The sequence below is a fragment of the Notothenia rossii genome (assembly GCF_949606895.1).
Source record: "Notothenia rossii genome assembly, chromosome: 12".
Taxonomy (NCBI): Eukaryota; Metazoa; Chordata; class Actinopteri; order Perciformes; family Nototheniidae; genus Notothenia; species Notothenia rossii.
This window is the reverse complement of record NC_136911.1, coordinates 19,850,350-19,953,279: the sequence shown is the minus strand read 5'-3', so window position 1 is coordinate 19,953,279 and position 102,930 is coordinate 19,850,350. Positions and strand designations below refer to the sequence as shown.

At 41.7% G+C, this 102,930-nt stretch overlaps 4 protein-coding genes across 7 annotated transcripts; 3 read left to right on the top strand and 1 right to left on the bottom strand.

Moving 5' to 3' along the window:
• The first annotated feature begins 1,824 nt into the window (after positions 1 to 1,824).
• neurod6a (neuronal differentiation 6a) lies at positions 1,825 to 7,131 on the top strand. 2 transcript variants are annotated; one of them, XM_079661323.1, is made up of 2 exons: positions 1,825 to 2,696; positions 3,187 to 7,131. In XM_079661323.1, exon 2 carries the CDS (start codon positions 3,193 to 3,195, stop codon positions 4,090 to 4,092), a length of 900 nt encoding a protein of 299 aa, XP_079517449.1. In that variant the 5' UTR covers positions 1,825 to 2,696; positions 3,187 to 3,192; the 3' UTR covers positions 4,093 to 7,131. The 2 variants fall into 2 exon arrangements, with proteins under 2 accessions (XP_079517449.1, XP_079517450.1); XM_079661324.1 differs by lacking the exon at positions 1,825 to 2,696 and adding an exon at positions 2,714 to 2,910.
• Positions 7,132 to 14,738: 7,607 nt separating this feature from the next.
• cubn (cubilin (intrinsic factor-cobalamin receptor)) lies at positions 14,739 to 45,277 on the top strand. The gene is made up of 67 exons (XM_079661288.1): positions 14,739 to 14,976; positions 15,496 to 15,625; positions 17,104 to 17,199; positions 17,329 to 17,367; positions 17,462 to 17,563; positions 17,890 to 17,993; positions 18,378 to 18,504; positions 18,613 to 18,781; positions 18,998 to 19,129; positions 19,341 to 19,436; positions 19,661 to 19,785; positions 19,955 to 20,147; positions 20,758 to 20,876; positions 21,038 to 21,272; positions 21,428 to 21,609; positions 21,872 to 22,034; positions 22,167 to 22,357; positions 22,511 to 22,667; positions 22,914 to 23,089; positions 23,378 to 23,543; positions 24,186 to 24,411; positions 24,498 to 24,628; positions 25,901 to 26,090; positions 26,200 to 26,360; positions 26,826 to 27,007; positions 27,543 to 27,699; positions 28,201 to 28,388; positions 28,525 to 28,684; positions 28,816 to 28,997; positions 29,776 to 29,944; positions 30,257 to 30,438; positions 30,566 to 30,719; positions 31,221 to 31,337; positions 31,423 to 31,536; positions 31,988 to 32,116; positions 32,295 to 32,427; positions 32,509 to 32,714; positions 33,282 to 33,463; positions 33,553 to 33,745; positions 34,388 to 34,585; positions 35,030 to 35,176; positions 35,346 to 35,536; positions 35,882 to 36,050; positions 36,296 to 36,470; positions 36,751 to 36,929; positions 37,251 to 37,460; positions 37,731 to 37,871; positions 38,077 to 38,261; positions 38,501 to 38,672; positions 38,781 to 38,984; positions 39,170 to 39,319; positions 39,404 to 39,525; positions 39,985 to 40,210; positions 40,291 to 40,478; positions 40,683 to 40,839; positions 40,971 to 41,120; positions 41,212 to 41,400; positions 41,483 to 41,612; positions 42,005 to 42,222; positions 42,543 to 42,742; positions 42,851 to 43,013; positions 43,090 to 43,298; positions 43,430 to 43,574; positions 44,108 to 44,289; positions 44,430 to 44,595; positions 44,754 to 44,989; positions 45,073 to 45,277. Exons 1-67 carry the CDS (start codon positions 14,855 to 14,857, stop codon positions 45,178 to 45,180), a joined length of 10,890 nt encoding a protein of 3,629 aa, XP_079517414.1. The 5' UTR covers positions 14,739 to 14,854; the 3' UTR covers positions 45,181 to 45,277.
• A 7,383-nt stretch (positions 45,278 to 52,660) lies between these two features.
• On the top strand, positions 52,661 to 83,792 carry LOC307026141 (uncharacterized protein). 3 transcript variants are annotated; one of them, XM_079661301.1, is made up of 9 exons: positions 52,661 to 52,867; positions 56,540 to 56,618; positions 59,186 to 59,236; positions 61,002 to 61,082; positions 62,042 to 62,169; positions 64,179 to 64,293; positions 78,618 to 81,018; positions 81,473 to 81,552; positions 81,802 to 83,792. In XM_079661301.1, exons 3-9 carry the CDS (start codon positions 59,192 to 59,194, stop codon positions 81,883 to 81,885), a joined length of 2,934 nt encoding a protein of 977 aa, XP_079517427.1. In that variant the 5' UTR covers positions 52,661 to 52,867; positions 56,540 to 56,618; positions 59,186 to 59,191; the 3' UTR covers positions 81,886 to 83,792. The 3 variants fall into 3 exon arrangements, with proteins under 3 accessions (XP_079517427.1, XP_079517426.1, XP_079517428.1); XM_079661300.1 differs by lacking the exon at positions 56,540 to 56,618 and having other exon boundaries at positions 52,662 to 52,867; XM_079661302.1 differs by lacking the exons at positions 52,661 to 52,867; positions 56,540 to 56,618; positions 59,186 to 59,236; ... (1 more) ...; positions 62,042 to 62,169; positions 64,179 to 64,293 and adding an exon at positions 71,101 to 71,258.
• Positions 83,793 to 83,820: 28 nt separating this feature from the next.
• LOC307026145 (putative ferric-chelate reductase 1) lies at positions 83,821 to 99,373 on the bottom strand. The gene is made up of 17 exons (XM_079661308.1): positions 99,279 to 99,373; positions 98,413 to 98,614; positions 98,174 to 98,325; positions 97,062 to 97,156; positions 96,460 to 96,595; positions 94,522 to 94,710; positions 93,569 to 93,667; positions 93,333 to 93,480; positions 92,827 to 92,940; positions 92,121 to 92,236; positions 91,879 to 91,965; positions 87,014 to 87,111; positions 86,805 to 86,863; positions 86,212 to 86,355; positions 85,176 to 85,231; positions 85,006 to 85,090; positions 83,821 to 84,760 (listed from the first exon to the last, which is right to left on the bottom strand). The coding sequence occupies exons 2-17, from the start codon at positions 98,603 to 98,605 to the stop codon at positions 84,753 to 84,755; spliced, it is 1,779 nt and encodes a 592-aa protein (XP_079517434.1). The 5' UTR covers positions 98,606 to 98,614; positions 99,279 to 99,373; the 3' UTR covers positions 83,821 to 84,752.
• Between the last annotated feature and the right edge of the window lie 3,557 nt (positions 99,374 to 102,930).

Here is a 102,930-nt window from a genome sequence, read left to right as displayed (position 1 = left end):
GGAGGCGGCCATATGCACAGCTTGTTTGTGGGTGGCATGGCACCCAAGGGAGTCAGTAGGGGAGTGGGCAGAGTGCAGGGGGCCCAGTCCATGACTAATCAGCACCCTGAGCGAGCTGCCAGATGGGCCCTTTGGATCATCTGTGGCTCAGGAAGACCGTGCCAGTGGCCAACCAATCGCAACAAAGCACCACTCGGAGAACACTGTGGACGCCATGTGGTCGTTACATGTGTGGCTGTTTGTTTGAAAAATGATTTGATAATTAAAATGTGGTTCAGGATTTGGTTAGGCATTATGATATCAGTGGGTTTGCATTTTAAAGCTCTTTATTTGACACCACGGTCAACCATTTAGTGTATGTTGAATTGTGTGGACTTCTTTACACTTCCCCTTTTTAGAAGATGTTACTTTGTCTCCCCTGAAGATCACTATGGAATAAGAGGCTGGTTGTCTCATGACGTCAGTGACACTCACTAAAGCAGTATACTTCCTGCATTGGCACTCGATGTTGGCATAGGGTTAGCCATTACTGTAAAAGCAAGCTGTGTCACTGCCATGCTGAGCTCTCCCCACACACACACACGCTCCTCAGTGTAACACGGATCATTAAGCCGCTTCATTATAAAACACGACTTTTAATAAAAGAATCATCATCCCGCTGGAAGATGGAGATAGAGCATGCTTAATTACTTAGCTTAAGTACACAACAGAGAAGTCTACATAGTGCTTCATGCAAAGACATAACAAAAGAAAAGCTAAATGATGGAGTGTGTGTGTGTGCGTGTGCGTGTGCGTGTGCGTGTGTGTGTGTGTGTGTGTGTGTGTGTGTGTGTGTGTGTGTGTGTGTGTGTGTGTGTGTGTGTGTGTGTGTGTGTGTGTGTGTGTGTGTGTGTGTGTCAGAGGTGATTGCAATGCTCTTTATACACTAATTATCGTCAACATGTCGTCGGTGCTGGTTGAGCGGTTGTGGCATTTGTATCTGAAGAGCAAGAATCTATGCAAAGCTTCAGTTCCAAATGGGCCTCCCGTTAAAATGGCTGGTGTTAAGTGGGGGGGATTCAAATCTACACAATTAAATTGGCCTTGGAGCAGGGGTTTCATGGTATAGGACTTAACCTGACTCCATGGTGGCTCATAGCTTTACACAGCCAATCAATAAGTACAAGCGTTTTGTAGGGTTATGAAACAACACTATTTCAACGTATACACAGGCTCCAAATTGCACATTTATTTTAAAAGTCTTATACTTAGAAATTGAATCACACGTCCTGTAACTTGTATTTCTCATTAAAGTAGTATGCCTCAGATGCTTCAGAAATGAAGGATTCACTTAAATATCATTTAATTTGGTTTCACTAAAACACCCCACTGACAGCAGAAAGTGTAATCCCAGCCACAGGGTGTGAACGCTCCGATCCTCATTTACAGGCTGGCATCCCATCACTTTGTGTTTAGGAGCAGGGAATGTGATAATGAAGTCACTCAGGACTGCAAGCATTCTTTAACAGCGAGTCAGGGGTCTTTTTCTTCACCCGCTATTTTAGGATATGCCGGCTTGTGTTTAAGGATGTTACATTTTTTACGTCAAAATGGGACGATGCCTCCTCTTTGTCTCCTATCTGCCGCAAAATGATTTATCGTTCCCAAATGGCCACATAGCTAATTAACAGAGTAATTAATTAATATGAATTTGCATTTGCAATTACTGCCGTGAAGTAATTAGTTTGAGATGGAAGAGTTTGACTCATCAGATGTTGGTGTGTGTACTGGACTAGAAGGACCCGCGCCAGCTGAGGCTTCATGGGGGGGGGGGGGGGGGGGGGGGGCACATCAGGAATGGATGTGGAAGGTATATCAAATAGAAGTTAGGCAGGTTTTGTGGACAGATAATACAATTAAAATACAATGCTACACTAGGTGCTTTACTATGACGTTGCATGTGATGCAAGCATATTGAAAGAACTAGATGGGTGCCATTGCTGCAGAAAAACCAAAAATTATAATTTAAAATTCAGTTTTTTCGACAATTGAACAATAATGTGGCTTTCTGGAGTGCTTTCTTTAGAGGAATGACTTTTTCCTGAATAAAGTCCAAATGTGAATAAGATAATAATAGAAATACAGTTTTTTAGACAATTTATATGGCTGTCTGGACTTTTTTCTTTTGAGGAAGCCTCTTGCTGTGCCTGAATAATGCCGGAGTGTGCATGTTGACAGCACAGTGAGTTAATGAAATGAGAATAAACTAGTGTGAACAGATCCCCGAATATCATCGCTTCACAAGATCATGTGACTCAGTGTGCTCAGACTTTCATCTACAAACTCAAATCTGTCCCCGGGGAGTAAGACTGGCACCGAATCCCCGCACTGCAGTCAGACTGGGAAGACTGGGAGAGAGGCATTTTGGGGATAGAGAGATACAAACATAGGAGGGGGAGAGACAGAGTGTCACACAGAGAGAGAGAGAGAGAGAGAGAGAGAGAGAGAGAGAGAGAGAGAGAGAGAGAGAGAGAGAGAGAGAGCTAACCTGCCCGTGACGTCAGCAGCAGATGGCATCAGTGTATTATTTTTACTGCTGGAAGAAGAAGAGAGACAGAGGAGAGGAGAGGAGGAGGTCTGATATCTGCTGCTGAAAGCCTGTCTAAGCTTCTGGAAGCTTCAGGAAGATGCTCTCTGGAATCTAACACCAAAGCTGGGTGAGAAGCTCGTCCATGTCCTCGGACAGGAAGTCAATACATTTAAGATTTAGTAGGTTTTTTTGCAGGAAGTTGACTTGCCTTATTATGATAAATAATAGGCTACTATTAAAAACAGGGGCTCATTATGCTTGGTATAGATGCATGACAATTCTGATTTTTCTTGTCGTGGATTTTTGCAGTTTTTTGTGGAAATGATAAGGCCGATAATGTGGTATGTTATTGTTGTGTGCTTTGTATTATGCTATGACATGTTTCTAGATTTAAGCTGGTGAAACAGTTTCTCTGATTTCTACTTCAACAGTAACAACTAATAACCTGTATTGCTTATATAATAAGAATAATAGTAGTTTATTTGTTAGTTCTTCAAGGTAGGCTATACATGAGGCAGTTTAGCAAGCTTATTATGTCTGCAAATGTTTATATTTCCGGATTCAGTAGCCTACAGTTTAATTGTATGTGTAATATACATTTTACTCACGTGCCGCAGGAGATCATGCTGACTTTCGATGAGCCCCCCTCCACCCAGACCAGCAGCTCCTTCAGGAACAGCTGGGCCACCAACCAATTAAATGTCAAATGTGTTAAAGCAGAGCCCTGCGGAGCCCTGGAGGACACGTTAGAGTCCCGGGGAGAGGAGGAAGAGAGGCACGGTGGCGAGGGGGACGGAGAGGAACAAGGTGTGAGGAGAAGGGGGTCTCATAAGAAAAAGTTTAACCAGGCACGGCTGGACCGGGTCCGACTGCGGCGAATTGAAGCAAATACGCGGGAAAGAAACCGCATGCACAGCCTGAACAGCGAGCTGGACATACTGAGGAAAGTAGTTCCGTGCTACTCCAACACGCAGAAACTCTCCAAAATAGATACACTCCGCCTTGCTAAGAACTACATCTGGGCCCTGAGTGAGACTCTGAGCATTGGGAAAAGGCCGGACCTACTCACCTTCGTGCATACTCTGTGCAAGGGTCTCTCCCAGCCCACCACTAACCTGGTGGCCGGCTGTCTGCAGCTGAACGCCCGCAGCTTCGTCTCGGAGCCCGGCGGGGAGGCTTTCCCCTTGTACCCGGGGTCCTATAACCACCCCCGCGGGCCTGAGGCGGTGGGCTCCGGCTCGGCGGACAGGCCTCCCCGGTCCTTCGGCTCTTTCTGCGGCCCTGCCCTGTATGACAGCCCCTCTCCGGACAGCCCCCCTGATGCAGGGGCACTGAGCCCTCCTATGAACTTCAACGGGATCTTCTCCCTGAAACACGAGGAGCCCGGGGACTACCGGAGCTGCCACTACGGCCTCCGGTACTGCTCCATCGGCCAGGGCTCCTCCGCGGACCCGTATGACATCCACCTCCGGAGCCAGTTTTACCAGGTGCAGGAGGACTTAAATAAACCTTTCCATAATTAATAACGATAGAGATGTTGATTAAAAACATTTAGAAATGATATTTTTGGGGGGCGTGCTAATTTTTGCTGCCTCCTGTTGAACGATAGTCAATTAATCTTATTTAATCTAATTAAATGTTCGTTGTCTGGGGATAGCTGTGGCAGACACACACTCACACTCACACACACATTTGCAAACACAGGTGGGGACACGCCAACATTTATTCGTGGTTTGTTTGGTGGTTTAATCTTTCCTAAAAACGAACCACAGCGTAATAACACAAAGTAAGGCACAGGGACCTATGCAATCTGCATTTCTCGTTATTTATTAATTTAATATGATAATCAATGTTGTTTTCCTGTGTGAAACTTGTATTGGAAATAGGGTGTAAATAACGAATTATATGTGTGTAAGTGGGAAGCTGGAGTTATTCCCACTGTATGTAGGCGTGTTGTGGAATGTGCAGCCATTAGGCCCATTGAGTTAGATATTGGTGGTAATAATGTCGCATTACACTCAGGCCTTAACATATTTCAAAGATTCCTCTATGACTAAATAAAGCAGAATAACAAAAATAATTACCTGTAATTAAATGTAGAAACACTGTTTTTTGCTCTAGCTGGGCCGACATAAGAATGTGCTGTTGACATGTGATGTGATATCATGGTGATTTATTTGGCCCTCAGTGGGTGTGGCAGCTGTTTCTCTCTTACTCTTTTTTAAAATTGATGAGTCTGCCTTCATTTGGATGCCAGACAGGACTAATGAAAACGTGTTTGTCTGTAATGTTGGCGTTTTATTGGCAAATTGATGTCAGATATTAAGTCGATTGTTGTGGATGAACTGTTCTGGTGCACTTTGCTTTATTCAACTTTGTTTTATACAACAAATAAAACACAAGTTAAAACCAATGATGAAAGTATGAGATATTCTTAATGTATGCATGTTGTTCTTAGATTTTTGAAGCATCAACCAGTTGTTATAAGGTATTGGTGCTGTTTGAAGAACTTATAAGGCCTATTAGAGATTGTATTTATCATGTTGATCCTATAAATCAGGAGAGAAGTTGACATCTTGAATATTTGTGTGTGCATATATAAATATAAATATAAATGTAGCAGCACTCGCAGTGTTTTGGCTAAAAAATTGTAACATAACCCTGCTCTGAATATAGCACAAAAAAAAATGAAAAGGTTCATTCATTTGTATAAATGAACATCCAACAAGGCTATGAGAAATTCATGTTTACAAATGTTCACCGTCCAACGTAAGTTTCCAGATTTGGGAATTTTTTTTAATTCATCGTCAGATTTACTGAATGATAACCTGCCCTCATGTGGCATGATAAGAAAATCCTATCAAAACCTGGTGCATCTATTCCAACTCTGGTACTCTTTGTTCTTAAAAAATATATATATTATATTTGGGGTTAAATCATGTCTGCAATTATAACACACATTTTTTTAATATATTAAAACCAAATCAGTGAAGTACCCGACTGTGCGATAATGGTTGATTATGTGCTGAGAGTGTCTCAAAATACCGTAGTTATTTTTCACACTATTCTCACCCTATGCACTAAAGGATGACAGGGTAGCAGCCAGTACTTCATCTTCACACCTTAAATATCTCACTTATGCTAACATTAGCTGCAAGGTGCCAGCTTGATAGTCAAACCAAATAACACGTTCCCGCTCTGTGCAATCTGTGGTTGATCTTTTTGTAAGCATCAAATAAATGTACATTTAAAGGAAATGTTTTTTTTAATTTCAACCTACTTTTGAATATTTGTTATAGTCCCCTCTATGAGTCTTTGTCTGCATGTGTCTCTCTGTGGAGAGCACAGATTCACATGTATGAAAAAACACACTCCATTCTCTCCTTCTGTCTCCAGTCCCGAGTCACAGATGGTGTGGGTCGTACAATTTCCTCCATTCAAATCTCAATAATCTGCTTTTTGGATGAGGAGGGTGCAATGTAGCCTGGTGGAGGGATTCTAGTTTTAATTAGAGGGTTTAAGACGCTAAGCCCTTCAGAACAGTGGCCCTCCAGAGAGGTGGTTGCAGGTGATGCTTCAAAGCTGAAGTCACACCGTGGTAACAGCCAACAAGTAATTTGCATTTTAGACTGGAGTCACTTTGGCATTCATCCTGCTGTCCCCTGGCCCCGAAATAACTCCCCACATTTCTGTGTTTGGCACTGTCCCACATTTTGTTTTGGCACGGCTGTTTGGCAGTCCTGGATGGAATGATCAGGGAACACTATCGAATAACTAGGGCGTATGTGTGTTTAGGCAAATAATATCAAAACAGTATTTCATATTTTGTCACTTATAATGTAATCAAGCATAAAAGGGGAAATGAGGAAGTGGCTTAAACCTGCATCATTTGTATTGGCCAGCAGCAACGATTCCATTGGTTACAAAATAGGTCAGTTTGTACAGAAGTCTATAATAAAACGACCCTACTCCTCACTTGATTTTTTACTTTAGTAAACATTTTCCTAATGAGTTTTTGGTCTCTGTGCTGGCAGAGATTCTTTCATATTCTCACCAGCAGTCTGTGCTGTTGTTTTTTCTGTTTGTTTCTGCTGTGTGGCAATAGCCAATAGGAACGCTTCAGGTTGTCAGTAAACAGGAAGTAAACCTCACCTGTTCAATTAACGCCAGAGTTCACTTGCTTAAAATGACCTCCATCTTCTTCCGTTGTTTGATGGAAAGCCTTGCTTGCTTGTGAGTATTTTCAGTCATTTAGATGTTGCGTAGAAGTTCTGGATGACTATCTTTCAAGTGTTTAACCTTATTGAAACGACATTTTGTTTAATGCTGAACGTATTGCTGCAGTGTGTTTGTATGTAACTTTAGAATTTACATCTTCTTTATAAGAATTAACATTAGAATAAATGCGAAGTATGTAAATTACCCATTTTATTTTGTTCTTTATTAATCACTTTTGACGTGTTTGTATGGGCTTCATGCATATTTAGATACTGCATACATATATTTGTATGTGGGAATGTGATACTCATAAGTGTAACATCCAAACAAAGTTTACTCGGTTGACATTTCAATAAAGAAGACGATACACCTGTCCCTATGTTGAGGAATTGATTCAGGTTAAACAGTGAGGGCAGAGCAAGTTGAATTGCTAGTTTGAAGTCTTCTTCAACAGGAGCATTGATAGTAAAAAATGTTTAAGGGCCTGGCTACATTGTGATTGAAAAGTTGCTATCAGTGTTGTCTGGTTTCATTATTTTCCGTGTTTTTCTGTTGGAATTTAGAATATGTCTTTCACTTCATGAAAGGTCATTGTTAAGTATTGGCCGTCTTAAAATGTGTCGTCTCCAAAAGGAGAACTTGATATGGCAGTGTACGAACCAAAAGTGGACATCACTGTCTTTGTCCGTAGTATAAATATTCAATTAACCTGTCTGCACTCCATACATACAATACACTGACCCATTACTCAATTGTCAGGATCTTAGACATTCTAAAACCCTTTAGATCTGTGCACATATTATACAAAAGAGCACTTCAAGGTTGTCCTCTAACACCTCCACTGGTACCATATGTGTTTTCCATTTCCTCGAGGCTTTATATTCCAAGCTAACCGTTAGCCATGTAACCATTTTTCTCCTTTTAGTTTTGATATGCTTTTTAACCCTCAGTATTGGTTTTAAGACCCATCCACAGTTGTTGCTGCTTGAACATAACGTATATCAAAACCAGTTGAAAAGATTCTAATAATAATGTCTGCTTCTCTCGACACCCCACTGGGCGTCTTGATTCTCATGTTGAGAAACTTCTAACTTTTTACCTCAAGGACAGGAACATGTCCGTTCAAAGGCCGGCACTCCAACAAGTGCCTCGTGGACTGAGAGTGAGACCAATTGAACTCATCTATCTGAAAGCTGTGAATAATAACTATCAGTTCATACTTATAAAATATGTATGAACGGATCTTATCCGGACAAATTGCATGAAGTTTGTCTGTCCTTGACTCGGGCTAATCAGGGCCACATTAAGAGCTATTTGGACTGGTATGTCATACAATGAGGCCATTTTATATTACCAGCTAATACTGACATCCACTAACTGCTAATGACCCCATCAAAGCCCCTAAAAATACCATTAGTTTCTTCCCCCATTTAACATGAGAAGATGTATTTAAGTTTAATGTGAAATAATTCTGCTTTTAGATAATGTGTCTGTGAGCACCTCAGATCACACACGTTTCCGACATTAATGGTTCCTAGATGATGAATCTTTGTAGAACGCCTAACTTTTCCTCTAGACACACAAAGCTAACATTTCTCCTCTTTGAATAACTCTTTCTATAACTTTGTTACCTGATGCATTATTTTCAAACTATTCTATCCAGCCACTGACCTTAAATGGTATACCAATGATAGTTTAGAGCAGCATTTTCTTTTTACTTCAAACATTAATCTAGAATGCTGCTATAAATTAAAGGTGACCTATCATTCAAAATGCACTTTTGTACGTCTTTTAAACATGAATATGTGTCCCCGGTGTTCCAGGGAACTCACCAAGTGTCAGAAAACACAACCCTCTCTATTTCCCTCCATACCCAAATCTCTTAAAAAGGGGCTGCAACGGACCTGATACAGACTGATCCAGATTTGAACACTTCTATGACGTCACAGAAGTGGCGCTACGGCTATTGGGCCAACTCCACCAATCAGGAGGAGACAGCCATGGACATTGCCGTTGGAAAGCGCTGGAGACGCTCTAGTACATATGCCAGGCCTGTAGATGGTGCTGTTCTCACAGAATCAGCCCATGATGAAAAGACTGTTAAATTCAGCGAAATGAGCAATGGCTAAAATGCAAGATCTGTTTGGTATTTTGAAAAATAAAAAGTATAAAAATGCCTTATATACACTGAACAAAAATATAAACGCAACACTTTTGCTTTTGCTCCCATTTTTCATGAGATGAACTCAAAGATCTAAAACATTTTCTATGTACACAAAATAACCATTTCTCTCATATTGTTCACAAATCTGAAAAACATCTGTGATAGTGAGTGGCCTGTGTTCATCGTCCATAACATACGTCTGCCCATACCATAACCCCACCACCACCATGGGCCACTCGATTCACAACATTACCCCAACCCTAACCCTAATCCTAACCCTCACACCAGATACTGACTGGTTTTCGGACCCCCCCAGACCCCCCTCAATAAAGCAAAAATGAATGTTTCAGAGTGGCCTTTTATTGTGGCCAGCCTAAGGCACACTTGTGCAATAATCATGCTGTCTAATCAGCCTCTTGATATGCCACACCTGTGAGGTGGGATGGATTATCTCGGCAAAGGAGAAGTGCTCACTATCACAGATTTTTTCAGATTTGTGAACAATATTTGAGCGAAATGGTTATTTTGTGTATATAGAAAATGTTTTAGATCTTTGAGTTCATCTCATGAAAAATGGGAGCAAAAACAAAAGTGTTGCGTTTATATTTTTCTTCAGTGTAGGTATAGGTATGGTCCTACACTATATTATTTAAATATAGCATGATAGGTCACTTTAACTATTTGCTTTCTGCAGGTGGGACTTTGCCCCTGTTTTGTTACATTAATTGCCTCTTAATTGTGTTACGGAGCAGAAAGCAAACATTTTCTGGAAGCTATCGGCAAACTGTAGGTGGTGACATCAGATCAGAAAATGTGTGTGTAGGTGCAGCCCCCTCCTCCTACCTTGCCAATGTGGTTCCAGTAAGTGCTCAATGTCCATGGTTGACCTTGGTTTTCAAACCAAAAAGCACTAAACCTTCAACATATGGTAGTTTTTAGACATCACTTGTAAGTCCAAAAGCTTGTTTACAGGCAATAATGTTTACCTTTTCATGTATTTGTTCTAATGTAGAAGTGATCAAACATAGAGGAGGTGGTATCTCTGTGAGAGTATAGGTGCTGTTTTAAATATGCAAACATCTGTGAAGGGATCTGTTTGTTTTTCTCTTGGTACCTCGCATTTCCAGATGGGCGCGCACACACCAACTCCGGCCCACTCAAAGACCAAATGGTGTGTTGGCAGTGAACCCACATCTACGATCTGCAGCTTCGTGTGAGACGGCAGACGAAGTAGAGCTGCCTGCAGTAAACAAGCCTGAAGAAAACATTGAAGAATCTTTTTGGCAGGCCTATTTTTTAACGATGAAACTTTACTTTGTTATAATAACGTCACTGGTCTATGAGAAAAACTGCCTCAATGCAAGGACATCACATTTCATTGACTCACTGACACACAATTTGCTTCAATAGATCAAATAGTGTCCTAAACGGAGAACTGCACCTATGCACCACAGAGTTTTTGCTTCCAAAAACGATTTATTTTCTACAAAAACAGAGGACTGAAACATTTAAACTCATAAATGGATGATTTGCTTACTTGGTTCAAAGACAAAGAAGATGAAACAAGTGAGTGGAGAGACCAGGCAGTTGTTGGGAATGCAAATGAAAGGCAGCACAGATGGCACTATGTGCTCCATCACTCTCTCTGTGGATAACACATGGAGGTAATGCAATCCCTCTGTGGCCGAGCTCCCGCAGAGCACCATCACTGGCTGGGGCTGATGGCGTTTAATTTGTGTGGAAACCCGCATATAAAAACAGTCTTATGCACATGATATATAGGCGCACATATCAGTGTTTGTGAGTGGATAACATTCCTCACAGGGGAGGATTCCTGATGCACTTTAAAGGTCCCCTATTATACTGTTTTTCATCAATATATTATAGGTCTCAGACACTGTATATACAAAACATGTCTCTGAAGTGTTTGGCTCCAAACACCAAACAGGTCATTGCAGCATTACCCATAATCCTCTCTGTTTCAGCCCTGTTTCCAAAGTGCTGATTCTCTCTGTCTGTTACCTTAGATGAAAATAAGGAGCCCCTCCCCACGCCCCTCTGAGAGAGATTTGGTTAAAAAGAACACAATGGTGCTCTAGGAGGAGATTCAGGTGATAAGGGGGGAGGGGGGTTACCTTGGTTGCTGATTGGCTAATGGTTACACAAGCCAAAAAAAAATTATGACATCATAAAGTGGCCAAAATCTGATCAGCTCATTTTCAGACAGGTATTTATAGAAATAGATCAGGACAAAAAGTGAGAGAATCTTTTTTCCTGAGCTTTTCAGAATCTCTTTCCACAGAGGGGATGTTGATGTAGAAGAGACATGAAGAAGTGGATTTTGCATACTGTAATAGGTTACCATTAACAAACGTGGTCCCTCGAAACAAGTGACTGTGATGATCACGATCTCCATCCTCTCATCTCACTTGTGACTGCTGTCATTGTTTAAAGTGGACCTATCATGCTATATTTGAATAATATAGTGTAGGACCATACTTATAAAATATATATTTATACTTTTTATTTTTCAAAATACCAAACAGATCATGCATTTTAGCCATTCCTCATTTCGCTCAATTGAACACTGTCTTTGCATCATGGGCTGATTCTGTGAGAACAGCACCATCTACAGGCCTGGCATATGTACTACAGCGTCTCCAGCGCTTTCCAACGGCAATGTCCGTGGCTGTCTCCTCCTGATTGGTGGAGTTGGCCCAATAGCCGTAGCGCCACTTCTGTGACGTCATAGAAGTGTTCAAATCTGGATCAGTCTGTATCAGATCCGTTGCAGCCCCTTTTTAAGAGATTTGGGTATGGAGGAAAATAGAGAGGGTTGTGTTTTCTGACACTTGGTGAGTTCCCTGGAACACCGGGGACACATGTTCATGTAGAAAAGACGTACAGAAGTGCATTTTGCATGATAGGTAACCCTTAAGTTGACTTTTGAGGTTGTGACCGACACATTTTATATTAGAAATAGCTGTATAACTCAGTCCTTGAGCTTTTTATAAGTGAAAAATAATGGATAACACAAATAAACGTTTTGATTTGGGATCTCTTCTGTATTTTTAGCCAACTCCCAAAAACAATCAATTAATCATTCAACAGGTTTTAAAAATGTAACATGTTGACTTTGACTTGACTTTGATAGCAGCACTGTTACTCCAGCAACTAATCACATGTTTTATTGGCTTAAGGCACTTTATATTGATTTTTGCATGTACTCCCTTTGGTCTTTTGTTTGGGCTTTTGGATGAGGACAATACACAGTTGATTAATACAATTATTCTTCTGGCAAAAATACTTTTTTTAAAGCTCAATTAAGACAAAATCTGAATTTTTAAGGTGTGTGAAAAGTAGATTAAAAACACAATTTATTTTGGAAAGGATGATTGCCACAAAGAATCAAAAGGTGGCTCAACACACCATGACATGGGAAACAATCAGCTCTAGCGAAGAGGGGGATAAAAAGGAATAATAAATGTTTTTTGATGACATTGGACTGTCGACCTATTTTTGGTTTGTTTATGAAATGTTGAAGTGACCAACTGACTGTTTTTTTTGTTTTTTTGTCTGAGATAGGAATGTCTCATGTTGTCATTGTAATGTCCATGTTTTGTGTCTGTAGCCTGTACAATAAATAAATAAAATTAAAAATTAAAAAAACTAATCACATGTTTGACACTGACCAATCAGGGGACAATGTAATAACGCTTCTCGTCACCCATCCCTAGTGATGTACATTTGCAAGATGTTTTAAAAAGAACGTTACAGGTCTGTAGTTGAGATTGAAATGAAGGCAGAGTTTGAAGATTGTTGTGGTCAAAGCTAAGGTACAGAAGTATGGCAGTAGGAAAGGGGAAAAGGTGCCATTTGTATGTTCAAACTAAAAGACAAAGACACAAGGGTTAAAAAATAGAGACAAACCCGACCCCTATTTGAATGATCCGTGTTTTCTTTATAAGATCATACACACATTTGAGAGTGTGATTGGACTGGTTTGCCATCATAAAGCCGTGAAATAGAATTGGCATTTGGCAGCCAGCATCACACACATGCTCCTATTAACCAAACATTTCTGTATTTTCAAGTTGGCCAACCAGGTTATCTCTTACTTTCTTTGTCTTTCTTTTTTTCTAGCTCATCCCGTCTTCATGTACAAATGGCAGTGGAAGGCAGGATGTAAATGAGATCCTTATTACAGCCGCGTTCATCAGGCTGCTGCTGGAGCGACATCAATGGCTTGATGAATATGCATGCAAATTTGTTAATTAAGTTAATTATTCTGCTGAAATCCATTTGTCTTGCGGAGAAAATCTCTCCTGCGATGGCTCTTAGTACGTTTCAGTCATTAGTCAATCGCAATGCTATTTAAAAAACACTTTGGTTCATTCCTTTTTTAGGATGAGAAGAAGGAGGAAAGTCGGGCCGGGGTGGAGAGGGAGGAGGAGACATGCTCAGGAGGTCAGCTCAGAAATGAGATGATGGATGTTCCTGATGAACATCCTGTCATATAGAAAGGCAGGCCAGTATCAACCACTCAAACATACAGTAAGCTGGAGAGTCAGGTAACAGCCCCGTAAAAACCTCTCTGAGCCAAGCTGTTAACTTTATGGGCTGTCTCACATGATTCCAGGAGATTGCACACATCATTCTGTGTATGTTTGTGTGTTAAATGTTATTTAACGAATGTGCTTATGCTTACACAACATCATAAAAGCATTTTCCTTGAACGAGGTTTATAAGGAAGTTCTTATCAATAGTAAAAAATGCTTAAAAAGCACATTTTCTAAAACTGGTCAGGATTATTAACCTGGGCAGTCAATCCTGAATGGACACCTCTTAACACGCCTGCTACAGTACTTGTTGCATAAAGTGAGAGTTATTCAGGGTATTTTCTGATACGGCTAGAAAATGACAATGTTAAAACATGGGAGTTTTATTTGACACAATAAATTGCAAACATTAAAGTAATACTGACGGGAAATAACACAGGGTCATGAATTATAGTAAGACTAGTGCTTTACAGCAGACAATAATGTTTGATGCATAGACTGTATACTGTAGGTTTGATGTAAAAAATAATACAAAAATATTACAAGTTTCTTCAGTTTTTATTCTGCTAAAAGAAATGTTTAATAATTTAATCAATTCATTTCCATTTGATATTTGTATTAGGGACAATTATTACCACAATCCAGCCAGAATCATTCAAATAAGATGGCCCCTTTTTTAATCAGTGTGTTGTTGATTTTCATTCTTTTATTAACAAAGTAAGATGCAAACAATTTGTCAGTGTAACTGTTAGAAATAGAATTCATCATTTTCTTATGATGTCTTTTTTAAGGAAGGACTAAAAACCTCTCATGAGGATGATTTGAGTTTATTTTCACCTTAACCCCTTCTGACTTGTATAAAGCCCACGCAGCAGGTTACTCATCTCCTGATCATGTGAGGGACGTTCTCCTTCGACAACACAGTTAACCAGCTTTGGAAAACTGAGGAGAGCTTTATGGTGGTTCTGTCAGGTCAAAGTCTTGGCACTGAGCATTAGAGTTTATGCAGCACTTCAGACCCCAGATAGGAGGTTGTAGAGTTTATGCAGCACTTCAGACCCCAGTTAGGTAGTTTGGAGAGTTTATGCAGCACATCAGACCCCAGTTAGGAGGTTGGAGAGTTTAGGCAGCACTTCAGACCCCAGTTAGGAGGTTGTAGAGTTTATGCAGCACTTCAGACCCCAGATAGGAGGTTGTAGAGTTTATGCAGCACTTCAGACCCCAGTTAGGTAGTTTGGAGAGTTTATGCAGCACTTCAGACCCCAGTTAGGAGGTTGGAGAGTTTAGGCAGCACTTCAGACCCCAGTTAGGAGGTTGGAGAGTTTAGGCAGCACATCTCTCTCTATGGCGGGGTCTCTGCGGCTCTCGTGGCTTTTCTTCGTGCTCATCTTTCTCCTGGCGGGGCTGCAAGGAGAGCCCAGCGACACGGGAGAGAGAAGAAGCAAGAGGACCGCCAGCAATGATCAGTGAGTTGGTAGTGATCAAACTGGGATGTCTTGTATGGTGGTGGATCCAAAATGAAGGCCTCCAACAGTATTTAAGCTGGGCTGTATATACATGTTTTTATTTCATTTTAAGATGGTCAATAATTATCTTTGAAAAGCAAAAATACTTAACCTTTATTCTTTAATACCCATTGGTAATCAGGCTGTCAAACTTTTTGCAATGTTAGCTTTTTTGTTTTCCTTTTTTTTGTTATCAGTGTGTAGTGCCATATGGTCTGTCATCATGTTGGAATTCTGCTACTTCCTCTCGAAAAACATTTTATAATTGGATTATTGTTGGAGTAATGTCTTATTTTTCCCACTGATTTTGAAAATGATAAATTCTCTGAATACAATATGAGTTTTATAGCCTGATAAAAAAAGTTTTGTTTCTTAATGTCGACACATGAAGCGTAACCCTGATTGACCTAAATGAATCTCATCGGTACAAAAATGTGAGATTGATTGACAGTTGATGGAATTTGTGATTTGCCCCTGAAGGCCTCGTATGCTGTCGGATAATGGTCACCTCGTCTTCAACACTGGGGACAATAAAGAAATCCGCTTCCAGACGGCAGCCAACGGCCGGGTCAAAGTGGGGGAAGAGGACCTCACACTGCTCATGAACCAGGTGAGCTTTTTACAATATATGAACATACAGTACACACTACATGTGATGGAATAGCCCGAGTTTCACATGATAAACCACAGTTTAGGGACATGTAGCACTATGGTTAACAGAAATGTACGGCAGATACAACTTTGGTGATGACTTCTATTATATAGCTTTCTGCGTGGTCACAACAACCAGGAAGTATACAGTAAAAGTTTAGTGTTTCTTAACATTTTCAAATCCTTTTAGGCTAAGGATATCCTTGCAATAAGAAAACTGGGTACCACTTTGCAATAAGACTACCCTTATAAAGGGTTTACGAATAGTTTGTAATTCGGTTGCTTGCCAAATAGTGAGCCAACATGTATCTGTACTGCTAAGCCTTATTAGAAATGGTTGTAACTCATTAATAAATGGGAATGTGTTTTACCAAGGATCCCTTTTGGCAACTATAAATGTTAGTAACTCATAAATAAATGGGAATGTGTTTTACACTCTACAACAAGGATCCCTTTTGGCAACTATAAATGTTAGTAACTCTTAAATAAATGGTCATAAAGAGATGCCAAGAAACATCAAGATGGAAGGGGTGGGGGGGGGGGGGGGGGAATCAACTCAGTGAACAACAGATACCAAGGATGTTGGCTGAGGAAGAAGACGAAGTAAGCTAGGTAGCCAATATAAGGCTAAGTCATCTTGCCAAATAGTGAGCCTGTGTTGATGTATGTTACAACTGGTTTATAAATGGTTCTTAATGATTAATAAAGTGTTTACAACCTAATTATAGACCCTTTATGAATCCTTTATAAGGGTAGTCTTATTGTAAAGTGGTACCGAAAACTGTAATGGTTCATATCCTACAAATTTAAATTCCCACACAGATCAAACACTTTCTTCACAGTTTCGAGGAAAACATATATTTTAAGATTACTATCACAGTAGTATTTGTCTTTATTGAAGAAGGGTTGTTCTCACCAACATCACAGCAGCAGCAAACTCATTATCTTCTCCAAACAAACCACTTTACTGTGTAACGGTCTCATTATGACTTCTTGTTATCAGCTTTACACAACTTGAAGCTTGCTGCTGCTCATATGAGGCTGTGAATGATTGACAGGTTAGGAAGCAGACGCAGCAGATTACACAGGGCCAAAGGTCAGGGGTCAGGTGCATTACAGTCAGTGGATTCTTATAAAAAATAACTACTAGAAACTTCTTTAACATGTTTTAAGTACATTTACTAATACATTAGCTATCTGATGAAGTGTTATTTAGGGTGCCGTAGGGCTTTCTTTTCTTTCGTTCCCCTCATTCCACTTCTTTGAACTCATTGACCTTTTTTTTTAAAGATATATAGTTCTCAATTTGTGTTTGATTTGTAAATCAAACCACACTACTGTACTGATTTTATATAATGTATAAAAAGGGAAGGATTTCTTCAGGGAAATGTCTGTCCTCAGCTTTTGTTTTTTATTTCCGTAACTGTGTGATTCCAGATCAAAACCAACAAAGCTGATATTACTGACATAAAGTCTCACGGAGGTGGAGTTTCCCCCGATGTCACCAATAAACTAAACCAGCTGGATACCAAGGTAGGACATCAAAAACGACTTCTGTTAATGATTTGCTTATTTAAAGCCTTTTTATAAAACATTATTTGGTTACTCTGTCCAAATAATGTTCCTATTCTGAAAACAAATGCTTCTTCCCATGCTTTCCAGGTGACAGCTCTTGAGGGCAAAGTGTCTGCACTTGAAATCGTAAGTCTCTTAAGAACTTATTGTTGATACGGCTCAAATAAAAACACTTTCCCACTAATGTCATGTTTCTCTCCTCTCCTCTTTCCTCCTGCAGACCGTGCAGAAGGTGTCCTGCAGCAGTAATCCCTGTCAGAACGGAGGAACATGTCTGAATTTACTCAACGCCTACCACTGTGTGTGTCCCAACAACTGGGCTGTGAGTCTCTCAGTTCTTCTCTAACAGCTGCCTATGTATCGAATTATAGGCTTTATTTAATATCAATTGGTATAACGGTACGGGTGCTGATTGCAATCCCAAATACCTCAAGTACTGTCCACAAAGCAGCCCTATTAGAAACATAACGTCTGTAATATTATTTGGCTATCCGTGCAGGTTTCTTATGTATGTATATAAAATGTTAGTGTGTATTGGCCTGTATAACAATTATCATGAATTTTTGTCTTATCTATAGTTCATATTTTCATCTGATTGTGAACCAGGTGTGTGTTTCTCCCCTCTCCCCTTCTCTTTCTGTGTCTCAGGGTCCTAACTGTGCGACAGATGTGAATGAATGTCAGGTGTATGCAGGAACATTACAGAGTTGTCAGAATGGAGCAACCTGTGTCAACACCCCTGGATCATTCACGTATGTCTTCCGATAATACGTTTGACATACATTTTTGGAATAAAAAACATTAGCATACAAACCGTAATCACCTTATATAGCTAAACTGCTTCAAGGTGAGGTACTGCGGTTGCCACAAACGATACAGAAACAACTTTACACCAGAGGGCAGTAGAAAGATTCATAAAAGCTGTCTCTGAGTTTCATTTTCCCGAACAGTTGTCAGGTATTAAACGGCACCACTCTGTCTGGAGAATGGAGATGAGTTGTTTTGTGTGTGTGTGCAGCCCACTACAACAGATTTGGGCCGGTGACAGCTTGTCTCAGATAATTTGGCTTTTTAGCAGTGAGCTCATTCTGGACCGAGCATTATGGTGTGTAAATGATATTTCTGTTGGTGTGCAGTTGTACCTGTTCTCCTGAGTGGTCCGGGACTCTCTGCACGGTGCGTTATGATGACTGCAGGGACGCAGGGCAGAACCTGTGTGAACACGGCACATGCATCGATGCAGACCGCACTACACCTGGACAGGTAACCTGACACTAAGCCAGCCTGGTTCACACATGTGACCTGGAGATGTCTGCTGTTTTTGTGTGTTTTGATTTTTTTTCACACTGACTTTTCTCCCCTAATGAACAGCCTAAATATAAATGCATCTGTGAGGATGGCTGGGAGGCTCCAGCAGGGAACCCGTCCTGTGTGGCCGATGTGAACGAGTGTAACCTTCCCACAAAACCTTGCTCCTCCAACCCCATTGTTCCCTGCTACAACACACCGGGGTCCTTCTACTGTGGGACCTGTCCTGCTGGTAACACTCAGTAACACTCTCTGGGCTTAGGGTTAGATCACTGATGTTGTGACTTTGAGGCACATGTGTATTCCTCGCAGAGTATAGCCAAATCTAGGCAATATTGGAGCAGGATTAATGGAGTTATGAGCATACAGTATGATTTGCATTTGATTTGTGACTTTATGTATATTGGAAGGAGGAAAATTGGCTTAAATATCCTCTAATATGTCTCAGGTTGGCAGGGCAACGGCTACAGCTGTCAGGATGTGGACGAGTGTTTGACCAATAACGGCGGCTGCTCCTCAGCTCCCATGGTGCAATGCCTGAACACCATGGGCTCCTTCCACTGTGGGGCCTGCCCTCCAGGTATGATGGGAACATTTAAGGGTTCTAAATGTAACCAGTGCTATGAATTCTGCTATAGACGTTTTTTAACATCCTGACATCTGGTGTAAGGATAAAAGTCTTTAAGGAGCTTTTTAATTTGCAATTTTGAAAATGAGTGAATGGGGGATACCTATTCGACCTTACCCGTTCTGGTCTCCTAAATTAATCTGAGACCCTGGTTTTTGTGCAGGCTATGAGGGGGATGGAAGAACTTGCACCCAGAGCAACATCTGCGCCGCCAACAATGGAGGCTGTCACCCATTGGCTTCCTGCACCTCCAGCCTAGGTAAGTGTGTGTTGATAGCAACTTGAATTTGTGGCCTACTTTTTGAATAATCGTGCATTGTCTGTTTAATTGAAGAAAAAAAAAGTGTAATAACTTCCCACAAGGTCATACTTCTCAAAAAAAGGACTGATACATTTTATTCACGTAAATGTCTACAGTCTCCAAAGTATGATGTTGGCAAAGTACCTAACTCTCTTCCCTCTCCTCCCTCACACATCCACCAGGCTCCAGCCTCCCTGTATGCACCTGTCCTCCAGGATACATCGGTAATGGCTACGGACCAACTGGCTGCACCCAGACCAGCAACATCTGTACGACCAACAACCCCTGTGTCAACGGGCAGTGTGTGGTGAGTGTGTGTGTGACATGATGGGCTTTATATATGTGAGTTGTGCTACAAGATAAAACTCACACAAAGTTGTCCTTCCCCTTTTATTATATCTGTAAGACACTGAGTTTAACCAAAAATCCTCACTTGATACATTCTCAATGTCTGACTGCTGCTGCCCCCCCCACAGCCCACCACCTCCTCTCCTGGCTACGTCTGCTCCTGCAACGCCGGCTGGCAGGGAGTCAACTGTGACCAGAATATCAACGAGTGCTTAAGCAACCCGTGTCAGAACGGAGGAACGTGCGCCGACGGCAGTAATGGCTTCACGTGTACCTGCACCACTCAGTGGACCGGACCCCTCTGCCAGACAGCACAGCAAGGTATACACACGACAAGAAGGGAGGGGAAGGGAAGCAGTGGGGGCTGATCAGGGTGTGATTTTGTTAAATATTTCATCATCACTCATTATTTTCATTGCCAAAAAAAATGCTATTATGTTTATATGAAAAAATAAGGCTTATAAAGTCCCAGGCTCCTCCTATAATAACCTTAAGACATAAAAAGAAAGACATAAATATTGCAAGCGACGAGATGGTACAAGTAAAATGCAGGAATAAGTAGCTATCTAGCTAACTATGTACATTTAAAATCATTAAGATTAACAGAGAATGTATAAGTTTATAAAACGGACAAGTCAAATCAAGCAATCTGATTGGTTCTTAGCCGTGATATACTGAGCGTATACCACGGGTAGAATTGTCATTACTTTTCACAACAAGTCAGTATCCCTCCGCGTCTGAGAAAAACTGTATACAGTTGGACTGAAAAGCAAACTGCCTCCGCTTCGTGTCGGGCCGAACCACGCCCCTTAGCTGTGATATACTGAGCATATACCACGGCCTGTCGTGAGCTATTGCTTAAGTATAGTAGAATCAAATGAATGCTTTCTGTAATAATATACAGTATTTTAAAGAATCCATGTGTTTCCAGTGTGTGGAGGGTACCTGACGGGCCCTGCTGGTAGCTTCAGTTATCCCAACACGCCGGGCCATGATGAGTACGATCACCAGGTCAGCTGTGCCTGGGTGATCCGCACCGACCCCAACAAGGTCAGTACGTCTCTTTCTCTTTCCTGCCATTTGTTGACTTTGTTTCTCTAATGTCCTTTTTAGCTTCTCGGCTATCAAAGCACTTTTCTGTAAAGGCTTTTCTTTATTGAATACATGAAATCAAATGCCAAAGGAAGATCTATATGTTGTCTCTTCTTCAGATCCTGCGCATCACCTTCCCTTTCTTCCATCTGGAGAGCAGCACCAACTGCAACTTCGACTTCCTCCAGATCCACGACGGGGAGAGCGCTTCTGCTTACCAGATCGGGAAATACTGCGGCACAAATAACCCCCAGGAGCTCTTCAGTTCCCACGATTCACTTTACTTCTGGTTCCGCTCCGACCACACTATCAGTGCTGACGGATTCACTGTTGTTTGGGAGTCCCGGGACCCAGGTAGGCTATGTTTAGGATTATTTTTTTAATGTGAATTATAAGGGGAGGTATATGCCACAACAAAAACAAAATGATGTTCTAAGTCCTTTTTTGTCATCTGTGAAAATGTGGAGTAAAGACATTTAACCTTCTTTGAATTCTCCTTTTCCTCTCAGTGTGTGGAGACGAGCTAACTGCCCCATACGGCAACATTAACTCGCCTGGTTACCCTGGAAACTACCCACCCGGCAGAGACTGCTATTGGTCGGTTACAGTGGATCCCGGCCTCCTAATTACCTTCGCATTCGGGACTCTGAGTCTGGAGCAACACCCCGACTGCAACTTCGACTTCCTAGAGGTGAGGAATGCTCGATAAGCTCAAATCAGTGAATGAAACAATCTCTTTCTTGTGTGTGTGTGTATTTTTGTTTTGTGTCAACCTGTGACATTTCTACCCAATTCCTTTGCACTTAGACTGGCACAGATGTTTTATATTTTCCCATTTGTTTGGTTTGTGCCACAAGCGATATCCCTTTTAAAGCGACAAGCTCAAACAATACCATGGAATTACAACTCCTTGCCATTACTTTTCCACGTTTTGCCTTTGCCTAATATTATAGATCCGGGATGGTCTCCTACCTGAAGACCCAGTGTTGGGGAAGTACTGCAGCACTGGGTCCCCTGCCCCCCTGCAGACCACCGGTCCAGCAGCATGGATCCACTTCCACACCGACCACAGTGTCTCTGACCGAGGCTTCCACATCACATACACAACGTCATCAAGTAAGAAACTGCCTACCAAGTAAACCACTGAAGGTTATTCTTCACCGTGGGAGCATTATAACAGATCTATATCAAATGTCACACCCTTGGGTTTGAAACCCTCTCCTAATCCTTGGTTGTGTTTGATCCTAGGTGACCCAGGTTGTGGGGGTACCTTCACTGACAGTGAGGGCGTCCTCATCTCCCCCAACTGGCCCAACAACTACGCCCACAGCAGACAGTGCATCTATTTGATCAAGCTGCCGGTCGGTGAGAAGGTGTCCCTCAACTTCACTGACATTGACATCGAGAGTCACACCAGCTGCACATTTGACTATGTGGAGGTAGGACTCGCACATATGTATCCTGATTCATTTATGGAAAAAGAATGTGCTTAGAAAGTGTTTAAATACCGACACCCCTACAAAATACATTCAGATAGTTTGCTTTCTCAAACTACCTTACCTTCTTTTCCTTCCTCTTCTCTTTCTTTCCAGGTGCGCGATGGCAGGCTGGAGACTGATCCTCTGATAGGGAAGTACTGTGGGACCACTTCTCCAGCTCCAATCCGCTCCAACTCAAATTACCTGTGGATTCGCTTCAGGTCCGACAGCTCAGTGAGTCGGGCTGGTTTCAGAGCAGTCTACACTGTTGGTGAGAGTTCACACATTCACACACACATGTTAAAAGACATCATGTTTATGTGTGTGTTTAGGTATTATTGCTTGTACTGTGAAACATGTTGTGAGGAAATGCTTATAATCAGAATATAAAGAAGGCATTCAATTCAAAGAACATGGGTGGTAGTGGTCTTTAGGGACTTGGTTTAGGAACATTGAACGTGATGTGAAGGCGTTATCACGGGCAAAGACTTGAACACCATTCCCCCTTCCCTCACAGCTTGTGGAGGTACTCTGTCTGGAACTGGGCAGCTGCGCTCCCCCTACCACCCCAACGCCTACCCCCACAACAAGGTGTGTGAGTGGGTCATCAACCAGCCGGAGGGATATGAGGTCACCCTCAACTTCCTGTCGTTTGACATTGAAGGAGGAACCTGCCGCTTTGACTTTGTTGAGGTAAACAAAAACAATTCACAAAATCATAACTAACACAATAATTAAATAATACTTTTCTGCCCTTTTTTGTACTTAATTATTTTCATTTTTGTTCAACTGTTTATATTGGTATGGGTGGTTATGATCATAGCACTAATAAGGAAACTTTGATCAATATAAATTGCAAACTTGGTCCTGTTTTTGCTATAACGGGGAATAAAAAAACACACACATACTGTACACAGTCTACATGCCGCAATGGCTTTATCCTCACCATTGAACATTGTTTATGATTCCTGCGTCTTCCAGGTGAGGGACGGCTCCTCTTCCAGCTCTCCTCTGCTCGGGACGTTTTGTGGTATTGAGATACCGCCCATGCTGCAGTCCACTCAGAAATCTCTGTACATCCGCTTCAAGACCGACTCCTCCGTCACCAACTACGGCTTTGAGGCAGCCTACGGCTCCTTCTTGGAAGGTGAGAACAAATATTTAGGATAGGTTTTAGAATCCTACTGCCATTCTATGCTTAAAACAATTTTCTTTAAAGCAACATTATCTAGCAAAACTGTGGTTTTATCTTTGAGCTTTCAATATTAAAACGTTGTGGTTTTATTTAGGAGTAGTTAGATTTATGCTTGTTTGATTCCATCCAGAAAATACAATTTTTTTAAGCTTTGGTTTGTTTGAAGGTAATTCCCTCTCTTATAATAGTTAGGGAAATATGGTTAAAATGTAAAACCTTTACTAAAATATCAGAATCAGAAACAGGTTTGTTACCAGGTAGGTTGACACGTACGAGGAATTTGACTCGATGTCATGGTGCATACATAAAGTAAAGCAAAAATTAAAAACACAGATAGAGAACTATTTTAATAAAACTATAATAACATTAAAAAATATTTAAAATAATGAAAGATATAGTAAAATCTAGCAGTATTTACATAGAATATTCAGCTTTTAATGAGCTGGAGTTCCCCAAGGCTTTGTTCTGGGCCCTGTTCTACTTTCCATTAATGCTAAAAATGTACAAAAACACCAACACTTATATTGCTGATCCTTAAAATCTACTTAAAAAGTCATACGATGTTGACCAGTTGTCCTTTTCCTCCCGTGCCAGGCTGTGGTGATACCCTGACCGCTCCTTCGGGCTCCATCACCAACCCCGGCCACCCCAACAACTACCCCCATGGAGCCAACTGCACCTGGTACATCAGTGTTTCCCCCGGCAACCTGATTCGACTGTCCTTTGACTCCTTCAACCTGGAGTACCAAGCCAACTGTAACTATGATTACGTGGAGGTGTACGATAATGGCACCGTGCAGACCGGAACAAAGATCGGAAGGTAGATTGTATATATATTCTTGAAAGAGGAATCCTGATAGCTGCTTTATATATGTTCTTGTTGAGTAAAGAGATTTCTCGTTGCAGGTACTGTGGGCGTTCAGTGCCTCCCTCCATCACCAGCACAGACAGACTGCTCACTCTGCTGTTTGTGTCTGACACAAGTTCAGCCACAGAGGGATTCTCTGCCAGATATGTCTCGCTCAATGCCACCACAGGTACTCAATCGTTTGGCATTAAAGGTCCCCTATTATACTTTTTTTCATCAATATATTATAGGTCTCAGATATATACAAACATGTCTCTGAAATGTTTGGCTCCAAACACCAAACAGGTCATTGAAGCATCCCATAATCCCCTCTGTTTCAGCCCTGTTTCAAAAGTGCTGATTCTCTGGCTGTTTCTCAATCGCGAGGATACTGGCTTGGTAGTCGCATACTTCCAAGTCACTTCCTTCAGAAACGAAGCCAGTATGCTTCCAAGCCACGGCTTCGGAAAACAAAGAAGAATGGAACAGGCTAACAAGTGTGCCACTCTCTCTAACGGTTTCAACATAAACTGTACCGAAAATAAATACCTCACGATGTCTATCTAATTATGAACTTGCTTTACTTTCATGGAACACATTTTTGGTGATAACAAATGCAACAAAGTGACATATTTACCAACACATGTTCTACGCCAATACATATACTACACACACATTTAAATGTGTGCTGCGCTGCGTCGGTTCAGCCATTCTCCGCAAGGGTTTTTGAAATTGGCCCGTGCGCAAAGCATTGTGGGGATTTGAAGGACGCGAAGTCTACCCATGTGCAGCCTCAAAATTACCCCCAAACCAAGGACGTGGCCTATGCTGGAGATTGGAACAGTCCTTCGGCGGCACTCGATGACGTAGTATCCTTGAAATATTGGCTTGGAAGCCAGTTTCCTCGCGATTGAGAAACGGCCTCTGTCTGTTACTTTAGATGAAAATTAGGAGCCCCTCCCCATGCCCTTCTGAGAGAGATTTGGTTAAAAAGAACTCAATGGTGCTCTAGGAGGAGATTCAGGTGATAAGGTGGGGGGGGGTTACCTTGGTTGGTGATTGGCTAATGGTTACACAAGCCACAAAATCGTTATGACATCATAAAGTGGCCAAAATCTGATCAGACAGGTTTTTATATAAATGGATCAGGACAAAAAGAGAGCAAATCTTTTTTCCTTTAACTTCTAGAATCTCTTTACACAGAGGGGACACATGTTTATGTATAAAAGACCTGAAAAAGTGGATTTTGCATAATAGGTGACCTTTAAAGTTTTCTTCTTTAGTGAATATATTTCAGATATATTATTAATAATTAATTAGAAATGGCGAGCAGACAGTGTATCTTTATTTATCCTTCTAAATGTAACTCACTATTTAAATTCTAGTTGTTCTTTTTGCAAGGCGACAACAACGATGGCAACTTTTATCATCTGATTACAGCCTTGTGCTTTCTCTCCATCAGACTGCAGTGAGACTTTCACCACCTCTACCGGCTCCTTCTTTTCACCAAACTTCCCCAGCTACTACCCCACCAACAGAGACTGTATCTTCAAGATCATTGTTGAGGTCAACATGCAGATAATGCTGAACTTCACCAGCTTTGACATGGAGGGCTCTCCTCCCAGCTGCAGATATGACTTTGTTGAGATCAGGTAAGGATGAAAGTGGTAGGATTTGTCTTTAATGTGGAGAAGAGCCAGAAATCTGCTGTGCACAAAAATCTAGATTGTAAAATTTGAATGCCTTGTTTTGTTTTTGCAGGGATGGTGGCTATGAGACGTCTCCCCGGATCGGAAAGTTCTGCTCCAATCAGGGGCCTCCAGTCCTGGTATCCCATAGCAACCGTCTTTGGGTCAGATTTCGCTCGGATAGCCGTGTCCCGCTTAGTGGATTCATGGCCCACTGGGATGGCACACAGACGGGTGAGTGGTTAATACTGTACTTTTTAATATTGTTAAATGTACAGATTAAGCAGAGAAGGTAATGGAGTCACGCCCGCTACCACTGGAATTTGAAAGTCTGTATTAATGTCTAATTAATTCTCAAATGTGACGAATTCTTGGAAATACATACTTTTTTTCATTCAAATTGAACGTTTTTGGCCCTGTACAGTAAGTATCCAGAATATTTTCGGGAACAGTTATAACGGTATATAAAAAAAACCTAACTTTAGTCCAAGTGGAAAGATTTGTTACGTTTGCTCTTTGCATTTCATTTTGCACATTGAAACTTTATTTAAATTGAGTCAAAGCAATTCTTTTTTTCCCTAGCTTGATCACATCCACCAATTCTCTTAAAAAAACGAAACACATAAAATGCCTCATTCCTTTGCGTCTTCCAGTCACTAGTTATCTTACCGTTTCATTGATTTCATTCCTATTTCCAAGGCTGTGGAGGGACGTTGGCGACGGTCTCTGGAGGATTCTCCTCCCCTAACTTCCCGCTGCCCTACCATCCTAACGCTGAGTGCTACTGGAGCATCAGGACCAGCGAGGGCAGCAAGCTGCAGCTCTCCTTCTCCGACTTCCACCTGGAGTCCAGCACCGCCTGCTCTTATGACTACCTGGCTGTGAGTACTGTCGCTCAGTGTGGGAGCATTTGTTTTTAGAGAAATAGTTTCCAGGCTGAACAGTGTGGTAGGTAGCAAAAACAAGGGTAGAAACACATCAATACATTTTTTTAAGGTATATTTATACATTCCCTGACTAATCTTTAAGTACTTGAAGGATAGATTTAAGTAAAAAACGACCGTAAAAATGTTTTTTCGTAATGTGTTTTGTTTGTTTTGATTTCATAAATGTAGGCAAAATTTGAGTTCTGCTGTTCTTTATTTTCTGGTAATGCAATAGTGTGATCATTGGTGTGGTTTATCTATCTTCTTTACCTTGTGTTACCATTTAAGACCTGCCTGTGTGTGTGTGTGTGTGTGTGTGTGTGTGTGTGTGTGTGTGTGTGTGTGTGTGTGTGTGTGTGTGTGTGTGTGTGTGTGTGTGTGTGTGTGTGTGTGTGTGTGTGTGTGTGTGTGTGTGTGTGTGTGTGTGTGTGTGTGTGTGTGTGTGTGTGTGTGTGTGTGTGTGTGTGTGTGTGTGTGTGTGTGTTTTCAGGTGTATGATGGGAACAGCAGCACTTCTCCAGAGCTGGCCAGGTTGTGTGGCAGTCAGCCGCCCAGCCCCATCAGCTCCTCCAGCCATCACCTCTACGTCAAACTGCGCACGGACAGCAGCGTCAGCACAGGAGGCTTTGTTGCATCATACACCGCCAGTACGCAAACACACACACACACACACACGCACACACACACACACACACACACACACACACACACACAATCACACACACACACACCCGCTGGAAATATATTATAAAGGGTGTGCAGATGCAAGAAAAGATCTACATTTTGGTAGCTTTGGAACATTAAGTCGGGCTTTCTGTGCAGCTGCTCCTCGTCTGTGGAATTCCCTCCCAGACCACCTGAGGACTCCACAGACCACTGATGCCTTCAAGAAAGGCTTGAAAACCTTTCTTTTTAAAAAAGCTTTTGATTAAAATGTAGTTTATTTTGTTTGTTTTTATTATGCCTCATGTACAGTAGCACCTTGGGATTGCTGTGAGCAATGAAAGGTGCTTTATAAATCGAATTTTTTATTATTATTATTATTATTATTAAGTGTTGAGTTGCATGGGCACATTTTACTGAACTCCCAAGAAAAGTGTTTCAATTTTATTGCAGTGTCTAATAGTGTCTGGTTATGTTCTTGTCAGATTGCAGAGGCATCCTGCTCTCCGGCCCCAAAGGAGTGGTGGAGTCCCTGAACTTCCCCAACGAATACCCGTCCAACAAAGAGTGCAGCTGGACCATCCAGGCCACCACCGGGAACACCGTCAACTACACCTTCACTGCCTTCCAGGTGGAGGCCACCTCAAGCTTTTGCCACTATGACTACATGAAGGTACAAAAATCGATGTATCAGCTGAAACGCATAGATCAATCATATCTATTTTCTGAAAGCCCTACATTTCCTTGTCATTTCTCCAGTGTTAGTTTTGTCTATGCACTACTCTCAGCTCAAAACACTTTGTCCCTAGCTCTTTGACGGGCCGAACCTTCAATCCCCTGTGATCGGTACCTTCTGTGGATTCAATCCCCCCCCCGCCAACACCACCACCAGCTCAGCGCTGACCGTGTTGTTCAGAACAGACGACTCGACGTCCCTGTCAGGCTTCAGGATGATGTGGTATCAGAATGGTGAGAGGGAAATGTTTTCAATTTCTTCAACATTCGAAGAGAGGGTGTTTTGCCTTTCTGGAAGTCTCTTGGTTGGAACAGATTGAAAACCTTTTCTTTATTCACCTGTGAGATGCTGTGTGTCCCTGCAGGCTGCGGGGGGGAACTCTCCGGTCCCAGAGGCTCCTTCAACAGCCCAGACTATCCCAACAAGTACCCAGAGAACAGGGAGTGTATCTGGTACATCAGCACCTCACCTGGCAGCAGCATCACCCTCACTATCCACGAGTTCAGTGTGGAGTTCCACCAAGACTGCAACTACGATGTCCTGGAAGTAAGACATGGACCCATCTGCCTGCTATTGTGATGGTTTAAAATTCTGACTATATTTAAGTGAGAAAATGAATGGAGGAAAAGTGTGCTTTTTTCATCTTAATCAGAAATTCAGTCGAGGAGAATCAGTTTTTTTTCATTTTCACAATGTAGCTGAGTAACACAGGCAGTGAAGCTGGCAGGAAAAGAGCAGCAGTTGGTGACACCATGTGTCGGACTGTGGTAGTAGCACTTTACTCTAGCTGCTTGAAGTGGAGGTAACTTACTTTACTTCTCTTTACACTAGGAGAGTAATCTAAAAGAATGCAATGCATCATCATTTATAAAAAGGGTAGTGTTTCTATTTTCTATACTGTATCGTAACCTGCATACTAACTTCCCTACTGGACTTAAACTCCCACTGTACATTTTACATTTATATTTAATTTAACATTGAATAATCAATTTCTTGCACAATAATATCCTGCATTATATTTGCTACTGGGCATCTGTATTTCCACATCTATATTCTCCACATGTATATATATGTTTTAATGCTATTTTATTTCTATTTCAGAAACATTTTGGACTGTTTATTTCTTGTGTCTTAATTTCTCTTATGTACATTGCCTTGTTTTTTATGCTGCTGCAACGCAAACATTTCCCCAATTGATCAATAAAGTACCTATCTGTCTATCTAAGAAAAATTGTATGACTAAAGAAATGCTTTGAACCTATTTTTGAAAATGCGAACAGTATCGGATTTTCACCTTTGCCCTTTCATTTGATCTTCCCCTCAGGTGTATGGAGGCCCTGACCTGTTGGCCCCTCAGCTGGCCAAGCTGTGCACCACCACCTCCAGCCCGCTGCAGGTCTCCAGCACCGGCAACCTGCTGACGGTGCGCTTCAAGTCCGACGGCTATGTCAGCGGGAGAGGATTCAACGCAAGCTGGGCCGAGGTTCAGGGAGGTGGGTGGACATCACTGACCGGAGCCTCTGTGACTCTAAAGCACATTTGACAATATAATATGCTCTGTATCTGTATCATAAGGGGGTAAGAGTAACAAGTTCATCAGTAAAGTGAAAATGCAAATGATGTTTATGAATGCAGAGTGTATTTTTAACTAAAAGAAAAAAATAGGGCGAAATCCACTTTTGATTTTGTGTGTGAATTTTTTTAATGCTAAACAAATTACTTACTAACCATGGTCCTTAATTTGAGAAGAGGTGGTACATCAGAGACTCTCAGTTAGCTTTAATGGACTGTCGTTCTCCCTGCAGGCTGTGGAGGGCCCGTCACTGCTCCATCAGGCGAGATCCACTCTCCGTTGTACCCCAGCAGCTATCCCAACAACGTGGACTGTTCCTGGGTCATCAGCGTGGATCCCAGCCACCGAGTCTTCTTAAACTTCTCTGACCTGGATATTGAGTTTCATAGCAACTGCACCTGGGACTATGTGGCTGTGAGTGACTGAATTTGGAACATTTAATAAGCAGTTCAACACAACTCCCAGCTCTTTCCTTATCCTGGGGTTTCATGTGGGTAGGTTACATAAATCTAACGAAACACTATTTGTATCCCTCTTTTAGATCCATGACGGTCCAAGCATATCTTCCCCTCTGCTTGCCCTTGTGTGTGGCACCACTCCTCCCTCCATCACTGCCACCCAGAACACCATCTATGTTCGCTTCAGGTCCGACTCCAGCCGCAGCCACCGTGGATTCAGCGCTCGCTTCTCTGAGGGTGGGCCTCCTTTAACCTCTCTGTTAATATCACTAGAACATTGATGAAATCCATAAATCCAAAACAGTCCACACTCAGATTTGCTTTGTTGTTCACATAAAAAGACATTCTTTAGGTCTCAGGAGACTGAGAACCTACGGGTAAATGCACAACTGATTTCAGATTATTATAAGATTTTTGCTCTTTCCATAAATGAAGCAACGATCGCAATGTTCAATGTAAACACACAGGAAGTCACTGTGTGTTGAATTGTATTAGATTATTGTGTTGCAATTCTGCCTTGCATACTCAATTTATGTATTAAAAAAGAGGCTTACACATAGCTTTAAGCAATTCCAGTGATAAATAAACTGAATGAATACATCAATTTACCTCTCCAAAGATATACTCTCCACAATAGCATCATTTTAGCCAAAATCCATTACTTAATTTCAGCAAAAACAAAGCATATCTGTCTCTTTAAAACATCAATTCTCAGTCTGTAAATGTTATTCTCAACAGCTTGTGGTGCATCCATAACAACCAATGATATCGGAGGTGCCATTTCCTCGCCCCGGTACCCATCACCATACCCGTTCAATCAGAACTGTAGTTGGATCATAAAAGCCCAGGAACCATGTGAGTTGGGTTATTTAATGACTTTAAAATAATATGCATAACATATGTTGTTCTTCTCACCTTTGCCTTGTGTTTCTGTGGCCAGTCAATCATGTGACGCTGTCCTTCACTGACTTTGAGTTGGAGATGATTAACTCCAACTGCTCCCATGATGCTCTGGAGGTCCTGGATGGAGACAACTACCAGGCGCCTTCTATAGGTAGTTAATGTGTGTGTGCTTGTGTGTGAGAGAGTAAGATAACAATAGAACTGTATTTATTAACATTACTGTGCTGAATTTGGTTGAATGCAACACGTCTACTAGGGCTGCTCAATTCATCGTATTTTAATCGCAATTACGATTATGGCTTGCAACGATTACGAAAACAACGTAATCGAAAAAAACAACCATTATTTTTTTTTTTTTTTTTATTGGTTTTTCAGTTGAGTTATACTTAAAGTAACTGTTAAAAACATACTGTTCACATTTTTTTTCTCAATAAATTGACGTTTTTAAACTAAATGGATAATTGTTTTTAATAATTGGGGTATCAATTATTGACCCAAATAATCGAGATCATGATTTTTGCCATAATCGAGCAGCCCTAACGTCTACTGCTTGTTGAATCAGAGAAACGTGTACATTCTAATGTAATGTCAAATGTTGTCAGGGCGCTACTGTGGCTACGAAGTCCCTCACCCTGTGACCTCCTTCAGTAACGCCCTGGTGGTAAACTTCATATCCGACCGCTCGCTCTCCAAAAGAGGGTTCAGAGCCACCTACTCAGCCTCCACCTCCAGTAAGATACACCGGTGCTGCTACACACACACACACACACACACACACACACACACACACACACACACACACACACACACACACACACACACACACACACACACACACACACACACACACACACACACACACACACACACACACTGATATTGACTCCATGGAAACTCCTTTTTACTCAGGTTGTGGAGGAGAGCTGGTGATGGAGAGCGGTGCATTTAACAGTCCCAACTATCCTGATGCTTATCCGCCTAATGTGGAGTGTGTGTGGACCATCAAGAGCTCACCAGGGAACCGCCTGCAGCTCTCATTCATGTTAGTCCATTTGATGTAATATTATAAATATATATTATTGTTCTTCAGTATCAGTGACAGTCTTCTTGTGTTTTTGTTCAGTATCTTCCAGCTGGAGGGAGACCCGTCCTGTGACAATGACTTCCTGGAGATCAGAGAGGGGAACTCCGCCGGGCCTCTGGTCGGTCGCTTCTGTGGCTCCTCGCTGCCCTCCAACTACACCTCTGTGGTGGGGCACATCCTGTGGGTGAAGTTTGTCTCAGACGCCTCCATCAGCGGAGCCGGGTTCAGAGCCACCTTCGCTCACTGTGAGTGTGACACACATCAGATTCAGGTTTATTGCGGAGCAGGTTCACACATACTTTGCTTTGGTGGATAATGGTGCATATACGAAAAGAGAGAGATAAAACCGTATAAAATATTAAAATGTGCAAAAAAAAGATACAAGTATAATACATATATTTAAAAAATGTAATGTGATAAAAATAATTAAAAATAAATATATAGAGATAATAAGCTCAATAAAAATGTGCAAATTGGACAAAAATATATAACTGTGTTGCTTGAATTAATTTAACAGACAACACATACGAGAGGAAGAAGAGAGATTATATATTAAGAAAGGAAAACAGAACGGTCATAATAGAATAAATATAGAACTATTATTTGAAACGGTTTAACATTTAAAGGATTCAATTTAAGGATTAAAAAAGGAAAATATTGTTTTCAAGAAATACAAATATCATAGTAAAACAAGAATATCATATATTATGTGAAGTATATCTGTAATTCAAGTAGTTTTAACGTACAGCAACTGAAGCAACTTGTATTTAGAGAATAAGAAATCTAACTTTGATTTCCTCCCTGTTTCTCAGTGTACGGTAATGATGTGACGGGGGAGATTGGTCAGATAGCGTCCCCGCTGTACCCCAGAATGTACCCCCACTACTCCCACTACCGCTGGACCATCACAGTGGATGGAGACAGCTTCGTCCAGGTCCGCTTCCTGGACATGGACATAGAGGACACGCAGGACTGCTTCTACGATCACCTCCAAGTGAGATAGCGTTGATGTCAAATCATATACATCTCCTTTATTTAACCACCGAAATGTCCGTTAATACCTCGTCCTTTCTTTCCCTCCAGGTATTTGATGGCCCCAGTATTCATTACTACCCCCTTGCAAAACTCTGTGGTCTGTCCCTGCCCTTTCCCATCAGAAGTTCAGGAAGCGCCCTCACCCTGCAGTTCATGTCAGATCCAGTAGGGACAGGAAAAGGTTTCCTGGTGGAATGGACGGCTGTTCAGGAATCTGGACCCACACCCACTGTCCCCCCAGGTCAGACAGTTCGTCCCTTTGAGTCCTTTTACATGATCCAAAAAACATTTTAAAGCACATTTTAACAACATTTTAAAGTGTTTTTCAGCATGTCTAAACCCTTAAATGTCCATGTTTCAAGTAATTTCCTGCCTCATGTGGCAAACAGAATTCATGGCAATATTTATTTGTGGATATCCTGCAACAATGACATATAATACTTTGCCCCAGAAACCTAGTTCAAGTTTTTTTCTGCAACTAGTCTCCTGATTGGTCCAAAAAACAAAACTACAATTAAGACCAATACTTTAACACACTTTGGACACGTTGACCTCCTGATGCCTTTATTCTTCAACAGCTTGCTAACAGTGTCAGTCTTTTTTGTGCTATTCGAGTGAGACTGCAACATATGCAAAGTTCATTATATGCATACATTGCTTTCCTGACTAAAAAAAGGGAAATGTGATTTAAAAACTGAAAAGTACATAATTAAATCTTAACCAAATCACTGTGAACCAAATTTACAATAAATGACTTGTGTTTATATTACCTATAATCTATTATTGTATAGTGTATGTTTCTACAATAACTGTAACACAAGGTCGTCATACTTCTTCAGTACAGTGCTATCTGCTATCTTAATAAAAGTGTGTTTTTCGTCAGGTGCCTGTGGCGGCGTGCTGATGACGGAGGAGACTCCTGGCTTCTTCTTCTCCCCCGGCTGGCCTGAGAACTACCTCCCGAACCAGGAGTGCACCTGGCTGATCCGCTCTCCAGACTCCACAGTGGAGCTCAACCTGCTGTACCTGGACATGGATGATCACCCCATGTGCTACTTCGACAGCCTCGTCATCAGGGACGGTAAGACGGTGTGGAGAAAAAGAACCAAACCTGGTTTCACACATTTGAATTAGCTTGTTTCTTTTTTTACTAATTCTCTATTTAAATTACGTATATTAAGTAGGACTTCAAGTAATTGTTATTCTCACTATCAATTAATTTGTCGATTATTTTCTCAATGAAATAGAAGTTTGGTCCAAAAAACGTCAGAAAATGTCGATCAGTGTTTCCCAAAGCCCGAGAAGAAGCGTCTTAAGATGTGTCCTTTACTCAAAGATATTCACTTTACTGTCGAACAGGAGTAAAGAAAACAGAAAATATCCAAATGTAAGAAAATGGATTCAGGGAATTTTGGCTTTCATCGTAAAAAATGTTTTACTCTAACCTATTAATCAAGTATGTATTCCTCTTCACAGCTTTAATATGAAGCATGTATTACATAACATAACGTGTGTGTGTTGTCAGGTGCTTCCAGTGTGTCCCCAGAGCTGGCCACAGTGTGTGGGCGGGACCCTCCGTCTTCCCTCCGCTCCACAGGAGACACCATGTACATCCACTTCTCCTCCGACAGCAGCGTCCACGGCCGAGGCTTCAACGCCTCCTACTCCAGAGGTAACAGCAGAGATCACATGACCTCCTCTTACAACTTGTTTTATTATGTTTATGTTTTCTACCTGGCAATAAAGTTGATTCTGATAATAAGATGAAGTAATAGAACTACTGAGAAGTCGGTTATTGGTTGGTCGGACGCCATGTTCATTATATTAATCGTCTTTTTAAGGTTGTGGTGGCGTGTTGCATATGGACCGGGGCGTGCTGAGCAGCCCCCACTATCCCCAGAACTACCTGCCCAATCAGGACTGCAGCTGGCATGTGATGGTGACGCCGGGCTTCAGGGTGTCCGTCACCTTCCAGAGCCCCTTCCAGATCGAGGGCTACGGGAGTGTGTGCAGCTCAGGAGACTACCTGGAGGTACGCCCGTCATTGTTCACAGTCCAATTAGCAGGTTAAAGCGCGAGAATGGAATTGAGAGATAACGTTCATTCATTTAGGAGGTCGTTCCTCCCTGTGGCCATTAACAGTCAACGTCCTACCCACCTCTATAGACTGGCACCAATGGCATATGAAAACAAGCATCCGTTTTCTGATTATGATACGACATAACCTGCATTCATATGAAAATATCTGTTTTTAGAGAACACAAAAAACGTTATCTTTTATCTTATTTTCCCCTCTTTCTGTCTGATTTAGATCTAGCATTAATGATCAGTTGGTAAATCATGTATTGAATTACTTCTCTTGCTTCTGTCTCCACAGCTCAGGAATGGTCCGGATGCTTCCGCCCCGCTGATAGGGGGACGTCTCTGTGGTGCGTCCGCCCCCTCCGTCCAGCAGACGACCGACAACCACCTCTTCATGCGTTTTGTTTCTGACGCCAGCAACGAGGGCTCCGGCTTCAAGCTGACCTTTGAAGCCCACAGTCTGGGTATAAGTTCCATTTTATCTGTCGCAACAGCATTCATCGACATGTGTGGTGTACGTGCAGCAGTGCCATATAATGCCATTAAGTGATCAATGACTTTTCAATGGAAAGCCCAGATATTGACGTCGTGATGGAGTGGGTGGAGTGGCCATTAGAATACCAGGAAGTAGTATCTTGATGGACTTCTACATTTAAGCTTTTATGTCCGTAGTGTCCTAACAAAGGGCTTTCTTGCTGTCTTCCTGCAGCCTGTGGAGGCTTCATTGAGCTGAATGATAACGACCCTCCGGGGTACATCACCTCCCCCAACTACCCTCAGAACTACCCCAAGAACATCGACTGTGTCTGGGTCATATCCGTGCCCAACGGAGAAGCTGTCCAGATCGACTTTGAGGGTGATTTCTACATTGAACCCAGCTCCAGGTACAGATGCTACTCAAAACTGTTATTTGGTCATTTTAACATTTATTTATTGTGGTTGTTGCTATATTTAAGTTTCATGTTCGGATTTATTAAGAGGTGGATAGAAAATCATCCTTGTCCCTGCAAAGAAAGGTATGATCATTTACAAATGAGCTGTACACATACCTTAGGCCGTACATTGTTTGAGGACCCCTACCCTGAAACCTGATGAATATTTTAGGATTCTCTTCACTTCTTCCAGCAACTCGTTGGTGATCACAACATGTTACGTTTTTCTCAGCTGTGCCTACGACTATTTGGAGCTGCTTGACGGATCCACTTCCAACGATGTTGTTATTTCGCATCTCTGTGGCAACACCCGGCCGTCTACCCAGCATTCATCAGGCTCCTCCATGCTGCTGCGGTTCCGCACCGACACCGCCGTCACGCACAAAGGCTTCAAGGCAAAGTACTCCATCGGTAGGCAAATATCCGAAAATATTTTCCAAACCCTATTAAACTCTAATTAGGACAAAGTTGGCCCTAAGCTATCAAATCAAACTATATATAAGAAAAACATGTATTATCAATGTCAGACTTTGTGTTACCCATTGTTTTGGTGATATTGTGGTGTCAAAGCGAGATAGCTCTACATAAAATGTTTAATATCAGGTCTAAGATTGTACACTTTGAGGTTTTTTGAGATGCAGTAAAAATAACTTTTCATGTCAGAACTTTAGAGAACAAAATATAGCCGTACATCGCTGAGCTTTCCCTATTTTATCTCCTATTGTTTTACAGCCACCTGTGGAGGTACCTACATCGGTCAGAGCGGTACAATCAAAAGCCCTGGTTACCCAGCAGCCAACTACCCGGACAGCTCCAGCTGTGAGTGGTACCTGGAGGGTCCGACGGGACACTACCTCACCCTCAGCTTTGACCTCTTCAACCTGCAGAGCTCCTCAGGCTGCACCGCGGACTATGTGGAGGTCAGAGAGTACAACGCCTCAGGTGAGAGAACACAACCATCTTCAGCTACCACCGGAGATACATGTAATACAATTGGGGTTGGAAATGGTGGAAAATGTATTGTATGTATTCACTGTATTGGTGAATAAAACACCCCTAATTACAGTGTCATTGACCCTACAGTAAATACACTGTCAACAATCATAGTTGATATTCATTGAGAGAGTTTATGAATTCATTGAATGGTTGGAAATGGACCCAGGTCATAGAGCAACTATCACATACATTTCCTGTGTTGTACTTCCTGTTTAGGGCGCATCTTGGGCCGGTTCTGCGGCAGTAACACCCCCGTCTCCATGGAAACGTCTGACAGTTTTGCCCACGTTAAGTTTGTTAGCGACGCCAGCGGAAATGCACCCGGCTTCAGTCTGACGTTTGAAGCCAGCGTTGAAGGTACCATCATTTCATTAGAAGAACATTGTTATTGTTGCTCTATCTCAGTTCATTCTCTCACAGGTTTGGTCATTACAAATAGTTAGTTGCATCCCCTTACTTCATTGATAATACAGTATTTAGTGCATTTGTTTCCTTCTATGTGTTTAGTTATTGATGTAGTTATACGTTTCTTTGCTTTACTCTTCCTCTTTCCCCACGGCAGTGTGTGGAGGCGAGCTGAACGCTGCCTCAGGAACCATCTCCTCCCCGAATTACCCCAACCTGTACCCCCACAGCCGGGTGTGTCACTGGCAGCTGGTGGTGCCTCATGGCCGCCGCGTCACCCTCACCATCAACGACCTGCGGCTGGAGGGTTCTGGGAATACCTGTTCATTTGACTACGTTGACGTGAGTCCTTTACTGAGAATATTCCATTATGTTACTTTACTTTTGCCAATTATGCATTATAAATGTAACCTCTGGAGTTGACTTTTAAAGCCCTTTTTATGAGGAAACCGAATTAAACAAGGCATTAATTTCATAATGGCGTTTTACATGTACCAGATTTAAGTATGTGGATTTTCAAAAGTGTTTATTTGAACATTTATTATTTATTTCTCTCAAATATAATCCTCTGTTTCTTCCAGGTTCTGAACGGGTGGTTGGAAGAGGCCCCCCGCCTGCAGAGGTTCTGTGGGACAGTCCCAGCAGGTACACAGGTTCGCTCCTCTGGCAACACCATGACCGTGGTGTTCAGCACCGACTCCTCTGTGTCCAACGGAGGCTTCACGGCCTCCTACTCCTCTGAGGAGCCTGCAGGTAATGAGCATGAATGGTTCTGAGATGTGTTTCTTAAATGACTCATCAACAAAGAGGTTGTTTTTATTTTGACTGTGCCTCTCATTTTTATGTGGCCCTGTTTGTCAGAGTGTGGTGGAATCCTGAACAACCCAACAGGCGGGAACTTCACCTCTCCTGGGTACCTGTTGTCCAACTACAGCAACAACCTGAACTGTGAGTGGCTGATCCAGAACCCGCAGCACGTCAACTCCTCCATCGTGGTTCTGATAGAAGACTTCCACCTGGAGAGCCACCACACCTGCGCCTCAGACTACCTGCAGTTCCGCTTAGGTGAGTAACAGAAAGTGAGCATCGGGGAAGGACGTTATATCACATGGGTCAAAATTAAGTGTTATACATGTACTGTAGGAAATAAATATGAGTTTGAATCATGGTTTAGTAAATAATTGTGTTGATAAGGGCCAATATGTATTAGGAAAAGCAAATGTTGTCAAATGTTCTTCTCCTTCCCTCAGGTAACGCAGATGGGGAGATGTTGGCCAAGTTATGTGGGCAGACCGCCCCCAACATTCCCATCGTGGTCTTCACTCCAGAACTCTGGGTCCATTTCCAGACTAATGCTTTCCAGCAAGACCTGGGCTTCCAGGCCAAGTACTTGTTCTCAGGTAAGAGACACAGCTTATTCTTACGTGGCATTTAAATGTGTCTGATCTGGCATCCGTCTTACAAGAAGGGTTTTCTCTTTGCAGAGTGTGGAGGCTGGCAGACGGGTGAGGGAGGGGTTTTATCCAGTCCTAACTACCCCGCCATCTACCCCAGCCCCAGCCGCTGTGCCTGGCTGCTGGAGGCCCCGCCAGGTCACACTATTAAGGCGAGTCTGTGCCATGGCATATTAAAATGCTCTTACACCAACCTACCACTGAACAGCAGAAAGGCTAATCTATTGAACCAATCGCAATGTTGATTTCCATTTACCTACAAGCAAATATCTCCTGAGTCATTTATATATAATTGAACAGCTCTCGTATGAATAGAAAATGGTGTGGTTGTGTAACTGTGTCCCAGGTGAGGTGTACTGTAGAAGGGATAGGGTTCCTCAGATTTCCTTTTACGAAGAGCAAATATGCAAAACAAACTCCAAATTCAGAATCAGGGGGATATCTTTGACCCAAACAGTAAGTTCTACTGGCGGTGAGATATCTGTTGGATTTGGTTTATCACAGACACTAGCAGAGCAACACCGTGCATGAATAAGCAGAGCAGAAACAACACATCATTTGTTTGACTATATTGTAAACTGCCTTGGTTTCTACACCCTGACTTCCTGCAGCTCACCTTCAGCTACTTCAACCTGGAGCCCCACTCTCAATGTGGCTGGGACTCGGTCACCATCTTCAACGGAGGGTCCCCTGGCTCCCCTGTTATCGGCCAGTACTGTGGGACCACCTCCCCAGGAACCATCCAATCAGGATCCAACAAGGTAGCTGTGGCCTTCCTGGCTGACCACAGTGTGTCCAGTGGGGGCTTCAGGGCCACCTGGTCTACTGATTCCTCAGGTGGGTTTACACTTCTGTACTGAACTGGTAGAACTAACTACAATGTGTATGCCTCCTAATTGTTATGTTTTCCCGGCCAGGCTGTGGAGGGGTGATCCACGCTGATAGTGGAACCATCAAGTCTCCGAACTATCCCCAGAACTTCCCGGCCAATGTGGAGTGTTCCTGGCGGATCATCGCTCACGAGGGGAACCACGTGGAGATGAGCTTCAACTCTGACTTCCAGATTCCTGACAGCAGCGGGACCTGCCAGAGCAGCTATGTCAAGGTACCAGCCCTGAACTACAGAAGAAACAAGTTCAGATGTTAGTTCAGGGGGAAAAAATGACTAGTGATATTTTGTTCCTTAAGTTCAGACACCTCTAAATGTAAGTTTAAAGTGTCCAATTACATATTTCAGATGCGTACAGACTGTATATTTGAACCACAGTTCCATTTGACAATTTCTGAAACAGTATGCATTTCCCTGCAGGTGTGGTCGGGTCAGACCCAGAACTCTGAGGCTCTGCTGTCTACAGGCTGTGGCTCCGTGGCCCCGCCCCCCATCGTTGCTCCATACAACACCATCACCAGCAGATTCCAGGGCACAGGAACCCCGGGGAAAGGTTTCTCCGCCTCCTTCATCAGCAGTAAGTCAGTCAACCCAAACAGCTTCCGGCTGTCCATATTGATCGATTCATCAAATGAAAAACACTATACTGGTGTATGAGTGGTGAGCTGGCCAGTCACTACAATGTCTGATGTCTTTTTGTTTTTTCAGGGTGCGGTGCAAACTTCACAGCCTCCAGTGGCCGTGTGGTTTCTCCTAATTATCCGGCTGAGTACCCCTTCAACTCCAACTGCAACTACATCATAGGCGCTGGAGAGCAGACGGTGGTCGTCCTCACCTTCAAGGTCTTCCAAATAGAAGGCAAGTGTAGCTTTTGCAACACACAGGACTTTTTCAAAATAAACGTTTCGTACAATATATTAAAGTTGTGGCCTGTCTGTCTGTTGTTTAGCTGACTCCACCTGTACATATGATGGTTTGAAGATCTACAACCTGGCTGCTCCTGGTAGCCCTCCTATTGCCACGGTGTGTGGGAGCAGCATCCCGGGGCCCTTCTCTAACTTTGGGCCGATGTTAATCAACTTCTACTCTGACTTTGTGGTCAACGACAGTGGCTTCCTGGCAGAATACACAGCCATCCGTAAGTAATGAGTAGAAATTATTGTGGATGATGAAATTAAGCTATGAACAGTTGTAGTGAGATATGAGTGTTTTTTTTACAGCATGCGGAGGCATCTTCAACAGCACCATGGGTACAGTGAGCAGTCCAGCCCTCTCCATGACCAACTACCACCACAACATCAACTGCACCTACCACATCATGGTGCAAGCAGACAGAGTGGTGGACCTCAAGTAAGATCATAATCATACGATTTATCGCAATTAAACATTTGAATCAACAGCCCTACAGTAGTTCCTTTCAGTGCAATGACATATATGGTGTGAACTCATTATTCTTCACTATAAGCACTTGTTAAATAAACATAACATCTAATTAAAGTTTTAAAAAATCCCCGAAGCAACTAGAAAAATGTGGATTTTTACACATTTATATGTTACTTTATGAATATTTTTACAAAATCAAAGCCTTTCCTATTGGTCCCTTTTGACTTTAAGTCAAATATATAAATATATAAGCTTATATCCAAAAAAGACCCAGAATGAAAGTCCTGGACTTAAGACACCCAAAAGAGGCGACTCAAAAATGAATTTCTGCCCTTCATGTTCTCCTTTTCCCTCCGTAGATTCAACACCTTCCACCTGGAGTCGTCCTCTTCCTGTCGCTATGACTACGTGGCAGTGTATGACGGACAGGACACCTTGGCCCCCCTGCTGGGGCGATTCTGCGGTGCAGTTCTCCCTCCCAATCTGCTCTCCTCCTCCAACCAGCTGTTCATCGTCTTCAGGACAGACGCCACTTTGAATGGGATCGGCTGGAGGGCCGTCTACAGCCAGACGCTTGGTGGGTCCATGTTACTGAAGTTCTGATGAAAGTTAAGGATAGAGTAGTGATGTCCATTTGGCAGCAGCTCATACATGTAATGAAGCAAACACATTAACAAAATGAGCTGTGGTCCCACACTGACAAAGGACCTTCCTAATACACACCTCTTCCCGGGTCTTGGTCAGATCGATTAGCATCTGATCCTGATAAGTTGAAAGAGGACCCAAATGGCATTCAATGAATTCAATCCCAAAACACCAAGCATATATAATGTTCATCTGATCAGTTCACACACTATAGCTTTGAAGAAGAGCCTAAAAAGTCTGATTTGCCTGCAGGTCCAGCACAGGGCTGTGGGGGCTACATGTCCATGCCCATGGGTAGATTCGGGTCTCCGGATCCGAACCTGGACGACCGCTATGAGTTCCGCATGGACTGCATGTGGACCATCGAGGTGCCGCTCAACAGGGTCGTCAACCTGACCTTTGAGTCCTTCGACCTCGAGGATTCCCCTAATTGCCGCTACGACTATTTGAATGTAAAGAACCAACAGCCAATTAAATATGTTACCTTTTATTAGAACATAATAACGGAGCATCACACAACACAAGTATGAACAACTGGAAAATGTGTTTCTTCCTATCAGGTGTTTGATGGGGACAACAATAACGTCCCTCTGTTCGGGACATTTTGTGGAAGCTTCCTCCCGGCTTCCTTGGTATCGAGCGGAAACTTCCTGGCTGTTCACTTTGTCACAGACAGCTCAGTAAGCAAACGAGGCTTCAACGCTACCTACAGATCTGTGCCAAGTAAGAAACTCCCCCTGCAGTTACCCAAAACAACGTTGTTCAATCTAAAATCCTCAATGTGCCTGCTTTCCCTCAGTGCTTTGCGGCGGGACCCTGAACGCCACGACGGCCGTGCAGACGCTGACCTCGCCTTACTACCCCAACGCCTATCCTCCGTTCACTTCCTGCCGCTGGATCCTGGATGCTCCCGCCCAGGACAGCGTCAAACTGTCGGTCCAAACCTTCGTCCTGCAGCCCAGCCAGAGCTGCTCCACTAACTACCTGGAGATGAAGGACTGGCCTGTGGTGAGTCTCATGTTGGGCCTAAATTGCAGTTGGGGGGAAAAGGGCATTTATTAAGGCATCAGGTGCAACAGATAAATCAATAAAAACCTCCTGCTTTTTAATGTAACCATTATTATTTATTGTGTTTCCAGGGAGACTACGGACAGTCTCATAAATTCTGTGCAGCAGATGCTCATCCACCCGACTTCTACAGCTACGGCAGGACAGTCCTCGTGCAATTCAAATCCGACGCCTTCATGACAAGAAATGGCGTGAGCTTCACCTACCAGATCGCCGGTAGGTTCCTGAAGTAGACCTGTGGCAAGAAAAGGTTTTGCATCTTGCTCAAGTCGAGTAAATATAGCTTAGTTGTTTTTTTTAAATCTAGGGGAACTGTGATTCATAGAAACTGTCTGCTAATGGAGAGCATATTCACATCTTCTTATAAATCAGCAACACTTCCCTGACATAGGAAATTACTTTTTAGTAAATATTGATGTCAGTACTACATATTTTGAAGGACTGGGATACCTAAACTACAGAAAAAAACAGATACTTTTGGTTAAATGTTCCAGGTTTTGACATATCTGGCTTTTGCCTCTACGCCAATAATATGCATTTAAATATAATTTATTGTGTGCTGTCCAAAGCACAACACATCTCTTTCCGAAAGACTCCAACATTTCTTTGGATAAGCCCCAATGTTACAGTTTTCATGACTCCTTTCTTTGAATAAATATATAGAAGTGCACAACAGCTTTTGAAACAGTATGATGGGTACTGAGGGAACTTGGTTTCAGTGCTCTGACTGTTTTGGTGGTGATTTTCAGGCTGTAGCCGAATTTATGAACAGCCGTACGGCTACCTGAAGAGTCCGGGCTGGCCTAACGTCTACCCGCACAACATGGACTGCACCATCATCCTGAAGGCACCACAGAACAGCTCCATCTCCTTCTTCTTCAACAATTTGGACCTAGAGAGCCACAGCCGATGTCAATTTGACTCCCTGGAGGTAAAACATTAACTGACATATTTATGTAAAATATCTATATTCCCCATATCATCTCATTGTATTCAAATGTGCAAACAAATCACATATATGTTATATCCTGTCTATGTGCCAGTGAGTCACAACAATCTGTTTTCTCACAGATCCGAAATGGCAGTACAGCAGAGTCTCCTCTGATTGGTCGGTTCTGCGGCAACACTTTGCCCAATCCCGTCTTCCCAAAATCCAACGAGCTCTACCTGCGCTTCAAGAGTGATTTTTCCATGGCCCGTAATGGCTTCGAGGCCACATGGACATCCTCCCCTAACGGTCAGAACTAAACCTTTTTTACAAATGATTTTAAACCACATCGGGTGGATTATGATGCCATGATAAATAAAACTGCCTTAGAGTGGTATCAATGGGTCTTCATGTTTGCTCACCCGGTTCTCTCTCCTAGCTGAAGCATCTTTGTGTTTGTGTACCAGGTTGTGGTGGCACTCTATACGGAGACCATGGCTCATTTGCAAGCCCCAACTTCCCAGGCACCTATCCCAACAGCACCCACTGTGAATGGGACATCGTGGCCCCCAGAGGCCGGGTGGTGACGGTCACCTTCGCCCAGATCAGCATCGATGACCCCGGAGACTGCCAAAACAACTTCTTGAAGCTGTATGACGGTCCTGACGACTCCTCTGCGCCTGTCGGGCCGTACTGTGGATCGGTATGTAACCCGAGGGAGCTTTCAGAGGAACAAAAAGTGTTGAACTTTAGATTTGACTTCTTTCTCTTGTGTTGTTTGATTAGGAAACCAACATCGCTCCGTTCACAGCTTACTCAAATCACGTCTACATCGTTTTCCAAGCCCAGTACGCCACGCTGCCGTCAGGATTCAGACTCATCTGGAGCAGCTAAAAGAGCACCGACGCCATTTCATAATCATGTTTGTAATTTAATCAACTGTTGTACATTTATTTTTTTAACTGATCAATGTAAAACTAATAAAACTATATTGACATAACAAATACATGATGCGTCATTTCTGATCTTCAGCTTAGTTTTTATTCATTTTAACCCTACTGACCTGCTGGTGAGACAGACTGTACAGAACCTTGTTCAAGCCTAGGTTGATAGAGATTCTAACAGAGTTCACTTTAACACCTTATTTGATGGAGGAATGATACAGTATCAGGGTCTACTGACTTGACTCTTTTCACAGTGTATTAAAAATGATTCAGGCCCAATTACTCTACTAGGAAAGTTCAAAATCTCCGTTTTGAATATTCCGATTGAGGGTCATTTTGCATTCTGAGTGGAGATTGAAAGCTGGTGTCAAATACCATGACGGCCAATAGAGGGCACTGTTTGCCTTTGAGTGCGTTTTTCAGTGTGTGTATCAAACTGTAGACAGTATGTGTGTGTCTTCACATTATAGATACACATATAGCAGTCAGCCGAACACAAGACATTTCAATAATGACTGCAAAATGTGTTATTCATAGAATGCAATGATATTTCTGTTAGCTGAAGGGCCTGTATTAAAAAAAAAAAAAAAAAGATATTCATTTTAAGATGCATCAAAACTACACTCTGTGTCTATTCAAATCTTTTAAGCTTTGAGATTCATTAACACTTTCATACGATCTATTATTTGTTTCTGTTAAAACTCATAATGGGCTCAGTATGATTTAAAAAAAACTTTTGAAATGTAATGAACTGTGAGTCTCACAGCTATTCAACCAGCATGCGTCATACGGCGGTGAATGTATTTGCCTCAAATGAATACCTGTGTGTGTAATTAAGTGGATGTTAGACAGCAGGAGGGCTGTGGGATGCAAAGAGGGCTCTTATGTGCCCATGTGGGCGGATGAAGGGATTGATCTTTTGGTATATTACATGGAAACTTGGCTTGGGAACCAGAGGGGTTTTTGTTCAAGGTCCAAGTCCAAGAGTGTGTGCTGGTACTCTGAGATGTGCCAGTTTATCCAGGCACCGTCGAGGTGACCTTAAGCAAGGCACCAGACCCCCACTCTGTTTGTGAAGTTGTATGCTCCTAATACTACGGTTAAACGCAGAAGCTACTTTTCTCTGTATGTGCGGTGTTCATGTGCTGTAAGTCAATTGTGTGTGCATGTGGAAATGACAATGTGAAGTATTATCGATCATTGAATCAAAATCAGCCTTTTTTTTTTCTTCAGTCATGAAGTGTGTGTGGTGCCAGCAGCAGCTTGTTACTCAGCTGTGTGTTCAGCTGCCCTGTCGCTATGTGCTGCTAGAGAACAGTTCATCCATCTGTCACTCTTTTATCCATCCATCCTTCTTTGTCCATCTCTCCATCCATCTGTTCTTCAGCGTTTCCAATCAACCATGCTTTTGGCCAAACAGACCTTTTGGATTTTTCCAGAATAAGGCAAAAAGGTCCTTCAGAAGTCCATGCAGGAAGTGTGAGTCATTACTAACATATCACCATAATGTCCATTTTGATGGTCTGGAAGCCGACCTGTTGTGCTGTTTAACTGACATGAGTCTAACTCTGAGGACCATGAATGTCTGTCAAAAACTATAGGCCTACTACTCCAAATTCAAATGTAAACTATACTCATGCTGAAATATAACCTGCACCTCCACCACTTTTTTCTCTGGTGTAGTCATTCCTGAAATGAACTTCTAAAATGCAAACATGAGTAACACAGCCTTATCTTGAAGCTCTGAGCTGCAGGACACATGTGTTCGCAGCACTGAATGCATGACACTGAAGCTATTTCCGTCAGCTGATGCTAACTGGCTAGCTATGTGACTTCAGTCAATGGCACGAGGCTCTGGAAGCTAGAAGCCAAATACGACAAAGAGGCGAGACATGCTGTAGCTAATAACTGGGACAAGACCGCATCAACATCCATCAAACATTCTCCATGTGCACACAGGAAGACATGATGTTCTTGAACACATCACACTCAAAATACAGAGTGTAATTCATGTTCAGCTCTGGGCTTTTGGAACATCACTGTATGTGCTTTCTGCAGGTCAGGCAATGTCAGTCTTTCAGGATTATTCATTGATATTGCCAGAATGCCAGGGTGTAACTTTGGTTTGAGAAGTGGGGGGCACACAAAACAGGGTGTCCTCCGCAATGAAACATTGTTCTTGATTTAATTCAATTTCCTGTCCTTCTACACATATATATTAGGGACTATGGTGTTAACTAATCCAAGAAAAATGTGTAGTGTATATAATGAGTGTGCAAACTTATCTATCCATGAACCTGTTTTATTTGTGATGACCTCACATCCTATAGGGGGGTCCGGGAGCATGCACCCCCGGTAAGATTTTTTTCTTTAAATTGAAGTTAAAGGCATCAATCTGGTGCACAAATTAAGAGATTTATGGATACAGCTCTCAACACTCATATGAAACAGACCTGTATATATTTCAATACTCCAAAAACCATTAAAATATTCTCACAACCAATAACACATCATTGATATACTCCTCTCTCCTATCTTTATCTCACCTAGTCTGCATTCTTTCTTTTTATTTATGCATATTTTACTAATCACTCCCCTTTCAAACTGTGTTTTTAATTCTTTACTGACATTGGAATAATTGTTTTACTTATTTTGAACAACTATATTAAATAGACGGACATATTTGTTTAGACCAAACCGTTTGAGACCCACTGAGATAACTTAGACTAAAGGTTACAATATAATCACTCAGCGAGTCCTTTACCTCCCTGAGCTGATGTTACCTCTGCCTCTCAGTCCGACAGGAGAGGACTCTCCCTCTCCTTATTGTTGAAACAGCTTCTAATCTCCGTTAGCTCCGAGCTAGCACCAGATGCTAACAACAACCCCCGTAACTCTCTCTGTCTCTCTCTGTCTCTTTCTCTCACACAAAGTGCGCTCCTGCCACACACACACAGATGCTCCTCCATGACCACTTTTAATTGCGTAAAAAAAAAAAAAAAACACATTTGAAAAGTGGGGAGGACACAAACTGGATTTTGAAAAGTAGGCGGGACATGTCCCCCCTGTCCCCAGTGGAAATTACGCCCATGCCAGAATGTATCGACCCAAATCCACACTGTTTAAAATGGTTTAGGATTTTGAAATTATCACAATTTTGCGAAAACGTATTTGACATGTATGCACAACTTTTGCAAGCTCTAGAACTAGTAAGTCGACCATGAGTTTAGTTTTTGTCAAATGCCTAGAATAAACTGTCAATTTGTGAGTCAACATGAAGACTTAGAAGTGCTAAAAAATTGACATTTTAATGTATCATTTCAGGGCAACAAAGCATACTTCATGTAGAATTTGATAGCCAAAAGCTTCAGAAGCAAATACGAGGACTTTTTTGTGGATTTTTTTCTGTGAATTATCAGATTATCTGTTCTCACAATAGAAAGAATCATTGTTTTTTCATATCTTTCATATCCGTATGTAAAATGGCTAAATAGTCATATTAGCAGGCCTTAAATCAAAACATGGCTAAATAGTCATATTAGCAGGCCTTAAATCAAAAAATTTGAACTGGTGCTGACATTTCAACTATTGCTTATTTGTTTTTCAAAGAATAATCATCTATTTGTGCGTATCTGTTATGTTTCTGCTTTGTTGTGGTTCAGCAGTGCACATAATTCCTCTCCAGGACAGAATGTGAGTGGGTGGGAGCTGAGGATGTGTTATGAAGGCCTCTTCAGAGAGAAGGCAGCCTTACATTATGCCCACTGACTCCAGCGCAGATGCTCCATACATTTCCATTCATTAGCGACACGGTGGAGAATGTGGCACGGTCATGTGGCAGGAGAGCTGCGTTTGGCGGGTGAAGTCATCTCTTCCTGTTTGTCTACTTTTCTGGGGATATAAAATATGTCTGTATTGCTACGATAATTTTTATCATGAAACCAGATTCGATTTTCTCAGCTGAAAAGCAAAGTTTGTGGCAGAGTTGAGTTAGTTTTGCTTTGGACAACAGTGGTCTGGCAAAACTCAATTGAAATGTATTTATTTATTATAGGTTGCTACTGAATGTGCTTATATTCTATTAGCTGAAGTCCCAGCTGCAACTCTGATATACATTTAACCTTTTTGTGACTAGTTAACTGGTATTGCAGGCTGGAACATGCTTAGCTTAGCTTAGTTTAGCTTAGCTCAACAAAGTGTGGCTGTGAAAAACAAGACATACAGCAAAGGACACACCTTTTTTAGCACTAATTAAAGTCATGAACTATCATTGTATAGAAATTACGATTCTTATTTGTAATATAGTTCTATTTATAATGTACAGTAGTCAAAAAGCCATATTCTATAGGCAAAACAAATGTATTGTGCAGCCAGTGAGTGAGGTAATTGATAGAGGAAGGTTATAAACTACAGTCTATGGTTATAAATCATTGTGACATGATAACAATACAGCAATACAGCCAATATGTTTAGTCAAACAGTGATTGAAGTTCTTGTGTGTCCATATAGCTACAGAATAGACAATATAATAATGTATTTTTATTTGTTTGTATCGAGTATTCTCTGCATTCAATGTCACTCAGTAGCTGTAGCCCTCTCTGCTTTTGTCCTTGCTGAAAATTATGCCTCAGTTTGAGCTGCCCAACTTTAGTGTTTATGGCTCTATCTTTAGACCGGAGCAGCTAAGACACTTTTCATTTTCAGTGGTTGCCATGGAAACGGGGCTGCCAGCCTAGCGGCATTGGAGTAGTTCTGGCGTATCAATGATGAGAACAAGATGATGATGATTAAATGATAAAAATGGCTGTGCTTTGAATGATTTAATTTGGTGAAGCAGGGTTAACCTTGGTCTTTGTATGTTGGTGCCCTGTATGTTGTAGTTGATCATGTTCACAAGAATGTCATTTTAAGCAAACAGATTTCAATCCCAATGTTTTAGCCAACATATGAGAAGCCTTTGACTATAAACATTTCAAACGATAGCTACTGTACTGAGTGGGCCTTGTGCTGAGATTGTTTCCAAAGGCAAGACTAAAAGCTATATGGTGGCCAGTTAGCACAATTTCAATTCCGGTCCTTTTGAAAAAACACTGACATGACAATGAGGAAATACAAACAACACATAATACAGGCACAATTACAACAAAAGCAACAGCATGAAAGACACGCATGCATGCATGCATGCATGCTGCAGGAGGATTTTTACTGCAACAGGAGGAACCAACATATTGTTGCAGTGCTACAGTGAGTACATCCAATTTTGTGTGCATGCAGCTCACAAAGCAGTACAGAGAAGCAGGACATAAATAAGTAATACTGTAGTTATTCACATTTTGCATAGATAAGCCATGCAGACCTACTGCGGAGGAATGGTGGCATTGGGGGATACTGGAGTTATAAGCATAAGGAATGTCATCATATGTGGGACCAATGTCTGCTTCCTTGGACTCATATATGAACTAAATAAATGGTGGTCATTCTGTGACTGGAAGCAGTTTTATTCTACATTGTCCATGGTCAATGTAGAATAAAACTGCTTCCAGTCACAGAATGGCGTCGTAGGACATTTTCCTCAGAAATCTTATGACTGCAAGCCACATGATCATATTTCTCTTTTGGACACAATATATCTGGACATATCTGCAGATTGTCAGGGATGGATCAGGCATGAAGTATCCCAGCTGTGTTGGAAGAGAGGACATAATGTGATGTTGATGAGAACTTGTGGACATATATGCAGATGACTGACATTGTTGTATTTCTGTATCTGTGGCCATGCAAAATTCAAGTGTGTATGCAATGCTGAATATTTGTAGTTTAGTATGAGGCTCGAAAATAATTGTAATGTAAAACGTTTGATTTTAAGTAATATTTCAGTTAAATACAGTGATTCTGCTTCTAGAAAAGTACTGCATGTGAAGCAGATCTATGGGATGCTTTCCTCCTCTGGTCTCTCTGCAAACCCTGTACACATTTGGAGTGGGCTATGTTGCCATGGTAACAGCAACCTCTGCAATTAAAGCTTTAGTTAGAGCAGTATTTCAAAAATGAACTCAAGAACAAACCACTATTTTCAAACATAGTATGAGGTATCCGATTGACACATTGTTTTTCTGTACATACAGTATGTCTCTCTGACAGCCTAATGGCTCTCAGTGAGTCCTGTACAGCAGCCACAGATTAGGATGTATTGTTGGCCCGTGATACCTGGAATTGAGTCACAAAGGGAATGATAATAGATGTAAGCCCTCGGCACTTCACTGATCACACGCTGTGAGGCTAAATGTGGAGGGGTGGTGCACTAATTGTTTGTCAGCGCTGATGTCTGTGCACGTCCATCATGGGCAAGGACAGCTGGAAACACACACAGATTTGCTTTATGCTGCCAATCAAACTGTTGTCATTTAAACTTTTTTAGAAAACCAAACTTGACTTTGATAGTCTAACATCACATCATGGAGCCACACAGTTGCACTGGACGACATGTTTCTTTATCACCATGAACACAGTGATTGAAACCCTCCCATGTAGTGTAATAATTACTGTAAGAGAGCTAGACATGGCTCAGCCTGTCAATCAAGTGGCCAATTAGCTCCAGTGGGCAACTGTGAAGTTGAGACAAGAATATCCCCTGTGGTACAAAAGTAATTACCCATAGAGTGATGTCAGGACAGCTTGAGCTGCAAACTCTTTGAAACACATCCTTAATAAGTGTCTGAAAACAATCCTAATTTATTACACTAGATTTACTGCGTACCATTTTATCTGACCGTCAAAGACCTTCAATAAAGTACAATTCTTAATATTATACTTTAATAAGTGTCTGTGGGTGCTTTAGTTTAGTTTTCCTGAAAGAGTACTACTATACCTCAGTATTTGAAAAATATACTATATGTACATTTTATTTAGCTTTGTCCTAAAATGCCTAATTGTTACTCCCTTGGTAATTTAGGTTAGTTAATCTAGTTTTCTTTCACTGTATCTATATGTAATTTATGCTAAGCAGTGGAAGACTGTAACTATGTATATTTATTTACTCATAATCTCCACTTTAATTTATAGTATTTGTAATTTTTTACTGTACTTCTTTGAGTGTTTATATTTTGTTTAAATAACATATATAAATATCCATTGTCCGAATGTGATGTACTTGTTCTTAATTTTTCTTCTCCCCTACAGTACAACTCAATAAGAAATATTGTACTTTTGACAGGTGTGTGTGTGTGTGTGTGTGTGTGTGTGTGTGTGTGTGTGTGTGTGTGTGTGTGTGTGTGTGTGTGTGTGTGTGTGTGTGTGTGTGTGTGTGTGTGTGTGTGTGTGTGTGTGTGTGTGTGTGTGTGTGTGTGTGTGTGTGTGTGTGTGTGTGTGTGTGTGTGTGTGCGCATATGTGTGCATATGTGTGGAGAAATTGTGTTGGCAGAGGTATTTCAGGCGCATGGTTGGGAGTGACAGACTCACGGGGAGCAGATAAAGAGAGAGAGGAGAGAGGGGGAGAGTCTTCTCAGCTGGTCTGAATCTCTCTCAGCCTACACACACATCCTGGGCTCAGTAATGTTGAACACGCTGCGAGAGTGAGCTCTACCTTCCTCACACACTCTGCCATCACCTGCCCGAGGACACAGCACCACACACACCCGGTGAGTACACCTCTGATTCACTGATCCTGTTTGCATGTGCCTCTGTAACACTAATGTAGAGCATCTATTTGAAGCTGAGGGCTCTTGTCAGATCAGATATATCACTTTGTACGGCGATAACCACTGTATGTCCACTTCTCAACGTCCATACTCTCTAGTCTATTATCCTGAGGTAACTTGTTTCAGGAGCTAAAATGAGCCACAGGGTCTTTTGATACTATAATCTCTTCAAATCCTCTAAGCTGCCGGTTGCTTGGAGCCTCTCAGCAGGGGTCTGGCTTTAACTAACAGGACTTTTGCTTGCAGGTGAAAACACACACACAAACAAACAATTGAATCGATTGAGGAGCCTGAAAATCTGTACATGACATCTAGTCATGTTTTAAAGCTCCTCGGGAATCCTATTTGCATTTGTGAGCATGCTGGGCGTTTTTGTAATTAACCCATGCACACAGGCACACATTCATGCACTCCCACTTACATGCTGTTGTTCTGGGCTGCCTTCAGAAAAACCACTCACCCCGTGCCCTCCTTCCCACTCATGCCAGTCACTTCAACATGTGCAGCTCATGTGGCAAAGCCGAGGAGGGATGCTAATGACGAAGAGTGCTCGTTTTCACACCTCTGTCAGGAATCGAACCATACAGATCGTTTGATGTATTATTCAATACACTAAGCGATTCATTCCTGCTTCAGAGACTTGAAGGCATAATCAAGTATTACTTTGCATATATCTTTATTAAATATCTTTCTGTGAGTGAGATGTTAAGATATCGATGTACAGAGCTGAAATCAGGACCTGGTTAGCCGAGTTTAGCATAAAAGACTCAAAACATATAGGGAAACGGCTAGCCTAACGTCAATGAAAGTAAATCTGAATGTTATCAACTATCACGTTGATAAATTAGTATTATCCCGTAGACTAGTGAAGGTATTTGCTGTTAACCTGTTTGCGGTTAATCCATCAGAGATCAGATTAAGGAAGTAGGAGCAGGGATTAGAAGTCAGGCGGACCTTAGCAGTCGAGCTAGACATACAGGAGGCAGGGGGTCATGTCATTGGGACTGGAGTATGAGCTGGATTATTGGAAAACAGAGAACTTAGACATCAATACCAGACATCTGAACAAATGCTTTCTCTGCCTTTCTCCAAACTACACAGTACATCCTTCAAACTAACCGCAGGTACCAAACTCAAGGTAGAAAGAGACAGTTGATCTTACCTCTGTATGGAGGGTTATTATTGTGTCTTTGTGTAGGATGTTTTTGATTGTTTTGTTAACCATAGGCAAAAGCTGTTGGAGATGGTACTTAGTTTTTGGTTTTACCTCGGTTAGGTTCCAATCAGGCTGGGCCAATACTTTTATTGTGAGGTTCAAGATGATGTCACAACTGTTGCACGAGGTGTTGCTGTGACAATCATATAAGATCCAGTCTTCTTCATTGAGATGTAGTATAGGGCAAAAATTGAATTGGTGTTACATCGATTTGCTTTCCTTTTGAGCGGGTGAGCTGAATCCAAACCAATGAAACACAACAACGCAGGCAACCCTAAACCAAACACACCCAGTAGTAGATTTAGCTCTTTCAGATGACATCACATTCTCAAGTTCCTGAGACATTCACAGCATGCAATGAAGTCACTGTAACCAAGTGATGCATCACAACACCGTAGGAGGAGAGACTGTAGCGTAAAGTATATCCCCCTAATATTAGAATTCCTCAAGTTGAGAGGACAAAACCATGAAAAGTTATTAGAGAGAAATTACTTGTTCGACAATCTGATTACTATTCCTCACATTGTTTTCATTCCGAATGGATTTATCTCCTAGCCCTGCCTCCTAATGTAGCTCACAGTCTGCATACTCAATCACTGTCGCCCCCACCACACAAACCATTACCTATGTGTTGTTTGAATGTAATGAGTAAGGGGGAGAAGTGAAAGTCTACAAGCCAAGACTCTTTGGAAACTTCCCAAACAGTTTGAGCTGCCAGTGACTGTTCTGTCCTTTTGGCTAACTAAACACTTCATTAACTATCTGCGCTGTTATGGCCCCCACACACTGGTGCTGGCTTTGGCTTTGTCCATCACTAGCATGTGCCCAAAGCAATTATAATTGACTCTTTCCCCCTCCTGCTTGATGGGCATGGCTTCAGTCTAAGTGAGCTTCCTGCTTTTTCTGGCATAAAATCAAGACTTCTGGCGGTTGGCTCTGACAGTGAACACACCTCCAAACACACCCAGATTACGTGTTCATCCGGTGTTGGACTGCAGTTAACACCTGATATCATACATTATACTCCAGGCGGGCCTTTCTGACCACTTGTTTATCCACTACGTATGACAGGTGTTTTTCATTCCCATCATCAACTCTTTTTCCGGACCAATGTGTCACCTGCTGCGACACTCTCTGACGCTCACGGTGTCAAGTTGTTCCAGCTGTGAGCCAGGCAGCGTCTCTATTTCCAGCAGAGTGTCAACAGGTGGACAGGCTAACCAGCAGCATGACCTTCAGGAGTCTCTCCACCTTCCTTCCTCCCTCTATCAATCAAATCTCAACCTATTATTTCATCCTGGAAGTGGGCTTTCCCAACATATGTGCTACTATTTTATTACCTCATTGCGTTAGCCTGGAACTTCCATACAAAAACATTTCACGCCGTAGCTACCAGGCTAATTCATATTTAATAGATGTTCTTGTTTGGGATTAGGTGACATTTTGATGATACAGAGTTCATGACACAATTTCCCTCCTTAAAAGTGTATTAAACAATAAAAGAAACACAGGAATTAATAGATAACTTGCTATATATGCTAAATATTTTTAGCAGTTTTAGTGATTCTATACCCTGAGGCATGCTACAGTATGTTATGCTTGTTTCCCTGTTCTGCTGGTATCAGAAGAGATATATATTATTTGTTGACTGTGCGTCCAGTACAGAGAATGAAGGACAAATAACAAATATTAAGCTTTTACTCAATGATGTGTGCGGATAACTACCCTTGGCAACACGCTTCTGAACTCTGTGTGGTTAATAGATTGGATGGTTTGATAGGAAAGTCCGTAACATAGATGTTGACATTTGATGGAGTTTCTTGAATAATCTCAGCATTCCTGCTGCTCCCACTCCCCCTCCCACTCTCTGCTCCTTTGTGCGGCTGAAAGCAATTACAAGTCAGAATAATTATTATGCTCTCCATCAGCGAGACTGTGCCAATTTAGCTGTTCGTTTCTTATCAAATTGTAGACGTTTGGACACTTTGCATGGGGGAAATGTGGCTGCAATAATGAGACCCACTCTTAGAAGTTGTGATAATTGTTATTCTTAAACAAACAAATCATTCAACCTATGACAGGCAGTGGTTCGCTTTTGGGAACGAGAGTCATGCGAGTGTTTTTATTCCAGCCTTTTTTTGTGGGAAATTATTTGCCATTTTGTGTTTTCATTTCTAATTGTGATGCTTTCTTTCTTTCGGCACTGCATATACATACTATAAATAGCACAGTGAGCAGTTATGGCACATTTGGCTCTTTGCAGTAAATGAGCGTGTAAGAAGCTTACATTTTCCGATGCAGAACAGGAATCAGAAACAGCTCAGGCATCGGACACCAGTGGTTGTTTGAAGCATTATGAATTACATAATTCCTTCCTATACTTTCTATTCTACAAGCTGACAGATATCCACTGTCTTCCCTGTGACATGATCGCTGTGCCTGGGCCAAGTGTGGGTGAAAGGCTGACTCCAGTTGGTATGTGTGTGGGTGTGTGAGGGGGCTGAGCATGAGATGTATAAAAATATAAGCACCTCCTTGCATACAACATTGTATTTAGAACAGACTCGTACTGACTTGTGTTCATGTGATACCCCTTCTCAGCTAACAACAGTACGGCCTGTCAAGGACATTTGCCCTGCCTGCATGTGTTCACTATATATCTTCTTTACCCTTAAACACTATGTTAACAGAACATTTGAATACGTTAAACAATGTTTTAAGCTTTTGAATTAGCCGAAATGCATCGTTGGGTTTTAGAATAGGGAATTTGTCTAGGTTCATGGATAAAGATGGCGTTTTTGCCCCTACAATCTGATCCAGGCTCTGTGTTTTACCAAAGATTGAACGACTGGATTTTGGGGGAGTATGGTGCGTCTCACGTGTAAACTAAAACTAATTTGACATGCGGTGAGTTTACCAGGCTCTGAAATCTGATGTGTCATGGTTGGCTCTATACAGTATGAGCTCATGGTGTCGAAAAATCAAAACCATCAAAGAAAAAAACAAACCTGGACTCAAACTCAACATTACATTTAATAACTTCAATAGTGGATTGTAGAAGAATGACAAATGCACTGTGCACATTCTAACCACCTATACTAATTCTCTTTTCCACCAACGCTTCATACTTTATGAATAACTTGACAAGGAGATGTTGAAAACACCAAACATAGCACCACGTGTCAGTTGTCCTGGGCATAAACCCGGCTCAGGTGCTACTAGCAGTGAGAACACCAGCACAACATAATGTAGCTTATTAAATGCTAAGAGTCATGTTACCGCCCACTCTAAAGTGACAACCGTTTAAAGCAGAATATGTTAAAGGGGATTTATGTGTGCTGGATCTGAGGGAAGACGACATAAATACACAGGATGATATTGTTGAATTAGATTACTGTAGTTTAAATATCCAGATCAAGAAGCCTGTCGTAGTTTCTTTAGGTATTTGTACGCCTTTTGACTTTCCTGTAGCCTCAGTTTGGACTTTGTTGTGATAAGATCAGAGCATACAGGTTATTATCATAGGATTCTTCATGGGGAAAGACCTGAACGTGCTATAGTGTGTGTGCTGATGTGTTGATAGCACAGGGTAGAGTCAGCCCTCCATGGACACATTGAATCACATGTTAATAAACAAGTTCACATGAAGCAACTGATGGTGACGCTTGGGAATTCAGAATGTTATTAACATATCTGACCTGCAAGATTACCTTCTAAGAAAACACAGTAGACCTCAGCAATTAAGTTGCATGGAAATTGCAGAGCACCTATCAAACCAGTTGTTTTGCATAGAAGCAATATCATACCATTATCCTAAAAACATCTGTTAAATATGGGGCAAATTAAGAGTCAAAAATAGAATTTCTAAATGGAGATGTAATCCAAAACAACTAAGGTACGGTTGAGGTTATTGATAGATTACACTGAGCTAAGGGTTAGGTTTATATTGTGGTTACATGTTAGGATGCAACTCAAGCATACCACGTAAAAGGCAAACTACATGCTACTTTTTGGTAACACTTCAAAAAGGACTCGATGCTTCCTGCGTCAATACTCGACCATTATACGTGTGGGAGAACACACTTTCCTTGGCCTATTGTGTGTCCTGTTGAGTCCTCCTTGAGATGTGAACCTGCTGCCCTCTTGCTCTGCTCTCTTCCCAGGAGCATCTTAACCTCCAGTGATCATTCTGTCCTCCTCTGATGGACTGTTATAACACAGAACACCCACATGTTACATTCCCTGCACTCATTGTGCCGTTCCTCGGGGCCGGATTAATCACCGTCCGACATGTGACACAGACGTGAGACTTTCTGTGGCTCCCGCTGTCAAGCCTGACATTCGCAAATCCTTAAATCGCAAGAGTGTGTTATAATGTACAGCAGTAGATCATTGGTGGCAGGCACGGACACTGTTTCACATTGAATGCAGAGCTTTACAGTGTTGTGGTTGGATATATGCATCCAGTCACATTATATTTATTTTAACCCTTAGATGCACGAGTGACTGGTCCCTACCTTCTTCCATAAGTGGATCAAAAAGGACCCGTATTAGAATAATATGTTTTTATGCCATTTCTTGTCATTTTGATTAAGAAAAATCACTTTTATAATATTTAGTATTATATTTTGGTTCACACTAGAAATATTTTATATTTAAGTTTTCACTATTTATAATAGAAATTCCATAGAAAATGCATCCGGGTCATTTTCGACCCACTTATGGAAGCTTGGAGTAGTAATACAAAAACTACAATTTGTTTTAATGTACATTTAAAATTTGAATGGCATAATATCCAAAACATGTTTTTTGAGGAATAGCTTGAATATGAAATGATAAAAAAATGTGATTACAAAGATACTTCAAGAATACCACCTCACCGGGTCAAAAAAGACCCACTTATGCATCTCAGGGTTAACTAGCCTATGTATGAGCGTTCAATGTCTTTAAGCGTACTCACAAAACTACTGATGCTGAAGGTTTGAGCCTCGTTGATATAATACTTGGATCACTCACTGTCGTGTAAATTGTGTTTCCTTTAGGCCATCATGGAGGAGGCTGGCCTGCTGAAGGAGAGGCTCCAGGCCATTACGGTAAGGCTTTGTGCTTCTAGTAGTAACAGGAGAAAGTGAAATAATCTATATGTGAAATTGTCACACTCCCTGTCCCTTCTTCAGCCACATCTCCACTTCCTTGAAACCATGCCATTTGCATTTTCCTCGTACGCTTGTGTTAACCACAGACCTTATTTATGGCATCTGAGCAAAAACTCAAAATACATTGACTTTGAGACGAGGGAACCTAGAAGTTCTAATATGCTTGCTCACTTACAGGTATAGGACTCGCTCCTAGTTTCTTAGTATCTTAGGACCTAATGCCATTGGGGGTTCTGATACCAGATCCTACATTTGCATATCTAACCTTGACAGTTTGCAAACATGGACCCAGTGGTCACACTCTGAGAGGTGATTGACGCCGTGTATTTCCTGGCTGTGATAACACCTCCAATATTAAGCACAAAGAGGCAGCTCTGTGGCACTCTGGGAGATTTTCTTTCAGGCATTGCCTTGAAGAGTTGCCATCTGGAATTGAAGAGGACTTGAAACATCCTTCTTGTCTGCTCACTTCTTTTTGTGTCCTCTGGAAATAGCTATTGTTATTATATAAGTGTCTTGCAGTGTGTTTCTGTATTGGGTAATGTTTTCTCTATTTGCACCCTTCCAGTGCTGTGATATGTAGTCTGTAGAGAGTCGTTGGACCAGCGTTGAATGCCCTGTGTCATCGCTATGTCTTGATTTAGTTTCTGCATTTAGACAGACAGAAGCAGAACTGAGACACCGTGTGAGATGCGAGGGAGGGCTTTATATTGTTCCCAGAAGGCAATGCAAACAAGGTCGAGCATGACAGCTACAGCTACAGTTAGCAGTGCAAGATTGTTTATATTGTCCCTTGAGCCCATGCCAGATCAGCTGTCAATCAAACTTCAAAGACCCGCCCACTCAGAGACTTGGAGGCTACATTTTTCTGATGGTTCTCCAAAGACAATTGAATAGTTAATTATGTTGTTTGGAAAAGATTATTGCTGTAAAAAAAATAATAATTGAAAAATCTGGTGTTGGCCAGATGTTAATAATTTGTGGACCCTTGTAAGTATCTAAATCTGTGCTGCCTGATTATCCTAATTCATGACACTATCATTACATCTCAATCATTACTTTAGTCATTTTCCCTGAAGTAAGTCGATGAGGATCCTCCGAAAACATTTCACACACAGCTGATACCTCACCAATATGGTATCCGAACGTGAAAAAACAAAAACATGATGAACAATTAACGCGGTGCCAGAGTCTGAGAGTTCGTCAGAGAGAGACAGCACTATAAATACCAGCAGACGTCACCAGGAAGATCCCCTTTCACTGAGGCTTAGAGCCACTCTGATCCAAGATCCAGAGGCTAATTTTAGCGTGCAGTGACCCCCGTCAGTGTGTCATCCATGAACACGGGGCTTGTGTTTTGATGTGGAGTTAAAGCCATTAAGCAGTGTGTTTGTCTGAGATTATGAACACATATGTGTCCATAATTGAGTTTCCCCATGCCATAACTTCATAGAAGATTTGTATCTTTTCTACAGCTGGTGTTTAGTAGCAGGGAAAGTTCACGTGGTAATAGTAAACAGGTGCACACACACACACAAACAACAGGTAGGGTCATAAAGGTTGTGTTACTTTTTAGCTATTTACGGCCGTCCAGCTGTCCGCTTAGTGTTGAAGCGTCGGCCTGTCAGGACAACAGGTGGAATAGTTTCCATGCTGTCAAGCGTACTCATGATGCAACCCTGTGTTTGATTTCCCTTCGCAGGACAAAAGGAGAATCCAGGAGAACATCGCCAAGAAAAGGAGAGAGATTGAAGAGGAGAAATTAAAACTCCAGTACATAAAGGTACTTTTCACTGCTTTTATGAGAAATGCAGGGGGAAATGTAATACACGGAGTATGTGAAATGTGATTCTAAATCATATTAGAAATGTGTTTCCAGCAGAAACTGAGCAGACTCCCAGGAGGCAATGCAGGATAGAAATGACTGAATGTGCAAGCTAATAACAATGCAGCACTCTCTGTACAAACTGAGACACAATCTGAAGCGAGGCCAGACTTTCATTTCACCAATATTAGCTGGAGTCTCTCAGCCTTATATAACTTAGTAATGTTATTCTTATTCGACACAGCTATTTCCCAACACTTACTGTCACAGTCAACCTCCTCCGGCCCACAATCCCCGTTTCTAAGTGAAACCATTTTCAGCCAATTTACTTCTCATCTGAGGAAGATTAAGGGAGACAGTGGGTGCTCCACAGCAATCGTAGAATGATGATGTGGTGCACCCACATTGTAAAAGTGAGAGAGACAAAAACAAACCATGCTGAGGAAAAACACTGAAACCATTTCCAGTGCGTTTTAGGATTGTCATACAATTATAAGTATATCTCTTGACAATGTTATCCCTGAAAGAATGACTGTGTATCCTTACAAGCTGTATGAATAACCTTATACATAGCTTTAGCCAACCTAAGCTGGGAGAATTTATCCGTGATATATTTTAGTAACTCAGACTCACATCTTACGGACAAATGTACCTCATGTCTTTGCAGATTGTGAACATGTGTTAAGTTAACACCTTGTAAATGGTGATGCATAGTAAGAAAATATAACTTCTTGTAATGAGCTGTATAACTCTTAAATAATACTGACTGTGTATGAGAAACTCTGGCGACATCTAGTGGAGAGTTGGGGGATGACATGGTGTTAAAAACCCCTTGCACCGTGACACCAACCCCTTTTGAATTATGAATCGATGTTTACATACTGAGTTGCCTGTGTGTCGGTGTGTGTGACTGACAGAAGAAGGCCCTGAGGGAGCAGTGGCTGATGGACGGCCTGAGTCAGCAGCAGGAGGAGCAGGAGGCCATGAGGCTGCAGGCTGAGGACGAGCAGCAGCAGAGCGACCAGCTGCAGAGCAACATCCTCAGGTAACCTGCAGCAAATCGCAGCTCATCCCACACTGAACAGGCAGGCAGCTGACACATCGTGTGGGGGAAGAAGGCACTGAGGCTGAGTGATCCCAGTGGGGGATATCACTCGCTGCAGAAGAAGAATAATGTGATGGATTTTAGAGGCGCTAGGGTCAAACAAGATCTATTTTTCTGTTGAACCAAGAGTTGTTTTGCCCTTTTAAACTCGAATATCACAAGAGGGTGCTTGTGGAAGCTTGCTGGTAACACTTTCTGAGTTTTGAGAATGTGTCTCTTTTTTTCCCTCCATTTTCAGAATCAGGTTATATTGTTGCTATTGACATATTTGCATTGGAGTATTATGGCGCATTCATAAAAACAGAAAAAATATACAATTATTATAAAAATACATTTACCATTTAAAATATTTTTTTAAAATGTAACAAAAATATTTAGAAAAACTTAGTAGAATATAAATGTGACAGAACACTTAAAAAAAATCTAATACCGCACGAGAGTTCCTTTGAAAGAACTGCAAACGTGCAGAAAAACTCATCAATATTCAAGTTTAAAGTTTTTTTTTTGTTGTTAAAGAAAGTGGTGGGTCCCTTTCAACTTTAAATCAACACAAGGGTGAAATTGCAATATTGTTAGAGGGAGAAAAAAGTTTTCCTAAGAGGCTGCCAAATGGAAGTTACATCATCATCAGCTTTAAGATGCTTTTTGGAAACCAGATGTGCAGGAGTCTTGGGAGAAGCTGAAGTGCTTTGGAACATCAAACACTCACTAATTCACTGTCTTGTTTCTACAACCTCGACACTGGCACTTTGCCTCCGTGTGTGTGTGTGTGTGTGTGTGTGTGTGTGTGTGTGTGTGTGTGTGTGTGTGTGTGTGTGTGTGTGTGTGTGTGTGTGTGTGTGTGTGTGTGTGTGTGTGTGTGTGTGTGTGTGTGTGTGTGTGTGTGTGTGTGTGTGTGTGTGTGTGTGTGTGTGTGTGTGTGTGTGTGTGTTGCACTGTGGGAAGCAGCGAGGGATTAGGACCAGACTGTTTGACCTTAACTACCCCAGCAGCAGCATGTGTGTCAAAGCGCAGACAGTTTCGTTCATTACATCACAGCACTACTTATCCCGGCTTAGTGTCTGAACACACTCACAACACATGAGGCTTCACACGCTCTACATTAACACAACCCACTGTCCTGCTGTGAGGAACCATTTCCAACAATGTGCAGTGAACCATGACGAAAGGATGTGTCATTTCACCAACAACTATTTAAACCTTTTTTCTATTTCTTTAAGATTTGAATGCATCGTAATCGTGTGTTAGTTGCATATCTTTCAATGGGCCATAAGTGTAATTACTTTTCTATATTCCTTTCTTTTGTCGTGATCACAAAACAATTATTTGGAAGAATATTGGCAGATTTGAATCAAGTCATTATACCAATGTGTTCCCATATGATTTTACTAGGAATGTGTTTAAACGTATTCAAAATCTATGATCGCATGGGGCAGATTAGAGGTATAAAGATATATCAATGTTGTCAAACAGGACCCTGATCCTAAATGTGCCCTTTGACCTGATCTAAAGTGGTTAACGCTTAGATTAAGACCTTAGAAAGGTATAATGTGTTGTTTTGTGAATGTACTATACATTTTACCCGGTAGAAAAATGAGGCTCTTATTTGATTAATTTCTTTAGTTCCTGGGGTAAAACCGCCAAATATTTTTTAATGTTATTTAACACCATTACACACTACTCAACTTGATATGCAACGTTCAACTTAACAGTAGAACCATTTACATGTGTATAGACCTCAGAGCCATGTTTTAAAATGAAAATATGAGCGAACGCAGCAGGACTTCCCAGAATGCTGCGAGTGTGGAAAAAAAGCCCCGAAGCAAGTGTCAAGTGTTTTGCTTCATTAAAATGCATTCAAATGCTCTCTAGCTGCTGCTGTTATTAAGACGAGAAAAACGCTGCTCAGCTCGTTTCATTAATCAACTGTTTATTACTCTCCTGTACAGAATAGAGAAGGAGATCGAGGCGTTGGAAACACAGGAGCTCGACATCTCGGCCAATGAGGAAGCAGTTCTGAAACGGTTAAAAGAAGTGGAGAGGACGGCTGAGGATATAATCAAGGTAGGCTTAAAAAAAAAACTGGCTGCTTTTTATTACTTTGCTCGCTTGTGTTTTGCATACTGATTATTTCTGCTTCAATTCACCTTGAGGCAATGCATCCTGATGAGAACTAACCTTTCTTTAAACTTTAACAAACGGAATGTGAAGTGATTATTCAATTGAAGTGAAGACACAGGTGCATACTTGAAACAATGCCCCTGATACATATTGATGAACAGACACCATGGTAGAAAACACTGGAATAGAAATGTCGATAGGTAGCATTTATGCCGAAAGACAGGGTTTTGAAAATGTTATTTCTACTTAGCTAGGAAGTTCATTATATAACTGAGATGTGGGTTTCTGGTTCTTTTGGATTCTTACGGTTGTTTCTTTCTTTGGACATCAGCAAGACTGCTCGAAGTAGCCATGCTGCTAATGATGTTAACCAAATAACTTGGTCTTATGAAGCTCAAGGGACAGAAAATCTATCATCAACGTTTCTGTTGGGTATTTGTTTGCCAACAAATGTCCTGTTTATAAAACTGAGATTTAGGTTTCTGGTTCTTTGGGATTCTTACGGTTCTTTCTGTTGGGGAATAAATTGACCTGCATGTCCTCCTTCGCCCTCTGATGCAGCTTGAGCAGCCGTTATCTCCCATAAGGAGGGGCTGCCCTAGCATATTGTTGATGTTGCCAGTTTGTGACCGGGCAACTCTCGGTCAGAGATAGTCATTGTGGGACACCTGGAACACATCCATAAGCGACGACAAATGTGATTCAGTGTCCTCAGCTGTTTAGTCTATCGATTGAAGAATGTTGATTATTACACTCTGAACTTGTTAAAACCTGGAGCTACAGGAGGGGTCTCAACCGTGTGGTCAACTCGTGGCCCGTGACATGTCTTGTGAATTCTCCGGCCGAAGCTCCAAATAAACCGTCAGTGTTTGCCATCAAAGCTCCAGCTCTCCTCGTGTCTCTCTGAGTCCTGACTCCATTTGCTTCAGAAGTTTCCCCCACACTTTCTTTCTTTGGACATTAGCAAGACTGATATTAGCCTCGTAGCCACGTTGCTAGCGATGTGTAAACAAGTAAGGCAATTAACTTGTGTATATGAAAATCACGCGACAGGAAATATATTATCAACCCTTCTGTTTCACATGTCTTTGCCAACAAATGTCCTGTCTATATGACTAAGATTTAGGTTTCTGGTTCTTTGGGATCCTTAAGGTTGTTTCTTTCTTTGGACATTAGCAAAGCTGCTTGCATTATTCATGTTGTTGCCGAACAGATAACTTGTTTATATGAATAACAGGAGATTTCTGTTGGGCAGTTTTGTTGCCAACGAATGTCCTGTGTGGTAGATTCTAGCGCTTTCTACAAATCTACTGAAACTGAATCCAAAGGTCATTGTTTGCTACTCACACCATGCCGCCTCTGGCTCTCCCTCCAAATACTCTAATCTGTGCTCGCCTCTAACAAGATGCACTTACTGGGGACTGTGTGGGTGTGCTTGGCTTCACAAGAGGCTGCTTTCAGTGAATAAGGTGGCAGGTAAATGGATTTCTCTCCTGGTGGGCGTGCGGCACACATGCACTAACATGAATAATTTGCTTTCTGGTTGCTGTGTTTGGAGTGAAATGAATAAATGTGGCTTTAATGCGACATGGACTGCTGATGCACCATTAATCTGTAGCACTGCTGTGACGCTGCATCTCTCACCACTGTGACCTTCAACTACTCTGTCTTCACATTTAGGATTTCAACGCAGAATTCCAAGCAGGTACAATCTTCTCTTTACATCTGGGTTTGTTTGTTGTGAGTCTGTAACACTTTTCTTAGGCTGGGTTAACACACTCTACTAATAGATCTCACCTTATTTAAGTGTTTTAACCAACACAAATGAATCTTACTTATTTAAATAGTCATAATGCTTAATCTATTGTTAATATACTAACATGTTAACCTCAATTATTTATAATTCAGACACAGGATAGTTGTTTTTTTAGGCCCATTATTTTGGAACCATGACTTCATAATTGTAATACCATGTTGTTTGGCTACATTCTGGTAAATACAAAAACTTGAGAAAGATTTTCAGATTCATACCGATGTCATGTCTGTGTTTCAGAGATAGAGATTAATCTGAACATCTCACTTTTAGCAATAAAGAGAATAACCATACTGCTCAAACATCTTTAATTATCCCCCTTATTTTATCCTGTTTGGTGGGCTTAACAACTTAACATTCGTTGTTTGTTATTTTGTGATATGTAACTGGGGCATAATGACACCTCCTTAAATTATTATCTTTTATAACCTTACTAATCATGGCATGGCTTGGCATTTATAAAGTTTTCTGGTATCTCACTGTTCAAACTTTGTTCCTCAGATGCGATGCGTAATGCCTCCTCGCCACTCCAAGATTTACCATTGTTCTACCCTCCAATACCAACAAGAAGCCCAGCTTTACATAGGCCTGGTAGTGAAGAACCAAAAAAAGGTACAGACATCATGTACTGCAGAGCCTCTAAACCAGTTAGGATGTTGAAAGTATAATAAAATGTGGTGTACCGTTGCACTATGGGAGATTTTAGATGCCTGCTAGCAATTCCCCAGAGTTCTCGGCACCCTGCTGACATCCATTTTGTGCTCTTTAGGGCTCAGCTGTCTGGTTAAGACCGGGCGCTCTGATTGAAAATGGTTTCAAAATGCTATTTTAAAAGCTGCAATTTTCATCAGGATGCAAATGATGAAGCACTTAGAGTTCAGTGTGAATATAACTGAACATTTCTATGCCTCCATTTAGAATTCTGCTCGAGTCATGAATCATTGACAGCAACTTTTTCATGAGGTTGCGAAAGCCTGCAGCACACTGACTGAGTAAAAACTAAAAGACAGGAGGCAGATGTACATATCGTACTGCACTAAGTAGGCATTTAATCAATAAGAAAACACTTTAAAAGCATTTAGCATTAGGAAATATTGGTTTTCTGTTGATTGACTCTTTTAAAGACATGCCATTGCCTTAAACTGATCACAATTCAAATGCAATATTTGAAGTAAGAGTGTGCAATCGATCAAGCCTTGTTTTTACCTCAAAGTTACACTATGAAATATTCAGACATTGATTTACAGTGAGTCTTTTCTCTATTTCAGCCACGTTTGCGATGGAGATCAGTGTGGAGCATGATAAGAGAACAGGAAAAAGTCAGGTGGTCTCTACAGCCACCATCACCCCAGAAAGCCTCCAGGAGAGGGGGTTAAAGGTCTATGAAGATGGCCGCAAGTCAGTATATGCATTGCACCCAGATGGAGGCAAAATGCCCAGTGGATCAGTTGGGGAGATGACGCCCAAAGAAGTGGAAGACCTTCTGCATCAAGCCGCAGATAGGAGCGTTCCCACTGGGGTGCAGTACCATCAACCGGCCTACTCTGCACCCTACACAGAGAGCAGGCCTTCAACACCCAGGACGCCCAATCAAACACCCAGAGAAACCCCAACCCCAACACCCAGGACGCCCAATAAGACACCAAGAGAAACCCCAACAGCAACCCCAACACCCAGACCCTTTCAGAGCTCAGTAGCACCCGGGAATGAAGCTGAAGAGGAAGGCCAGCAGAGCCAAGACCTGGAGAGATGTAAGACCCCAAAGACACCCAGCCCTATCCAACAAGACTCAAGAGGCCAAAGACCTGGAGAAGAAACCAAGCTGCCCTACTGCCACATTCCAAGACAATCGTTGGGTGACAGGCCTACGATTTCACAGCCACAGTTTGGTGCTCAAACTCCTCGAGGACTCGCCAACAGGAAGACGGGTGCCGGCAGTCCAAAGACCCCGTCTCTTGTCTCAGTCAAAGCCAGATCTGAAGGAATGCCTACAACCGTTCAGCCGGTCTACATGGATGTCGATAGCCGTTGTCCTTCAGTAGCCAGCAGTCTGCTGTGTGATACGGATGCCTTCTTAGAGAGCTCTGGTGAATTCGACAGACTTTCCCCCTTCTGTTCAGAGAGTATCGAGTCTCTGAACTTCGCCAACAAACTGCCAGAGGAGCTGGAATCAGAACCGGTCACCATGATCTTCATGGGTTACGAGAACGCTGACGAAGACGAAGAAGACATCCAGGCCGAACTGGTGGTCATCGGCAACAGCGATGACGATAATGATGAAGAGGCCCAATGTAGTCCTGAAGAAAGGACCGAGGAGTGTCTCTCATACCACCCAGAGGGATACAAGAGCCAGGTCTTCCAACCCAAAATTGGAAAAGCCGACGTTACCGGCCGCAGAGACATTATTGATGATGCCTACTCAGACTGGGAGGATTTAGGGCTCCACAAGCCCACATTCATCCACAAGTCTGGGAAGCCAAGTCCCTACCTGCAGGGGCATAGGGGGGAGACGGCAAACACAGGAAGCATCAATATGGAGGAAATGAAGCTCTGTTCAACAGGAAGATAAGAAGGAGAAACTGGGTCATTGAAGAGGAAATGTAGGAGAATAATTTAAGTGATTTGTTAAGTGATTTTTTTTCTTACAATAGGTTTGAAGATATCTCAGCCTTGCTCCTAACCTTCCTTTTGTTGCATTTATTGTGAAAAGCCTTATCTTGCCATAGTTTGCCTCTAACGTTGGTGTGACTGCAGCACTTTGCCAAAGATATTTATGCTGCAGGAAGCCAAACTAAATCTTTAAAGATGTCTTGTGACCTTATGTATGTGGATATTCATCTTGTTCTGGGCCTTTTAATTATTGGCTGTTAACCTCAAATGCATTTTAACATTTTTGGAAAAAGTGTTGTTCCAGCTTTGTGTCCACATTGTTTCTTTTGGTTTGGTGCACCAAGCCAGCTTCAGAAATTGTGTCCACAGTTATTTGTGGTTACTGTAAGTGGTGGGAGGCTGTGGCTCAGTGGATAGTGTGCTGGGCTTCGAATCAGGGGATAGCAAGTCCCACTGCAGTCAGCATGTCGTTGTGTCCCTGGGCAAGACACTTCATCCCAACACCCCAACGTCGCTTTGGATAAAAGTGTCTAACAAATGACATGTATTGTAATGTCATGTGACTAATTTATGGTGGTGCTTTTTTTTCAATAAAGGTATTAATCGTGCCATGCGGTGTTTGAATTTCTACTTTGAATGTGTACATTAACAGTCCTGTGTGATGACAAACATCTCTTCATCTTCTAATTGTGACGGTGTTGTTTTGGCAGCAGTACCTGATAGTAAAAAATGACATATAGCCAGCACTTAATATCATCAGATGACTTCATACACTTATTTGCATTTTTGTAATATGATAATATGATCTGACAATACCACACCTTGGAAACAGTATGAAGGACATTTGAAAAGATGTCTATTGCCACTTTGAATTAATAAATTAATTATATGTAATAGCACAAGTACACAGCTTCAATTCACATTTAAAAAAACATGAATATTATTAAATAGATGTCTTTATGTGTTTGTCTGAGCGTCTCTGTATTGAGGAGAGTTGTGTCTGCAGGAGGAAAAGGACTGACGGCTGAGAGAATTCAACTTGTTTTTCTGCTGCTCACGTTGAGCACTCGCCCTTGGTTTGCTTTGCGATGGCTCCTTAGACTTTATGCACAAAGGATACAGTTATATAACGGCAATTTCATATGAAAGAAAAAAAAACATGAGAAAGTGAGAAACCTGAGGCCGTCCATTGTCATCGCTGTCACCGAAATATTTACGGTGTATCCGTCTCTCTTAGCTGGAGCAGTGTAGGCACCTTAACAAGTGTGTGAATATATACTGTCTTCCTCTGACGGCAGTGAACGTGCCGTGTTAACAGAGATGTTTTTGGGCTGAAAAAGATGACTCACTCTTCACGGCATTGATTGAGTAGTCAGTCACACATTGTGGATGTAGTTAGCACTCCTGAGCAGCCTTCAATGAGAAAGACACATCCCAGAGAAAGCAGTTTAACGGAGGTCAGTGGATATGCCAGAGGAACATTCATTCTGGATTGAAACGTTGATGTTGAAATGTGATGTTCAACGCTAAATTGGATGCAGGATTGATAGTCATTAACTGAGCTTTTGGTTTATTTGGAAATGTCTTTTACATTTTTATAAACCTCACATTTATACTTTATTCATGTCTGACAAAAATAACTAAAATGGGGTTATATGGTGTTGGCATTTATAGTACCAAGATATCTCAAGTTATTTACTGATTTCACAGAAACAGCACTTTTGGTTCCGTTTGATTTGCCTCTAAATCATCCTGAAACCCTGTGATTGGAACATAAAATCACTGCCAAATGAAGTGCATTCAAACAGCAGGAAAAACACGCTTATATAATGAAAATTCTTGTTTTTAACCTATAACCCAAGCTCTTGAATTAAATATGTAAATGTGGCATTTGAAGATCTTCCTAATAGCAGAGAGTACGAATGTATAATAAGCTGGCGGTTCAAATCAATCCTGCTCCGGGATGGAGTGTGTGTTCGAGCACAAGATGAGCTCCTCTCTGCCTGAGAGTGGGTTCATCAAAGAAAGCTCAAGTATTGGCTGTCTCCAGTACACCCCCCCTCCTCTTGCCGTCCAATCAGAGGCGGCAGCAGCCAGGCAGAGCTGCCAGTGTGATGCTGCATTCAGAAACAGAGCAGAGCCTTCTGCGTCTATCCTGTCTCAGGTAGGTCTATTTACACACACACACACACACACACACACACACACACACACACACACACACACACACACACACACACACACACACGCACACGCGCACGCGCACGCACGCACACACACACACACACACACACACACACACAGCAGTCGAACAAAAGTTTGCAAAGATTTTCCTCTCCGTCAGGCTGCAGATCCATACTGCATCATCTGCTGCTAAAACGGAAAACACCCCATGTGTTTGTTATTGATGTGGACCGAGGGATGCCGCAAGCCTCCCAGCAGATCAGAGTTATTAGGATTATAATATGCTGATCGACTAGCTGCGGTAATGTGTGGGTATTAATGTGTGTGTGTGTGTGTGTGTGTGTGTGTGTGTGTGTCGGCATGTGGGGCTAAGTCTGACTGTCCTTGTGATGACTGGTTACATTATTCACGTTTATGATAAGATTGAATGTTTGATCTTGACACAAGATGCAGATATCAGCTGATTATTCAGTAAAGAACGGGTTAGTTGACCCACATTTGTTTCACTAGTAGTGTCTTGTCATACGGTTGCCTATGGTTTCCAAGTTGGAAGATATTTGTCTGTGAGAAATTAAATATTTTTGTGTAATTTCAGATTATATTTTGCTATGGTAACAAACTGTGTGTTCAGTAAATCCAGTCCTTGAGTGCTCTTTAACAATTGACCGACACAAAGGTGTTCCTGGAGAGCAGACGTTGGTTTTGTTTGTGATTTTGAATGCTCAAAATAAAAAAGGTTGATGTCAGTAGAGTTTGGATTATAACAAAAAATAAGTCTGACAGCTTCACGTCTTGTGCCATGTAGAGCTATCAATGAATCAATCCATTGCATCCAGCAGTTAGTAAGTATTTAAGGGGGGGATTATTGGTATTCCATATATTGGTAGAGCACCAGCAATGTGTTGACGCTTTTAGCTCCATTCCTTTTCCAGATTACAGCCGGACATTTTTAACAGAGTTTACAAGAAAACAGCGCATTTTTCAGGGACTGTGAAATGGTGTAATAATTCACATTCGAAGCTGTTGTTGGTCTGTTTGGGCTGCAGTAGTTGTGTTTGTGTTGTTTGTGATTGTGTGTTTGATTATGCAATGATGTGACTCATTGGTGTTTTGAACATTGTTTGACAATCATGGAGCAGAACGAATGCTTCATACTCTTTTCAGGGATGAGAGAAATTATGATAAGTGCAGATGAGCCTGCAGCTCTCTTTCTCAGTCCGCTGCAATGATTACATATGAATTCTTAGAACAGAGAGGGAGCCGGTGATTTCAAGGCTTTCACGAACAGAAGTGTGTGTGTGTTTGTGTGTGTGTGTGTGTGTGTGTGTGTGTGTGTGTGTGTGTGTGTGTGTGTGTGTGTGTGTGTGTGTGTGTGTGTGTGTGTGTGTGTGTTTGTGTGTGTGGCTGCGACAAAAGCACATATAGACACACACACATACGTACACTTAATACACATACTGATGTCTCTGTCATAATTGTATTGTGTGTGTGTGTGTGTGTGTGTGTGTGTGTGTGTGTGTGTGTGTGTGTGTGTGTGTGTGTGTGTGTGTGTGTGTGTGTGTGTGTGTGTGTGTGTGTGTGTGTGTGTGTGTGTGTGTTTCTCTGCTGCTTTAAAGTCAGCCTTAACAGCCCTTATCTTTTACTTTAGTGTTGACAGGTTGAACTATTTTAAGATCAGAGATCACGACTGGACATTTTAAAATGTTCTTTCTTTTTCTCTGGAGAATGGAATTTCCTATCCAGGAGAAAACGGATGATATAAGCTTTTACATGCGTAGTGACACAAGATCTATACCACTGAGATAAGATCTACTTTATTCCAAGGTCCCTTATTCTCATGAGGATGTCAGCCTTCAGTTTGTAGAATGAAATCTTCTGAAAATGCTTTCACGTGTCCATCCTCTCAACTTCAACGTGCCCTTTTTATGGAGGGCTTAATGTCTCAACTGCTCCCCGCTGAGCCTGGAGATTATCAGTGAACAGAATTGGGCATTCGAAGCAAGTGATGATTCACAGGTTATTCAGCGACACCCAAACAGTCATTTGGAGCTTTTTTATTTGGTGCACCCACTTGCGACACGTGCCGTGAAAATTAAGACACAGAGTGTTGAAAAAACGATTAAAACAACCTTTTAGATGTTTCTTATAATAAACGTCTAGCAGCTTTTATTATGACTGTTGTTCAAGAGCAAAGGTGGAGAAGGTGTGTAGTTGATCATAGCAACACAAATGGATAAATACATTTCATTCTTTGACTGAAAGCCTCTGTCGGCATCTCCTAGAAACAATCAACATTGTTTTATTTGACCTCGTTGTTGCCATGACCTATTTGTGACATGACTGGTCATTAATAGTACATTTTCTATGATTTAGGTATCATTAATAAATGGCATATGTTGATGTATCGTCATTATGTTTAGCTTGTCATTTTTGGCTTCTGCAATATAAAATGCTTGGAAGCAAGTGCTCTTGAAATCAAAGAAGAATAAAAGTAGACATATGCTCTGGCCATAAGTCAAAAGGTTTCCCAGTTTTTTCTGCTTGACTTTGACTTCTTTACCATTCATTACCAGTTATTAAATTACAGTTCTCAAGCTAATAAATAACCATTTTGTTTCTTTGTTAGTGAGATGCAGCTTTGCAACGGGGCAAATGATCAAACAAACACATAAGTTCTATCCAGAATAGTGCTGCTGCAGTTTTGGCACGTACATGCAGAGATGTGAACAGCATATTGGACAACTGTTTGCGACTCGAATGCAAAGCCCTTGAGGAAGCCTGCGACTCAATCTGTGAGTCTGTCAAGGACGACATTGGCACATTTGATACAGATTTGTTTATTATTGTTCAGCTCCCTCTCTAATCTAATGTTTTTCTCCTAACTCACTTTTGATTTGTTGAAATGAAACACATCCAAGGGCTTCAAAACAATAGCATTATTCCCCATGTATTAGCATTAAGTCATTGATGGCTAATGCACTTTTTATTGGGATTGTGTGCTTGTCGGTCAATGGGAAACAGCCTCAGGGAGCCTCATCTCCACTCGGCCTAATCTGAATGACAGTTACACAACTGTGTGTGTGTGTGTGTGTGTGTGTGTGTGTGTGTGTGTGTGTGTGTGTGTGTGTGTGTGTGTGTGTGTGTGTGTGTGTGTGTGTGTGTGTGTGTGTGTGTGTGTGTGTGTGTGTGTGTGTGTGTGTGTGTGTGTGTGTGTGTGTGTGTGTGTGTGTGTGTGTGTGTGTGTGTGTGTGTGTGTGTGTGTGTGTGTATTATGTAAAGTTTGCTTTTACTTCGTTAACACTCCAACAAAGCCCAACCATTTGCATGTGCCTGTTGTATGGCTCGTTTCTATCCGTGTGATTTACGAGCTGTTCCCTGAATATGATTTCCGTGTGGATGATCTACATGTTGACGGTAGGCATTGCTTAGTTTTATAATATGTAGGGCAATAGATGAATCAGTGTTGTTTTAAGCTAACAAATTAAAGGGACATTTATCTACAGCCATAGAATTAAGATTATTTCTCTATTGCTAGTGTTCAGCTGTTCCAGGATGCTTGTTGTTGGTCCTTAAGGAGCTTTAAAAATGCACTATTTAAGCCACACTTAGTATTTTAAGATTTTTTTCAAATTGCATGTTGTTCTTTGTCAACAAAAACACCCCAAACCAACAATCTGTCGATCTGTGTCTCAATATGTTTTGGCTTCCTGTCAGATTTTCCGCCCAAAGCTCACTGGTTCCTACTTAAGTTGTAGCTGTGAAAAAAGGCTGAGTAATTCGCTCGAACAGCTGGACACTCTGGATTTGATTGCTGCTTGCACAGGAGGATGTCGTGTGTTTGTTGTTGACTGTTTACTGGGGTGGATTAATACACAGTATGGGTAATATTGAGCATTTGTGGCAGCAGAAAGGTGTATATATAGGATTGAATACAAATAAACCACAGTGTTTGTTCACAGTAATGAAAGAACATGTCAAGCAGTGATATTGATTTTGTTGAATAATGGAGCTGTATTGCATGGAGGAACAATACATAAGGCTTTTGATTCACACCATGGGGATGCATTCAATGCTGGTTATGATATTTCTTTTGAATTTGATAGCTTAAAGAGAAATGTAGATATAGTTAAACAAATCTTTAAAATGTAAGAATCTTTGGATGCATTAGAAAGAAGATGTTTGTAAAGTATAAATGGTCACAAGGTCTATTTGCAGGTCCATGCAGTCTGTGTCTTTGTACTGTAAAGCAGAAATCCCAGAGATGTTCTCCTGAATTCATCGAGTGAATTCACGACAAAATGGACATTGTTTCACAATCATAGCATCCGTTCAAATGATGGAATATCAAGATGAAATAAAAGAGAATAGGCCATGACTTAATAATGCAATGAACCATGTTTATATATGAAGAGATGCATGTTGGTTTTATGCAGCACTGTGAGAACTAATCGACATTCAGGAGCTGTAGGGATTTGGAAAAATGTACTCGAGCAACTTAAGTTTGTTCATTCATGATTTAATGAGGGAATTTGGGTGTCAGGTCCTGGAGGCATGGTAGAAAATAAGAATTGCGAACAGGCTCTGCAGAGGTTTCTCTAAACCTCACAAAAAAACGATTATGCCTTTTCAGAAATAGAATTGTCATTTTAAATGATCTCTGTCAAATATGATGTGCAGTTTGAGTAAAAAGACGTTGCTCAGCCTGAACAGGTCAAGTGTTACTCCTATCTTGCATCAGTTTTGCAGGCCTATGTGACATTTCATATGTTCATATTTAACAACACATAATTATATCATGCCATTATATTTTGAGAGCTGCTGACATCACATATTTTTGCTCCGATTAAAAAGCTTGCAGTTTCTCTCCACCTACTTTAGTCAGAAAAAAGTGAATGCCTCCTTGTTAGGTTCGATGTCTCTCTCTTTCAAAGCTTGCTAAAACACTGAAGGCTGTGGGCTGCAGTTTTAAAAATATAAAAGTAATTTGACCAACATGACAAGGTGTTTTTCTTTAATGAGGACGTTTTTATTTACCACTCAACCCACACAACATGAATACAGCACTGCTCCCCGTCACATTGAGCAGTCTGCTGATGCTGCTGAGGCGGAGGCGGCTTGAGCAGTGTTGATGGTTACCATGGCACTCAGTCTGTCGCATGCATGTGTCCTTGTAGGCGTATTTGTTTGTGTAATTGAAAACTTCCAAAGGCAACCAAGGCATTGTGACTGATGTGGATGAATAAAAGAGATGTAGTGGCCTCTTGATGGAACACGGCATACTGTGTTACATAGCCATGAACAAATTAACATCATGTTCATTTATCAACCAAAATCTGTGCCTGAATGTATTTTGAAATGAATCATGCAGCAGGAGTGATGAAAGGAATGCTCCGTAGAGAGGAAGAGGAGAAAGGATTATATTTTTGGTAGCGAGCGGTCTGGCGCTGGCAGTGTTTGATGTTTGTAGCCGTGGGTATCCTGTTAAATACTTTCAGCTTTCAAGTGAAAACAGCCCTCAGGCCCTGGTGAGCGTTTGCCTCAACCTGAGCCTTTCATAGAGATAGATGATACATCAGAAATAACAAGCTAACTATCCCTTAACCTTTTACATTCTAATATCTCTTTGAATGTTCATTGTGGACAAAGAGAAGAGTCTATTTACCCTTAACACACACATATGGGCGTTTGGCGCAGTGGGTTAGTGCGTTGGTGTTCGGCACGGGGGGGCACAGGTTCAAACCCCACTGCAATCAGCGTGTCGTTGAGACACTTCACCCCAAATGGCTCCTGTGGGGATTGTCCACAGTATTAGGTACGTAATGGCACAGCCCCGTTTAAGCGTACCTAAGCTGCCTCGGTGGCCGTGGCGCATTTCCATTACAGTTTATGACCTGGAGTAGCAACGCAGTGTAGGCGGGGCGATCGGCTTTTTTTTGGCCAATGAGATGTAGGAACGGCGTCACCTCCTCGGTCGACCACGGTGTGCTTTTCTTTGACGTTGCCATTTTTGTAGCTCCTCCGTTTAAAATGCTGTGTATAAAAATGCTGCAAGCTTGCTTCTAGATATATATGCGACGCTAGGGATGATCTTGTGACGATTCTCTCTGACCAATCAGCAGTCGAGAGTGTTGACGTCACTAGTTCAGCCCTGGCCCTGGCCTGATAGAACCACCATTTTATGGGGCCGGAAAAAGTACCTGCTAGCCGGTGCTACGCTATATGGAAAGGCCACCAAAAACTGGCCTGGCCGCTTGAGGACGATTAAGGACGCTTAAACGGGGCTACCCGCTGCAGTGGAAATGCGCCATAAGTCGCTTTGGATAAAAGCGTCTAACAAGTAACATGTAATGTGATGTGATGGTGGCTATAGCGAGAGGTATCACTCTGTAACAACTGTGTGTTTGCTGTTAATTCAGTGGAACTGTGATTGTGCTATATTGAAGTTTGGACCCAACATGCATGCACTGTGAATCAAAACACATTTTCAGATTTGGTTTTAGCACGTGCATACCCCCAATTCTCGAGATAATCATTGTTCTGTGGGATGCGCTCTGTTCACAGAGTTGTATGCTGCGGAGTAAAAGTAAAACTGTGTACAAATGAAATGCTTAGTGAATTTAGATTTTGATTAATTCTGTGTATGCTTTTGTTACCCACTGATTTGAGGCAATCAGGGATTGAATCTTGTGATTTGATATTCAAGCACTGATTGTAGCCACTGATTGTTCTCACACTGACAAGTAATAGCCATTTAAATGACTGTGTGCGTGTGTGAACACAGGGATTGGTGAGCTCAGACAATCATCTTGCAGGGACACTCTGGCCGTGTGTGGGAGGCAGACCCTTCACGGCAGTCTTACATAAGAAAAGCTATAATGCCATCTAATTCAGCTGCTTTTGATGTGCTTCATCTCTTACTGAACATAACCCACATAGGAAAACGCTCACAAACCCACCTCCCCCTTTCCCGTTTCTCCAAATGGCGCTGGCACAGAGCTCTTAACTGCCGTCCGTGGACATGTACAAATGTGTTTATTGCACTTCAAGAACTGTTAAGGAAGATTTGCCAAAGTCACATTGGTGTGATTACATTCACACTCACAAAGACATGCTGTAGTGTTATTGAGCCGGTCCTGTGTTCTTGTCTTTGCTGTTGATGATGATGATAATGAAGATCTTTTCCATTGTGAGTTTTGCAGTGACAAAACTCTTCATTTTTTCACAAAGAAACGCAATCTTTAGTCTGAACATTCCTATTTGTATGCATCACTGCGATTCTCCTGCTTTGTTTAACAATATAATTATATATAATAACACTATTGATGGTAAGTGCTTTGTTACACAGTGTGCAGTATTGATCTAATGTCTAAATAATAGTCCTGGTTCAGCTGAGTGGCTGATTTAAAATCATCAGCTTCTATTTTGTTACATTTGAATGTCTTGCTGGTTATTTGGGGTGATTTCACACAAGCATATTTAAGGACGGGACTTTGAAACATAAGGAGGAAGACTGCAAATCATTTCAATCTGAAGGAGGGGTTCTGTGAATATGCTGCCATTGAATGTATCTCCGCATTTGGCAAAGGAACAAACTAACAACTCCCTTTCAGCCTCCCAGAAAATAAGTCTACTTTTCTTGTTCTCTCTTTTTTTTTTTCAGAGAGCTACCTCGATGGATTTCGAGGCAGATGGAAAAGAACTGAACGAAGGTTGCAGCACCGCCGTCACCATGGAAACCACTGAACAATCGGAGCCGGCGATGGACTGTGAAGTGGAGGTCGCAGTGGCCAATTCACCTGAGCACAGGGAAGATTGCACTGCAGATGATGAGCCTGTTTGCTTAGACACAGACTCATCAGATTTCCCAGGGGAAATGGCAAAGCTTGACAAATTATTAACTGACCTGCCAACTGGCACAATTGAGATTGACAACACTGACTGCCCTGAAACGCCTTGTGAGGCTCCAAATGAAGCTTTGATACTGGAATCAGGGCATGAAGAGCTCAACAGGAATGAGTCAATCAACTCCTCTGTGTCCGACACGCTCTCCAGTGCTGACAGTGTTTATGAGAACGAGGTACATTGTAAGAAGCAGGACATGCCAGAACAAGATCCTGAGCAAGAACAAGTCCCTGAGCCAGAGCAGGATCCCGAGCCAGAACAAGACGTTGAACCAGAACAAGACGTTGAACCAGAGCAAGACGTTGAACAAGCGCAATTCCCTGAGCCAGAGCAATACCCCGAACCAGAGCAATACCCCGAGCCAGAGCAATACCCCGAGCCAGAGCAATACCCCGAGCCAGAGCAATTCCCCGAGCCAGAGCAATACCCCGAGCCAGAGCAATTCCCTGAGCCAGAGCAATACCCCGAACCAGAAGAAGACACTGTACCGGATTATTACCCTGATGAAGACCTAGACCTGGGGCAGTACCCTGAGCCTGATCAAGACCCTGAACTAGACGAGTACCCTGAGCCGGAGCCATATCCTGACCTAGAGTTATACCCTGAACCGGAGCCTGAAGATGAGGATAATAAGCTTTATCTCGAAGATGATGGTTATCCAAATGTGTCAGTCGGTGCAGAGGAAGACCCAGAGGCCTGTGACATCCTGTTTGAACCCCCCATTACAGAGGAGTCGATATTAGAGCAATGTATTAGAGAAGATGCAATGTCAGATGTTTCCAATGAGTTCTGCCATGACCAAGACCCTGATGATATGGACGAATGCCTGGGAGTTCAGATTGAAGCCGCTTCCTCAGACAGTGACACCGACGACAAATGGAGATCAATATTTTCTTCTTCCATAAATAAAGAAGATGATGACTCATATTTGGACAATCTTGAGCTGAGTGCTCAGGAGCTCTTTGTGCAGAAAGTTGAGGTGACAGACTTTCAGGAGGAAGACACCAACAACATCGAAGAAGTCCATATTGAGGTTCCACAAGTGGAAGAAGTTCTGGAACAACCTGAGGATACTATTTCCTTTCCTATTCCTCCACAAGAGGTTAAATATAACCCTTTAGGCCTTCAAGGTTTGTCCAAAATCTCTGAAGACGAGGGCGAAAATGGAAAAGAGGCCAATCCTAACCACGCCGCCAATGAAAAGCACATCGACGCAGACTCGAACAAGAAGCAACCGAAAGACTTCTGTGTGATACAGGAGACCAAGAGTAAGAATGTCAGCACGGAGCATGTGGACTTCCAGCTGGCTCGAAAACAGTGGCGGGAAATGGAGGAGCAAACTAAGAACAAGATCATCATCCCTACAACCAAGCACCCCAGCTTTCACGGCAGCCACAGCTTCATGTACACACCGGTCCGCAACATTGAAAGAACTCAGAAGAAAGCTTACGAACTGGAGAGCTTGAATCTGCTTGGCGATTATCCTCACACGCAATTCAGCCCTTGCTCAGAGGATTCTGGCCTGGATGATTCGAGCTACAGGTCCCCGTATGATGACCTGGAGACATCTGTCGAAAGGGAGATTCGCATATCAATGGAGCGGGAGGAAAACTTCAGGAGGGAAAAGGGCCTCTCCAGGATGGGCAAATCCACTGATTGTGCTCCATCACGAAGTATGCCGAGATCTATAAGCACTCCACTGACGCCGTCATTCATCATTACCACCTCACCCAGTAAGGAACCACAAAGACACGAAGTATCGGCAAACAACGTCATCATTCTCGACCCAAGAAATGATTTCACATCCAGCCTGAGACACGGCAAAGACAACGGGGCGGCTCAGTCCGGAGAGTGGTGCTCCGAGGACAGCAGCTCCAACGTCATCATCCTAGAGACATCCAACCTGATTATCCGAAGTGCCTCCGATTTCTCACTCAACAAAGCCTGTGAGCAACCCCAGGAGAAGATGTTCCTTAACAACCCTTTTTTCAAGCTGCGTTCAAGGAGCACAATGTCGCTGGTGGATGAAGAGATTAAGATGATGAAGCAGAGGGAGGAAGAGCTCAAGAAAGAGAGGGTGAATATGTACGGGAAAGACAGGTTCGATAACGAAAGGATATTGTCAAATCACATGGACACGTTGTCGTTTGACAATCCAGGTACGTCAGCGATATATCGACCACATTATTAAAAGGTCCCATGTCATGGCCATTTCCACTGATCATAATTCCATTGTTGAGGTCTACTAGAATAGATTTACGGCTCCACGGGTTGGTCCATTTGGTTCCGGGTAACGCATGACCGTATTGCGTCATAGCTCTGGGCGCGGCTACTCCTGGGGTTACGTCACAGTACCCAGGAAGTAAACAATGGACGTATCTCCAACGAGGCGTTTTGGGGAGGTATTTTCTGTGTTAGAGTTTTACTCACTACAGGGTGTACTTTGAGGGTTTTGACTCTGCAGACCGTTTACATGCAGAAAGACCTTCATAACACAAGGGGACGGGTAATAACCGGAAAAGCATGACATGGGACCTTTAACACTCTGTAAACATGTGTGTTGCCTTTTGGTGTGTGTGCATTAAGCTAATGATGATGTTTTGATCTCACCAGTGAAGTGCAAGTCGTCCCCATCATCACCAATGAAAACGGCCTACAGGATGGATCGCTCTGCTTTATCCTGTGATCACAGAGTAAGTTCTTGTTCACACATTTCCATTTCTTCATTGTAGCAAAATGTAGCTCAGTAACTCAACAGCAATATGACCATACCATTACCATTGCATTGACACTCATTTACTTCCCACTTCAGTCTTATAATCTGAGAGAGGAGGTGGAAGTGGAGGAGGAGGAGGAGGTGGAGGTGGAGGAGGAGGTGGAGGTGGAGGTGGAGGTGGAGCGAGTGCTTTGAAAGCAGGTAAACAATCAGCTGTCTTTCTTAGTTTCCAGACCTCTACGCAGGAGGAAGACGCAAGAGTGCTATGGCTCTGCGCTGGGAGGCGGGCGAGTTTACAAAAAACGAATGAAGAGGACCAAGTCAACAGTTCGCCATGTACGGCCATCAATTGTCATTGTTTTACTCATACAAGTTGAATGCAGTGTTGCAATTGTTTCATTTTGTGACAAAACCGAAACGCTCTGCTTCTGTGATGCTTTGGGCAAAATTGGCAAAACAATGAGAATGTTTTTTGTTTTTTTGTTGACAAAATTCATATAAATCTTCTACAGTTTTATTCTGATAACACTAACTTCTGGCCAGAGGGTGTCCGTTGTTTTCCTAATCCCTTTTGAATCAAAGCTGCTGCAGGAGATGACAGTTTATACTACTTGTTGGATTAATAAAATCATCTTTATTACAATTTCGACAGAAACAATGCCAACACACAGCTTCCAAGGTATGAGGATTTGGAACTGTGGAAAATGGTGATTATCATGCAATAATGTTTAATATCGGCATGCCTCCTGGTGAACGATCACCTGCATATTATACCGTTTAAAAAGAAGAACATAACCTCAAAGAACTGCCAGTAAAAGAAAAAAATACTTTGAATATTGACCTTGTTTTTCTGGGATATTAGTAAAGAAATCTTAATATAGTACTCACATGCCATATGTACATAAAACGTTATTGGTAGCTGTCAGATACATTATAATTGTAGCTAGGGTACGCTTTGATAGCACAAAGGTTAGTTGTGAGGGTTAAGGTTGTGTAACTGAACATTACAATATCATCCCTTAGTAGTTACTTATTCAGACGCAGAACAGTGCAACTTTATCAATCATTTGAGTGTTTTTAGCTCAAGTTTGTTCGCTTCTAACTTTTCGAAAAATGTTCTCATGCTAGCTAGCATTTCACTTTGCCTGCTGTAAAGAGTTGGACAAGCAGTGAAGACTAGCTTTAAGCTTACGTTAAAACAGATGCCGACTGCAAATGAGTTTGAAGAACTCCATATTGAATGAGCAGACTTCAGTTAAACAGAGAGCAATTTGAATCCCATACAGCTTGGCGGCGTTATAAGGAGTTTGTCTTAAGGCCAGTACGGATAATGAAAGTAATCAATGAGTCTATCTATGACATGTGACTACTCTATTAAGATAGAAAGATTGTGAACCTTTCCTTTATTTAAAGCAACATTATGTAGTAATCGGTGGTTTCAGAGTGCTAGTCATTAATATAGGAAGCTGTTGTGTTAGACATGCATTTGTTATGATTACCTTACTTATTAATAACCAAAATCTAGCGAGTCGACATCTTTGCTTACACAGCCAAAACATCAAGCAACATCACAAGGCTAAAGCATGTTAATATTGCAAAGTTAAAAGCTTTCTGCACATCAAGAGACTTCATATATAACCCACAGGCTGCCACAGCACGATCAGAGAGAAGAACACATATTTTATAGTTTTAAAACACTTATATAATGTTGCTTTAAAAGACGAGTATTTGCTGATCTGAGAGTTGTTGTTTTTGTTGAGATGCCTGAATGTTAGACAAATGTAATGTTGACTCCACTCTTTGCTTAACCTTTCTTGACATTATAAATGTAAATCAGATTTAAAAACATATTTTGATGTTATTGTATGTCTTGATACAGCAAACGCTATATGCTCAGTGTATATTAATTGTATTTTCGTACAATGCTTATTCGCTGCAAATTAATATTTTAAGGTGAGCTACAGTAGGTGGGCGTAAATCAGCACAATATGAAGACTATATTAAACCCATACCTTTAAGTTGGAAAGTATAAATCACATATTGTTACATAAATCATTTAGAGAGAATAAATATGAATATGCATTTTAGAGTTCGGTTTGTCACACACTACCTGCAGTTAGACAATCCAATACGTACAGGTGAAGTGAGCATTGCTGTCACAGTGCTTTAAACTAGAGGACCAATGATATACATGCAAAGTGGACTAAAATCTCAGAGCTTTGGAAATACAAAATAATTACATAGGTTTCCAAAAGATAGTATTTTATTCTCCATACAAAATGACTATAAATGAATGTTCATTTATATACTGTACAGTTAAAGGTGGGGTAGGTAATTCACGTCAGAAACACTTTTCGTTATATTCCATTGAAAGCTCTTAACATCCCGATAGCAATGAATATATTAAATGCTTTTGACAATAAATCCATTAAAAATTATCATCTGTGGAAGCCGTGGTACTGTAAAAAGCACGACCAATCATCTGAGCCGGCCCGGCTAAAGTAACTGGATGGCCTACCTGCCTGTCAGCCTTCCATCTGTGCACAAACTTACCTCGTGCCCTCATTGGTCATGTGCGCGTTCGTGTGTGTAGGAGGGTATTTTCAAATTCCAGCGCACTCGATCTGGTTTCTCCAAAATTACCTACCCCACCTTTAAGATACAGTATATCTTGTTTATTTTTCTTAGTTTAATTTCATTTACATTCAACCTCCTCCTTTCTTTTTTTTTTGTTACAGGACAATTGTCTGAAAAAAAAAGGGATTTTCCTAAATATAAAAATGTATTTAATGATAATTGTAAAGTTGATATCATTATTTACAAAGCCTTGTTATGTTCAGCTTCTTAGAGCTTGTTACTCCTTTTCCTTAGATTGGACTGACCTTAAACAGCATTGTTTTACATTTCATGTTTGTATGCTTCTTTGTTCAATTATAGCTTACAAATCTCAAGGTTGCTTGGTGATGTTTAAACATTCTGTGGAAAGTCCCTGACATGGCTTTTTCAGGCTTATGACTTAATATTCGGGGGCTTTTTACTTTGTATTCCTCGTGCAATTATTGAAGAGACTAGTGCAACAATAAACAATGTAAAAGAAGAATGTTGGCCGGCTTCATTTTGTCGGGTGTTGATGAGATGACATATCAGCGCGAGGGTTGGTGGCACAAGGAAAGTTGCTTAATTATCTGAAAATGGAAATTGTTCATTCTCTGCGGAGTATAAATGTACTCAGTAAAGTCTGTAAAGACATTTGCATAACTGAACATGTAGGTACTATTTAAAAACATCCTTAGTTATCAATGACTTTTAAATAAACTATCTAACACCAAGTGATAGCAACAAAAGTATCATTACATAGCAGAAATGTATAGTGTAAAACAAATACCAGACATATTTATAATATAGATAATCATTTGTGATCATTACACACTTGCAATAGTTGTTATAAAGGCAGCCAGGAACGCTGTATTTCCCAATAGGAACACCACAAACACCATCTTCTTGACATTGGATTTCTGAAAGGGATTAATAAAAAACATCAATACATAGAAGATAAATAAGGCTAACAAATAGAAAAGTACGTTTGGTTTCAGATCTCACCTCTTCAGGCTGCTGCCTCCATGACTGAGGAGAACAAATATTCTCTCTGTCGCTCCCTATAGATGTACAATGTTTAATCAGATATGTTTGAGGAGAGAACACAGAAATACCAAACGGCACTTATTTCAAATGAATCTCTATCAAGAACATTGCAATGTGGATCACTTGTACTCCACTGCTTGGAGAAATAACACTTTTAAATTAAAGTAGAGGTCATATCAGGTCCGTCATTAAATTAACAGCACAGAGAGATGACATTTCCAAGCTATTTAGCATTCACACACACACACACACACACACACACACACACACACACACACACACACACACACACACACACACACACACACACACACACACACACACACGTATTAACTTTAGTCATCATGCATCAGGAAAGAACAACTGATTTCTCAGTCCAGGCAGCAGCACTTACCGCTAATTTAAACAAACAAGTAATACCAACTGTTTACCCCAGGCATAAGGAACTAATCTACAGCTACCAGGAGACATAATTAAAAGCGAGGACTGCACTGACGGCACGGGTGAATTCAACAAACACATGTTCTGGGATCTGCATAGCGTGAGCATCGTCATGTTTGTTAAAGCCTAGCAACACGTTTGATTTTAATGTCATCGCCACATTCACTGATGTGCTCGAGGTGGTTTGATCAGTCTCCAAGCAAATGTGTTTTGTTTCTCGCTGAATTAATACGCATCAATTTAAAAGAAGTCTGGTGAAATGACACATGTATGAGCTGTTTTTGAAGGTTCTTGTTTTCAGTAGCAACCAAGAGGTTCTGAATATTGAACTCAACTTAGGGCAATTCAAAGTGCTTTGCAAAGTTGAAAGACATTAAGAGCATTAATGTCTCTTAATGTCATTAATGCTCTTAATGGAGGTGGAGGTGTCCGCTGAGACTCCAGGATGTGGTGAATATGTCTTCTTCTTACACTACACTCAAAACAACAGCCCACATCATTAAGACCACGTTCAGGTACTTAGAGACACTTCTTAGAGAGTTCTATATAGTACCTTCTCTCCTGAGAGTGGAGTCATGGATATGTAGCAGCAGGTGGGCCAGCAGGGTCCACAGCAGCCATGCAGCCAGCACTGCAGGAGAAGAGGGGCTGGGTAACAGCAGCGCCTGCTGAGAGACCCCCAGGAACACACACGCCACTGGGGGGAGGGAGTAGAGATGCACGTTTAGATATCGAAGAAGAATAATTGGGAGGGTGGTAGGAGCACCGGGCACACACGGTGAAATGTGTTCTCTGCACATCGGAAAATAATATGGACTGATGTGGAATAACACCAGCTGTATCTTGTTAATACATTTAATATGAAACTTGGATATAGGTGTGCTTTAATTCCACCATCTGGTACCTCAGTGGCCATGAGCATAGGTCTGATCCACTATGCACCAATCATTCTAAAGAGCCAGAGACCGTCTTGAATTAAATCATTCTAAGTGCAACTGTGCTTCTAGTACAAAGTTCAGCAGGCTTAGCAATCATGGCGCATAGGAGTATTATATTTTGCCATAATGGTTATGTAACAGATACTGGAAAACAAGTCTTGTCAGAGCAGCTTCTGCAGAAAATATCCTCCCTAATGACTCTACTCACCAGCGAGTACCTGGCCAGCGGTGCCTGTCACAAGGTGCATCCAGTTGAAGATAATCCTCCTGCAGATGCAGAGAGACAGGACTGGGTTACGTGGATGATTCCAAACCCCTAATGGGGCTTCTCGCAGGAATAAATAAGGGAACAATCCACTTAATTGAGACGGATGCGAGCAAGTGTTGCAGTTGTTAAAATGTGGTTCCGGGTGTTACCTGGGGGAGTCGGGGGCCGGTCGGAGAGCTCCCATAATGAGCTGGATGAGTGACAGAACCATGACGGTGCAGCCGATGTACGGGTGAGAGCCGGCGTGCTGACAAACAACAGAAAACACAGAGCGGAGCTGCAGTTATATACTCAACCTTTATTTATATTACAGAGAGTAATATGTAGTCATCTGACCCCAGCTGTACATCACATGTATCTTAAAGGTCCCCAATTATACTGTTTCTCATCAATATATTATACAGTAGGTCTCAGATAGATACAAACATGTCTCTGAAGACACCAAAACAGATCAATGCAGCATTACCCATAATCCCCTCTGTTTCAGCCCTGTTTTCAAAGTGCTGATTCTCTGTCTGTTACTTTAGATGAAAATAAGGAGCCCCTCCCCACACCCCTCTGAGAGAGATTTGGTTACAAAGAACTCAATGGTGCTCTAGGAGGTGATTCAGGTAATAAGGGGGGGGGGGGGGGGGGGGTACCTTGGTTGCTGATTGGCTAATGGTTACACAAGACAACACATCGTTATGACATCATAAAGTGGCAAAAATCTGATCAGCTCATTTTCAGGCAGGTTTTTATAGAAATGGATCAAAAAGAGAGAGAATCTTTGTTCTTGAAACTTTCAGAGTCTCTTTCCACAGAGGGGACACATGTTGATGTAGAAGAGACATGAAGAAGAGGGGACACATGTTGATGTAGAGGAGACATGGAGAAGAGGGGACACATGTTGATGTAGAAGAGACATGAAGAAGAGGGGACACATGTTGATGTAGAGGAGACATGAAGAAGAGGGGACACATGTTGATGTAGAAGAGACAGGAAGAAGAGGGGACACATGTTGATGTAGAAGAGACAGGAAGAAGAGGGGACACATGTTGATGTAGAAGAGACATGAAGAAGAGGGGACACATGTTGATGTAGAAGAGACATGAAGAAGAGGGGACACATGTTGATGTAGAGGAGACATGAAGAAGAGGGGACACATGTTGATGTAGAAGAGACATGAAGAAGAGGGGACACATGTTGATGTAGAAGAGACATGAAGAAGAGGGGACACATGTTGATGTAGAAGAAACATGAAGAAGAGGGGACATATGTTGATGTAGAAGAGACATGGAGAAGAGGGGACACATGTTGATGTAGAAGAGACATGGAGAAGAGGGGACACATGTTGATGTAGAAGAGACATGAAGAAGAGGGGACACATGTTGATGTAGAAGAGACATGAAGAAGAGGGGACACATGTTGATATAGAAGAGACATGGAGAAGAGGGGACACATGTTGATGTAGAAGAGACATGAAGAAGAGGGGACACATGTTGATGTAGAGGAGACATGAAGAAGAGGGGACACATGTTGATGTAGAAGAGACATGGAGAAGAGGGGACACATGTTGATGTAGAAGAGACATGAAGAAGAGGGGACACATGTTGATGTAGAAGAGACATGAAGAAGAGGGGACACATGTTGATGTAGAGGAGACATGGAGAAGAGGGGACACATGTTGATGTAGAAGAGACATGAAGAAGAGGGGACACATGTTGATGTAGAGGAGACATGAAGAAGAGGGGACACATGTTGATGTAGAAGAGACATGAAGAAGAGGGGACACATGTTGATGTAGAAGACACATGAAGAAGAGGGGACACATGTTGATGTAGAAGAGACATGAAGAAGAGGGGACACATGTTGATGTAGAAGAGACATGAAGAATAGGGGACACATGTTGATATAGAAGAGACATGAAGAAGAGGGGACACATGTTGATGTAGAGGAGACATGGAGAAGAGGGGACACATGTTGATGTAGAAGAGACATGAAGAAGAGGGGACACATGTTGATGTAGAGGAGACATGGAGAAGAGGGGACACATGTTGATGTAGAAGAGACATGAAGAAGAGGGGACACATGTTGATGTAGAAGACACATGAAGAAGAGGGGACACATGTTGATGTAGAGGAGACATGAAGAAGAGGGGACACATGTTGATGTAGAAGAGACATGAAGAAGAGGGGACACATGTTGATGTAGAAGAGACATGAAGAAGAGGGGACACGTGTTGATGTAGAAGACACATGAAGAAGAGGGGACACATGTTGATGTAGAAGAGACATGAAGAAGAGGGGACACATGTTGATGTAGAAGAAACATGAAGAAGAGGGGACATATGTTGATGTAGAAGAGACATGGAGAAGAGGGGACACATGTTGATGTAGAAGAGACATGGAGAAGAGGGGACACATGTTGATGTAGAAGAGACATGAAGAAGAGGGGACACATGTTGATGTAGAAGAGACATGAAGAAGAGGGGACACATGTTGATATAGAAGAGACATGGAGAAGAGGGGACACATGTTGATGTAGAAGAGACATGAAGAAGAGGGGACACATGTTGATGTAGAGGAGACATGAAGAAGAGGGGACACATGTTGATGTAGAAGAGACATGGAGAAGAGGGGACACATGTTGATGTAGAAGAGACATGAAGAAGAGGGGACACATGTTGATGTAGAAGAGACATGAAGAAGAGGGGACACATGTTGATGTAGAGGAGACATGGAGAAGAGGGGACACATGTTGATGTAGAAGAGACATGAAGAAGAGGGGACACATGTTGATGTAGAGGAGACATGAAGAAGAGGGGACACATGTTGATGTAGAAGAGACATGAAGAAGAGGGGACACATGTTGATGTAGAAGACACATGAAGAAGAGGGGACACATGTTGATGTAGAAGAGACATGAAGAAGAGGGGACACATGTTGATGTAGAAGAGACATGAAGAATAGGGGACACATGTTGATATAGAAGAGACATGAAGAAGAGGGGACACATGTTGATGTAGAGGAGACATGGAGAAGAGGGGACACATGTTGATGTAGAAGAGACATGAAGAAGAGGGGACACATGTTGATGTAGAGGAGACATGGAGAAGAGGGGACACATGTTGATGTAGAAGAGACATGAAGAAGAGGGGACACATGTTGATGTAGAAGACACATGAAGAAGAGGGGACACATGTTGATGTAGAGGAGACATGAAGAAGAGGGGACACATGTTGATGTAGAAGAGACATGAAGAAGAGGGGACACATGTTGATGTAGAAGAGACATGAAGAAGAGGGGACACGTGTTGATGTAGAAGACACATGAAGAAGAGGGGACACATGTTGATGTAGAGGAGACATGAAGAAGTGGGTTTTGCATAATAGGTGACCTTTAAAGTCCTAATGGGGACACATGTAAAAAGGAACAGACAGTTATGAAATGTTTAATGATAATTGATGTTTGTGAATCGTATGTATTCATTTGTTTTGGATGTAAACACGGTGTTGATCATTAAGAGATACTGTTGATCGAATTAGAGTCTATACATTTTGCTGTCAACTCTGATATCTTCAGACAGAATATCCTTTAAAGCAACACGAAGCCCTTCAGACGAATTCATTTAAAAAGCTCAGCAAGGAGGAAGTGTCACGGCGGGGGTGGGAACAGCAGGCGGTGTGTGAAGTTCACACGGTGTCACACCAGAATCAGAGACAAGGCCTGACACAGCAGGAAGGATCAGAGCAAAGGCTGCCTCAGAGCGTTAGTATTCATCCTGTATGCACTTAACCCTGCAAGCAATCTCAATTAAATAACACCCTTTCTGTCTGAAGCATGCTGACACCTAATGGCTGCCCATTTAGAGTCACATTTATACACACTTTGTCCATAAATTACACCACTTACATAAGCTAATCGTACAATTCCAACATAGTTATATGTGATCTGGACTATTCTGAAAACGCATACTATGTTTCCAATTCATCAAATGTCTTGTTTATGATTTATTTTTGCCAGATTCAGTCAGTACGTTCTGACGGTGTGTCATGGAGAAAGATAGACACCTAGAGGCCACTGAGAAACTCTTTAAATAGAGATGTGGAACAAATCAGTCGGTATCAAAAAGCTTCAAAATAAGAACTGCTCCTGTTAGAGAATGGATTTCATCTAAGTACTAAAATATATGAAGACCTGGGCTGGGATTTGTCAAATTAGCACACCTAATGGACTCAAGTACAGAGTATCCTCCACTTCACAATCAAACTGTATAATAAGATAATTTAAGATAAGACTTTATTAATCCCGAAGGAAGTAGTTGTGCCAGAGCAGCATAATAATAAAACTGTAAACAGTGTGTTCGCTTAAAATACTCTTAAGTCCCTCAAATTGGTTAGAAGTAGACCCCTGATGACTGCGATTCAGAAACTGAGATGAGATTTTAATGGAACTTTTTGGGAATGCTAAAAGTACAAAAGACTATGAACAAATATACAGTCTTATTACAAAAAGAGTCCTTTTGAGCCTGCTGCTTTCTCAGTAGCTGAAATACAACCACAAGAATAAAGCTTTTTTTTGTTGCAAACATCTTCAGTCCACCCGCAGGAGGCAGCGTAGAGCTCCATATTCAACACACACACACACACACCCACACACACACACACACACACCCATCAGCTTTAAGCCGGTTTCAGAACGTGCAGATTGTTGACTGTCCTGAAGCTCCTCTGTGGTGATGAGTAAACACTCTGTGGATTTGTGTCACTTACACCAGAGAGCAGCATGTGACTAACACGGCTGAGACACACACACACACACACACACACACACACACACACACACACACACACACACACACACACACACACACACACACACACACACACACACACACACACACACACACACACACACACACACACACACACACACACACACACACACACACACACACACACACACACACACACACACACACACACACACACACACACACACACACACACACACACACACACACTCTCTCTTACCTTGCTCCATCCCATTCTGTAAATAAAAGGCAGGGTGAAGGCCACAGCAGTGAGAAGCACAGCCAACACCATTATGGTTCGATGAAGCTACAGAGAAAATGAAAATGAGGGAGGTGGACAATTTAAAACTTGATGAAGACTAGATCTGTGTTATATTCCCCAGATATTTTATGTGAGATTCCAGAGCCTATCCCATGTGTGTGTTTCATTGTAATTGTTGTAATGGATACTGGTGCTCTCACCTGAAACCAAAGCTTTTGTCCCAGCAAAGTTTTCTCAGGCCAGACGTTTTTGTAGTGGCGAGCTATGAAGATTGCTGTGCTCACCATCCACATCCAGACAGTCAGCATTAAAACACCTGAGGGAACAGAGATAAGGGGGGAAACATGTATAATTATTAAGCACTTTACTTTCTGTCCGACTGCCATGCTCTATCTTTGTGTTGCCTGTTTTATTTTGAAACGTTTTTCATCCCCTGTTTAATGTCTGCTTTTACTTCCTGTCTGTATGTTTTCACACCTGGATTGTTTTTACCTGCTGCCCTTGTGTTGTTGCCGGTCCTCTCCAGCTGTGCTTTATCCGTGTGATTAGTTCTGCTTTTATTTAAGTCCTTGTCTTCTATTGGCTGTTGTAAAATCATTGTATGTCGTCCCTGTGGAAAGTTCTGTACGGTTACGCTTTGTCTTGCCCACCCTTCTCTACTTTCCTATAGTAAATTAAAGCTAATCTATCCATTAAAAAAACATCTTGGCTTTCCATTAAGGTTTTTGTTTGGTTTTCATTGGGACTGACTGAATCAAATAACACATAGCAGAAGTCACAGATGGGAGACTAGGTTGTAAGGAATCATTCTTTTTAGCATGATATTTCACACCAGAATTACTTACAATCGTATAGCGTTAGCACATGGTAACTAGACCCATATGAATGTAATGTTTGTCAACCGACCGTGGATCTTGATGAGCAGAGGGGAGCGGGAGCCACCGAGATCCTCAGGAGGACCCGTGATCTCCTTCTGGTTCGAGGAGATGAGAGGTTGGCGATCGTGTCTGTGGATAAAACCTGTGGAGGACAAACTGCTGACAACATGGACTCTGCACTCAATTACACAAAATGTTATTAAACGCACAGGAATTTCATGTCAACTCAGTATATAGCTCTGTGGAGAGGAAGCAATGTGATGTGAATATCCTAGTCTGAAAGCACATGACCCCAGGTGTAAATATAAAAACACGAAAAAAGGAATTGACAACAAAAAGTTAAAGTGACCGTTTAACTTTTAGTTCATTCATTTAAGTATTCATCCAAAGTGACCTACTGTAGGCTGGCATCAGATTATCATAACCAATTGTCCCTTGTGGAACTAATAAAGTTGTTGATTGATTGATATTGGTAGTGGACAGGAATAACTAGCCATACCCATCATGTTAAACATCAAGTCACTGCTGTCTTACCCTGCTGAGATCTACCGTTTGCAAGAAACAGGAAGTAGCTCTGGCTCAAGTTGAACCTGCCGTCGGCGTGAGGGAGAATGATTTTTCTTTGGAAACGACATTGGATTAACCCATCAGCCAACCTCCATGCCCGGCCCCACAGATCCTGCTGCAAACAGAACGGTCAACACTGTAAAACACACAGCGATCATAGTAACTGTGTGTCGATAGTGATCAGTGTGTGTCGGAGTGTGTACCTGTATCGCCGGCTCAGGGTATGTTCGCCCAGAGACGTACGCAGCACTGATGGTGACGCTGCCTCCATCACTCACACACATGTAGACGTCATCATTCCCCTACAACGGAAGAACAATGTACATACATCTATTTATAGCTCATTGTGTTCAGTCCCAAAGCTGTTTGTCTAACTGTAAAAGGGAAGGTTGAAGAGTTCATGGTAAACAGGAACACAATGAAAACACGTCAATAATAACAAGAATTGACAGCAGGGATAGTGTTTTAAGTCGAAATAAGGTATGTTATAGTTTGTTGAAAAAAGGCGTAGTATAGTAGGTTGATGAAAAGGACAGAAACGACATCATATAGTATGTCGAAAAAATGTAAAACAACTAAATTATGTCGAATTAAGGCACAGTATAGTGTGTAGAAACCAGGCAGAGTATCAAGTGTTGAACAAAATTACCCGAAAGTCATAGCATGCATATCTTTTCTTAGATAAGGTTCGGGGGGGTGATAACCATTTTTTTTTTTTTTAGATAAGGGTCCTCCCCTCATCTAAATAATATATTTGTCTGTCAAAATGACCGAAAAGTCATAGTATAGTACTGTATGTCAAAAAAATACAAAAATAAGCTTTTATTAGAAGACGGGAATCAAACCAACATTCTCTTACTCCAGAGGTCAGTGCCTTATCCATTACACCATATATTTCTTAATAACGTTTCTCAAAACATCTATTTAACCAATCAGTGTGGTAAGAGTGACGATTATTTGTATAGCATATTCAAAAGTATGTGAAAATATGTGGTTGTACAGTATGTCAAACTATTCAGGAAAAGGACATAGTATAGGATGTCGAAAAAATGTTTTTTTTACAAAAGCTGTACAAATTCATTCATGTTTGAGAATTCTGCCTCATTTGAAGAGGATTCAGCCGCGGGAATTCATATTTTTGAATGATAAAACTCACCATCCATTTGTCCAGAGAGAGGGCAAAGGCCAAGTATCCTTCAGCTGGCCCGCTCAACTCAAACGTCACGCTCCCTCCTTGTTGATCAGTAACGAACGACAGGAAGAAACAGGCGGGATCTGACTCTGGGTGACAGCCCACTGGATCTCTGAGGCAAGATTTACTGAGGCCACATCCCACTGAACTGAACTGAGGAGGAAGGAGACCGTTTCCGACATTGTTATCGTGAACCACCATGTTTGGATAACAAATATGACCCAGGTCGGAAGATCAAGGTTCAAAGCTTTTATTAGTCATAAGATGTGAGCAGCGACATGTTACGGGTTAAAGGTCCCCTATAATACTGTTTTTCATTACCTAACATGCAGGGTTCGAGTTATGTAATAATAATCCTTATATTTATTATAGCGTTTTATCAATGACTCAAAGCGCTTTACAAATACACATTACATATACAGATCATACATACATGTAATGGTCATCTACTGTGGACAATACCCACAGGAGCAAGTTCAGGTGAAGTGTCTTGCCCAAGGACACAACGGCCTGAAGCAGTGTGTGTGTGTGTGTGTGTGTGTGTGTGTGTGTGTGTGTGTGTGTGTGTGTGTGTGTGTGTGTGTGTGTGTGTGTGTGTGTGTGTGTGTGTGTGTGTGTGTGTGTGCGCGCATATATGTGTGTGCTTCCCTGGCCATCGGGAGGACTGGGAGGTTTCCCGTGGCGCGAGCGAGAGAAAGAGAGAGAGAGAGCGCACCGGTTACTTTTATTGTTGTTGTTATCATCTGGTGCTAGCTAGCTACGGGAGATGTTTCAACAACAAGGTGGAGGGAGGGCTCTCTACTGTCAGACTGAGAGCCTCTGATAACTACAGCTCAGGTGAGGTTAAGGACTCTCTGGGTGTTTGGATAGGCTAGTTAACTTAGTCAGTTATCTCAGTGGGTCTCAAATGGTTTGGTCACCATTTATGTAAATACACATATTTACATTTGAGGGGGGCGTGATTAGTAAAATCTGCATGAATAAAAAGAAACAGGTGAAAAAGGTAAGATACACTTTTAAAGTCTTTGCTGGTTATATTGGATATGGTATGTTATTGGTTATGGCCATGTTCTTATGATTTTATGACTATTTAAATGTATACAGTTATGTTTCCATTGATCTAGTCTCTTTATTTCCCCCTCAAAGTGCACCAGATTGATGCATTTAACTCCAAAATAAAAATATATATCTTACCGGGGGAGCATGCCCCCGGACCCCCCTAGAGGATTACCTTGGTTGCTGATTGGCTAATGGTTACACAAGCCAACACATCGTTATGACATCATAAAGTGGGCAAAATCTGATCAGCTCATTTTCAGACAGGTTTTTATAGAAATGGATCAAAAAGAGAGAGAATCTTTGTTCCTGAAACTTTCAGAGTCTCTTTCCACAGAGGGGACACATGTTGATGTAGAAGAGACATGAAGAAGAGGGGACACATGTTGATGTAGAAGAGACATGAAGAAGAGAGGACACATGTTGATGTAGAAGAGACATGAAGAAGAGGGGACACATGTTGATGTAGAAGAGACATGAAGAAGAGGGGACACATGTTGATGTAGAAGAGACATGAAGAAGAGGGGACACATGTTGATGTAGAAGAGACATGAAGAAGAGAGGACACATGTTGATGTAGAAGAGACATGAAGAAGAGGGGACAAATGTTGATGTAGAAGAGACATGAAGAAGAGGGGACACATGTTGATGTAGAAGAGACATGGAGAAGAGGGACACATGCTGATGTAGAAGAGACATGAAGAAGGGGATTTAGCATAATAGGTGACCTTTAAGGTAGGATGGTAACAACATGGTAGTGTAGTTAGAATAATCATTGCTGAAAAACTGGAACAAATAGCATTTGAAACCTCTGGTATTATCATTGTGTTTGTGATGATGACTGACCGGCTCAGACAGAGGGGGGGGGCTGCTGGTTGGAGGAGGAGCAGGAGTGGATGGAGCAGCAGTCGCTCCGTGAAGAGACACCACAGGACCTTCCATCTTCACCCAGAACACGTTATAATCACGCAGCACCGTCACACTGCAACGACACACCAAAAACACCTCAACAAAAAGTATTAGTAATAGTATCATAGGCTATAATGTTAAGAGAGAAGAAAGCAACACTCAAAAAGGTTTGGGCTTATAACTCCATAATCATTTCTATCTAATACTCTTTTAAAACACATTTCCTTTATTTTTTAACATATTAATTGCATTGTTATTTTTAGAATTTATGTTGTTCTCATACTTTGCCATGACTATTGAATTAATATATTTTTTTGCATTTTAATGTTGTGTTTCTTATAAAATGGTGACTCTAACCCTAACCTATTAACTATTTTTAAATGGTCGAAAAGCAATAAGCAATAAACTATGAACTTTATCTTCAAACACCTGTTTTACAAGAGTTGCAAAGTCTTTTATTGAGTAACAGTGTCTGTGTCAGCATTTCCATTGCAATCATGTGCTCAATAGTTTTGAACTGAAGAGTAGAGCACACTCACAGAAACTGGACTTTCTGTGGAGGGTTGTTTGGAGGTTCCCACACGGCCTGAATGCGAGTCTTTTTTGAGTCTCTCCTGTGGCTCACCCCAGATCCCTTCAAATGACAGGGAGTCAGTGTCACACACTCAGAGAACAACATCATTAAACATGTGGTTTTAATCCTGAGGTGATGCTCGGTAACTGCTGCTTTAGCTCATGCTGTCATCCAGTACAGTACAGCAAGTAATAATTAAGGGTAATACCAGCAGCATTTCACTCTTTAGAGAGAGCTTTAGCAAAGATGTCTCCACGAGTTTGGGCCAGCATCATGTCGCATTACAGGACGACAAATACTTTTCCTCAGCCTTTCAAATAATTTTACGGGTGTGAAACATCAAGGATCATTCAATTCAACATTCAATAGTCGGGGAAAAGTGAAGGCCTTGGGCACTTGTGAAGAAGTTAAATGTTTTCTAGGGACACTTATTGTCATCCTAAAAACATATTCCTCTTCCATATGCCCGGAATAAAGATTGAAAAAGCCCAACTGCAAAATCATGTAGACCTCGACTGACCCACTACTTGTAGCAATTTGAAATTTGGGAAGAAAATTGTATTTAGAAATGTTATTTTTAAGCGGATATCCCTTCTCTTGACAACTAGTACGACACAATTCATGAAATCTATGTTATGAAAGAATCACCTTGTCAATGAGGCTTCAGGAAAACACATTTAAAGAAATATGGACAAAGTGGAGAATTTACATATCCCAAAGACGACCATCCCTTGTTTCACTGTGTTTCTATACACCAATTGAATGTATATGTATAGATGTGTATGTATGGTCACATGTATGTGTGTATGTGTATATGTATGTTGATATGTATGCATATGTACATGTGTACACATTTGCCATTTCAAACAACCCCTGTGTACTCTTTCGTTTTTATTTTACTTTGACTAATTTTGTTTGCTATTTCATTTGTCACTTTCGGGTCTCTAAAAATATATGATTTGAAAGACTGTACTTGTACTATAATGTGACCCCAAATAAATAAAGAATAAAACCATTTTTTGAAATGTTATTTGTTGCACATTGCTCCTATACCACAGGTTAGTAGCTCCTGAATACCTGAGTGTGTCCACACTGCAGCAGCTGGGACTCCTGTGGGTCAGTCAGGAGGAAGGAACCCACGGCGAGGGAGTCCGGTTTCCCAGCATCCCGAGCTTCTATCAGAAACCCCCTGAAGTACGGGGGGGTGGAGGAGGCCTCTTGTAAAGTCACTGTGGATGGAGAATAGGAGGAAGGGCAGATATCAGCTAACAGGAGAGATGATGCGTTCACTGTAAAGCTCAGGTGTTGCAGTTTACCTGTGATGTTTTCCCCAGGGGTGAATGAGGCTGTATCCACGGTGATGCTGAATGGAGGGGGGGCAGGGCTATGGAAATCACCATGCCGAGGCATCATGTCTCCACAGGCAGCAGTCACCTTCCCATTACTGAACCCTGACACTGGGAATACACTCCCAGTCAGCACTGCCACGAGAAAGCATGAACGCCACATTGCTGGGGCCTAGAGAAATGTAGGGTTACAGGTATGACTTAGCAATCATTTCATAACATTGCAAAGGGAAAGAGATTACAAGTGGAATATTCCAGGGATAAATGGGAAGTCAGAAGGACCTCCAACGTGCCACTGACTCACAGTTTGACATAATGTGTGTACAGTCAGTAGATGGACAGAGGCTGACACACTGTCATCAACTGCACAACATTATCAGTGAGCCACAGATCAGACAGTCCTCAGCCTCTGAGATAACAAACCGCCAGGTCACAGTGAAGTCACTCAAACCAAAAGTGTGGTTTCTGTACAGGAAAAAACTGGAATCTTAAACTAATAGATCCGAGGTGGGACGCTATAAAGTGGACCAAATAATATTAACACCAAAACGAGCTCTTTGAAAAAATGAAGGGCATTTAAAGTGAAACTTATGAATGTTGAAAAACAATATGTGTTCTTCCTATTAGTTAATATTTATTTTTACTATTCTCATTCCCAGCTGCAATGGCCTGGAGGGAACTCATCAGATAAATGTTACCAGTGTGAAGTTGTCTTCTGCAGAAGTCAAATTTATAATAGGATAAGTCTAAAAAAAGAACATTTAGCCTGAAAGACTTTCCAACTCATGTGACATTTCTGTCATTTAAATCATCTAATTGTAAGAGGTTGAGCTTACCTTTCCTCAGCTGTGCTGGATGTCTTCAGTCTTCAGCCTGAATCATAGACTGTATATAAAAGCATGAATGCACTAAGTTGTTTCGGGCCTCAGAGGGCGAGGCTTCTGCTGCCTTAGCTGTCAATGGAAGAAAATCAGACATGTGAGTTCTACATACATTTTCCCTCACCTTCCTTATACTTGGAGTGATAGACAACATTTGTAAAACCTTCTAAATGTGTCTAGTAAGTGACATTTGACATAATGTGTGTACATTACACTAGATGTAATTGATATTCATGTGTGACTGTGGTGGACATTAAATTAGCAAGGTTCTCCCGCGACATCACGTCTTCTGAGGGTAATATATGGTTCCCCCTAGTGGTAATAGTGGGGTAAAAAAACAACTCTATTGCAGGCAGCTGTACAAGTTGTAAAACCGGGAGTTTCTTCATGTCAATTCTTGCATAGAGAACTGAACTGAAAGGGTGTAAAAAAAAACGTCTAACTTAATCCCTAATAGAAGCAGGGTTCGTACGGGTGCTGGAAATCCTTGAAAATCTTTGAAATGTCACGTGGTGTTTTTCAAGGTTTGAAAAGTGCTAGAATTTTGGATAAAATGCTTGCATTTTGGATACAGTGCTTGAAATTGTACTGGCTTTACTTTTATAATAAATTGCTATCTGACTGAATAATTTACTTTTTTCGATAAAAAAAAGAGAAAGAAGTCGGAGCGAGCTTAATTACTTTTCATAAAAACACAGCTCCACTCCTGTTATACATATGTGGAAATTTGAATCCTTATTTTTTTCTGTTGCAGATTTTACGTTTTCAGATTCCAAACAATTATTTTTTCAGTTTCAAATCTTGTTTTTTCAGGTTTCACCGTTTTTTTCGCCTTCAAACTTGATGTTGCTTGGGGGGGCGGGGCTTGCCAAAGAGTAGTTTGGCATCCTGAGTGACAGCCCTCCCTCTCTCATGTTGCCTTCATGGATGTTAGGTAGCGTAAGAAATATAACAACACTTTCTATGCACAATACTCCCGTGATTGGTGGGAAACCAAACTGATACCAGCGTCAAAGTTCTGTTACAGTTTTTCTCGATTGCTAACAGTTTCTCAGAACACTAAACACAATTCACAAAACCACACACCCAAAGTGCAAAACACCTAATTTCTCCTGCTAAATGAAGAACTGCACTCAAAACTACATAAACACTTACCAAATGCAAACTTTTGCACCAAATATAACACACTTCATTCATAATACTAGATTGTTTGACCACCCAACTACACACTGCTGAGCATCATCTAAAGCACTTTCATCTGTTATGGGCTATGCTCTGTACATAGAGGTTTCTGCAGAGAAAGATTGCTTGAGTATACAGCAATACAATAAATGAAGAAATACAAATGAATTGTTGAAGAAAATCAAATTTTATTCAAAAATAACATTGTGCAACCTGCATCTCAGCACATGGTTATTATGCTTCGGATCTCTCTACAGTAAGTGTGATGCATTGTTTGCCAAAACCAAGTTTGTAACTGCTGCATGCTTCCTGTGCCTCATTGAAAATCCTTAGCCTTCCACCTGCACCTCTTTTTTTTCTCAGTCCTTCATATAAACAACAAAGATATAGTGTGTCTGTGTTGCATAAAAGTAAGTTTACCACAGTGTATTGTGCAGGATTTGTGTACAGTTATAGTATGCAACATGCCAACAATTCACACAACAGATATAAGCACTGATATATCATGAATTATGCAGAGCTAAAAACTGGTAACTAACCTGTTTTCAAGTCTAAGTGTCCGGATCACAGAGGCAACAGTACATCGGCTTGGATTAGGCTGAACCCTCTGTCCAGCCTCTCTCATCGTCAAACCATGGTTGATAACATTTCATTTCATTAGAGAGTACTCTTCTTTGTCCATGTCCTCTCCCTCCAGCTCTACCTCTACCTCTATCTCTCATTCTTCTAGGAGGAAAGTGTGCAGGGATGCTCAAATACGTGTTCATGCAGACCCTAAATAATGATAAAAAAATCATTTCTAGAACAGAAAGTATTTTAAAAGTGAGAAAATATATTTTAAATGGCTTAAAAAGCAACAAGTGATTTAAGTGCAGTTCCAAGTTTCCCCACAGGAGGGCTCCAGGGAGCGCATCACCCAACATGAGCACAGTGCATTACAGTTTTTCTCGATTGCTAACAAGAGGAGCAGGGGGAGAGGAGGGAGACAGGAGACGCTGATTCAGGAGCACAGACACACTCACAACTATAAATGAACCAAAAACAAATAAATAAACAAGTTTCAATGTTTTTTCATATTGGATATGGTATGTTATTGGTTATGGCCATGTACTTATGATTGTATGATTATTTAAATGTATACAGTTCTGTTTCATATGGGTGTAGTCTCTTTATTTCCCCCTCAAAATGCACCAGATTGATGCATTTAAGTTCAACATTTATGGACAGGTTCCTAAATAGATTTGAATTTTTTTTTTAATAGTATACCATATCTTTATTTTTGGGTAGTAGATTTAAACTAGAGGGACATCACTATGGGCAGCAACTCTGTAAATATTGACATTAAATCCAGCAAAATGGCACAAAAAACTGGTAGTGGCCTGGCTGGGTGTATAATTCCCGGCCTGATTTATTGTCCCAGTCCGGCCCTGATTTGACGCATGGACAACAAATATGCCCGTACCTATGACGCGCCGCAGCGATAGGCTAGAGCAGAAAAGACATCACATAACGTTAGCATTTCGAAAATGTTAGCGGGCTTAATAATAGTGCGAAAAGACAGCGGTTGTCGCCGGACAAGGATTCTCTCTCTCCTTTCCTGCTGAAAGATGGTGAGTGTACTCAGGGACGAGGAGTCATTTAACCAGCCGCCAGTAGAAGTCAGGCTTTACTTTCTTTTATATCATAAAGAAAAAGTAAATTTGTTTACATTTGTTTTTCATTGTGGATGTTGAGAGGTATTCATATATCTCTTCATTTTGCTCTCAAAGTGCACCAGATTGATGCATCTAACTTCAATATTTAAAAAAAAATCTTCCCGGGGGAACATGCCCCCGGACCCCCTATAGGGTGTCAGGTCCACTCCCCACTTATAAAAATAGCACTTTACCACTGCACCCCCTCTAATCTCAGATGCACCCTGAGTCATTGTGTTTAAGTACAGTGAGCCTTTCTAAAATATACAGTAAAGAGACAAACCCACCAGCATTATAGGATATACTATGACTTTGAGCCAAATACTTGTTTTTGGGCTGGATAAATAAATTGACTTGAAACAGTTGCTGATTTAGTACTGGCACCTTTTTTATTCCAATTCAAGCACTGCTTGTATCCCTTGCATTATGACACAGTTTCCTTTAGAAAATCTTCTCTTCACCTCAGGGAGAAGCACATCAATGATGGGAATGAATGAACTTATCCGAAATGACTCTTTATCTGTGTTGACCTGTCTTTGAATTATTTGAGTGGATATGTAATGCCCTTCAAGCCTTGAGCTTGGTGTGACCTGACGTCCTGGAGGTGCAACACTGATGTTGCATTGCTCATTGTCCCAGATATCATTAAAGAGAGAGCCCTCTCTATAACTCTCCAATGTCTCTAAGAGAGTCAACAAGTGTAACAGCTGTGCCCAAATATAATTGTGGGG

Excerpts from the sequence above, each read along its gene's own strand:
- cubn (XM_079661288.1), top strand. The coding sequence starts at position 14,855 with ATGGCGGGGTCTCTGCGGCTCTCGTGGCTTTTCTTCGTGCTCATCTTT. Across the intron at positions 27,700-28,200 it reads TGTTGCATCATACACCGCCA|ATTGCAGAGGCATCCTGCTC; the intron begins GTACGCAAACAC and ends TGTTCTTGTCAG. Across the intron at positions 39,526-39,984 it reads CGCCAGGTCACACTATTAAG|CTCACCTTCAGCTACTTCAA; the intron begins GCGAGTCTGTGC and ends GACTTCCTGCAG.
- LOC307026141 (XM_079661301.1), top strand. The coding sequence starts at position 59,192 with ATGGAGGAGGCTGGCCTGCTGAAGGAGAGGCTCCAGGCCATTACG. Across the intron at positions 61,083-62,041 it reads TAAAACTCCAGTACATAAAG|AAGAAGGCCCTGAGGGAGCA; the intron begins GTACTTTTCACT and ends TGTGACTGACAG. Across the intron at positions 64,294-78,617 it reads CGGCTGAGGATATAATCAAG|AGAGCTACCTCGATGGATTT; the intron begins GTAGGCTTAAAA and ends TTTTTTTTTCAG.
- LOC307026145 (XM_079661308.1), bottom strand. The coding sequence starts at position 98,605 with ATGTGGCGTTCATGCTTTCTCGTGGCAGTGCTGACTGGGAGTGTATTC. Across the intron at positions 98,326-98,412 it reads CCCTGGGGAAAACATCACAG|TGACTTTACAAGAGGCCTCC; the intron begins GTAAACTGCAAC and ends CTCCATCCACAG. Across the intron at positions 97,157-98,173 it reads TGCAGTGTGGACACACTCAG|GGATCTGGGGTGAGCCACAG; the intron begins GTATTCAGGAGC and ends TGTCATTTGAAG.
- neurod6a (XM_079661323.1), top strand. The coding sequence starts at position 3,193 with ATGCTGACTTTCGATGAGCCCCCCTCCACCCAGACCAGCAGCTCCTTC.